A 109,828-nucleotide genomic window follows, 5' to 3' on the forward strand; every position below is an offset into this window, starting at 1 on the left:
TGACTGCAGATTTAAGAAAGTGCTCTTTTCCAAAAACAAGAGGAAAAAAGCAAGTTTTTATGCTTATGAGAGTATATGAGGACTAAGAAGCAACAGAGAAGCAAAAACTAACAACGCAAGATAGAGAGGAGTAGTCAACGACACAAGCTTCCTAAAGGCCGGGGAGGATGTCATATGCAAAATCAGAGACAGTGAAAGTGGAAGAAGAAAATATGTTTGGGGGCCCTACAGCAAGAAGCTGAAGGAGAACTTGCCCTGGTAAACCTCGCCCATTAATTAACGAATTAAAGCTTCTGTGTCATCCTCTAGGGGAGGATGATGGACTGGGCAGATGAAAAGAGATCTTGACATGCTCACATTCTGCTTTATTCCCACATCTTCTCTGGGGAATATAAAGTTAAAAATACAAACACATTATACATGAGGAACAGAAAAATTTCTTCTCACCCCACCTCTGAACAAATCTTCTTGGCGGCGTCTAGCTCCCTAGTGAGTTCACTGTGGGCATGGACATTGCAGAGGAAAGAGAGGCTTGTGGGAATCAATGCTTTCTCTGTCGTATGGCCCTCAGGGACCAGCACGTTCCCCCAGCCAACTCCCCTGCCAAGCATGGTTGAGCAATTTCCTTCCTTCATACCTCACTCCCTCTGCCCCCCACCACATCCCACTAGAGGCTTCCCACATCAGATCAATTCCCCATTCACACTGCCTTACTCTCTGACAGCTGTCTTCATTGACAGGCTCCTTCCTGTCTTTCTGCATTGTCCTGGGACCCTCTCTCCTGTCTCCTCCACTTATCTAAACTCTGCCCTTCTGTGGAGCCTCCAAGAGCCCTGGTCCAAACACTTCTACTACATCTTACCTCCTCTAATTTTCTCTGCTACACAAAGAAATGTTGGAGATTAATGCTATATAATATATCCCCAATAAAATAACAATTGGGGGCTGGCCCATGGCCTAGTGGTTAAGTTCGGCATGCTCCATTTTGAAGGCCTGGGTTTGGTTCCAGGGCGCAGACCTACACCACTTGTTGGTGGCCATGCTGTGGTGGTGACCCATATACAAAACAGTGGAAGATTGGCATAGACATTGGCTCAGGGAAAATCCTCAAGCAAAAAAGGAAGATGAGAGACAGATGTTAGCTCAGGGCAAATCTTCCTCAGCAAAAAAACCCAATTGGTAAAATTGCATGTGCCATCCACACGTTCTCTTTTCTAGCAATATCTTATTACATTTTTATGAAACAGCTTGCTACCTGCAGTTATTATAAATTGCTCCATCACTGTAATTTTTAATTTGGAGCACTGGATCTGGGTAGATAAACAGCCTGTTTTGTTTAACCGTTATCAAAATTCTCACTTGCTTTCAGTATTTGAACACTCCACTAAGGCAACCACAACACAGCTCCAAAAATAAGAGTCCAAGAACATGACAATCCACGAACTGAGAAAAAACCACTTTGCCTCAGAAAGTCAAGTTTAACACAGCACAATAGAGAGGGTCACTAATATGAATTGAACACCTACGCAGTACGTATGGTAGCTTTTCACTTAATCCATGCATCCATCCTGGTTTTATTTTCCCCATTGTATAGATGAGAAAAATGAGCTTTAGAGATTAACTTTCCCAAGTTTATACACTCAGTTGACAGCAGAACAGAAATTAAAATTAGCATTTTCTGATCTTAAACTCTTAATAGAAAAATAATTGCTTCTCTCCATAAAATCTTGCATTTTGTTAGCTTCTAGGATATCTGCTAAGATATTCCTTGGGTTTACTCTTCTATCAAATTTTTTATCAGATAAGAGCTTCAGAGTAAAAAAAAAAAAAAAAGGTGTCTATTTCTACCTTACCATTCCCTTGTTATGCCATTCTGTGCCACACGAGACCATCTTCTCTTGACTGGTTTTCACAAGATTCATGCATATAAAAAAATATTTTTGTCTAAGCCCTAATATAATACGACAAAATAAATATCAAGAGAGCAATGACAGACTTAGAAGCGAATATATGCAAGGGTTGGATGTCTTGAGTCCATCCACGAGGACAGGAGCCATGCAAGCTCTAGCTACAAGTAGGAACACAGTTTTTAGAAAAAATCTTTCTGAGCGTCCCTTACGTGTAAAGTTCTGCTGTGGATCATGTGCAGAGGAACTTTCTAGAGAAGCTGGTAAGCTGGAGCCCGTGGATTTATACCAGAGGTTTATTGTTGCTCAAAACCTGTTTAGAGCGCGGAAATTGCCTCCTGGTGGATGTTTTCATTCATTCAATTAATGTTTTTGAATGACTTCTTTGCAGGTCCCATAGGTGGGATCTGGAATTTGATTTTGGAAACAACCAAAAACAAATCAAAGGCAAGTTAGTAAATAAGGTTTAGGTCCAAAGAGGCAATACAATTTTTTAACCTGACTAGTTCTCTGGTGTGGCTATTAAATTCCTTCAAGGCAATTCCAAAAGTCATTTTTAAAAGTCAAGCTGCTCAAGAATCCCCATGTTGGTTGGATCCACAGCTACGTCTTCTTTTAGTCTGATGAGTCACAATGCAACTTGGTTTATTCGTGGTCTAATTATCTATGCTTAATACTCAAATTTATTTTTCCCTGTCTGAGAACTGAAAGCCAAATGGAGGAACCCTCCTTTAACTGTCTCTCAGTTTACAGACTATCAACAGGACATTTGTTGGGTTAGTTTCACTTCTCTTCCCCGCTGTTTTGGTGGCTGTTCCCTCTCTCTCTTTTTCTCTCTCTCTGACACATTGACACGTTTTCTATTATTTAAACTCAGTTTTAGGTGACTTTGTACCAGTTTTCTTTTTCTTCCAAGGGGTTTATTTTGTTTCCGGGATTTTGGAGAGTGAGAATGTACCGGCACGCACTTCCCTTCAAATGGGGCTTTACAACAGCGTGAAAACATCTCCTTCCAGCCGAGTCCGCTTACAGTCCCTCTGCCACCGCGTTCCGAGCCAGTCTGGGGAAGAATCTCTTAACAGACATACTTCACAGTAACAAGCCCGGCTCGCAGAACCCTATCTTGCAAAGCGTGCGCTTCAGGTTGTAACTGAAAACAGGCAAGTTTGCCCTGCCTCTGGCGGGACTCCACACATCTGAAGCGTTAGAACACGGTGCTCTTATGCGAAAACATACACAGTCCCCAGGGTGCAGAACTGCCGAGTTCCCACCACGGCTGTTTTAGAGACAGAGGGGCAGAGAAATCGGGTTCCATAATAAAGCGAGAGCGTTTGCGTGGCAGAAAGGGGAGGAGAGGAGAGGAAGGGACATCTGAAAGACATCGTTCAATTTAGGCATCTTCCCTCCTGAAAATGATAGAAGAGGACAATGAAAGGACAACAAAACCCCTCTTACAGGCTCCAAGCACCTAAGAACTGAGTAAAACACCTCTCACCACCACGGCTTTAAAAGTCACATTTCTTCATCTCTGGAATGAATCCCTTTTGTCTGTTTGGGACCCTAGGACCTAAAAAAGGCCAGATCTTCATTCTGACCTGGAAATCAGAACTCTCTGGATTAAATGCTTTAAAAGAAGCTTCCCTTCTCTTTTTTGAGTCTGATTTTCTAGAGCAGATTTTTCCCAGCAGGTAACCACAAAATCTGTTTTTTCTTGATAAATATTTAAAGGATCATGAAAAGATGAATTTCTTGCAACCCACTGCCACCGTTCAGATATAAAGAAATGAATACAGAAATATGTACCCTTTAGCCTCCAAGAGGCGCCGGTTATGACAAGAGACCATCACCGACTAGGGTATGCAAACAAGACCCACCGCTCTCCACTTCATCCATCCTGCAGTCAGTCAACACACATGTAGTCAGCACCGCCTATGTCTCTAGCCCCTGGGCCAGTGTTGGGGCACTAAGTACCCTTGCACTACTCCTAGGGGACTGCTCTCTCTTTCCCTTTCTCTTTCTCTCTCCTCCGACATTTAAAAAGCTGCAGAGAAAGATGCAGATTCACCAAGAGAAACTACCTCAGAGCAGACTTTTACTGTTCCAACAGAAGCAAAGCAGGCCTGAGGTGCGTGTCAGGGCAGGGGCCTCCTTAGAGAGGTGTGGGGGACCCTGGTTCTGCCGCTGCCTCGGCCCCACTTGGACGTCACTTAGACGCTTCTACTTTTCCGAGATTCTAAGGAGCCTTTCCGTGTCCAGCTCTGTGTATCCTAAGGAAGCACCACGTGGTGCCGTCCTTACACACACACACACACACACACACACATCTCAGCCTCTTGACCCTGAATACGTGTTTAAAGTTCTCGGGTGACCCCAGGTACACCAGTCCTCAGATAGAGCAAGTTTTCTCTCATTCTAGGCAGGATTTGCTCGTGCCCTCGTTTGGCACTAAGTATCGCAGGGTAGCCGGCTGCCTTCGGGAAACCCGGACGGCAGCGGGAGATCTCGTTTCTGCTCTGGAGGGTTCTGCTGGAGAAGACAACATCAGCCCCCTGAGGTCAAGAGCCTAAAGTGTCGAAGGAGAAACGTTATGCTTTTCCTGCAAGATGTCAGTGCTGGCTCCTTAAGCCGACATCGGTTCTGCCACCGCACCCCAGCGGTCCGCTTGCCCGGGCCAGCTGCAGGGCTGCCCAGCCAGGGAGGCGGGAGGCGCGCCGTGCTGTTCCACGCGCCCCCGGAGCCCCCGCGCTGAGACCCCCTTCCCGGGAGCGCCCAAACCTACGCAGGAGAGCGCTGCCCTCTAGCGGCCAAACGGGGAGGTGCCGCGCGGCCCGAGTTTCGGAAGAACCCGGAGGGTGCGGGGTCCCCGTGAAGGTTGCAGCTGGGGGCCGGTCCTTTGCAGAGGGCGAAGATGGCTGGGAAAGCCCTGAGACTCTCCGTGTTCGGCTCTGGGACTGTTTGTGGTTTCCCTCTAGGGCCAGGAGAGATAGACAGATGGATGGATGGATAAAATACACACTACATGTATGATAGGTAGACTATAGACAAAATCGAAAAGTAGATGGATGGCAGATGGTTAGAAACACGTTTTTTAGGGCTTGCTACGTGCTAGGCACAAGGCTAAGTACTTTCGTCCATTATTTCATTTGCGTGTCTCTGGAACCCTATGAATGGCCCTTTACCTCTGTTCCCCTTTCCAAATGGGGAAACTGAGGCCTTAGACGAGGTAAAAATCTTGCCTCTTGGCAATCTTCCGCAGAGCTACGAAGTAGGTGAGAGGGTCTCAGCCTCCACCTTTGGCTCTCGGCGTCCTCCCGCCGTGAGGATGTGCTCGCCCCAGGCTCCGGACGCCCGGGGCAGCGCGTCCCTCGGCGCCCCCTCGCCACTGCAGTCCGGGCGCGCTGACATCACACGCCCCCCCGCACCCTCTCGCTAGTCAAACACCCCCCGGACACCCTGGGCAGCGCGCTTGAAGCAGCGGGGCCCGACTTGGAAGCCTGCCTGGGGAGCTGGGTACAGGAAGGTCCCCTCCCACGGCGGCTGAACGATATGCAGTCCCCGGAGGAACGTCGTTCCAGAAACTTAGATTTTTTTTCTGCGTCCACGTTTGGCTAGGGGTCTCACTAACGCCAAAGGGGAAAGCTCAGTCCCACGATTTTAAGATTGTTGGGCGGTTTCAATCATTCATTCCTTTGAGTTAACTGAGCGCCTACTAGGCGCCTGACGGTGTCGGCTGCAGCAAGGAACTCGGAGGCCAGTGGGGGGGACAGACAGGTGGACATAGGACATTCGGGACGGCTGTGCTTGGTGCCCCTGGGACCACGAGGGCGCCCCAGGAGGAGGCGGCGCAGGGGCAGGTTCACCAGTTCCGAGAATCTCCAGCACATTCCAGAAATCTCAATCTGTCCGTGTGCCCCTGCGAACGCCCCCTCCTTGGCCCTCTCCCTGGAGCCCGCACCCCAGGGAGTGCGATTTCTTTTACGCGGGGAAACTTGATCTCACGCCACGCTCTCCCCCAATGTCCTCACGCCTCGCTTTGTCACCGGCCGAGAGGTGAGCCCCCGGCGGCCCCCTCCCCGGGCCGGGCGGGACCCTCCCGCGGGGGCGGCGGCGCGGGCTGCGTAGGGCCTGCGTCAGCCGCAGCCCGCCGGCGATTGGGGCGCGCTCGCCTCCTTCGGTTTGGGGCTAATTATAAAGTGGCTCCAGCCGCCGCCAGCCCCGGGACGGCGAGGCGAGGCCGGCGCTCCGAGACCCGCAGTGCAGCCCGCAGCCCGCGGCGACGCCGAGACCCGCGCCGGGGAGGCCCGCGCCACACGCCGGCTTCTTCCCCTGTCCGTTCCAGGTGCCTGCGGCCCGGCGTCTCCGACCAGCGCGCGCCATCCGGACAGCGGCAACGTGAGTGACCGTGCCCCAGGCTAGCCTTTGTTGCGTGGGTTTGGGGCGTCCGCCGGCTCTGTTTTATTTTGCGTTTCATTGCGTGGGGTTCCCCAACTTTGTTCCGGTCCCTGTTTGTGACCCGGGTCCATGTCGCGCCTCCCCAAGCTCCTGCTTTTTTCGAATGTGGTCTTGGTCGTTCTCTCCAGAATCCTGCCCAGGGCAGCGGACGCCCAGAAAGAGAGCCGGGTGCCCCGGGCAGCCCCGGGATCTGGCGACAGTGCCAACCTGGGGCGCGCGAGGCGCTCTGAGCTGTCCTCCGGCCTCTGGAAACGGTGTCGGCCGGGCGGCCAGACGGGGGCCCAGGAAGGAGCGTCCCTACGAACTCTTGCTCGACGAACTCCCAGCTGGGACGGTCCTTGCTAGGAGGTCCCTTCGAGGGACCCGCTCTGCGTCTGGACAGGCTCTGAGCTCGCGTCCCTCTCTCCCCGCAGCCATGGCGCGGTTCCTGAGACTCTGCACTTGGCTGTTGGCTCTTGGCCCCGGGCTCCTGGCGACCGTGCGGGCGGAATGCAGCCAGGACTGCGCGACGTGCAGCTACTTCCTGGCGCGCCCCACCGACATCAACCCCCTGGTGAGTGTTCCGCGCGGTGGGTGAGCAGTAGCGGCCACCATCCGCAGACAGCCGGGGCCGCCACGTCTCGTAGTCACAATTGTTCTGCACCTCCGCGGCGCGGATCTCTGGTGACCCGGGTGTCCCGACTGCTCCCCGAGAGCTGACCACCGTCCCTCTGTAGCTCTCAGCTTCGGGGACCCGAGGCTATGGAGGGACCGGTAAGGGCGACGATGTCTCCACACAACCTGAGTTTATTTTAACCCCCGGGATGCGGGAGCCTGGAAATGTGCTCCCTTCAGCACCTCGGAGAGCACTGGGTTGTCGCCTCACCTGTCCCAAAGAAGATGCTGTCACCCAAACTCCTAACGTATCCCACTAAGGGCCCCTTCTGCACACAACCATCCTCCCATCCTTCCCTCAAATAATGTCATTTTTTATTAGTGACTTTTTGTCACCTTTCTTCAGATTTCATTTCTCTAGCCGTTTTAACCTCTACTCCCTCAGCCCTTCCCCTCTCCTGTGGATAGAGGCGAGTAAAGGGATGGGGCAAGGATACAGGGAGAGAAAGGGGAAAGCGCAGGAGAGAAAGAGATCAGCAACTGTCTACAGGCAAGTGATGTTGGATTTCAACTTCCGTCTCGTCTTGAATGTACTTTTGTAATACCTACTAAGATGACAGTTTAATTTGGCTGTGAAAAAAACACAGGAGAGTTGGACAGTGTCCAAAGACGCAGCAAGAATGCAAAGATAACCTACACCACAGGGGCTTAGGGAAAAAACCTGAAGACAGAAGACTCTCCTTCGAATCATAGTCCGTGTACTGTTGAGTCACCCCTGATGCTCTAGTGAACCAGCATGTCTTAATTTGGCTTTCAGGAAGCTTCATTTGAGTAGCTCCCCCAATGATTACTTTGCTGTCTTCTCCACTTGTTGCAATTCTGGGATGACTTAAAAAGCTCAGGAGAAAGTAATGTATTAATCCGAGGAGTTAAATGTCTCACTTGAGCCTCCAAAGACAATGTGTTATATAGATACACAAAATAGGGACAAAAATTAAGGAAAGGATTCCACGAAATCCAAGGCATATTTTGTAGGTTAAATGTTTGTTTCATTTGAATTACCTGACCTGCTTGATTTGATATGTGAATGTGCTGACATGCCCTTAAAGAGAGGACACAGAGTAGGGCTTTCTATTTAAACTAGGACAAAAATGTTGCATCTTAAATAGGGGTACTAATCTCCTTCAACTGTCTTTTTTCCTTCTGATTTGTTTTGGGTTTTTGTCACTGATTTATTTTGTATTGGGGCTTACATTTAGGGTTGTTATTTTTTCTGTGACAAACAGCTTTGATAATGACTAATTTGCTGGAATTACAATAGTTCTGGAATGTTAGCTCTGATGCAAAAGACATATGAGAAATGAGGTTGCCTAGACAAAACTATGTAGTAAAATCAATTCAGCAGATATTTATTGAGTTTCCACCATGTGAAAGGCACTAGTGTTTGGTTCTGTGGCAGATACAAAGATGAGCAGGCAAGCCAGGATGTCCAAATTGTACTTACCATCTAATATGATCTTGACCATAGAATACAGAGTGTGCTAAATACTGCAAAAGATGCACAGACGGCTATCGGAGCATACAACATCACTTCTTTAGTATGAGTGTGTTGTTCTGATTTGTCATTAACGTTTTTGAAGGAATCACAAATCACCTACATTAAAAAGCCTTTTGATAATAGTATACAAAATATTCTCCATTAATTTTTGGCAAAGAGATCATTTTAAATTTCATTTTAGAATGGAACTATTATTGACACCCAAAAATCTTAAATTTTTAATGATGTTTTGATTTCTTAATCCGATATTAAGAATAAAACAGGACCATTTACATTAGGTTTTTTGTATGTGCATACATTTCATTTTCTTAGACACAAAGCTTAAATAATCATTAAGAGCTGGTTAAATATGTACCCTAAAGAATTTTGTTGAACTAATAAAATGCTTTATTTCACAGTTAAAATAATATGTGTGTATGTTATACCAATTAATATGCCAACATATTTTTGAATACCAAGAAAGGTCCTGGATTTTCTGTCTAAATCAAGGGCCAGTAACTTGGGTTCTCTGAGTAGACTTTGGGGGCTCTAAAAACCTCTGAAATGCTCAGAAATATCATATGTATTTTGTCAATGTTCATGTAATATTAATATTCTTTTTTTATCATACCCAAGTCATCTGTTGAATAGAAGAGAATCTTAAGATCATTGGAATATATGGCCTAAAACTAACAATGATTAGAATTTAATTATTACATAATAAAAAGGAAAGAATTGTGTGCTGACCATTCCTATTTTGTCAAATAACATGATTTCCACTGGAAAAGACATTTTCTGCACACCAGTGACTAAATGTTAAGAAAAGAAACATGAATAATTTGAACACTTGTATATGTATAATTTCATGTCTGACCTCAGCATTACAAACAGTTGGTTCAAGATAATTAAATCTGTTCTAATCAATCAAGGGGGGAAAAGCAAAACATCTCTACTTTCAGCAAATCAATATGTCATAATAATCCAAATAATTCCTAGGATTTAAATTGAGTTTTTAGGATATCCTTCTTTTCAAACTTATTTTGAATTGTTGTTTTTCTTTAAAGATTCAAAGCGTTTGCAGGAATATTGGAATACCATTCCAGGTGAAATATTAACACAAGAAAGTAAACAAATCTTATATTACTAATACTGATTTTATCTGTAAGATAAGAAGATAAAAGGAATTGGGGGGTAATGTCCCTAATTAGGTAAAGAGAAATTTCTCCCTTTTAGTTAGAAAAATCTCAAGCAAAATGAAATCAGCAGTAGAAAATTAACCAGTGAAATTAGATGGTGCAGGCAGCCGATGTAGGTTAAAGTTGGGTGGAAAAAATAATTTACAAAATTGAAATGGCACAATGTATGCAATCTGTTAAAATTCAAAGAAGAATTCTAATTTGATTCATTTAATTCTCCACAATTTCCTCTTTTGATTTTCCTTTGTTTTGCCTGTTCGATAGGAGGAAAAGTTGTAATAGAAAACGTAGATGACTTGATTATCTGGAAGTTTCCATATCAAAGCAAGTGTATTGTGGTCCACAAAAATGTGTTCACTTAATGAAATCAGAAAAGCCTCTTTTTGTCACTCAATTGAATTCTTTTCTCAGGCTTGCACACTGGAATGTGAAGGGAAACTGACTTCTCTCAAAACCTGGGAAACCTGCAAGGAGCTTCTGCAGCTGTCTAAACTGGAGCTTCCTCAAGGTGGCACCAGCGCCCTCAGAGAAAGCAGCAAACAGGAGGAGAGCCATTTGCTAGCCAAAAAGTATGGAGGCTTCATGAAAAGGTACGGAGGCTTCATGAAGAAAATGGATGAGCTTTACCCTGTGGAGCCAGAAGAAGAGGCAAATGGAGGTGAAATCTTGGCCAAGAGATACGGGGGCTTCATGAAGAAGGATGCAGAGGAGGATGCCGCCCTGGGCAATTCCTCAGACCTGCTGAAAGAGCTGCTGGCAACAGGAGACAACCGAGACAGCAGCCACCACCAGGAGAGCAGTGACGATGAAGAAGTGAGCAAGAGATATGGGGGCTTCATGAGAGGCTTAAAGAGAAGCCCCCAACTGGAAGACCAAGCCAAAGAGCTGCAGAAGCGATACGGGGGCTTCATGAGAAGAGTGGGTCGCCCAGAGTGGTGGATGGACTACCAGAAAAGGTATGGGGGCTTCCTGAAGCGCTTCGCTGATTCTCTGCCCTCCGACGAAGAAGGTGAAAGTTACTCAAAAGAAGTTCCAGAAATGGAGAAAAGATATGGAGGATTTATGAGATTTTAATGCCCTTCCCCATCGGGGCCCCTAGGCCCCCACAAGCCTTCCTCTCTCCCCCAGTGAGAGACTGCCTCGTGGATCGCCTTTTATTGTCAAGTGTTGCTTGCATTGTATAGCTGACTTTATTGTCTGATAACTATTTACACGACCTGAAAGCCATCATTTCAGGTGCTGTGTTCTGAGAGTCTTCAAGCTTAGTATTGGTCTATTACAGCTATCTGGTGTTCATGCTAAAATAGTTTTTGCTACCTTGTCCTTTATTTTTGACAAAACATCAGTAAATGCTTACTTGTATATAGATATAATAAAGCTATTTCCCCAACTGCACAACAATCTTGCAAGTGTCTTCTCCTCCAAGGCCCTCATTCGCCGTTGGGTTTCCACAGCAAATCCTAAACTCAGAGACGGTGAAACCGTCTGCTTTTGACAGAATCATCACTGGCCTCCTTCTCTTCCAACAGCTGAGGCTGCAAAAACATTTTTCATTTAATTCTTATACATGAAATCTTAGATGAGTAAACACAGTGGAGATGTATTTCCACTCTCATTTCTGGAAATTAGCTACAGAAAGGAAAAACAAAACCTGATAAAGAAACAAACTATGCCCTCCTAAATATGGAAATCTGCATTTACATCCAGATGTCTATGTCTCTTTTCTCAATCAAAGTATTTTAGAAGCTAATACGAAATTAAAGAAAATTTAGTCCCATTTTGCAAATAAAGTGAAGCCCAGAAAGGTTAAGTAGTTGCCCCAAGGCTGCCCAGCAGTTGAAGGATAGAAATAGAATTAAGACTGCAAACTTCCTGCTCCCAAGCAATGTCCTTTCCACTCCAGTTCTCTCTCTCGTCCAGGTCACTACCAAGAATTGGAAGGAGTCGGGACTATATCTTATTACTATTGTACACCCCCCACCAGACCATAGTGGGTTCTCCAATATCTGATGAATGGATATATGTGTGACTAAAGGAATGAGTAAAGGAATTTGGTGACCAGGTCTCTGAGAAAGGTATTATGAAGGTTTTATAAGGCAAATTCTCATCACACAAGTAGCCATGACTACTTCATGTTAATTTAACCATTTGGGACAACATTCAGGTACAAAAAGGTAACATTTCTTCCTTTTTCTTATTGAAACTACCTGCAGCTAAACTCCCATCTACTAAGCCATTTTTCCAGGACCCTCACCTACCCTCTCCTTTGTGTTCTTCCCCCCAAATTCAGAGTTTAGAAACTCAGGAAAGTGGAAGACAAGTCTCTGCTCTGTAGTTCACCACTGTGCAAGCCCACAAGCTCCATTCTCATGAGGGAGCTCCACTGTCCCAGGCGGTCCATCCCTCTGAGCTCAGCCCTGCCAGGGTTCCCAGGACATCCACCCAGCCATGTGCCGTTAGAAGACCCATCTCCTTCTGGCCAGTGCAAGGGGTCACAGGACCCGCCACCCCCAGAGCCCCACCACTGTCTATCTTCCTGATCCTTGACAGATTAACGTTTTCTTCCAGGCAAGAGCCTTCCTCCTTTTGAACTAGAGATGCAAGTAACGTAAGTGTTTGAAGCAGATGAGAAGAAGGTGATAGAGAGCAGCTGGCCCTTGGAAATCAGTGTTGGGAGCAATAAAGAGTGGTGGGGCTGTAGATATCAGATATGTAGATAGCATGTCGGAGACATTAGGTCTCTAATCAGCCACAGCCAATTGTTTCCCTTGGAAATGCCAGCCCAGTATTGCCAGATTTTTCCAAAGAAACCCCAAACCTAGATTTTCATCATAATGTCCCAAATTTTTAATTGTGGCCTTTGATTCCAGTTTAAAACAGTGTGGACCAAACAAAACCCACCTGCAGATCATATTTGAGAGACATGGGGCTAGTCTTTTGAGAAAAAAAAAAAATCACTTAATTCTCTCCCCTAGAACAAAGGATTCCCAAACCTTGGAAACAGGGATCTGGCCTACACTCTAGAGATGCTAAGAGCGATGTGCACTGTCCCTCCATGATAAGATAGGAAAACATCATTATGTTACAATAACACAATGTGTATGCATACATATCTCACACAATATGTTTGAGAAAATAACACACTCAAATGAATACATTATTTTTCAAATCAAGCACAGTTCTTTGTCTAGAAGCCCTTTTCTACATTGGGGTAGCTGTTAACCACTCAGATTGGTTAACAGACAAATATCTGTCCCTCTGTTTCACCACCTGTCACCTCTGCCAAGGGCCCGGTGATGCCCCAGGTGGCACAGAGTTGCTCACTCTTGTATTTCTTCACCCCCTCATGCCTGGTGGAGAACCGAGGATGTGCCACAAATGTTTCGGGAGGGAAGGAACAGAGGAAAGGGACAGAGAAGCACGAAAAGGAGGAAAGAAAGAAGGGAAAGGCCAATGGGGCGAGATGGCTCCTTCTCTTTAGGCAGTGATGAGGCTCCTGTGCTGATGGCGCTCCAGCCCCGGCCGACCTTAGCAAGAAGTACGGCAGTTGTCCACAAAATGTGACTTGAGGGGTGCTATACAGGTCTCCCCATGTCCTCAAATATCTCCCGTCCTGTCTGGCCTTCAGTCTGAAAATCTACCCTTAGAATTTTGCACCTTTAATTCTTAATGGTTTTGATTTTCAAGAATTTCTTAAATTCTGAGAGGCATTTGCCTAAGCGTCACCTGGGAGGCTATTTTAAACACAGCTAACTGGACTCTGACTGTGGTACTCAGCGTGTTCTCAGCCAGGTGTTCTGGCTTCCATGAACACCGGAAGGGCTGGAGTCAGAACCAGCCTAGGACGAGGACTAGGGTTAGATGGGCCGGAGTTCAGGGTAAGATGAACTCAAAACTGCTGCTGACTGAAGAGGCTCTGGGAGAAACTCTGTGTATAGAGTAGACTGGAGAGCCACACTAACTGCAGAGGGCTCTGCTGCTCCATTCTGGACCTGTCGGTCCTTGGGCTTCCTCTTCACCTCAGTTCCACTCTCTTGGCCTCCCCACTTGCTCCTCCAAGGCTGAGTCCTGGTCTGGATTTCTTCTGAGAGTTAATAACTCTGTGAATCTGTGTGTAAATTCTGGGAACAGATTGCCTGGGTTGAAATCCCAGCTAGCTGTGTGATCTGGAGCTCTCACGGCCACACCTTCCTCATCTGTACCTCCTTACGTTCTTGTAATAAGTAAACATGTTACATTCACAGAGCGCTTAAGCCCAGGCCAGCATACGGTCAGCACTTACAGGGTTGGCTACGCTATTGCTCAGTGTCCCAATTCTTACAAGTGAGTTTTGGGCTTTTCCTCACCCAACCCTGCCTCACCCCAGGCCTCTCAGGGACTGGGCACCATCCCACCCAGGGCCTCTCAGAAAGCAGATACTATCCATGAACTTTAGTCCTCATCAGAGACTGAGAAGGCCCAGGGAGAGGGTTTCCTCTCCTGATGGTTGTATCCCATGAGACAGAAACTATTTGCAGAGCCCCTTAATACTCATCTTCACTTTCTCAGTTTTCTACTACAAACATGCAAAACCCATGTTGTAAAAAAAGTTATCCAAAAACAAAAAGCATGAAGAATCTGAGCCTTGAGCTACAAAGTTTTCTTCTTAGGAGAAGATGGGGGAGTGGGGGACAGCTTTGAATACTTTGAATATTTATGGGGTTTTTTCTTGTGTATTTCAAGAAAATAAGGACCCCACATGAATCAGTTCACTCATTCAACAATGAAGCCAGCTACATAAATATCTGGTGAAACAGCTTTCCAGACTGAAGAACAGTGAGGGCAATGCCCCCTAACGGGAACATGTGGATTACTGGAGGAACAGTGGGACACATGAGGCCTTGTGTTGGTTTTGGAAAGGGCTTTGGGTTTTAATCAAAATGATAGAAAATAATTCAACGTTGAGAGCAGGTAAACGACAAGATGGGCTAACGTATTTAAACTTCACTGTCTGCCATATGGAACAAATTTCCTCATTCCTCGTTCTCCTGAGGGAAGGATGCAGTAAGTATCGGTAATCATTTTGCGTCCTTTGAAGCGTCTTGGTTTACTTGGGGAAAAAATGTTATATAAAGCTCTCATGTTTTATAATAAAAATTCAATGAATGAGTTTTCTTTATCAATTCCTACACCAAAAATCAGAGCTTAACAATGCTCACGCATTGCTTAGAAAATGAAAAACAAAAACACAACACATGCAATTATGTTATCGACCAGGAGCACACGTCTCTGCAGAGAGGGCGGGGCACAGATCGCAGCAGCACTGGGAGTGTGACAACCACTTAAACATACCCATCCGTGTTACGAGCTTTTACTTTTGCCTTAGCTTTTTTATCAAGTATAACATATGTACAAATAAGTTCACACATCGTAAGCGTGCACTCACTGAATTGCTACAAGGCAAACATAGCCGTGAACCATCAGCCTGGTGAAGAAACAGCATCACCAGCGCCCGCTCACGTAGCCTCCAAATAACTAGCTCCCCCTTCTCCCTAAAGGGGACCACTCCCCTGACTTCCATAACCATAAATTAATTTGCCTATTTTTAAATTTTCTATAAAAAACACCTTTTTTAATCTAAATTTATGAGATCCATCCATGCTGTTGCATCCAGCTGTGGTCAATCATTTTTATTGCCATACAGTATCGCATTGAGTGAAAATATTACAAGTTCCATTCTATTTTTGATAATCGACAACAAACAAACAAAGAAGGTAATTTCAGATAGGTCTAAGTTCCCTACTTGTCCCTCATAAGAAGATTCAGACAAATACAGAACTTTACAGCGTTAAAAATGAAATTTCTCTCCCCTCCCGTACCTTCCACACAAGTAATCACTATTAGAAGTTTGATGTTTACCCTAAATATATATTTTTTCATTAATGAATACATACGTGCATGCACAGACACACACACAGTTTTATTTTTATTGTTAACATGAATAAAATAATTCTGTGCATATTTTTCTGCCCCTTTTCTTTCACTTAATATATCTTGGGAATATTTCTACATCAACATGTAAATCTGCCTGATGCTTTTTAATTACTGCAAGGTGTTGTATAATACGTATGCTTTGCTTTTTTTAACAACTCCGCTAATAATTGATTTTTTTCACATTACAAACATTGTCGCAGTAAACATTCTTATAAATATGTGAGCACTATACATCCTATACTATATACAAAAGGCATGTATGTTTGTGTGTGTATGTAGGAGTTGTCAAGCATAGTGCCATGCAATCCTAGGGGAGGACTCTAAACACTTCTGCCCATTGCGTCTTGGTATCAGAGTCATCAAGGAAAACACAAGGCAGTCAAGCACTAGACTGAAGAATGTTTCACTTACAAAGAGAAGAGACAGAGCAAAAGCAGCTTCAACAGTGGGTGCCAGTTCCCCATGGCCAGCAAGTCTCTCCCTGGGGGCAATGCGGGACAATTTGCCTACCAGCACCCCTCCCATGCTGCAGAAGGAACCCCATCCCCTATCTGCAGTGGGCTGATATAGCAGTAGGGTTGACAAGTGTCATATCACACACACCATGCTTTAAGCAAAGACGAAAGAGCGCTCCTCAAGATGAAACAAGGAGAGAGATTTCCACCCCAGGCACTAAGGCTGGCATAGGCTGTGTGGGCTCTTTATCTCTTGGTAAGAAAATGCTCCAGGCTCAAGGCCCATTCTTATGCGGCTGAGGTGGGGTCGCGGTGCCAGGGACTTGGGACACACTGCTCACTGCTCCTGAGACTGCCTTTCCTAACAGTAGTGTATATTGCAACTAAACCATAGGATTAACTCCTGAAAGTGGAATTGCTGGGTCAGAGGATATGCATATTTTATGGTTATTGCCACATAGCTTTCAAAAATACCACACCAATTGATATTCCCATCTACAATATATATGTGCCCACTTACCTTTCGGTTGTTTGCCCTTAATGATTTATACATAACCTTTTAACATATTGTACTAAATAATCCTTTTTTCTGTATGTGTTGAATTATGTAATTCAGAAGTTGAAGCTTTTCATCATTGTATATTTTAAGCAGGAAATGTAGTGCCTTAAATTACAAGTCTCTTGAAAAAACTTTGGAATTAAATTTTTTTTAAACTCTAAGAATCACAATAATTGTCTTCTACGTAGGAAGTTATTCCAAGTAAGAAATGAGTCTAAATGTCTCCCTATGGTTGCTTTGTTAATGTTAAATCGTTCTTTGTACAATAAAGCGCAAAAAATGTGGAAGCATTTGAAAGTTGGAGTACGATGCATGGAAACTCCTTTGTGCACAAATAATTTCACAAAACAAGCTGTCAACCCCTAATCCATGCATTCAGTTATTGACCCAATCAGCTTTTCAAAACTGTAGCCTGATAGCAATGGCTGCCATAGCCAACAGAGTGTGCAGAGCCTTTGAACGAAGAATAGTGAGCCACAAAAAGAGATCCAAGCAGAAATGGTTTGATATGATCAAGGATCTCTAAACTGAAGCCTGTAATCCTCCTTGAAACAGCAATAGGAAGATTTGTTTAGTTGAAAGTCTTCCAGACGTGAAAGTCAAGTGAAACAAAAACTAAATTTTTTGTTTAGTTGACTGGCTCCTTGCTACACAGGGTCTTAAAAGACGTTCTAGCAAAGGAAAAACCTTTATAGAATTTGATCAGAAGTTAAAAGCCACTAAAACAAGACATTTCACTTCAGATCAATGAAACATTGTAAATCAATTGCACTGGAAAGCTAGTTACTGATTTATTCTATGATTGATGGAATCCAAGGGTCCACTTCCACTCTCCTCTCTGCTTAGATTATAGTCTTTCCTGCTTAGATTTCCCAATCTGATCAGGTTCTTTTATTATAGCTCTCATAGAACACATTTTTGTTTGACTGTTTGGGTTTTTTTCCTTCACAGCACTTGTTTCATTTTATAATTATTTGTTAATTTGTGTGATTGATTTCTGTCTCAACAAGTAGAAAAGTAGAAACTATCTCTGGTTTGCTTGCCATAGGCATTCAAAAAAATATCATTAGGAGTCCATGCTCCCATTTAAACTCACAGCAAAGATATGTAAATTGTTTTAATTTAAAAGACATATAATTATGCTCAGAAGAAGATGAACCCATGTGCAGCCTAGAATCAGAATAGAAACACACCACACGAAGCAGGTGCTGAAACGGTGGCTGCTGGCTCTGAGTCTAGAGTCTCCTGGAGGCAGCCTCCTACTTTACTTCTTCGTGATATCTGGGACTAAGTGGCAAGGCACAAGAGCTAGGTCCCTTGTCAAGGACCTTAGACCTTAAGATTTCACCCATCGATTGAAAAAGGCTTTAAAAAAAAAGGCAAGGATACTGACCATGGCTACTGGTTATGTGGGGTGGAAGGAGTGAGCAGACACAATTGAAGAACCAGCATCTGGGCAAAACCACCTACTGGCCTGGCCACCAGATTTGCAAAATGATTGACTTCATTATGAGGAAGTGGCCCCAAATCTCCAATGTAAATTCTATTTCTGAACCAAAATGCTAAGTAAGTAAGAATGAGGAAAGAGAGAGAGAGAAAAAAAATACTCCCATTTGATAAGAGTAGCACTATAAAATTCCAAAATATATAAGGAAAATAACTTTAAGCCAAAAATTGCAACAATAATGACTTCACTTGTGATGAAATACAAATATTAAGACCATTTGAAAAGAGAGTTTAAAGCAAGTATTTCAAAATTTTCAAAGAGGTAGAGGCAGAAAGGCCATCCATTAAAAAGCAATAAATTATGACATTAAAATGTATTAGCGATAAATGATATATAATTATTGTGGGAAAAATAATGAAACAGGATAAATTCTAAACTAAACACAGTTAAGGATTGCATTAACTAATAGAAAGTTAATAATGGAGAATTCAGCCACAGCAAAACAAAATAAGTTTTTTTTGTTTTTTTTTTTTTTTTTGGTGAGGAAGATTGGCCCTGAGCTAACATCTCTTTCCATTCTTCCTGTTTTTGCTCGAGGAAGATTGGTCCTGAGCTAACATCTATGCCAATGTTCCTCTATTTTTGTATGTGGGACACTGCCACAGCATGGTTTGATGAGTGGTGTGTAGGTCCGTACCCAGGATCCAATCCTGTGAATCCCGGGCTGCTGAAGAAGAGCACATGAACCTAACAACTACGACATCAGGCCAGTCCAAAAAAGATTTTTTTTTAAAAAAATTGAGGAAAAAGTGACAAGAATAGATTGAATGGCTTCGATAAATATCCTTTAGAAGTTCCAAAAGAAGAGAGTACAAAGTATGACAAAGAAGAAAATAATAGCCCTTCACATCCACTAGAATGGCTATAATAAAAACGATGGCTAATAACAAGTGTTCTCAAGGACACAGAAAAGTTGGAACTCTCATACATTGCTGGAAAACAGTTTGGCAGTTCCTCAAAAAGTTAAAGATATAGTTACCATGTGACCCAGCATTTCCACTCCTAGATTTATACACAAGAGAATTGAAAACATATGTCTGCACAAAACTTGTATACAAATGTTCATAGCAACATTATCCATAATAGCCAAAAAGTGGAAACAAGCCAAATATCTATCAGCTGATGAATGGGTAAGTAAAATGTGGTATATGCATAGAATGGAATACTATTCAACCATAACAAGGAATGACATACGCATTCATGCTGCAACATGGATGAAGGTTGACAACATTAGGCTATGTGAAAGATACAAGATGCAAAAGATTACATATTGTATGATTCCATTTATATTAAATATCCTGAATAGATAAATCCGTAGAGACAGAAATCAACTTAGTGTTTGCCAGAGGCAGAGGGACAGGGTGAAGGGGCAGTGACGGCTAATGGTTCTGAGGTTTCTTGTTGGGGTGATAAAAGGGTTCTGGAATTAGATAATGGTGATGGTTACGCAACTTGGCAATATACTAAAACAACCGAATTGTACACTTTAAAAAAGTAAATTTTATAGTATGTCGATTATATATCAATAAGGATGTTATTTAAATGTACAATGGCTGCAAATTTTATGGGATTGAAGACTTTAAACGAAAGATAGAAAACATGAAGAAAGTGCCAGCAGGTTACATAAAAGTAAATCCATATCTAGCTACGCCACAGTGAAACTTAAAACACCATCAGTAGAGAGAAATCTGAAAAAACTACCAGTGATAAAAGTTAAACTACAAAGGAATAATAGCAGACAGACTGAAGTTTTTATATCAGACATAATATATTCTAGAAAACATTGGAAAATATCTTTTAAAGAGTGAGGACAGTGGAAGGAGGGTGGAGAGATTGAAGCCAAAAGCCTATATTTAGTTAAACTAGTATTTAAGAGCGTAAATTGAGAAATTTTGAATACTATAAACATTAGGAATATTCATAACTCTTTCTGGAAGATATACTAAAGGATATACGTAGCAAGGAAAATGGTAAATGGAGAAGGAAGGGGTAAAAGGAAAGAAATGAAATAAATCCAGAAAGGTAGGTGAAAAAGTTAAGTCTAACTAACATAGAGACTCTTGTAGAATTTACCTCTTTCCTGCTAAAATATTAATATTAATTAACAGTGACTATTTGAAAAAGCAAATTTGACATTTTTTAAAGTGAAATAAAAATTCCAGATGAAAATAACTAGGAAGTAAAGAGGCAGAAAATTCAGTGGGTAAACAGCGCTAGAGTCAAAACTGCTTTCAAAAATAGCAAGAGAAGAAAACAAGCTACTCAATTCTTTTTCTAGGGCTTGTAAAACCTGTAACAGCTTTATTGGTGTAAAATTGATATACAATAAACTGCACATATTTAAGGTGAAAATGTTGATGAGTTTTGACATACATATACAACAGGGAAATTATCATCACAATCAAAATAATAAACTTAATTAGGCCCTAAAAAAGTTTTCCAGTGCCACTTTGTAACCCGTCCTTTCCCTTCCAACCCTGCCTAGTCTTGAGTCTTTCAGCGTTAGGCATGATGTTATCTATGTGTTTTTCTTAGTTGTGCTTTATCATATTGGGAAGGTTTCTGTATAGTCCTAATTTGGTGGAAGTTTTTAAGAGGACGACTGTTTTATTTTGTCAAAGTCATTTACATTTTCTTCCAAGCACTGTTTTACCTAGATCTCACAAATTTTGATGTCCTATTGTTGCTTTTATTCAGCTCAAAATTCTTTCTAATTTCCATTTTGGTTTTCTCTTTCACTCACTTTTTTTATGTGTGCTGTTTAGTTTCCAGATCTTTGGGGATTTTACAGATATCGTTTTGTTAGACTGCTAATTTAATTCCATTGTGGTCAGAGAACAGACTTTATATGACTTGAAATTTTTGCATTACCCAAGAATTATTTTAGGACCCAAAATATGGTTTATTTTGGTAAATATTCTATGTATTGTTCACTTGTTGGGTAAAGCATCTCTAAACGTCATTCAGATCAAGTTGGTTGATAGTATTGTCAAATCTTCTATATCCATTCATATTTTTTGTTTCCTTGTTCTATCAATGATTAAGAGTGAGGTACTGAATTTCTGGCTATAATTGTGGATTTGTCTATTTCTCCTTGCAGTTCTATTGGGTTTTATACAATGTATTTTGAAGTTCTGTTACTAGGTATATAAGTATTTAGGATTATTATATTCTCTTGATTAATTGATTCCTTTATCATTATGAAATAACCCTCTTTATTCTTTGCTCTGACATCTACTTTGTCTAATATTAGTATAGCTATTATAGTTTTTTAAAAACTAGTATTAAAAGAGTGTATCTTTTTCCATCCTTTTGCTTTTAACCTATTTGTATCTTTATAGTTTAAGTTTTTTCAAAAACAAAAACAACTCATAGATACAGAGAGCAGATTGGTGGTTGCCAGAAGGGAGAGGAGGTGAGCAAAATGGGTGAAAGGGGTCAAGAAATACAAACTTCCAATTATAAAATAAACAAGTCCTGGAAATATAATATACAGCATGGTTGCTATGGTTAATAATACTGTGTTGTATATTTGAAAGCTTCTAAGAGAGTAGATCTTAAAAGTTCTCATTACAAGAAAAAAAATTTTGTTACTATGTGTGGTGATGAATGTTAACTAGACTTATTGTAGTGGTCATTTCACAATGTATACAAATATCAAATCATTATGCTGTATACCTGAAACTAATATAATGTTATATGTCAATTATATCTCAATTAAAAAAATAAAATAAAAAAATAAAAAGTGTTTTTCTTATAGACCCAACATATGGTTGGGTCTTGCTTTTCTTTATCCAATGTGACAATCCTTGCTTTTTAATTAGGATGTTTAGACTGTTACATTTAATGTGATTATTTACATGGATGAGTTTATATTTGCCATATTGTTATTTGATGTATAGTTGTCTCATCTGTTATTTATTGTCTTTTTCCTGTTTCACTACCTACTTTTGGATGAACTAAATATTTTTAATTATCCTGTTTTATTTCCTTTATTGACTTATTAGCTAATCTTTGTTTTATTTTAGTGGATGCTTTAGGGTTGGTAGATAATTCTTTAACTTCAAGTTATACCTTCAAGTAATATTATACCACTTCATATATAGACTACATATCTTACAACAGTATACTTTCATTACCCCTCTCCTGGCCTTAGTATTATTGTTGTCATATGTTTTACTTCTACATATGATATAAACCCCACAATACATTATTAAACTTTTTGCTTTACATGATCAATTATCTTTTAAAGAGGCTTAAAAATAAGAAATAAAAGAATATTCATTTTCCATCGTATTCATTCATTCCTTTGTGTAGAGTCAGACTTCTACTTGGTATGTTTTTTTTGTTTTTTTTTTTTGCCTGAAGGACTTTCTCCAAGTATTTACATTTCTTGTGGTGCCGGTCTTGTGGTGATGAGTTCTTTTACCTTTTGTATGTGTGAGGAAGTATTTTATTTTTGTTTTTGAACTGAATATAAGATTTATACCCAGTATAGTTTTTAAGAGATACTCTTTAGCTGGGTATAGAATTCTAGTTTGATGGGGGTTTTTTCTTTCTGTACCTTAAAGATATTGCTTCACTGTCTTCAGGACTACATGCTTCTCACAATAATTATGCTGTCATCCTTATCTTTCTTCCTCTGTTTGTATGATATCTTTTTTCCTCTGCTTTCTTTTAAGAATTTCTTTCACTGGTTTTCAGCAATTTGCTTATGATGTGCTTTGGTGTATTTTTCTTCATTTTCTTGTGATCAGGGTTTGCTGCATGCATTAAATCTGTAGGTTTATAGTATTCACAAGATTTGGACAATTTTTGGTCAATATGTCTCCAAATATTTTATTTTGTCCCTCCCCTCTTCATTTGGAGATGCCAAATATACATATGTTTGTGTCCTTGAAGTTGTTCCACATCTTAATGATGCCCTGTTAATTTTTTCCAGGACTTTATCTCTGTGCCCAACACTGTTAAGCATTTTATGTATATTACTTCATTTTTTTCTCACAACAAATATATAATTTAGGTAATATTATCCCCTTATTTAGAGCACTAAAAGTTAGGTAACTTGCCCAAGATTACATTGTTAGGAACTGGAATATCAGTGTTCTAACCAAAGCCATCCACTTCCAGCACTTATAATTACACTTATAATTACCCTTATTTATAGTGAAAAGAACACAGAGAATATCTAGGGATATTATCTCTAGCTGAGGAAACCAACTGCCACTTTCCTTCTCTTCTTTGCCCCAGAGACATGTCACTCAAAACATCTCAGAAGTGAAAGCTGGCCACAATTTATAAGCACACTTCCCACAATTTACAAGTACTGTTCTTCCTAAAACATTCTGTTCTTCCTAAAACATTCTTCCTAAAACATAATGCTGGATGGCATAAACCATAAGCTCCAAGCCTTCCCTAGAACCCATCCACAGCTGTCATCCTAGGTCCAGGAAGAGCTGAAAGAGGAACTGGAGCTTGGCTCAGTCCATGAACAAATCCACCAAGTCAGCCTTACCTTTCATCCAGTTCATTAAAACTAGAAATTCAGTATTAAAAGATGTGAGGTTTATATATTACAATCCATATCCCACTTCTCATTTCTTAAGAAATGTTTGACATTTGTCCAACCTTAAAAGTTCATAAAGGAGTTCCTGTCCAGAGCAAAAAAGTAATAACTACTAAAATAGTCTCAAGATGTATAGGAAAGAGTTAAATATGAGCCACTGCATCTGCCATATAAAGACTCATTAACATAATAGCTACACTGAAAATATGCTTCCAAAAGTGGGAATCTGGAGGAGGATGTAAAAATTCTTAAAAGAATAGGAAAAAAGTTAGAAAAATCAATGTTTCTAGGACTTCTGTCTTCTCAGGTCCATCCCACCCAGAAGTTATCTCTTCCATAGGATAGGAACAGAATAAAAACATATAACTCAAGGATGGCAATGGGGGCCATCCACCAGGGAAGAATCTGGGTCATGGGAACCAGGAGGGCTCACCAAACCAGAGTGATAGGTTGAATAGAGGATTAGTCAAGACAGGACAAGCTATTTATTTGCTCATTCCTATTAGGCATTCTTCCAGGTTGCACCTTCTTAAAAAGGTCTTCACAGTGGCAGTAGTGCGTCACAAAGCCAAAATCAAGCTGTTCAGCCGATATTGGGGGAGGGAGGGCCAGGGAGGGCCAGAAGTTGGGAAATGAGGCAAAGCAAAGGGTACCAGAGTTCAGAAGCCATTGTGTTGAAACAGTCAAGCTTTGCCTGAAATGACTGCCCCAACTTGCCTCTCTTAATGAGGCTGGGTTTTTTTATAAGCTTGGGAGTGACGATCTGATAAATAACCTCCACTGGATATTTTTCATTTCCCTCTCCAGTTCAAGCTCCATCTTCTCCACTTTGCTCTGTGACCCCAGGAGGCTGCCTAAATGGATTATATCAATGGGATGCATTGCTCTCTGACTTCCTATTGGGTTTCACTGAGCAGAAGCACGAGGGGATCAGAGAATAAGTGGCAGATTATTTACACGTCCACCTTCTTCCCTGCAGGTTAGCCACAGGCTAACTGGGCCCCTGGACTAAAGGTTTCTGATTCCAGAGGGGCCCTCTCCATGCTGCCCCTCTGCCTTCGCTTCTGGTGATGCTCCCTCTTTTGCTTCTTTAGACCTACAGGTGGCAAAGGCACCTGTGGTTTCCAGCCACTGGATATTGCGCTATCACCTGTGGTTTTCTCAAGCCCTTCCCACACCTCTATATCTAGTCTCGTTATGCAACTCAACTTGAGTTATCCTAACTTGAGTGCTTCCTGCTGGGGCCCTAACCGTAGAGTTGGCTGGGACCATGCATGCAATGATGAGAAAATTGAAATCTCTGATACGCAAAAATAAATAAGTAAATAAAATAAAAGTGAGGTACTATATTAAAAGAAAGAAAGAAAGAAAGAAATCGCTGAGATTTGAGGAGAAGAAAAGACAGCAGAGAGGCAGTGCCCATGATGGGGCTGGCACACGTGGTCGGTACAGATTATTCTGTATGGTTAGCCATTTGTATAGCCATGCTAATAAGGAACCTAGAAAAATATGACTGGTGAGATCACTGTGGGGTTAGAGGGGATATGGAATTCCTCAGACACCCAGAATTGTGGCCATTTAAAAGATACTGTGATTAGAGTGAACAAGGCCACTCATCAGAAATCCACTCAGGATCTATCCTTCAATTCTTGGAGGGCATCAAAATATAACAACATTCAAATTTGCATCCTGGAGGGAATACTTAACTCCAGGGAAGAGATCATTTTTTCTGAATAAAAACACAAATGCAGTAATTTTAGTAGATTATTTTAATGAAACATATCTCTAGTGCCCCTAAGCCCTGGGAACCTACCAGATCTGAATTGCTATAGAATATTACATTCCACAACCCCTGTTTCTCTTAAATGCATTTTGTTCTGTTAAAGTTGTTTTTATTTTTATAAAAATAAAATTTTTTTCTAGGTATGTTTTTAATTTTATAGATGCTTAACTGTGTAAATTTTTCAGACGTGTTGTGGTGGAAAGAGTAGTAGGCTGTGAATGAGGAGACTGGGTCAGGCTTTGGGTCACCTGCGTGACCTAAGCATGACCTCCGCAAGCTCTGGACTATTTATTGGTCAATTAGGGAGGGATGGTAGCAATCAATCTCATTTTGAGCATTCTTGCAATAAATGTCTTCGTGCTCTGCATAAAATAGAATACTATATAAATATAAAGCCTAGTATTCTGATAAGGAAGAAGCGCCTTTGTAAATTTTATTAAAGTGGGTCAGATGTGCATTTCTATTGTCAACTAAAAATATTTCTTGAAAGGAGTTTTATTTAATTCTCTGCTACCACTATTAGTTCACTCTAACTAGTTTGAGCAAAATAACATTTGTTATGATTAACCTTGTACCTATTATAAGAATTTCAAAATGAGCTGTGTAATCAAGAAAATTTCACAGCAGCCCAAAGTATTAATCTTTCTATCTATTTTTCTATGCCACCATATTAGCAAATGCTGTTTCTTCATGTTTGGCTTTACCTGACTATTGAACTCTAATCTGATTTGTCAAACTTATGGCAAAAGACCAAATAACTTCAAAACATCAAATGCTGTTGTACAATTCCATTTCAGCATCATGGGACAAAGTTCAGCAAATTCCAGATGGTAAAAGGAAACCACATCTACACATACTAAACTTTTCTTTAAGTATGAGAAACTCTCAGCATGTTTATCTTTAAATCTATTGTCATTTTTCCCCCATTTGACAAGGAGAATTAGGTTATATGTGTTTTATGGATGCCATCAGTCCTGAGTTGCTCATTAATCAATTAACAAATAGCTACTATATACCTATCATATGAAAAATTCTATATGGTAACAAAGGACATCAATCTTACTAGGAAGATCTATTTTAGATTCCCTGATTACACTGCATTTTTCCTCTGTCACATATAACTGAAATGAAACATTTTCACTCAATTAGTTGTTTTCTATTTGTCTCCCACTAGACTTCTAAGAAAATAATAGTCCTTGGTACTTTGTCATAGCTATATCCTGGGAGCCAAGCATACGCGTTTCAACAAAACAGGTATTTGAAAATATTTGTTGAATAAATGAATGGCTTAAAAATTAGTTGGAAGACAATGCACATTTTTTATTTAGAGTTAATTACCAATACAAAGAACAACTGATAGGATCAGACAATAATTCAGAAAAAGAGGTGTCACTGTGCACTGTGTAGAACAGATGGAATCTGAACTGTGATTGGACAGAGGACCTGCCCATCACAGGATGTAGTGTGGGGGCAGGATGGAAGGGAGTGATAGGAAGGGAATCTAGGCCAGGCCTCACATAACTCTTACATATATTTAGTCGTAGAAGTCCACTCAGGGTTCTGGAAGAAGATTATGCTCATTACAGGACACGTCACCTGAACAGCACCATGAATTAATATTTTTTAAATAAATCCAGTAGTTGTGTCATTATCAAAATTATACGTCGGTGTGTCTTCTAGGTTACAAATGTGACTCATTAAATGCAATTTTAAAGCCATACTTTTGGTTCAGGTATGGGAAGGCACATAGAATTCACCCAAGCAAGTGTGATTAATACCTAGTGAGGGTTGACAAGATCTGGGCCATGTCAGGGTTCAGCTCATACCAGATAGCATTATCCACCAATGCATGTGGAATGGAGAATGGCTGCAGGTGACCCCTGATTTATATCAGAGGCGTGCCTTCATAGGACTATTGGTAAATCATCCAATCTAATGAGAAAGCACAGAAGGCAGGAGCAAGGCAAGAATGCCCAGTATTGCCAGTACTACTTAACATTGCCCTGGAGGCATCAGTCAATGCATTTGACAAGAGAAATCATGAGTATAAGGATTGAGAAGGAAGAGATAAAATGATGCCCGTTTACAGGTGCAAGAATATCAACTGAAAAGCTACAGTCAGAAAATTCACTAAAATAATAGGATACAAAATTAACATAGAGAAATTTACACAGAAAATAGTGGAAAAGAAGAGCAAATATTGAGTGGCCCTAACAGATAATAAAACAAAAATATAAAGCCTCAACATCCAAAACAGTGCAGTCCATGAGTAAATGGGTAAAACAAGAAAAATAATAGAAAGTTAGAAACAGACACAAATACGCACAAGAATTTAGTATATGATAAGCATAATTTCAACTCAGTGTGTTAAAAATGAACTTTTTAAAGAAATGATGTCAGTATAACTGGTAATCATCTGAAAAGGTAAAATTGAACCCACATTTCACACCATAAACGTATAATTTGGAGATTGTTGAGCCAAAGGGTAAATGCATCTTCACTGTTATGATCTCTAGATATTGCTGAGTTCTGCTACAGGGTTGATATCACATGATCCAAATGATCTAAGATATAAAAGTAAAAAATATAACTATACAATTGTCAGAAGAAAACATGTGTGAATTCCTTTACTTTTAAAGTTGGAATGTGGTAGTCCTTTCTAACTGTGACCCAAATTTCAGAAACGGTAAAAGAAAACATTGACAAATTCAACTACTAAAATAAATTTATTCATAGCAAAAAAAAATCATAAACAATCAAAGGACAAAAAGCAAACTGAGGGAAAAAAATATTTAGTACACTTGTCATAGTTAAAGTTTAATCTGACTAATATATATATAAGTGCCAGTATAAATCAACAAGAAAAAACAATATCCCATTGAAAAATAGGTGAAGAGCATAAATAATTTACGAAAAGAGAATTATAAATGGCCCCTAAACAAATGAAAAAATACCCAATTCATAATTAGGAAAAGGAAAATTAAAGCTACACTTGGATGCTGGTTTTCATTCAATAGGTTGTTAAAAATCCAAAAAGTTAGCATAGACTATTGGCAACACTGGGGAAGCAGACGCTTCTCATGTGGGAAAGAAGGAGCACAAACCCTAGAGGCAGGAGTTTGGCAATAATGAACAATAATAAGTGGATTTACCTCTTGATGCCTCAAGCCCATATCTGGTGATCTATCCTACAGGTATGCCTGCAAAAGACAAACTGAAATTTATGCAAAGCTATTGGTTTCAGCACTGTTTGAAATAGCAAAAGATTGAAAAGTAGCCACTTGACTACCATGCAGATGTTAAAAAAAAGAGAGATACGTAAAAATACACCCAAAATATGTAAATATTAACATGCAAATATGTAATACATAAATACATTTCTAAGGGAAAAAAATCAAAGCACACCAAACAATATATACAGTGCTTTCTCTGTGTGCACAACAAGTGAAAAGTAAGAATATGGATATATAAATAGACACATGCAAACTCAAGCGTTTGTATTGTAAAAATAAGGACAAGAATGAGAAATAAGGAAATACTAAAAATTATATGTATGGGTATAAATATGTGTGTGTATATATATGTATGTATTCATGTGTGTGTGTGCGGAGGGGGCAGGGAAGCAGGAAAAAATGGCTTGAGTAGAAGGAGGACCTGTCTGGGCATAGCTTTCTGTACAATTTTGTTCTTTGAATAATGAAGATAAATTACCTATTCCAAAAAATAAATAAACCAAATTTCTTCAAAAAGTTTTCTTTTTAAACAAGCTGAAACAAATGAACTTATCTGTACATCAAATTGACAACACAAAGCACACAGGAAGAGATTGATCTCTATCGACTTTAATACATAGTACTTTATATACTTGTAGCAAAATAGTTTCTACAGATAAGAAGAAACTCAAAGAAATTTTAAGTTCCTGACTCTCTTGCCTCCATCTTCCACATCTAAGGAAACTTGTGATCACAGTGGGCCCACCCAAGTAATCCAGAGAAATCTATTTTAAAGCCAGCTGACAAGCACTCTTCATTGCATCTGCAACCTTAATTCCCCTTGGCCATATAACATAACATATTCAGAGATTCTAGAGAAGCGTATGAACCCCTTCTGCAGCCACTGTTCTGCCTACCCGAGTTGGCTTCTATATTAGCGTCTTAGGGATGCCATGCCAAATTATTACAAACTGAGTGGCTTAACACAATAGTAATACATTCTTTCACAGTTCTGGAGGCCAAAAGTCTGAAATCATGGTGTCAACATGCTCCCATTCCTTCCATGAGGCTCTAGGGGAGAAGCCATTCCTTGCCTCTTGCAGCTTCTGTTGGCTCCAGGTATTTCTTGGCTTGTGGCCACATCACTCCAATGTCTGTCTCTGAAGTCACATTGCCTCAGCCTCTTCTCTGTGGGTCTGTCTTTCCTTCTCTGGGGGTCTATCTCAAAACCCCCTCTGCCTCTCTTATAAGCATACGTGTGATTGCATTTAGGGCCCAGCCAGGTTAATATAGGATAATCTCCTCCTTTCAACATCCTCTACTTAGTCACATCTTTTGAAACATTAATACTGAAAGGTTCCATGGACTGGGATGTGAACATATCTTTGGGGCCACCTTGTCTGATCAACAATAAATATCTGATGATCACCATTACCACCTGCCTTGACTAACCCTTAGAATACGGGTACGGATTTCACAGCAGCATCCTTATCTGCACTAGCAGGGTCACCAGATTGCTTCACATCTATTAATTCATGCCAATTGCTAAAATGATGAAACGAGCCCTTACTGCCATAAAAAGTTCTTCTGCAGTAGCTTTATAATTACTATTTTCTTTCAATGTGACAACTAGCTTCAACATTTTGACTGCATGCTAGCCAAACTAGTTGAATTTTTTTTATTGTCTTCAAAGTAGAAGTAAATACTCCATTTCAATCATAAGCAGCTTTGTATTCATACAGCAATTTAAACTAAAAGATGTTGAAGCATCTTTACCTTGTTTTTACATTCACAGAAAATTTCACTATAGTTTGTACCAAGCTCCATACAGGCCTAGGTCTCATTCTATCTTCGCTTTACTGTCAACATATTCAAAACTTCTAATCAAATCTAGTCTACTTTCAATGTTATCAGTTTTCATCTCTTTGCTGCACTTTTATCCTTTTTGGTCAATTCCCTCTTTCAATTATCTATCTATATAAAATGTCACCTGGGTTTATCATGGGGAGACAAGGAGTTAACATAACTACATATTTTACTGTCTGCGTATGAGCTGAATAATAGACACATGGTGACCCATCACTGACACACGATGAAAGTGGCATGACTGGTCACAAATCGTGATTGCATCTGTTATTTATGTAATGATTTTTAGACTGAAAAGCTAGCAGCAAAGTTTGGACTTTATGCAATTACTCACAGTTAATATACCATGGTAAGTGAAATTTGAACCATGTTTTTGGGGGATTGGTGTGACAACTAAACTGTAGTAGCTGAAATTCATGCATATAAGAACCACACAAAGAGAGGACTGCCTGTATTCACCAGAATGGCTAAAACTTAAAAGACAGACAATACCAAGTGTTGGTCAGGATATGGGGCAACTGGACCTCTCATACACTGCTGGAAGATCTAAAAATTGGTACCATTTCTTTGTAAATTCTTTGATGATATTTCCTAAAGTGTAATATACACATATTCTTTGATCCAACAATTCCATTTCTAGTTCTTATGCAACAGAAATTCATATTTATGTGCACCAAAAGACATGTATTAGGAAATTCATAGCATTATCTGTAGTCACTCAAATGTTCATCAATAGCAGAATGGTACATCAATACAATTGAATATTATACAGCAACGAAAATGCACAACTATTGCTACATGCAACAACATGAATCCCATGAATATTACATTGATCAAAAGAAGATTGAAACAAAACAAAACAAAATACCATGCTATAAAACTCCACTTACGTGAAGTTCAAAAACAGCCAAAACTCACCTATGGTGTCAGGCCAGTGGGGTGAGAGAGAACAGTGACTGGGAAGGGACACACAAAGGACTTTAGAGTGCTGGTAATTTTCTTTTTCTTGATCTTAACTTTGTGTCTTATTGAAAATCCATTGAGCCATACATTGATGATGGGCACTTCTTGGTAATAACAATATACGTCAATAAATACAGGCATTGTTTTAAAATGATGGGGCCATATAAAAAGTATTCTGACACCAGTTGGAAGGTGATCCCAGATGTCAAAGTTGTGACAATTTCAGCATCAAAAACAATAATGAGTTTAATTGATTTAAGTGCATTTAATCAATGAAAAATTATGTTTCTAATAATCAAAAAAAATAAGAGAATTTGAACTATTGATGTATGTGACAACGTGAATGAATTGCTAAAGAATTATGCTAAGTGAAAAAAATGACAGTCCCAAAATGTACATACTGTATGATTCCATTTATATAACAGTTTTTAAGTGATGGCATTCTAGAAATGGAGAACAGATTACTGACTGTCATGGGTTAGAGATCAGGAGGAGGTGATGGGGTATGGGATTTTGGGGGCTGGTTACAAAAGGGCAATTCAAGAGATCCTTGGAGTGATGGGACTATTCAATATCTTGACTGTGGTGGTAAATACACATACCTACACATGTGAAAAAATTATATAGAACTAAATACACATGCACGCACAAATGAGTACAAGTAAAATTGAGGGCATCTGAATAAGATGAGATGGATTGTATCAATGGCAATATCTCGGCTATTATATTATACTATAGCTTTGCAGATTGTTACCAGCATAAGAAACTGGGTAAAGGGTACACAGGAATCTCTCTGTATTGTTACAACTGCGTGTGAATCTACTATTAACTCAATTTAAGGAAAGAGAGAACTCAAAAACAGCTACGATTTGAGGCATCTATTAAACCAGCTCCTTTCTTAGAAAATCAGTAACTAAAGAGAAATAACTCAGCATTTCCAGTAGGCATTATATTTCAAGGAAACCAAATGAACACAGATTTTTACAGAAGAAAGCTAGCTAACAATGTAAAAGGAATGATCAAATTAGAAAATCATCATTGTGTAATACCTAATAAGATTATTGATGATACAAGGATTATGTCAGTATTAAATGCATTAAGTGTACGTTTACTTCTCATAAATGGGAAAATATAACTGTCTAATGAGGTAACCAGATGATCATTACACTAATCTAGCAGACAATCTCAGCATTCCAATCTAAATTAATCAGATATTTTAATTTCCTGATGTGATACAATACAAATTACACGTTACTTATCATTTGTCTAGATAAAAATGCTTAACATTTATCCTGTGAGATAATACAAAATATAATAGTAGTCTCTGCCCTTGGTTCCTGGCACAGAGCTCCTCAAACCCTTGTAATTTCCTAAGTGATAAGAGCACTAGGAGCATCTCTCATTCTAATATTTATCTTTGACCTCTGCTCCTGAAACCTTGGAATTTCATGGGTGATATGAGTGTCGTTTGTCCTAATGAGGCCACTCTGGGTGGGCTCCTGCGTGGCTCCTAGTTGGGGGCTGGTCACTAGAAATACCAAGCCATGATTAGAAGCTTGGAATTTTCAGACCCACCACCCATGCTCTAGAGAGGCAAAAGGGGCTGGAGATGGAGTTAATAACTGATCATGCCTATGTGAGGAAGCCTCCATAAGATCTCAAAAGTTCAAGATTCAGAGAGCTTCCAGGTCAGGGAACACATCTACATGGGGAGGGTGACACACCCCAACTCCACAGGGACAGAAGCTCCTGCACTCAGAACCCTCCCAGACCTCCCCATATGTATCTCTTCACCTGGCTGTTCATCTGTATCCTTTGTCATATCCTTTAACAAACTGTCAAACATAAGCAAATGTTTCCCGCTCTAGAAAATTAATCAAAACCAAAGAGGAGGTCATTGGAACCTCCAATCTACAGCTGCTTGGTCAGAAGGCACAGGTGATAACCCTGGCTTGTGACTGGTGTCTGAATTGGGGTGGGGAGGGCAGTCTTGTGGGACCGAGCCCTTAACCTGTGGAATCTGATACTATCTCTGGGTAGATAGTTTGGAATTGAATTAAGTTGTAGGACAGCCAGATGCTGTCACAGAGAATTGCTTGGTGTGGGGGAAACCTCCACATATTTGCTGACCAGAGGTGAACTGTTTTATGTGAGTAGTAAAGGACACTCACAGGAAAGAAACTCGTAATAGGGAAGAACTGGGACTTTCCCTACTCAGGAGGTAGAAGACTGAGTTTTTCTTTTTATAATCCTTAAGGTTTATACCTAACTTCTAGTTTATAGGAAATGCAGGAGATAGAAGAACAACCTAAACTGCACCATGAGGAAGCAACCAAAGAAATTTAAAGATGTGACAACCCACAGGATAACACCTGAACCTCTTCAACATGCCAGCATCAGGGGCTTAGAAAGGGAGGGTCTTATGGCAGGGAGGTGCTCACTACAGTTCCAGGCACTCCTCTACATTTTCCAACTTCCCTTGCTGGTAGGTTTGGACTATGCAGCCAGTTCTGGCCAAAGAACGGTGAGTGTGTCAATTCTGGGCCATGGCAGTTGACAGCCAGGGGCCCTCCTCCATCCGTCTCTCGGAGGCCACCATCCAGATCCAGACGGCCAAAAGAAAGGTGAGGGAGGGCCACCCAACCTTTGTTGAATTAAGCAAGTGAAACCTCAGGCTTTGTCAGCTGCAATATCTAGCATTAATTATTCTTCACCAATGCAGGGCCTGTACTAAATGAAAAATAACTCAAGCACAAAGCAACAGATGTACTGCATGCTTCTGGATTAGAGCTAAGTCTGGATAAACTCCTGAAAAAGATATTTGGGAGTCAACAGGAGAAATTCAAATATGGCTTGGGTGTTCAACAGGAGGTAAAATTTTGACATGCAGAGTTGGAGGTTGTTAACTTAAGAAAACAAGTTATAAACAACTTTGTGGTATGATATTACTTATGTGTGTATTGTGGATGTGTGTTTATGTCTGTGAATAAGCACACATGTACATTTATAACATGTAGAAGCGTTAACAGTGGTAAACTTTGGGTGTTAGGGATATAGTTGTTTTATTTTCATATTTTTGCTAATCCACGATGAACAAATAACTGCTCTCATAATAGCAGTTTACATAAAAGGTTATTTTTTAATTTTAAAAAAGATTACTGGTAAGACAAGCATTATGCTTGGTCATGTTAAAAAACAAGATTAAACTGAGTAAATTTTAAGGATCTGATTGGCTTTATTCAATGATTCATGAATCAAGCAGCATCCAATCTAGCAGACAGAAAGAGCTCTGAGGAGCTGTACAAAATGAAAGGCTTTTATAGGCAGAAGGGAATAGAAATAAGGGAGTTATACTAGGCAAAAAACAGATTGGTTGTGGCAAGGTCACTTTCCTTTAGGGGATGGCAGGGGTCTCTCAGGCAGGTGGCCTCAATGCTGCTGATGGGCTGATTCCTGAGGGGCTGGTTAAGACTCCACTTCTGGGAGAGCCGAAACTGTAATTAAGTTAACTCTTGGTTCGGTGACATGGGGCTTAGCAAGTGATTCCATCTGGGGCCTGTGTTTTCTAACAGTCACTAATAGGTGTGGGGTCCAGGTAAACAAAGTTTTGGTCAAGGAACAAATGTGGGAACAGAACAAAGTTGAGGCCTGAGAAAAACACCAGGAAAGAAATCCCAGGGAAGTTTGCTGTTGCTAAAATTGCTTAATTTCAGAAGCAGCCTTTTAGCAAAGGCAATTAAAATCTTCCCTAAATAGCCTATGCTATTCCAGTTAGGCAGATCTTCCCCAGCTTTAAAAGGCCCTGAAATGGTGTTGTCCAACAGGACTCTCTACGATGAAGGAAACATTCTAAATCTCCATTATTTAATATGGTGGCCACGAGCCACATGCCGCGACTGAGCACTTTACATGTGGCTGGTGGGACTGAGAACTGAATTTTTTATTTTTTATTTATTTTATTTTAATTACACTTTAAATGTAAATAGCCGAAAATGCAGATCTCAACCACTGATCAAGGATGCTGGACCATAACCCAGCCACTGAAAGCCCGCTCTGTCAGGGTGGAAAGGCATCACACATCCTCAGGGATATGGGCCCCTCCAGGAGAGAGGCAGACTCCGCTGCGTTTGGAATTCTCCCCTCGCTGAACGTTTCTGCCTCCAGTGTCTAGTCTCTCACATCCCTCTGCCAGGGCTAGGGCAAAGGTCCTCATTGTGGCGGGAACAGAGGCGCTGCCTCAACTCACACAGACCCGAGAGAAGGACATACGGCGCTTTGATGACGCCAATTACAACAGAAAGCAAAATGATGATTTGGAATATCTGTTCATAGAGTGAATTCAGTAAAAACTAAATAAGCCAGCAAACACCTAAGTGAGCATGCCTAGTACTGCACTAGTTAGAACTGCTCCTGGACATTGCGGGAGAGAGGGCCATCTAATCAATACCTCTGCATTCATTGCTGCTGGTCCTTCACATCTTCTCCTCAATGTCAATCCCAGACAATTGCAAAGAACCATCAGAAAGCCATAACAAAAATATACAAATATATGTGAGTGTATAATATATAATGGATATAAATATATACATGCATGGTTTACATGAGTATGTATAGGTAGATATATATCTAGGTGCAAATATAATAAATATAAGGGCATACAATTATGCATTTCTGTACATATGTGTGTGTGTACATGCATACATATACGTGTACATGTTTATAGATGTCTACATATGTGGACATGTGTATATACGTACATGTATATCAAAGTACTGTCTCCACAAAATTATAGCAGAAGAGAAATTAGAAGGATTGAATTCAACTAGAGTCAAGACAACTCTACTGAGGATTTCAAGATAAAAAAATAGGAAATTTTGCCCCAAATTGAGTGTGCGAGAATACTATTCCCTTCTTACCTGGTAACAGAATGCTAATTTTACTGGAGGGGCAATATGTCCAGCTACAGGATGACATTTCCCAACTTCCTTTGCAGCTAGGAGTTGCCATGAAAATGTAAGCAGAAGTAGCAGAAATAGGCATCAGGGGAAAATGCCCTTTTGCCTCTCACTTTCCTCTTCTCCCCGAGTAGAACTCAAATGTGATGATTGAAGCACCAGCAGCCACATTATGAACCTGAGGAAGGAAGCCAGGAACTTAAAAAACAGACGGAAAGGACAGAAGGAGCGTGGAATCCTGATGACTTTGGGGAGCTGTCACACTAGTCCAGGAACACTTAGCCACTGTATGTGTATTTACATTTAAAGAGCAGTCCCTACTTCAAAACAATAGCTCAACAGCCAATCAATCTTACATCTTTTTTTCAGGGATTCATCAAATATTCATGGAGAAATGACTATGAGCTACACCTCTCATTGGGTGCTGGGGAAACAGAGTGAACCGGGGCAGTCTTTTCCCTTAAGAAATTCCTAGTCTGGTGGAGGAGAGAGACACGTAAACCAGTAATTACAGAATGGTAACCTAAAAGATGATGTGGCAAACTCGAAGCTTCTATAGTTATTGTACTTTCAAATATTTCTCTTCTGCCATAATATGTTTAATTCATATCATTGTCTGTTTTCCAAGGCCTTGAAATGACATTGAGAGTTTACTGACCATATCCATAATGGCATTTGAAGCTCATTATTCAATTTAGTTCAACAAATAATTACTGAGTACTTGTTGTATTCAAGGCATTGGGCTAGGTTTTATGGGGAATACAAAAAATGATGGAGTAACAGTCAACCTTCACATAGCTTTCTGGAGTCCCTGAGGGGTGCAAAGCATGGTTAATCTACATGGCCAAGACAGACATTCTTTTCTCTAAAATTCCCCATGCTGAGAAAGAATTTAAAAAAAAACAAAACACAGCAAAGTGTTTTCTCTGTTACAGAAGAAGGCCGATTAATAAATGTAGAAAGAATGCTAAATTAGACAATCGCCATTTTGCAAACCCAGTGTAAACATCAATTCAGGCAAGGGTCATGAGTGAACGTTAAAATCGTTGGGTGTACTACAACCTATTAGAACAACTAAAATGCAAAGCACAGACAACACTCAGTTCTGGAGAGGATGTGGTGCAACAGGAACTTTCATTTATTGCTGATGGGAATGAAAAATAGTATGGCCGCTTTGGAACACAGTTTGGCAGTTTCTCACAAAACCTATAGACTCTTTCCATACGATCCTTCAGTCATGCTATGTACCCAAAGGAGTTGAAAACTTATGTCCACAGAAAAATCCAAACACAGATGTTTTTAGCAGCTTCATTCATAATTGCCAACTAAGATTAAGCTAAGATGTTCTTCAGTATGTGAATGGATAAATAAACTGTGGTGCTTCCAGACAATGGAATATTATTCAGCTACAAAAAGAAATGAGCTCTCAAGCCATAAAAAGTCATAGAGGAAACTTAAATGCATATTACTAAGTGAAAGAAGCCAACCTGAAAAACCTACGTACTATATCACTCCAACTATATGACATTCTGGAAAAGACAAAACTATGGAGACAGTCAAAAGATCAGTGGTTGCCAGGGGATGGGAGAGGGAGGGATAAATAGGGGGGAGCACAGAGGATTTTGGGGGCTGTGAAACTACTCTGTATGATACTATAATAGTGGATACATGTCATTACATGTCTGTCAAAACCTAAAAATAGAATGCACCTTAATGTAAACTCCATAGTTTGACTTGGGGTGATAATGACGTGTCAATGTGGGCTCATCAGTTATAGGTAATGTACCACTCTGATGCAGATGTTGATAGTGGGGGAGGCTTTGTATGTGGTAGGGGAGGGAGTATATGGGAACTTTCCATGCTTTCTGCTCAGTTTTGCCGTAAACCTAAAACTGCTCTAAAAAACAGTCTATATAACCGTATTTTTAAAAATCACTAGGTGAAAGATTGTAAGAAGCAATATAGTCATATGGTGCCCAAGTACCATCATCAGACCACTGGTAATTGTAAAGGTGAAATGTGCCTTTACAACAGAGAACACTTGTGGTTGCTGCCTTCTCCTAGGGACTAAATTTAGCATCTCTAATGGTGGAACAGCCTGATACTAGACATTATGACAGGTTGCAATATGACGTATTCCACAGTATGTATCATATTTTCTTGCCAAAAATGTTTAATCTGAAGATAATCAATTTAAATAATCTAAATCTAGCTTGAAATTTGAAGAAGATACAGGGGATAGAGGTTCAGTTAAACGATACCATGAGAAAAGTAAGTCAGACAAATAGAGAATACAGGATGTTCTGTAAGAGGACTTCCCTGAGCTTTTCAAAGTCGATGGCATATATATTTTTTTCAAAGTTGAGATGGACAGACTTATTCTAGGCAGAAAGTTATTAAACAGATATAACAACCAAATGCAATGCATGAAACTTGATTAGATCTTTAGGACAAGTGGGAAAATCTGGATATGGATCAATATTAGATGGCATTCTAGAATCAATGTTAATTTTATTAGGTATGATCATTTCGTCATGGTTATGGATGACAACTTCCATCTTCGGAGTTGAGTGCTGGGTACTTGCAGTTGTGTCATATTAACAACTTACTTTTTTTTATCCCTAACTAAAAGTTTATTAAATTTTATACATTTTAGAGACTTCAATTAGTTAACATCTACATTGATTAAAATACTTAATAGATATGAACATGAATATAGAACAATTGAAAAAGTAGAACAACTGGAAAATAATCACAGGCAATTTTTCATTTTTACTTATTTTTTTCATTTTTACTTTTTTATTGAGGTAACATTGATTTATAACATTATGTAAACTTCAGGTGTACATCATTACATTTCAATTTCTGTGTAGACTACGTTATGTTCACCACCCAAAGACTAGACCACCCACCACCGTACACATGTGCCCTGTCAGTCCTTTTGTGCTCCCCTCTCCCTCTCTTCCCCTCTGGTAACCACCAATCTAATTTCTGTATCTGTGTTTGGTGGTGGTGGTTGTTGATTTTTCTTCTACTTAAGAGTGAGATTGTGTCGTATTTGACTTTCTCCAGCTGACTTATTTCACTTAGCATAATACACTCAAGGTCCGTTCATGTTGTCACAAACTGTAAGATTCCATCTGTTTTTTTAATAGCTGAGTAGTATTCCATTGTGTATATATACCACATCTTCTTGATCTATTCATTCCTTTTTGGGCACTTAGGTTGTTTCCAAGTCTTGGTTATTGTGAATGATGCTGCAGTGAACATAGGAATGCATATATCTTTTCGCATTCGTGAGATTTTTGGATAAATACCCAGAAGTGGAATATGTTATTTCTATTCTTAATTTTTTGAGGAATCTCTATACTGTTTTCCGTAACGGCCACACCAGTTTGCATTCCACCAGCAGCATATGAGGGTTTCCTTTTCTCCACATCCTCTCCAACATTTGTTATTACTTGTTGTTTTAATAATAGTCATTCTGACGGGCATGAGGTGATAGCTCAGTGTAATTTTGATTTGCATTTCCTTAGATGTTGAACATCTTTCCATATGCCCATTGGCCACCTGTATATCTTCTTTGGAAAAACGTCTGTTCATATGCTCTGCCCATTTTTTAATTGGGTTGTTTGTCTTTTTGTTGTTGAGTTGTATGAGTTCTTTATATATTTTGGATATTAATCCCTTATCAGATATCTGATTTGCAAATATCTTCTCCCCATTGTTAGGTTGTCTCTTCATTGTCTTGATGATTTCCTTTACTGTGCAGAAGATTTTTAGTTTGATACAATCCCATTTGTTTATTTTTTCTATTGTTTCCCTTGCCTGGTGAAGTATAGTATTCAAAAAGATGCTTCTAAGATCAATGTTGAAGAGTGTACTGCTGATGTTTTCTTCTAGAAATTTTATGGTTTCAGGTCTTACATTCAAGTCTTAAATCCATTTTGAGTTAATTCTTGTGTATGGTATAAGATAATCGTCTATTTTCATTCTTTTGCATGTGGCTGTCCAGTTTTCCCAACGCCATTTATTGAAGAGACTTTCCTTTCTCCATTGTATAATTCTTGGTTCCCTTATCAAAAGTTAGCTGTCCACAGATGTGTAGGTTTATTTCTGGGCTTTCAATTTTGTTCCATTGATCTGTGTGTCTGTTTTCTGCCAGTACTTTGCTGTTTTGATTACTATTGCTTTGCAATATATTTTGAAATCATGGATCTCAATGCCTCCAGCTTTGTACTTTTTTCTCAGGATTCCGTTGGCTATTTGGGGTCTTTTGTTGTTCCCTATAAATTCTAGGTTCTTTGTTTTATTGCTGCAAAAAATGTTGTTGGAACTTTGATAAGGATTACATTGAATCTGTAGATTGCTTTAGGAAGGATGGACATTTTCACTATGTTAATTCTTCCAATCCAAGAGCACAGAATATCTTTCTTTGCTATTTCTTTGCATCTTCTTCAATTTCTTTCAAGAATGTTTTATAGTTTTCAGTGTACAGGTCTTTCACCTCCTTGGTTAAATTTATTCATAGGTATTTCATTCTTTTTGGGTTGCAATCGTAAATGGGATTGTATTCTTAATTTCTCTTTCTGCTACTTCTTTTTAGTGTATAGAAATGCAACTGATTTTTGTATGTTGATTTCATATCCTGCAACATTACTGTATTCATTTATTATTTCTAGTAGTTTTTTTGTGGATTAGAGTTTTCTATATATAAAATCATGTCATCTGCAAAGAGTGACAGTTTCACTTCTTCCTTTCCAATTTAGATCCCTTTTATTTCTTTTTCTTGCCTGATTGCTCTGGCTAAGATTTCCCATACTATGTTAAATGAGAGTGGTGAAAGTAGACATCCTTGTCTGGGTCCTGTTCTTAAAAGGATAGCTTTCAGCTTTTCATCATTGAGTATGACACTAGCTGTGGATTTGTCATATATGGTCTTTATTATGTTGAGGTACTTTCCTTCTATACCCATTTTATTCAGAGTTTTTATCATAAATGGATGCTATATCTTGTTAAATGCTTTTTCTGCATCTATTGAGATAATCGTGTGATTTTTATTCTTCATTTTGTTAATGTGGTGTATCGTGTTGATTGATTTGAAGATGTTGAACCATCCCTGCTCCCTGAAATAAATCCCATTGATTGTGGTGTATGATCTTTTTATCATATTGCTGTATTTTATTTGCTAGTATTTTGTTGAGGATTTTTACATCTATGTTCATCAGTGATGTTGGCCTGTAATTTTATTTTTTTGTGTTGTGCTTGTCCGGTTTAGATATCAGGGTAATGTTGACTTCATAGAATGAGTTAGGAAGCTTCCTCTCCTCTTCGATATTCTGGAAGAGTTTGATAAGGATAGATACAAAGTCTTGTTTGAATGTTTCATAGAATTCCACAGGGAAGCTGTCTGGTCCTGGACTTTTGTTTTGGGGGAGGTTTTTGATTACTGTTTCAATCTCCTTACTGGTGATTGGTCTATTCAAATTCTCTATTTTTTCATGATTCAGTTTTGGAAGGTTGTATAATTCAAACATTTCTTGCATTTCTTCATAAGTCGCATTCCTTCCAGAATATCCAATTTGTTGGTGTATATCTTTTTGTAGTATTCTCTTATAATCTTTTGTATTTCTGAGGTGTCTACTGTAATTTCTCCTCTTTCATTTCTGACTTTATTTATTTGAGTCTTCTCTCTTTTTTTCTTGGTGCCTCTAGCTAAAGGTTTGTCAATTTTGTTTATCTTTTCAAATAGCCTGCTCTTAGATTTTTTTCTATTCCTGTTTTAGTCTCTATTTCATTTATTTTCACTCTGATTTTTATTATTTCCTTCCTTCTACTGACTTTGGGCCTCATTTGTTCTTCTTTTTCTAGTTCTTTTAGGTACACTGTTAGATTGTTCATTTGAGATTTTTCTTGCTTTTTGAGGTAGGCCTGTATTACTATAGACTTCCATTGTAGTACTGCTTTTGCTGTATCCCATAAATTTGGGCATATTGTGTTTTCATTTTTGTTTGTCTTCAGGTATTTTTTTATTTCTTCATTGACCTAATAGTTGTTCAGTAACATTTTGTTTAATGTCCACATATCTGTGGCTTTTTCAGTTTTCTTCTGGTAGTTGATTTCTGGCTTCATACCATGGTGGTCAGAAAAGATGCTTGATATTATTTCAATCTTCTTAAATTTATTGAGACTCCTTTTGTGGCCTAATATGTGATCTATCCTGGAGAATGTTCCATGTGCATTCAAAAAGAATGTGTATTCTCCAGTTTTTGGATGGAATAAGTCCATCTTGTCTAATGTGTCATTTAAGACCAATGTTTCCTTATTGATTTTCTGTTTGGATGATCTATCCATTGATGTGAGTGAGGTGTGAAAGCCTCCTACTATTATTGTGTTACTGTCTATTTCTCCTTTTATGTCTGTTAATAATTGCCTTATATATTTAGGTGTTCCTATGTTGGGTGCATAGATATTTACCAGTGTTATATCCTCTTTTTGGATTCTTCCCTTTATCATTACATAATGCCCTTCTTTTTCTCTTCTTATAGTTTCCATTTTAAAGTCTATTTTGACTGATATAAATATTAGTACCCCAGCTTTCTTTTCTTTGCCATTTACCTGGAATATCTTTTTCCATCCCTTCACCTTCAGTTTGTGAATGTCTTTAGGTCTGAAGTGTGTCTCTTGTATGCAGCATATATATGGGTCTTATTGTTTTATCTGTTCAGCAACCCTATGCCTTTTGATTGGGGCATTTAGTCCCTTGATGTTTAAAGTAGCTATTGGTAAGGTCATAGTGATTCAAAGCCCAGTTTATTGAAAGTTATTTGGGGAAGTTACATGTGCAGTGGTCAAAGGAACAGGACTTCTGGAATCATGGTCTGGGCTCAAATCTCATTTCTACCTACAACATTTGCCTCTTGGTGAGTTAGGGGCCTACCTGAGTGTCATACTTACCCCTCTGGGATATTCTGAGGATTAAATAAAACAAGGCATACAAAGCACATAGTGCAGTTCAGACTTGATTGACGTTTGCTCATCATAACAATTGCGTAACGATTGTTTTTTAACTGTCGGATTGCCACAACTAACCAAGGATCCACCTGTGAGCAATTGTCTTTTCTAGGCAGCATTCTCTACATCCAGGGCTTACGTGTGCTTTTCTTTCTTTGTTCCAAAGTTAAATGCTTTCAGCGGCCTGACAGCACCATCTCTCAGTTCAAGGAACATTTAAACAATGAATGATTGGCGAAATATCATTTTAAGTATAATATGTCTTGGTGTGGGCCTCTTTGGGTTTATCTTGTTCGGTGCTCTCTCTGCTTCCTGTGCCTGGATGTCTGTTTCCTTTCTTAGGTTAGGGAAGTTTTCAGCTATAACGTCCTACGTTCTCTGCCCCTTTGTCTCTCTCTCTCTTCTCTTTCTGGGACACCTAGAACACAGATGTAGTATGCTTGATATTGTCCCAAAGGTCCCTTAGAATGTCCTCATTCTTTTTCATTCTTTTTTCTGTTCAGCTTGAGTGATTTCCTCTAGTCTTTCATCCAGCTCACTGATCCATTCTTCTGTGTCATCTGCTTTGCTGTTGATTCCCTCTAGTGAATTTTTCATTTCCTTTGTTGTATTCTTCAGTTCTGATTGGTTCTTTTTTATGTTTTCCAATTCTTGTTAAAGTTCTGTGTTCATCTATTCTTCTCCAAGATCAGTAAGCACCTTTATGACTATTAATTTGTACTCTTTATCAGGTAGATTGTTTATCTCTGTTTCAGTTCTTTTTCTAGGGGTTTGTCCTGTCCCCTTATTTGGAACATATTCCTTTGTTTCCTCATTTTGCCTATTTCTCTGTGCTTATATCTATGTATTAAGTAGATCAGCTACATGTCCTGTTCTTGGAGATGTGGTCTTATGTAAGAGATGCTTTTTGAGGCCCAGCAATGTGCTTCCCTCTAATCAACAGTTCCAAATGTTCCAGGTGTGTCCCCTGTGTGGGCTACATGTGCCCTTCTCTTATGGTGAGGTTGCTTTTGCTGCAGGTGCATGGGTAGGCTAGACTCTCCCCCTGGCCAGCAAGTTATAAGGCTCAGCTGTTTGCAGCTGCTATGATCACTTTAGTCACTTCACTGGGTGGAGGAGCCTCAGGACAATTAGTTCCAAGGTCTAATAGCACACACCTTCTGCTGTTTTGCTGTTAAGTGAGTCAGAACCCCAGCATGATTGGTTGCTAGTCTCAGGGGCTCACAATTGCAATAGGCCTCTAGCTTGAGAGGCTGTTATCAGCTCTCTCAGGAGCACAGCTGGGTTGGCCCAGCCCCACGTGTGGCAGCACACAATCCATTCAGGCTTTGGAATGTGGGGCTGGTCCCCTGTGTGGCTGTTTGAGAAGGCCAGTGGCATAAGACTTCCTGCAGCCAACAAGCCCCACCACCCACACACCCCATCAATGCAGTCCTGCCCTGTGGGTGAATGCCCCACTGAAGGAGATCCTCTCTTCCAGACCCTGCCTATGCCAGCCCACCCCTGTGCATGCCCTGCCCCATGGAGGTGGACCTACTTGCCCCACTGCAGAGGTCACGTACACCCTGCTTATGAGGGTGCACAAGTTCCCTGCCCGTTTGCTGGTGGGCAAGGCCAGTCCCTAGGGTGGGCTACCTTCACCTGGCTGAGCTGGATTAAATCAGTGCTCTAGTGGGTGGGGCAAACCTCTGCACTAACAGGCCAGGGGAAGAAATCCAATGGCATCTGAAAGCATCTGTGTCAGCACACCTGTACTACATCACAATAATGGCTGCCACCAGTTTCTCAGCCCCTGGTGAGGTGGTCCCAGCCACCTTCTGCCTCTCTGAGACACACTCAGAGCTTATCAAGTGACTCTCTTTTACCAAAGGCCTGTGCATCTTTCTTTCTAGTGACTTTGCATTGGTTTTCAGAATGGGCGAATTTGTGTGTGGGCCCTTCAAGAGCAGGTTTTTCTTTCTCTTATGTTCAATAGTTTTTCTGGGAGTATTCCCTGTTGGTTTTAATAGCCAGCAAAGCCAAGTATTATGACACTCATTTCAGTTGTGCTGAATTCAAAAGCTGCTTATTGTGGCATAGCTTTCCCACTCGGATCACTCGTTCCTCCAGGAAAAGTTACCTTAAGATTGCTTCTGGCCGTGAAGCACTGCAGCTGGAACGTGGGTTTTTCCTCAGCAAAGGGGTATTTCTGCCTCTTCCACCTCAGTCAGTGTTATCTCTTGTTGTGGGGTTTCTTTTTATCTAGTTTCTGGCTCTCTCAGAGATAATTATTCCGTAGGTAGTTGTAAATGTGTTGTGTCCTTGGAGGAGGTGAGTTCACAGTCCTGTGCTACCACCTTCCCAGCAATCCAGCAACTCACTTTTAAATAGTTTATCAAAAGAGAAGAGGAACAAGCAAGCAAATAGGGTAAAATGTTAACAATTTTTTGGTCTAAGTGTAGGTTCTTGCAACACTTATGTAGTATTTTTTCAAGTTTTATGTGTATTGGAAAATTTTCATAATAAAAATTTGAGGAAAATAATGTGTCCTTATCATCAAGTTGTTTTGATGAGTCAGCAACTTTCACTTTTTCCTAACAGAGCTAAAGAAGCATTTCTGTTATCCTAATGATGTGGATTAAGGCTGCCCCAGTTACAGAAGCCCAAGGTGACCTCGCCTACATGCCAAACTATATGACCCGGTGGATTTTTATGGTATGAATTAGGGCTGCCCCAGGGAGAGAAGCCCAGGGCATCCTCACCTACATGCCGATCTACATGGCCAGATTCGTATCTAAAAGTTATATGACCGCACAATAACCAGACCCCATCTGCACTGAAATCATTTAATGACTTTTTACATCATCTTTTCTTTTTCCAGTAAAAAATAAGTCACGTACCCATGCCTTATAAAATTAGCCCTAACCCTCAACTCAGGGCAGCAGCAGGAGCTCTGACTGTCCATGGATCCTGTCCCCATGCAGGAGCAGAAGCTCGACTGCCCACGGGTCCTGTCCCCATGCTATTCTGTACTATTCTCCAAATAAAAGAGCACCACTGCCAGACCTTGAGAGTCCAAGAAATCTTTCTTTCTACTCCTCGGCTCACTGACCCCACATCACTAACATAGAAGTAAAGATTTCCTTATCCCCATGGAGTTGAGGGGGTGGGGAGGGCAGGGCTGATGGTAATGGCAGTATTATGCCTGTAAATTACTTCTCAGGACACACCTTTACTCCAGGCCATTTTGGAAACTGAAAGTGCCACATTGCTGCAATGTAAATGTGGGTGAAATCCCAGGTAAGTTCTCACAGTTGACTCTCTTTATCTGGCACCCACAGAGAAAATAAAAGCCATGAGAGAAGACATAAAACCAGCATCATTTAAGAGCTTCTGGCTGCTGACATGAGCTCTGGTTGCTTCATTTCCTAGAAGGATTCTTGTGCTGCTGGAGTGCAACCTTATCCTGCAGGTAAGACTTATGTATTTTGACCACTCAGGAGAAAACTTTAGGTACCTGCTGCTGAGAGCTAGTTTCTCTGGGCACAATGTAGTGCAGTTCCCAAATAGCGGCAGGAGGTAATTCTATTATCATCTCAAATGTCTCTTTATTCTTCTTTTCTAACTGTTTTTGCAAATTTACCAACAGCTAATGTGAAGAATGTGACTCAGATGAACTCCTGTGCAAACCCCTCTCCCAAGTTCTCCTCCACAATTTCATAGCAGATGCATCCTCTGAAAAGTAGAGAGAAGGTTTCTAGGCCTCAGTGACTAATATGTTTATGGATGGCTAGCTGCAAACTCAGTACCATTATCAAAGAGTCTCCTGCCAATGATAAAAATCAATATTTGCAAGGCATTTTACAATTTACAAAATGCCTTGTTATATTTGTTATTTCAATATTTTGAACATTCCTGAGTTGGGTATTTGTATGAATACTCACTCCATTTCATGGCCATTCCTTTAACCTGAAGCATTCAGTATATGCCTGAAAAATGAAAGAAGGTCATCGTGATTCAAAGCCCAGTTTATTGAAAGTTATTTGGGGAAGTTACATGTGCAGTGGTCAAAGGAACAGGACTTCTGGAATCATGGTCTGGGCTCAAATCTCATTTCTACCTACAACATTTGCCTCTTGGTGAGTTAGGGGCCTACCTGAGTGTCATACTTACCCCTCTGGTATATTCTGAGGATTAAATAAAACAAGGCATACAAAGCACATAGTGCAGTTCAGACTTGATTGACGTTTGCTCATCATAACAATTGCGTAACGATTGTTTTTTAACTGTCGGATTGCCACAACTAACCAAGGATCCACCTGTGAGCAATTGTCTTTTCTAGGCAGCATTCTCTACATCCAGGGCTTACGTGTGCTTTTCTTTCTTTGTTCCAAAGTTAAATGCTTTCAGCGGCCTGACAGCACCATCTCTCAGTTCAAGGAACATTTAAACAATGAATGATTGGCGAAATATCATTTTAAGTATAATATGTCTTGGTGTGGGCCTCTTTGGGTTTATCTTGTTCGGTGCTCTCTCTGCTTCCTGTGCCTGGATGTCTGTTTCCTTTCTTAGGTTAGGGAAGTTTTCAGCTATAACGTCCTACGTTCTCTGCCCCTTTGTCTCTCTCTCTCTTCTCTTTCTGGGACACCTAGAACACAGATGTAGTATGCTTGATATTGTCCCAAAGGTCCCTTAGAATGTCCTCATTCTTTTTCATTCTTTTTTCTGTTCAGCTTGAGTGATTTCCTCTAGTCTTTCATCCAGCTCACTGATCCATTCTTCTGTGTCATCTGCTTTGCTGTTGATTCCCTCTAGTGAATTTTTCATTTCCTTTGTTGTATTCTTCAGTTCTGATTGGTTCTTTTTTATGTTTTCCAATTCTTGTTAAAGTTCTGTGTTCATCTATTCTTCTCCAAGATCAGTAAGCACCTTTATGACTATTAATTTGTACTCTTTATCAGGTAGATTGTTTATCTCTGTTTCAGTTCTTTTTCTAGGGGTTTGTCCTGTCCCCTTATTTGGAACATATTCCTTTGTTTCCTCATTTTGCCTATTTCTCTGTGCTTATATCTATGTATTAAGTAGATCAGCTACATGTCCTGTTCTTGGAGATGTGGTCTTATGTAAGAGATGCTTTTTGAGGCCCAGCAATGTGCTTCCCTCTAATCAACAGTTCCAAATGTTCCAGGTGTGTCCCCTGTGTGGGCTACATGTGCCCTTCTCTTATGGTGAGGTTGCTTTTGCTGCAGGTGCATGGGTAGGCTAGACTCTCCCCCTGGCCAGCAAGTTATAAGGCTCAGCTGTTTGCAGCTGCTATGATCACTTTAGTCACTTCACTGGGTGGAGGAGCCTCAGGACAATTAGTTCCAAGGTCTAATAGCACACACCTTCTGCTGTTTTGCTGTTAAGTGAGTCAGAACCCCAGCATGATTGGTTGCTAGTCTCAGGGGCTCACAATTGCAATAGGCCTCTAGCTTGAGAGGCTGTTATCAGCTCTCTCAGGAGCACAGCTGGGTTGGCCCAGCCCCACGTGTGGCAGCACACAATCCATTCAGGCTTTGGAATGTGGGGCTGGTCCCCTGTGTGGCTGTTTGAGAAGGCCAGTGGCATAAGACTTCCTGCAGCCAACAAGCCCCACCACCCACACACCCCATCAATGCAGTCCTGCCCTGTGGGTGAATGCCCCACTGAAGGAGATCCTCTCTTCCAGACCCTGCCTATGCCAGCCCACCCCTGTGCATGCCCTGCCCCATGGAGGTGGACCTACTTGCCCCACTGCAGAGGTCACGTACACCCTGCTTATGAGGGTGCACAAGTTCCCTGCCCGTTTGCTGGTGGGCAAGGCCAGTCCCTAGGGTGGGCTACCTTCACCTGGCTGAGCTGGATTAAATCAGTGCTCTAGTGGGTGGGGCAAACCTCTGCACTAACAGGCCAGGGGAAGAAATCCAATGGCATCTGAAAGCATCTGTGTCAGCACACCTGTACTACATCACAATAATGGCTGCCACCAGTTTCTCAGCCCCTGGTGAGGTGGTCCCAGCCACCTTCTGCCTCTCTGAGACACACTCAGAGCTTATCAAGTGACTCTCTTTTACCAAAGGCCTGTGCATCTTTCTTTCTAGTGACTTTGCATTGGTTTTCAGAATGGGCGAATTTGTGTGTGGGCCCTTCAAGAGCAGGTTTTTCTTTCTCTTATGTTCAATAGTTTTTCTGGGAGTATTCCCTGTTGGTTTTAATAGCCAGCAAAGCCAAGTATTATGACACTCATTTCAGTTGTGCTGAATTCAAAAGCTGCTTATTGTGGCATAGCTTTCCCACTCGGATCACTCGTTCCTCCAGGAAAAGTTACCTTAAGATTGCTTCTGGCCGTGAAGCACTGCAGCTGGAACGTGGGTTTTTCCTCAGCAAAGGGGTATTTCTGCCTCTTCCACCTCAGTCAGTGTTATCTCTTGTTGTGGGGTTTCTTTTTATCTAGTTTCTGGCTCTCTCAGAGATAATTATTCCGTAGGTAGTTGTAAATGTGTTGTGTCCTTGGAGGAGGTGAGTTCACAGTCCTGTGCTACCACCTTCCCAGCAATCCAGCAACTCACTTTTAAATAGTTTATCAAAAGAGAAGAGGAACAAGCAAGCAAATAGGGTAAAATGTTAACAATTTTTTGGTCTAAGTGTAGGTTCTTGCAACACTTATGTAGTATTTTTTCAAGTTTTATGTGTATTGGAAAATTTTCATAATAAAAATTTGAGGAAAATAATGTGTCCTTATCATCAAGTTGTTTTGATGAGTCAGCAACTTTCACTTTTTCCTAACAGAGCTAAAGAAGCATTTCTGTTATCCTAATGATGTGGATTAAGGCTGCCCCAGTTACAGAAGCCCAAGGTGACCTCGCCTACATGCCAAACTATATGACCCGGTGGATTTTTATGGTATGAATTAGGGCTGCCCCAGGGAGAGAAGCCCAGGGCATCCTCACCTACATGCCGATCTACATGGCCAGATTCGTATCTAAAAGTTATATGACCGCACAATAACCAGACCCCATCTGCACTGAAATCATTTAATGACTTTTTACATCATCTTTTCTTTTTCCAGTAAAAAATAAGTCACGTACCCATGCCTTATAAAATTAGCCCTAACCCTCAACTCAGGGCAGCAGCAGGAGCTCTGACTGTCCATGGATCCTGTCCCCATGCAGGAGCAGAAGCTCGACTGCCCACGGGTCCTGTCCCCATGCTATTCTGTACTATTCTCCAAATAAAAGAGCACCACTGCCAGACCTTGAGAGTCCAAGAAATCTTTCTTTCTACTCCTCGGCTCACTGACCCCACATCACTAACATAGAAGTAAAGATTTCCTTATCCCCATGGAGTTGAGGGGGTGGGGAGGGCAGGGCTGATGGTAATGGCAGTATTATGCCTGTAAATTACTTCTCAGGACACACCTTTACTCCAGGCCATTTTGGAAACTGAAAGTGCCACATTGCTGCAATGTAAATGTGGGTGAAATCCCAGGTAAGTTCTCACAGTTGACTCTCTTTATCTGGCACCCACAGAGAAAATAAAAGCCATGAGAGAAGACATAAAACCAGCATCATTTAAGAGCTTCTGGCTGCTGACATGAGCTCTGGTTGCTTCATTTCCTAGAAGGATTCTTGTGCTGCTGGAGTGCAACCTTATCCTGCAGGTAAGACTTATGTATTTTGACCACTCAGGAGAAAACTTTAGGTACCTGCTGCTGAGAGCTAGTTTCTCTGGGCACAATGTAGTGCAGTTCCCAAATAGCGGCAGGAGGTAATTCTATTATCATCTCAAATGTCTCTTTATTCTTCTTTTCTAACTGTTTTTGCAAATTTACCAACAGCTAATGTGAAGAATGTGACTCAGATGAACTCCTGTGCAAACCCCTCTCCCAAGTTCTCCTCCACAATTTCATAGCAGATGCATCCTCTGAAAAGTAGAGAGAAGGTTTCTAGGCCTCAGTGACTAATATGTTTATGGATGGCTAGCTGCAAACTCAGTACCATTATCAAAGAGTCTCCTGCCAATGATAAAAATCAATATTTGCAAGGCATTTTACAATTTACAAAATGCCTTGTTATATTTGTTATTTCAATATTTTGAACATTCCTGAGTTGGGTATTTGTATGAATACTCACTCCATTTCATGGCCATTCCTTTAACCTGAAGCATTCAGTATATGCCTGAAAAATGAAAGAAGGTCATCGTGATTCAAAGCCCAGTTTATTGAAAGTTATTTGGGGAAGTTACATGTGCAGTGGTCAAAGGAACAGGACTTCTGGAATCATGGTCTGGGCTCAAATCTCATTTCTACCTACAACATTTGCCTCTTGGTGAGTTAGGGGCCTACCTGAGTGTCATACTTACCCCTCTGGTATATTCTGAGGATTAAATAAAACAAGGCATACAAAGCACATAGTGCAGTTCAGACTTGATTGACGTTTGCTCATCATAACAATTGCGTAACGATTGTTTTTTAACTGTCGGATTGCTACAACTAACCAAGGATCCACCTGTGAGCAATTGTCTTTTCTAGGCAGCATTCTCTACATCCAGGGCTTACGTGTGCTTTTCTTTCTTTGTTCCAAAGTTAAATGCTTTCAGCGGCCTGACAGCACCATCTCTCAGTTGAAGGAACATTTAAACAATGAATGATTGGCGAAATATCAAAACTCTTGTCCTCAGAGTGCCCCTAAAGCATAACAATATGTTGGTGAAATTTAGTAATTTTTATAAAAAGCTACTTGAATTTCTTTCAAGATAAATCATCTACTTTGAGAATAAACTTTCTCCAACAGAAAAATTATGAGAAAGGTCACAATCTTCTCTTGTTCTCCACATAGAAATCCTTTGACTCAGAATGCCTTCGCCATCACACTTGCATTTGTTTTTAACAGATGCTAAGATATGGGTTCCTTTCACAATTGAAATGTGCTACAAGGTTCCAGGATTGTGCTTGAGCCAGAAAAGTCTATATAAACTTGAAGAAGAGAGTGAGTTTTCTATAGCTTGATCTCTTTCGTAACTATAAACCTGAAATCTGCATTAACTCTTAATGAACATTATGGCAAGTGGAAGTTCCTAAATTTTCCAAGGATAATACCTTTAGGTAGATACTTAATATTCTTAACAAATCCAAGTGAGTTAATGGGAGAGATCGGTAATGCCCTTTCTCCTTGCTCTGTCTCAAAGACAGCCTTCTAGATAAAACTCAAATGCACTCCTCCCTGCCTGTCTTCCTCATTCCCCTGCGAGGCACCACACTCCCTGTCCTCCAACCCCAGCCCCTAGGCCTCTGTCCAGACTTGACCTGCAGCACTTTTCACTCTGTGGCCATGTGCTTACTGGTGAAGCTCCAGAACCACGTGCCATGCTCCTCAATGCCAGGGACTGTAACTTAGCATCTTTAAAATTCAACACCTGATGTTTTGAACCTAACTCATGTTCCATAAATATTCATTGAATGCAATGAAGGCCCAAATGCTTTCCCAGGGATTTTTCTTCTCTTCCATAATCGACATAAATTTTTATAACGGTGTTTTGGCAATAATGCTCTTTTTCTATCCTTTCTCAGTGAAAATTTCTCACAGTTCAGGGCAGACAGCAATATGAAGGCAGCCTAGGTCCTTTGGCATCCATACTTGGGTCCCAGGGACACCTCAAAATTAATTTCTGACTGACTTAAAATGAAGTAGATGTAATGCAAAGACAATTCTTTTTACCAAACTCAACTTTCGCCCATTTTTTTGGCTATATCTCTTAGCCTTTGAGAGCTTGGACAGTGAAGTCACTGCGCTGGTTGCGCTGGTTCAAATTCCATTCTCACTATATTGACTGTGTGACCATGGGCTAGTTTGCTTAGCCTTTTAGTAACTCTCTTCTCTCAACTCTCTCAACTGTAAAACAGGGCAACCCTTGCAAGAGGTAAATGAATTGATACATGCAGAGCACTTAGAACTTGCCTGGTAGGAAGATTCCAAATGTATTGCTGCCGTTCTTATTATTATTGTGCTGCTAGTGGTTGTTATTTCCTCAAGCAGCTGTGGTCTGTTTTAATGTGGGTTTTGTAGATGTCCTGTCTAACTTCGATGTGAAATGATTATGTAAGAATGCTCAAGTGTAGCAGAATATGATTATCAAAAATCAAGGAAGTGAGGCCGGCCCCGTGGCCAAGTGGTTAAGTTCGCGTGCTCTGCTTCGGTGGACCAGGGTTTCACCGGTTCGTATCCTGGGTGTGGACAAGGCACCGCTCGTCAGGCCACCCTGAGGCGGCGTCCCACATGCCACAACTAGAAGGACCCACAACTAAAAATATACAACTATCTACTGGGGGGATTTGTGGAGAAAAAGCAAAAAAAAGATTGGCAAGTTGTTAGCTCAGATGCCAATCTTAAGAAGAAAAAAAAAATCAAGGAAGTGTCACCAAAACCAAAAAATGCTCTATTATTTCTTTAAAAGATGGGTCTGGGAAAAGGACACATTAGCTCCAAGAAAAGCCTGTTCTACTGGTAAAGGCCTGGACTATGGACAGAGGAGACCTCCGTCCTTGATTCTGATATTGCCTATTTTATTAGCTAGTTATGTGACCTTGAATAAAGCTACTCAATCTTTCTTGCCTCAACTTCTCACTATAAAATAGCAACAACTGTACCTGGCGTGACCCTCTCAGAGGAATATTGCAAGGATCAGGTGAAAATCTATAAAGATGTTATTTGTATTACAATGTAATTTTTATATTATTGAACAACTGCCTCAGGAAAAGCAAATTTCTATTATATATGAAATCATCAAGTAAGTTCAGATAACAGAAAATTGGCTGGACTGACAATCCAAAGTCTTGGTTTACTAGTCACATAATGTTGGGCAGGTCAAGACTCAAAGACCTTATGTCTTTAACTGTAAAGCTGTGCTAGTAATCTATAACCTACCTGTAGGTCAAATTAGATTACGTGTAAGAAAGTGTCCTGTAAATTGGAAAGATTCTTATTAATATAAAATGTTTTCATACTCATTATTTATACTATAATTTAAAAATTCAACAATTTTAGCAGTTGTTAAAATATGTATTCCGGAGAATTAACGTCTCAGAGGTAAGTTCCCTTGTACTAAATGCTGTATGCGTATTGCCATTGTTTTGATAATGTAATGAATATATCAGTTATCTTTTTCCTTACGAGGACATTTCTTCCTTCAGTGAATCAACATGGATTTAATTTTGGACACTGTCACATTTGGGGGAAAAATTCTACGTTGTCTTTTAGAATCTTTAATTTACAAGATAATTTCCAAGAAAAAAAAGAATGTTGCTGGAGAGATTGTACTTATAACAGGAGCTGCAAGTGGACTTGGGAGGCTAATGGCCATAAAATTTGCCAGCCTTGGAGCCATTTTAGTTCTATGGGACATTAATGAAGAAGGCAATATAGAAACATGTAGACTGGCCAAAGAAAAGCGTGATGTGAAAGCATTTGCCTATAAGTGTGATTGTACCAACAGGCAAGAGATCTACCGAGTTGCTGATCAGGTAAGCTGACTGGTGTTTGTAACTTCTCTGCCCAGGAAAAATACTGTATCTAGTATGTTCTTTTACAAAGAAAAGAGAAGAAAAGATCTTCATAAACTCCCCCTGAGATCTCTAGGCACCTCTCGCTTGACTCTGTGTGTCAGAAATCTCATTGTGTAGCTTCCAAAAAAGAGGCACAGAATAAAATAATGCATGTGGGAATTTGATGAGCCTTCTGAGCTGTTGCCCAGCTGGTTTTTTTGGTGACTTGTTTACCATTGGGAGTCAGTAGAAACTAACACTAGTCCTGGCAGTGCTGCTCATTGGTTGTGCAATTTTTACCAAGTCACCTGCGCTCTCTAGGTCCCTGATTCTTTATCTGTAAAGTGAAAAGATCAGACTAGACAATCTTCAAGATCACATCCAGCTTTAATTTGTCCATATTTTATGATTCTAACACATATCCATTATCATCACGGACTGAGGATCGAAAGGGTAGGATAGAAGCATTTAGCATATTTCTAGACTAAATTTCATCTTTGATTTAGCCTATTGATACTCATTCTAACTTCACACTAAATATTGATAAGTACTCTAATAGTAAGAGCTAACATTTATTGTGTAGTTACCAGTTACTCTAACAACAATGGTCAAGCTTTTGAGTAGAGTTTTACCCATATTACCTTGAGTGAGGTGTGGTGAAGCCAGACACACAGATCAAGATAGGGAAACTGCAAAGAGTTTTACGGTTACACTCACAGTTCCCTGGGGAGGACACAGCATGCCATGTAGGGCCACCAGCGGAAACACTTGGGTGGTCAGGAGGGCATTGGGGGAAAAAATGGACAAGAACATTTATTCTGGTTTCTGCAGGTAGGAACAGGAGAGGCGGGGTCAGCAGGTTTAGGATTGACAATTTGAATCATTTCGGCAGGTTCTGGGGCATAGAGGTTGCCCCTCATTGTCTAGTACCTTAACAGGCAAGTGGGAAAGGTTTATAGTAGCATATGGTGTGAGAACCCAAAAAGGGGTTGGGTTGTGGTCTTAAGCAGCTGCTCAAGAAAGGGAACTGACTGGCCTCTAGCCAAGGTCTCAAAACTGGGTGAAGATAAAACAAAACAAAAAGCAGCAAAAAACTATATTGCAGGGAGCTATTCTAAGCACTTTATACACATAATAACTCATTTAATCCACACAACACAGGCTTCTTGGGAGTATATCATTATTATCATCCCAATTTACAAATGAGGAAACTGAGGAACTGGGAGAATATGCAACTTGCCCAAGAATTAAAACTAGTGATAGGCAGAGCCAAAACTCAACGCAGGTAGCTTGAAGTCAAAGTCTGATCTCCCATCCACTGCCCTATGATCGGAAAGGGTGCTTACAATGCAGTTTGATAACAGAATCCCCAAGGGATTTTCCTTTCCTTTGGCAATCTGAGCTCCAAGTTTAGAATTCACTTACTTATTCATTCAAAAAATATTTATTGAATCTCTATTCTGTGACACCTACATTCTGAACCACCCTCTTCAGTTTTCTCCTTCATTTTCAACTGCCTCCTTCTTTGTTTGAGATCCCATAGGATTTGTTCTTTGCCATTCATCACCATATGAATATGGTATTACAGATCTCTAAGTGTATTTTAGAACAGATCAAGTGGAATCAAAGTTAGTTCTTATTTTGCAAAAGGGAAAGAAATAGAGCAGGAAAGAGTCACAGATAAATGTCTTTGGAGTAAGCTCCAAGAAGTAGTCTATCCAGCAGGGGGTCCAGTTCCAGTGCCACCACTGACGAGCCAGAGCAGGACTCCTGAAAAAGTCTGAAGCGTTATCACATATAATCTTCCTAATGAAGTAGGTACTATAACTTTGTCCATTTTACTGATGATGAACAGAGGCGGAGAGTGATTAAGGAACTTGACCAGGTCATAGAGCAGATAAGTGATGGAGGTGAGTTATGCCTCTTCCCACCCAGCATCAGAGCCCATGCTGCATCCCCAGACAGTTAGCAAAGAATGGGTGAGCAATGAAAAGACTTCTTCATAATCCTCTTCCTTTGATCAAAAGTACTATAACCTCCTGCACCTCCCCCCAATAAATCTTTCCTTCTTGTTTAAAATTTTCTTGCTGTCTAGTAAAAAGCCAGGCTGAAAAATTTAACCAAAAATTGTCTTTTCACCTTTTGAATGTATCTTAAACTTTTTTTCTTTTCTCACAGTCCTATAAACAGAATTATTTTAAGTCAACTACGGTACCTGCTTTTCTGTTTAGCTTCAATTACTCGTCATCTCCCAAGAAACCCAAATACTAGCATTAGACTTTGCCAGAATTTCAGCAAACCATGGGCCTTACCCAAACCCCTGAAATTTGTGGGACAGTTGAATAGCAATAACAACATTCTAAAGGGACAGAGTCATTAACTTCCCAAAATTCGTTTGAGGTGACATTCTCATCTCTACCATAGTAACTCAGTATACAAATAAATTGTTTTTGTTAGAATAACTAGCTTTACACCTTATTCCCAGATGTCCAGTTCCAAATCAGTTATGAATATTTATTACTGTGCATATGTGCACGTGCATACACCTGGGATTGGTTTGTTACAGCAATAACCATTTCAGCTACAGAGTAGTAAATTTGGGTGAAAGAGCTTTTGCTCCTTTGTGTGTGAATCCAAATTGGGTATGAATCACTTATTTCTGTCAAAAGCTGTGGGTCTTTTGGCAAAATCTTAATTTCTCAGAGCTCTGTTTCCTCATCTATAAACTGGGATAATAATGCTTTCTCCAACTCTCAGAGTTGCAGTGAAAATTAAATCTCATTGCCTCAGTAAAGTTCCTCTTGGCTCTGGGGTCCTGAAGGCTCAGCTCTCCTTGAACAGCATGACAGTGACCGTGAGGTTTTGCTTAAGTATTCAAGAGTGTCTTACACCAAAGATTCCACCCTCGCCTTGGGCCAGGGTGCCACCCCCTCAATCAGTCTAAGATGGAACACTTCTTCATACTGTGCCCTTCATCAAGCCAATGAGATGTTCGTCTTCAAAAGTTAGCCTCTTCCAGATGTTTCCCTCAGTCTTGCCTCTCTCCAAAGTAGAGGCGTCTAATCCCTCAGCCCAACTCCAGCTCAGCAATACCAACCCTTCCTTTCAGAGCTTGTTCAACTCGACCACGTCGGAAGCAATACTGACCTAATGTCTCCCATTTGTATGCTCCAGAAGGCTCAACAGAGGAGTGCCTGGACCAAGAATTAGAAAATCAGTCAAGGCAGGTAGTGCTTAGTATTTCCTGTTCAGAAGCAAAGAAATAGACTATAGTATCAGTGCGAAAGATCCAGTTCAGGGCAACAAAACCACCAAATCATTGTTTCAGCATGCATCATGCTTTGCCCCCCAGATCAGCTTTATCGATGTCACTTAGAAAGCCATAATTTGAGACAAAATGGTAGAACAGAGAAAAACAGGGTCTTTCTGGAGCATGCTTTCCTCTGAGGAGGGCTGGTGGTATGTTGTGGATTATGCAAATAGGCAAGGTGGCCAGTTCAGAAGGAAAGTGAAGGAAAACACTGAGGACACATCAGTGGTAGCGCAGCTGGGGGACTCAGAGGACCATGAGCCACAGACAGTAATTAGATTTGGAGAGGACTTTTGGACAGAAATGCACAGGCTCACAGAGGTCTCTGGGTAGTGGGTCAAACACATAAGTGTTTGGGATGTCTTCATGCCAAGCACTGGCCAGGCTCTAGGGGAGTGGTATGTGCTCCTGCCACTCAGTTCACATAAGCGTCAGGAAGAAGACACCTACAGAAGTAGCTGTCAGTCACACCGTGCTGAGGAGAGACCTAACTGTCAGGTGAAGGAAGATGTTCAGAAGCCTTCAGGGAGACAGAATTGGACATGATGCGTACAACACATCATATGGCACTCCCAGCTAACAGGAAAGGGTAGTCGCAAACAGAAATAGGAGGTAGAGAAAATATGTTGCAATTTTAGGTCACTCTATACAAAAAAAATCAAGATTTTTAAAGCAAAACTGACAAATCAAGGTTTTTTATCTCAATATAATTGATCATAAAGTTACTTGAAAATTGCTAAATTTCTATGTGCAAGATAAAATACCTAGTTTTAAAGAAACTATCTGAATAAGAAAAAAAATGATGATTAGGAAAAATAAATATCAAAAGGTAACACCTCCAATGAATTAATGTTTGCCTCACTTGTGTCCAGGTTAAAAAAGAAGTCGGTGACGTGACCATCCTCATTAACAACGCCGGAGTTGTCACAGGAAAGATGTTTCTCGACATTCCAGATGACATGGTGGAAAGAACATTTCTTTTAAATGTCCTCTCTCATTTCTGGGTAAATCTTTCTTCTTCATTTTCTTTTGTTGATGGATATGAAAATTCCATGTATTTCTGCAAACAGTCATTCAGCCACTTATGGGTAATGTACCATTTGTGAGTTTTCCACTGATAAACTAGTGGCTTATCCTGCTCTCCAGGTTTCATCTAGCCAAATTCTCAGCTTTGTTTTTCCTATTCTTGCCCTATTCCAAATTCTCAGGGTAGGGCCTTTGTCTCTACCCTCTCTAGTTTGGTCCCAAGACTTATTAGGCTGTTCAGAAGTCTTCCTACCAAAACACAAAAAGAATGTGACAGCCATTATACGAGAGAGATTTAATTTGTTCATGAGTGAAAGAGGATCTTGTGCAGAAAGACAGGGGCTATTTTTAGAGTGGTGGTTTATGTTCATGCATGACTTGGCATCACAACAAAGGAAACAACAGCAGGAGGAATAGTAATCATCAACATCTACTGAGCTCTTACTGTATACCAGGCTCCCTTCTAAGTTCTTTTCCTGCACATGGTAGCCATGGTGCTATTTCCATTCTTATTTTACAAATAAGGAAATTGAGGCTCAAAGGGTTTAAATGACTTACCCAGGTTGCTGCAACTGTAAGTGAAGGCGCACGCCTACAGAAGGGAAAAGTGAGAGAGAAGGAAAAACTCTTTACAGAGGAGAATTAGTAAATTTATAACTCAGGGGTGTCTTCTGGAGTGTCTAGACCAATGCTGTCCAGTAGAACCATCTGTGATGACGGGAATGTTCTTTTTCTGTGCTTCCCAATATGGTAGCCACTAGTCACATGGCTATCGAGCACTTGAATGTGGTTGGTGGAACTGAGGAACTAAACTTTTAATTTTATGTAATTTAATTCATTGAAATGTGTATTTAAATAGCCACATATGCCTAGAGGCTACCATCTTGGACAATACAACTCCAGAAAATAGATAGGAGGCCAAAGGAGACTTGAGTTACCAGGGGAATTTCCACCTAGACAGCTTAAACTTGAAGCAATAATGGAATTAAGAGGCACAAGTAGTGATAGGGCATGCAGGTGGCACAGGTGGCTGGAACCAGGGCCTCCGGAGCCATGGGGAAGGGAGGGAGAGGTAGGGCCTCAGTCCCCTGTGGCTCCAAGGATAGAACCTTGGAATGGGTTTGCTTTAGGTGTCCCAGGCTCCTCCTTCTTTCTGCTCAATGCTCCTATACCCACTCTCTGAGGCCCTCAGAACTGTTTCCTTGATCTTTCTTGGTCACTAGAACACCAATGGGCACGCCCACTGGAACCCAACAAAACTTTTTCAACCAATATTTAGTGAGCATCTAGAATAGTGCTTAACATACAGTAGATATTCCATAAACATTTGCAAAAATCACTGATTTCTTTCCCTCTCCAACTTTACCCCACCCCAAAACATTTTTGGGTAGGAGGAAATACCATCTTGGCCAAGAGAGCTAGGGTGCATCCATTTCTAATCACACCACTAATCTAAAAGCCATCCTTGATTCCTCCTTTCCCTTAACACCAATATCCTTGGCTCTCCCTACAAAACATGCTCAAGTGAAGTCATTTCTCTCCTTCTCTTCCGCCAGCCCTGAGTCCAAGCCATTGCCCCTCTCACCAGCAGCTCAACATGGCCTTCCATCCTCAACCCCAATGCCTTCTAACTGTCTTCAGACAGGAACAAAGTCATCTTTAAGCACCTTAACAAAATCACCTCATTCCCCTGCTCAAAAATGTTCAGAGGATTCCAAATGCACTTAGAATAATATGCAGTTACCTACCATGGCCTGTAAGCCTCTACCTGACGTGGCCGTATCCTTCTCCATCTGTCGCCCATCTCTCATTTTCTTTACCTTCTGCTCACTTGCGGTACTCCAAGGATCCTAATAACACCCCAGAGCACATGGGGTTCTCTCCTACATGAGGCAAGCTCTCTGACAAGAATATTCTTCCTCCTGACTCTCACACAGTGGCTCCTTCTCATCCTTCAGGTCTCATGTAGTCTCTGAACTTGTACATTTATACCGTGTGTTTTATTCTGTTTTGCTTGATTCATTCACATACTTATAGTAAAAGGTATTAATAAACACACATAGCCCTCTTGTTGAATGTCAGCAAATCTTGAGAAAAATGATGTTGAGCAACCACTAAAACCAAAGAATCTAAAGATTATGGAAGGAATATTCATTTACCACTACAAAATTCCAAGGTTTTTTTTATTTTTTACTGATCTTATTAGCTCCTGTATTTCCAGACTAGAGGACCAAAACCAAGAAATGTCTCCACCAAGGTTCACTCCTAGTATTTTTAACTATGACAGATTTCCTTTTTCTTGAGGTCCCTCAATTCCCCCCCCCCCAAGATTCCTGGCCTGCCAGGAAATGAACTTCCTTAATACCTGTAAGGCTGGGAGAGATCCTGTCAGTCTCAGTACAGGTATCAGTCCAGCTTCCTGAGAAGGCAGCTTGGTAGGCATTGCTTCCACAGATGAACTATAACCATTGTCCCTAAAAAGTGAGTTTGTCATACATGATTAAATGAAATTTATCCTTAGATAGGACACATCTGTGCTCTGGTTGCACTATCAATCTCCTCAATTATATCCTGGGAACAAGAATATCTGGCTCTAATTGGACCTATGATAATAAGCACATGGCCATGAAAGAGGAAGGATCTCAGTAATGGTCATTGTAATACAGTCATGCGTTGCATAATGATGCTTCAGTCAACAACAGACCACATATACAACAGTGGTCCCAGAAGATGAGTACCATGGAGCCTAGGTGTGTAGTAGGCTATACCATCTAGGTTTCTGAAAGTACGCTCTATGTTGTTCACACAACAAGGAAATTGCCTAACATTGCATTTCTCACAATATATCCCCAACATTAGGTGACACACGACTATAGAATCTGCCTACTGCCCTAAGTAGGTTTGTAAACAAGGGCAATTAATATCTTTCACATTATCTATAAAATGGCTTGTTTGTTTAGGGATATATGGTGGTTAGAATAAGTAAATTTCATTCCATATATTTGTCTGAGCTTAAGATGACATTCATTAAGAAGACATTCATCTAAAACCCAAGTTCAGAACTAGAATTATCGTCATCCTCATGTTCCTCTGGAGAGGTGTTAGTTTATAGTCCACGCTAAGATTCTCCATAAGGTATTTTTCCAGAATTCTGAAGGTAACAGTTGGAGTGAGATACATTTCCAAAAGAGTGTCATTGCAGGTTGCATAAGTATAGCTTCCCTAATTGAGGATTAGAAATAGATCAAGAAGAAAGGAAAAGGACTTCATATGCCCAACAGAAAATAGATCATTGACCACATTTAAATCTCCTCATTGATTCCGTAATCCACCCCTATACAGTTATTTGTGTTTTGCTGGTTCCTGGCCAGAGTCTGCTTTCACATTGTCAGCTGCTTCTGGACTAAAGATGCCCTAGGGACCTGATTCAGTCCCTGCTGTGGCCTTACAAGTGTTCCCTCACAGTGGCAATGACAGCTCACACTGAAAAGCCTGTATCAACAGTCAACTCCTAGGTGCAGGCCTTTCCAGTGTGACTTTTAGTGAGTCCTGCTGTCCTGTCTTCCGCAATACAAAGTTTCTGTCTTGTAGCACCACAGGCTTCAGGCAAGATGCAGGAAGCCTGGAAACTTCCTATTGATGACAAAACTGAATGGATCGGATTAATTTATTTGTTCTCAATTGAAGAAAGTATAAACCTCTATTGAGGTATAATCCACAACTATTTCATACAAATTTGGTTAATTTTTGCAGTGAGAGCACTGACAAATCTTTAGAGCCCCTCTCTCCATCCTGGCAAGTATACAATTGCTGATGAAACATATTTGTATTAATAAGCTTACTCGGGAAAGGTTGAGTTTTTCTTTTTGACTTGACAGGTCTTCCCCACATTTCCTCAAGGCAGATCCTAAAATAGTGTTAAGCTAATGAAGAAAGGTGGAGCATGCCAAATATACCTCATTGTTCCTAGCATCCCTGTTGCTGCTGATTCCATGTCATGGGTTTCAGCCAAGGGAAGAGGTCTTGCGTGCTTTAGTCACCTACAAAGTGCCAAAGATGACTCTGAATGCGGTAATACCTCCATAGTTTTATTTCTCTAAACAAAAGCATAGCTGAATGGTTATTGATATCTTAATAGCTAGAGTGACAATACAGTCTTTTTTAAACAAGCCTACAGAAGGTGACAGCATAATTAACAAGGAACCTAAGAGCTTTCAGACGTGACAAATTTTTGTTCTTTGTTTTAACAATTCAATAGTGTGACAAAAGTTAGCTAAAGGGCTCAGAATATTCTGACAAGCTAGGAATCTCCACTCTTGGGGCAGATTACAGGAGGGTAAACAATAGCCTTTTAATACCTTCTTTATAGCAGACTGAATATTCTAAGGCCAATTTTAAGCTACCAGGTACCTCAGCTTTATCATACATACCTTTGTTTTGCTTATTAATTTTAATATGCATTATATACATGTATAATCTTAAACATATAAAATATATATATAGCTACATAACAATATCATTTTTAGCTGTCAACCTAACTTCAAAATATAATTAACTTTATCACCCTGTTAGAAGATAAGGTGTATGCCACATGGAACTCACCTTCTCAATTTCAGCTTTACAAAAAACAAGTCAAAACTGTGCTAAGAGGCTCCATACCTTTGCTCTGTGAATTTTTATTTCTTTTAAAACTTTATGGGGAACCAAAGATTTCCCATAAATTTACCCAACTTTAATATTATCCTAAAGCCTTCAAGCACTTACTTTGACACTAGAGGGTAATACGACCACTGGTGATATTAAAAGGTTGTCAAAAAGATGACATTGAAAAGTTGTAAAAGACAGTGCAACTAGACTAAGTCCAAACAATTTGCAAAAACTAAAGTTCAAAAACGTCAATCCTTTTCTGTGCTATAAAGTCACCATCTGTCATAATTCAATTTAACTGAACACAAATATTTGTATTCTTCATAACCTGAAATATTTTGTGGAAACAATGATAACTTATCTGACCCATAAGCAGGGTGAAAAAATTTAAGTTTACTAATCAGACTTTTCCATAAGAAAAATCAAGTCTTACATCAAATGCAATAAAATAAAATCAAGCAAATCCGATACTTGTTTGCATTAAACCCCACACATGATAAAACCAGGGGAAAATAGATATAGCTGTTTATCAAACAAGTTTCATTAGTTCACAGATTTCTCTTGATTATGAGTAATGTGTAAACCTGGACCCACAAATAGCTCTCTATTGAGTTCCCTGGTTAAAAATTCTTTACAAGTTTCATTAATACTTTTTTTTTTCTGGTGAGGAAGATTGTCCCTGAGCTAACACCTGTGCCAGTAGTCCTCTATTTTGTACGTGGGACGCCACCACATCATGATGGGCAGTGTGTAGGGCTGCGCCTGGGATCCAAACCCGCAAACCCCAGGCTACCAAAGCATAGCATATGAACTTAACCACTACACCACCAGGCTGGCCCCATCATTAATACGTTTTTGATGACTAATTGCTCACTCAACACTTATTTGCATTCCTTTTTCTTCTTTTTAATGGTGGATATCTAGATAGTGAGAACAAATGATGAATTTCTGTGATAAATTCAATTTCCAGAATATTCAGGAAAAGCCCTGCACTGATACATAGCACTACAAACACAAACAGATCCTTGAAATACCTAGTCCCTTTCCCTCTTTGAAGGAAAACTTTCCTTAATTGGAATACAGAAAGCTGGCAGCAAATACATACACACACACATTTGAAAAAAAAACCCTCGTGGAGAAAAGTGAAAAAACTGAACCCCTGCAAGTGGTTAGCTCCCTGTGAGTAAATAACAGCATACACTGATCATTTTTTTAATTTCTCCAGTGTTCAGCCACATCACAAACTGCTATGCTACAGGCCTCTACTTTCTCTCTCTTTCATCTGGGGCATTTCGCTGCCCCAAACCATGAAATTTCTTATCAAAAGTAACACTGACATATATTTTCAATTCCGTTACTCAGGTTCACCTTCTTGAAAGTTTTAAAAACTTTCAGATGTTCATAGTGATGCTGCAGCTGGACCTCCACATCCAGGCTTTCCAGTCCCTAAATTCCATGAGGTCTACCAGATGATCACCCTAGAGATGCCCTCTGGGACCTAGCCAAATTCTTCACACACTTGTGTTGAAAGACAATAACTAACTCTTGCCATCTCCAACTAGCCTGTAGTTATGACTAACCAATGCAACAGGATTTTTTGTTTTAAAGATTTTATTTTTCCTTTTTCTCCCCAAAGACCTCCAGTATCTAGTTGCATATTTTTAGTTATGAGTCCTTGTAGTCATGGCATGTGGGATGCCACCTCATCATGGCTCGACAAGCAGTGCCATGTCTGTGCCCAGGATCCAAACTGGCAAAACCCTGGGGCCACCAGAGCAGAGCGCAAGAACTTAACCACTAGGCCACAGGGCCGGCCCTGCAACAGGATTTTTTAACTTGTAGATTTGAAAAACAAAGATGTCGTAACCACAAGAGACAGACGCATAAAATACCACCACACTTGGACATGAAATGTCAAAAGAAGCCAACTGTCTGCATTAGGAAGAAATTCACCAACCAGTTCAGCAGCTCTGAAACAAAGATAGTAAGATCCAGAAGATCTTGGAAGCAAAGGTGACATTCTTTGATCCACTGGCTGATCTCTACTGTACAGGGTCCTTGTAGATAAGCACATTTCTCAGACTCCCTAAAACTCAACACAAAATTCTGACATTGTTAAAATCACATATCTCATAGAAACAGATGGTGAGCATTGTCTGTCAAGGTTTTATATAATTCATTTATGGGAGAACCAGCAGAATAACACAGCCGATAAATTGATAATATGTGGAATTTGAAATTATATACTCGATGAAAAAGAATGCTGAAATATGACCTCTTAACTCTTACCCCTAGGATTATCTTTTCTATTAGACAAAAAGAAAAATCACATCTATTAGTTTTCTACATGTTAACCTCTAATTTTACAGGACTGTAAAATATCTGGGTCCTAATAATTCTTAGGCAATGTTATATTGCCTAGAGAGTTAGATAAACCTCAGGCAACATTATTAGAAAATGCTCTAGCATGTTGAAAGTCACGGAATCATCTCTTTGCCTTATTTCAAGTTTCGGATAATTATTTCTGAACAGAGATTAGATAAAAGAGCCCAGTATTGGGGGACAGAGGAATGGAAAAGTTTCCTGAGAGAAGCTAAGAAGCGCAGAGGAGGGAACTGGGACTTTTTCACGGCATGGAGACTTAGAATACTGAATTAACTTCTTGCTTGAGGATGAATGAATGAATTTTCCAAAAATAGCTGAGAAAATATCGAAATTACGGTAAGCAATTCCAAACCACTTTATTCACCAGAGTGTGTTTTCCTTGCATTGAAATTCCTCTTTCCTGGAACAGTTTTTCTCATTCTGCCAATCCGTTAGAGTGAGAGGGAATCTTATTTACAGTAAAGCCAGGAAGGTGAATGTGATTCAGTTTTAATACAAATGCTGAACACTACATGGAAGAGCTCAGCATACTAGAAAAACCAGGTTTTAAGTTTTTTAGCAAACTATAAATGTGAAGTGATGATTTAATTCAATTAGTCTAGTTTACATAAAAGGAAGAACAAGCCAAACAATACCTCATAGATTAACACATAGTAAATTTTAAGATCCTTGAGAACAGTGACTACATGGTACTGGTGACTATTTGGTGCTGCCACAATTTAAAACATCAAAAGTGTTAAATAAGTTGGTAGAAGCAGAAGGAGGAGTTTGAGTCGGGACGCAGAGGCAACCAGCAGCTAGCTCCTTGGTGGTCATGGGCCTTGTTCGTTTTGGGCCTCCTTGCTCCCTGAGAGGGGAGGGGAGCTTCGCTGCCGAGAAGAGCCGCCACCGCCCAAGGCCCCAGCGTGAAGTCGCCAGGACTTCTCTCAAACTTGTGGGCTGGGGAGACTCAGATGTTGGCCTCAGCTCCTAGGCTGAACTCAGCGGATCGGCCCATGAAAACTTCTGTATTGAGACAAAGGAAAGGATCCGTCAGAAAGCAACATCTGTTATCCCGGGCTTGGCAGCAAGAAAGAAGACAGGTAGTGGAAATCCTGCAATCTGAAAAGCAGACTGAAAGGTGACAAAGAAGCTGAAGATGGGTGGTGGAGAGAGGTAGAACATTCCAGCCCTCAATCTAGAAATGTTAGTAAGGACCAACAACAGCTTAATAGACAGAAGACCAGGGATCAGAATTCCCAGATGAAGATTGTTCGTAAGAAAAAAAAAAGGGACATGCTTATAACTTCTCAGTAGTTGCATGGCAGGCCATGCAAAATGGGGGAAAGAACAAACATTTTCCAAATAATTGCTCTGGCTTCTCAAGTCTCAGCTTACTTTTTAAGTCTCAGAACTATGCTGGAGCCAAATTTAGTGAGCGGCCGTCACCAAGTGTTCTGCCTAAACCACCAAGCCGGTGGGTTCCTGTTTCTTTTTATCCTTCTGATAAGGAAATAGTGACATTTCAACTTAAAACTTTACTTAAAGTCTGGGTATAAAACAAGAAAAAGTACTAAGGTTTAATTTTAGTTACATTTAAGGGTAGTTGTCAGGTGTTTCAGACCAAATTCACTAGGGAATTAATCTATTTGTGTAAAACTGCTAATTAACATAGAAAACATAATTAGACTTCATCTCGTTTTGTACTGTGTGCACTGTGATGTAATGGTAATATCAGTGCAACTTAAAATATCTAAATTATTGATAATTGTACTTGATATTAACTATTCTCAATTGAGTAACTCAAGTGAAACCATTCGAGTTTAGATTTGGGGAATGATAAAGGAATCAACTCTTTGTGTTGCTTGTTGGAGGAAAATACTGATTCAAGATTATCATTCATGGATCAGTAGATTTACTTGTTGAAAGCTAGTGAATCTGATTATAAGCATCTAGTTAGGGCACACGGATTGAAAACTAGTTGAGTACTGGAAAGTTTAATGTCCTAGAAATACCCAAACCGGTAACACGCCAACAACCTGATGCACTGCCAAAAGAAAACATGAATTTTTCTTAGAGTTACATTTTAGTAAACTGTACAGTGGTGAATGTGGAAGGAGCACTAGGGGCTATTTAGATGCGACAGTATATACCCCAGTGGCCCTGTTTCTTACAGACAGTGGGGGTAAGTGTTTGCCAACAAATGCACCAAAACAGTGTTTGTAGAAATAGTATTTGGTGGTCACTGAGTAGCTCTGAAAATACATTTTTGTATTACAGCACTGCACAAGCTATTCTGACAGTGATCTGGCTGCAAATCATCCCTGCAAACCTTGCTTAAAGCGGGGAGCTGTATAATCTGAAAGTTTAAAGTACCTAGGAAAGAGCCATGCAAATACATGTAATAAACTTGTAGCATCTGTAAAGTTTTGTTGGCATTTATTCTACAAAAATAGAATATTTTAGTATGAATTTGCCAAATGTAAGACCATTGACTCTTTCTTATACTATGGCCTAATTTTAAAGGTCCAAAATAATTTGTTTTTAAAGTTTGCCCTTGTGCTAAAGTGCCAGTGATATGCATAGTTGATTTGGTTGTAAGCTATATTACAAAGTAAATCCTAGTGTAGTAAGTTTTATATAACTGAAAGGTTTTAAGCTGCTAAAACACTTCCTACTTCCTATTTTTAAGAGATTTGAAATGCAGTATGGGTCTATTTTTTCTTCCTTAAGCCCAAAGATTAACTATTAAAGGGTCCCTTCATTCTTAAAGATTCATTTTGGCTGTCAACAATTTTTGTAACCTATGATACAAGTGTAGTTTACTGTACAATGGCAGTGTATTTTTGTCACCAATAAGTGCAACCCGGGGACTACTTATACAAAAGATGTAATTTCTTCCTTCAAACCTCGATCACATGTTTTACCTCCTTTAAAGGTAAATGCTAAGTGTAACAGTTAACTCAATAGGAGAAGAATGTGGAGGGGTCAACTAAAAATGTCTGATTTTTTCTAATTTGGCAGCTTTTATTGTTATTTTTATGCAGAATGGCTAAGCTGTATTTCTCCAAATAAATTCAGATGAGATAATATTGCCCAAGTCAAATAATATCCTAAAGACAAGTTTATATAGTACTTACCATACATATATGAATTCGAAGCATGAAATTAAGTAAAATTGCTTTTCTCCTGCCTCCAAAAAAAAGTGTTAAATAAGTAGTAAATGAATCTGTAAAGTCATCAAATACTTGCTGGGCAAATAAAATAATAAACGAATGACATATTGACACACTCTATTTATATCTTCTAGACTTGTAAGGCTTTCCTTCCTTCCATGATCAAAGCTAACCATGGTCACTTAGTCTGTATTTCAAGTGCAGCAGGACTCGTTGGAGTTAGCGGGCTATCAGGTGAGTACTTCACTTCACCAAGTCCCTTTGTATTCTCCAGTCCACAGCACCCAGAAATTAGGACTCTTCCAAGGTACAGAGAACTCTTCCTGTGCCAAGGGGAAATCTCTGGAACATTTGCCTCTGTGTATATTGCCAGCATTCCTTTCCATTTCCCTCCTTAAAATGGCAGTGATAAAGGGAGAGAGTCTCTTCTTTTTAAAAAACAAAGAGAAGAATGTGCCTGTTGGCTCATTAGTCTTCTTGGGTTAAGAGAAATTGAAATAATTTCCGTCTTGTTGTTGGATATATAGTGTGGAGATACAGGAGTAGAGCAGCCACAAAAATGACTTTAACAGTGATGCTTTGTCCCCAAGGATAAGCCGGAGAAAGGGGAGGGAATTTCGATTTTTAAAATAATTCCAAAAATTAACTTGTCAAATTCTATTACTAACAGCGCTTCACTTTGTTTCAGATTATTGTGCCAGCAAATTCGCAGCTTTAGGCTTTGCAGAGTCTCTCTTCCTTGAATTAAATCTGGTAAAGAAAACTAAAATTAAAACCACCATCATTTGCCCATATTTCCTCAAAACTGGAATGTTTGAAGGTTGTACGACCAAGTAAGTGAACTCTTACGGTAATCTTTGCTCTTATAATAATCTTCCAATATGTGTCAATTACCGTCTGTTCATTTTGAAGTTTTGAAATATGGACAGTAAAACAAAAGAAATTATTTGAACGCCTAATTTAGTAAAAGAAAAAGTTCAATATGCATTGGATTGGTGAATTTATTCAATTTAAAATAAAATATAGTAATGAAGTTTATGGTATGGTGAAATTGAAAACTAAATAGCTAGTCAGAATATCACAATATAACAGGAAAATTGGTAGTGAGAAGTTATTAAAATATTTAGGATTGCAGTGTTGAGAAGATAATTTCTTTCCTAAAAAGAATACTGAAGTAAAAATAATCCAAAAAATACAATATTTTGTAAGATTGATTAATACATGTGGGGAAGTATTGGGGGGTGATATTTTGCCATAAAAGTTACATTTGTTTAAACAGTACAAATGCGGATATAAATAAAATATGAGGGTTTTTACACAAAGGAGCCAATCAGTAGAGTATAGTGAAAAGTATAAACAGGATTTAGGGCAAGTGTAGACATTTGAATTACTAAAAAGAGGACTGACATGATCCAAATAACATAAATCAGCTGTATTTGCAGGAAAGAGAGACAGCCAACAAAAAAGGCTCTCTAAAAAGCAATGAGGCTATTCAGAGTCTAGTGAAACTACAAATTTACATAGAAAGCACCAAAACAGGAGGTGAAGAGTATAGAGGGAGAAAATCTCTCACAAAGAGACGTCTATTAAGATGGTCAAAATTAGCAAAAACAATGGTCTACTTTCATTCTTTTGCATGCGGCTGTCCAGTTTTCTCAACACCATTTATCGAAAAGCCTTCCATTTCTCCATTGTATGTCATTGGCTCCCTTGTCAAAAATTAGGTGTCCATAAATGCGTGGGTTTATTTCTGGGCTTTCAATTCTGTTCTATTGATCTGTATGTCTGTTTTTGTGTCGGTACCATACTGTTTTGATTACTATAGCATTGTAGTATATTTTGAAATCAAGGAGTGTGAAATCTTCAGCTTTGTTCTTTTTTCTCAGGATTCTTTTAGCCATTCTGGGTCTTTTGTTGTTCCATATAAATTTCAGGATTTTTTGTTGTACTTCTGTGAAAAGTGTTGTTGGAACTTTGATAAGGATTGCATTGAATCTGTAGATTGCTTTAGGAAGTATGGACATTTTAACTGTTAATTCTTCCAATCCAAGAGCACAGAATATCCTTCCATTTCTTTGTGTCTTCTTCGATTTCTTTCAACAATGTTTTATAGTTTTCAGTGTACAAGTCTTTCACCTCTTTGCTTAAATTTATTCCTATTTTATTCTTTTTGTTGTGATTATAAATGGCATTATATTCTTAATTTCTCTTTCAGCTACTTTGTTGTTAGTGTATAAGAATGCACCTGATTTTTGTATGTTGACTTTGTACCCTGCAAGTTCACTATATTCATCAATTATTTTTAATGGTTTTTTGGTGGACTCAGAGTTTTTTTACATATAAAATCATGTCATCTGCGAATAGTGACCATTTTACTTCTTCTTTTCCAATTTAGATCCCTTTTATTTCTTTTTCTTGCCTGATTGCTCTGGCTAGGACTTTGAATTACTGTGTTAAATAAGAGTGGTGAAAGTGGGCATCCTTGTCTTATTCCTGTTCTCAGAGGAATAGCTTTCAGTTTTTCACCATTGAGTATGATGTTGGCTGTGGTTTTGTCATATATGGTCATTATTATGTTGAGGTTCTTTCCTTCTACACCCATTTTATTCAGAGTTTTTATCATAAATGGATGCTGTATCTTGTTGAGTACTTTCTCTGTGTCTACTGAGAGGATCATGTGATTTTTATTCTTCATTTTGTTAACGTAGTGTATCATGTTGATTGATTAATGGATGTTGAAGCATCTCTGCATCCCTGGAATATATCCCACTTGATCATGGTGTATGCTCCTTTTAATGTACTGTTGTATTCGATTTGCTAATATTTTATTGAGGATTTTTGCATCTATGCTCATCAGTGATATTGGCCTATAATTTTCCCTTTTTCGTGTTGCTTTGTCTGGTTTTAGTATCAGGGTAATGTTAGCCTTGCAGAATGAGTTAGAAAGCTTCCCCTCCTCTTCAATATATTGAAAGAGTTTGAGAAGGATAGGTATTAAGTCTTCTTTGAATGTTTCATAGAATTCACCAGGGAAGATGTCTGGTCCTGGGCTTTTTGAGGGGGAAGGTTTTTGTTGTTGTTGTTTTTTGCTGAGGAAGGTTTGCCCTAAGCTAACATCTGTTGCCAATCTGCCTCTTTTATTCTTTTTTTTAATGTGAGCTGCTCCCACAGCATGGCTGCTAACAGATGAGTGGCGTAGGTCCACACGTGGGAACCGAACCCAGGCTGCCAAAGCAGAGCACGCCAAACTTAACCACTAGGCCACCAGGGCTGGCCCTTTTGCTGAGGTTTTTGATTACTGTTTCAATCTCCTTGCTAGTGATCAGTCTGTTCACATTTTCTTTCTTCTTTATTCAGTTTTGGGAGGTTGTACAATTCTAAGAAGTCATCCATTTTTTCTAGATTATCCAATTTGTTGGTATATAGCTGTTCATAGTATTCTTATAATGCTTGGCATTTCTGTGGTGTCCGTTACAATTTCTCCTCTTTCATTTCTGATATTATTTTTCTGAGCCTTCTTTTTTCTTGGTGTGTCTAACTAACAGTTTGTCGATTTCGTTTGTCTTTTCAAAGTACCAGCTCTTGGTTTCACTGATTTTTCCTTTTTTATTTTTTTAAGTCTCTATTTCATTTATTTCTGCTCCAATTTTCATTATTTCCTTCCTTTTAATAAGTTGGGGCTTCATTTGTTCTTCTCTTTCTAGTCCTTTACGTGTATTGTTAGATAGTTTATTTGAAGTTTTTCTTGTTTTTTGAGGTAGGCCTGTATTGCCATAAACCTCCTCTTAATTCTGCTTTTGCTGTATTCTGTAAATTTTGGCATGTTGTATTTTCATTCTCATTTGTCTCCAGGTACTTTTTGATTTCTCCTTTAATTTCTTCATTGACCCAATAGTTGTTCAGTAGCATTTTGTCTAATCTCCACGTATTTATGGCTTTTCTAGTTTTCTTCTTATAGTTGATTTCTAGTTTCATACCTTTGTGTTCAGAAAAGATGCCTGGTATTATTTCAATCTTCTTTAATTTATTGAGACCTGTTTTGTGACCTAAACTGTGATCTGTCCTGGAGAATGTTCCATGTGCATTTGAAAAGAATGTGTATTCTGCCGTTTTTGCATGAAATGTTCTGTATATATCTACTAAGTCCATCTGGTTTAATGTGTCATGTAAGGCCAATGTTTCTTTATTGATCTTGTCTGAGTGATCTATCCATTGGTGTAAGTGGAGTGTTAAACTCCCCTACTATTATTGTGTTACTGTCAATTTCTCCTTTTATTTCTGTTAATTATTGCTTTATATATTTAGGTGCTCCTGTGTTGAGTACATAGATATTTACAAGTGCTATGTCCTCTTGTTGGATTATTCCCTTTATCATTATGTAATACCCTTCTTTGTCTCTTGTTACAGCTTTTGTTTTAAAGTTTATTTTGTCTGATACAAGCATTGCTACCCCAGCTTTCTTTTCATTTCCATTCACATGGAGTATCTTTTGCTATCCTGTCACTTTCAGTTTGTGAGTGTCTTTAGGTCTGAAGTGTGTCTCTTGTATGCAGCATATATATGGGTCTTGTTGTTTCATCTGTTCAGCCACCCTGCGTCTTTTGGTTGTAGCATTTAGTCCATTGACATTTAAAGTCGGTATTGATAACTAGGTACTTATTACCATTTTGTTTCTTTTTTTCTGGGTGTTTTTGCAATTCTTCTCTGTTCTTTTCTTCTTCTCCTGCTTTCTTGCCTTATGATTTGTTGGCTTTCTTTAGTCTTACGTTTGGGTTCCTATCTCTTAACTTTTTGCGTATTTATTATAGGTTTCTGATTTTTCATTACCGTGAGGTTCACATATAATAACCTATGTAAAGAGCAATGTATGTTAAGTTGATAGTCTCTTAAGTTTGACCTCTTACTAAAAGCCCTACACTTTTACTCCTCCCCCCACATTTATATGTTTTTTGATATCATATTTTACTTCTATTATTTTCATGTATTCCTTAACCTCTTATCATGGAAATAGATATTTTTAGTATTTTTGTCTTTTAACCTTTGTACTAGCTTTATTGGTGGTTGATCTACTACCTTTCTTGTATATTTCCCTTTACCAGTGATATTTTTCTTTGATAATTTTTCATTCCTATTTGTGGTGGGTTTTTTCCCACTTAAATAAGTCCCTTGAATATTTCTTTCAAGGCTGGTTTAGCGGTAACGAACTCCATTAGTTTTTGCTTGTCTGGAAAACTCTATTTCTCCCTCCGTTTTGAGTGATAACGTTGTTGGCTAGAGTATTTTTGGCTGTAGGTTTTTCCTTTCAGCACTTTGAATATATCATGCCACTCTCTTCTAGGCTGTAAGGTTTCTGCTGTGAAGTTGGCTGATAGCCTTATGAGGTTTCCTTTGTATGTAATTTGTTTCTTTACTCTTGCAGATTTTAGGATTCTCTCTTTAATTCTTGACATTTTAATTATAATGTCTTCACGTGGGCCTCTTTGAGTTCATACTATCTGGTGCTCTCTGTGTTTCCTGTACCTGGATATCTGTTTCCTTCCTCAGGTTCAGGAAGTTTACAGTTATTATTTACTCAAATAGGTTCTCTGCTCCCTTTGTCTCTCTCTTCTCCTTCTGGGACATCTAGAATACAGATGTTCATAGGCTTGATGTTGTCCCAGAGGTCCCTTAGGCCATCCTCATTCTTTTCAATGCTTTTTTCTTTTTTCTGTTCAGCTTGGGGGATTTCCTCTACTTTTCTATCCAGCTCACTGATCCATTCTTCTGTGTCATCTGCTCTGCTGTTGATGCCCTCTAGTGATTTTTCATTTCCATTATTGTATTCCTCAGTTCTGATTGCTTCTTTTCCATATTTTCCAATTCTTTATTGAAGTTCTCACTGCATTCATCTATTCTTCTCCCAAGATCAGTAAGCACCTTTATGACTATTAGTTTGTACTCTTTATCAGGTAGATTGTTTATCTCTGTCTCATTTAGTTCTTGTTCTGAGGATTTGTCCTATTCCTTTATTTGGATCATATTCCTCTGTCTCCTCATTTTGCCTGCTTCTCTGTGCTTATATGCATGTATCAGGTAGATTGGCCACATCTCCTGATCTTGGAAATGTGGCCTTATGTAAGAGATGCCTTATGGGGCCCAGAAACATGCTCCCCTCTCATCACCCATGCCAAATGTTCCAGGAGTGTCCCCTGTGTGGACCACTTATGCCCTTCTATTGTGGTGGGGTTGTTCTTGCTGCTGGTGCCTGGCCCCCAGGCCAGCTGGTTGTAAGGCTCAGATGTGTGCAGCTGCTACAGCAGCTTTATTGTGTGAGGCAAGTCCTGGCATGGCTGACTGTGAGGTCTAATAGCACACAACTACTGCGGTTTTGCTGTTAAGTGAGTCAGGCTCCCAGTGTGGCTGGTTGCTAGGCTCAGGGACTCACAATTGCTGCAGACCTCTCTGCATCACATGGCTGTTGTCACACTCTCTCAGGAGAACAGATAGGTTGGGCTGCTCCCAGGCACAGCAGCACACAAGGATTTCAGGTGTTGTGAGGTGAAACAAATCCACTGTGTGGCTTTTTGAGATGGCCAACAGCACAAATCTGCTGTGGCCGACATGCCCCACTACCTGCAGAACCATATGCACACCATGTAGGCCCACACAAAGACTTGTACATAAATGTTCGTAGCACCATTATTCATAATATCCAAAAAGTGGAAACAACCCAAAAGTCCATCAACCGGTGAATTGATAAATGTGGTACATCTGTACAATGAAGTATTATTAAGTCATTAAAAAAATGAAGTACTGATACATGCTACCACATGACGAACCTTGAAAACATTATGATACTTACAAGCCAAGCACAAAAGGCCACATATGGTATGATTCCATTTATATGAAATGTCCAGAATAGGCAAATCTACAGAGACAGAAAGTGGATTATTGGTTGTGAGGAACTGGAGGAAGGGCAAATGAGGAGTGATGGATAATGGATACAAAGTTTCTTTGGGGAGGGGTGAAAGAAGTCTGGAATTAGACAGTGATGAATGACTTTCTGAATATAGTCATGTGCTGCATAACAACGTTTTGGTCAATGATGGGCCACATATATGTCAGTAGTCCCATAAGATTAGCACCATATACCCTAGGTATGTAGCAGGCTATACCATCTAGGTTTGTGTAAGTACACTACATGATGTTTGCACACTGACAAAATAGCCTAACTACACATTTCTTAGGACATATTCCCACCATTAAGTGACATGTGACTATGTTCTAAAAATCACTGAATTGTATATTTTAAAAGAGTGAATTTTATGGTGTATGAATCGTATCTCAATAAAACTGTTATAAAAAATACAATGAGATAATTCTTCACAACAACTAGGATGGCTATAATAAAAAGGATAGATAATAACAATGTTAGTGAGGATATGAAAAAATTAGAACTCTCACACATTGCTGGTGAGATTGTAAACTGGTACAGCTGCTTTGGAAAATAGTTTGACAGTTCCTCAAAATGTTAAACATGGAATTACCACATGGCCTAGCAATTCCACTACTAGGGATATACCTAGAAGAAATGAAAACATACATCCCTTCCAAAACTTGTACAGAAATGTTCATATAGCCTTATTCGTAACAGCTAAAAAGTGGAAGCAATCCAAATGTCCACAAACTAATGAATGAATAACCAAAATGTGACATATCCATACAGTGAAATATTTTATATGGTGAAATAATGCAGCAAAAAATCAACAAAAGCATTCTATGAGAAGCAATTGGCTACAACTGTCCCTCAGTATCCATAGAGGATTGGTTCAAGGACCCCTGTGGATACCCAAATCCACGGATGCTCAAAGCCATTATATAAAATGGTGTGTTATTTGCATATAACCTATGCACATCCTCCATATACTTTAAATCATCTCTAGATTACTTACAATACCTAATTTAATGTAAATGTTATGTAAATAGTTGTTATACTCTATTGTTTAGGAAATAATGACAAGAAAAAGTGCCTGTACATGTTCAGTACAGACACAACCATGGTAAGCCTTTCCATCTGCAGTTGGTTGAATCTGCAGATGAGCAACAGAGGGTTGACTATGTATGCAATTCACAATATTTTATTATTATTTGCAAATTGTATATTATAAATTCTTTATATAAATAAAATTTATAAGTTTATATATACACATAATGTATATGTGTGTGTATATATATATATAATGTACGTATATATATACATTTTTTTTTCAGTTTGATTTGTGCTAATTCCCTCATTTACAGAATTAGTGTGCCTTGTCTCTGATTGGCCAGGCCAACTGTTTAGACCATTTATTGTTGCAGTATTATTGCTAGCCCACTTTCCTCTTTTAACTGTCACAATAACTTCCAAAGCTTGGCTGACTGCCTCTCCACTCAGGGTCAACATCTTTCATCATAAAGCACGCAAAGTGATTAAGCCTCAACACTTGGCAGCACAGAAGTCAAAGGACTTGTAGATTCATCCGCTTGTCCAGGTCCTTGCCTCACAGGCTGTCTGAACTCTTCTCCATCAGGGGCCTTTTGTAGTAACAAGTGCTGAGCTTGTCTTTGGCATTGACTCAAGTCTAAGAACGAGACGAACACAGCTTTCTGAACTGCCTGGGAATACACACCCATCCTCCCACCCACCCGTGTTCTCCAATCCCAGTGTAAATCCAAGTAAGTCAGAAGGTGAAGTTTCTGTCCCATTTTGCACCTTCCTGACTAGCCAGTAACATAAATATAGCTAATGGTAATACTTTTCTCATAATTATTGAGTATTCATCATTTTCCAGAGATTGTGCTAAGCACTTTTCAAGTGTCATCCCATTTAATTCTCACAACCATATAAAGTACACACTATTATTACCTCCATTTTATAGGTGAGTGAACTGAGGTAAGGAGTTATGTGGTAACACACTCAAGGCCACATAAGCAAAAGAGCTGCATTCCAGATTTGCACCAAGGCAATCTGAATAGAGAGTCTGCTTAAATACCACGCTAAATATATAATATGTAAAAATAAAAGGCAAATAACAAATCGAGAGACAATATTTTCAATATATATAATAATTATCAGCCTTAGCATATAAAGAGATAGAAAGGATAGGAAGAGGCAGTTTATGACAGAATTATGAAAGCTAATAAGCACATAAGAAATCTCTACATAAATGAGTAAAGAGATTTCAATATGAAAATATAAAGTTTTACTAAGCATATTGGAAATATTTTTTTACAGTAATATATAGCATTGGCCAGTGTATAAGGAAAATTTCCACATTCATAAATCATGAGAATGTAAAGTGTTCTTCACTTTTGGAAGAGACTTGGCGTTAGAAATTGCCTATCTTTTGGCCCAACAACTTTATAATTAAGATTTTATCCCAAGGAAATAATTGTGGATGTGTATCAAGAATTATCTACAGAGATGATCATTGCAATACTGCTTTTTCCTCTCAGCTTTACTAAGATATAGTTGACATATAGCATTGCATTAATTTAAGGTGTACGACATAATGATTTGATGTATGTTTATACTGCAAAAGGATTACCACAATAAGGTTAGTTAACATCCCTCACCTCACATAGTTACAATTTTGTTTTCTCGTGATGAGAACTTTGAAGAACTACTCTTTTAGCAACTTTCAAATATACCATATTATATTGTTAACCATAGTCACCATGCTGTACATTATATCCTCACAACTTCTTTATCTTATAACTGAAAGTTTGTACCTTTTGACCAACCTTCACCCATTTCTCCTCCCCCTACCCCCCACCTCTGGCAACCCCAATCTGTTTTCTGTTTATAAGAGTTTAGTTTTTTTAGATTTCACATATAAGTGAGATCATACACTATTTCTCTTTCTCTGTCTGACTTACTTCACTTAGCATAATGTCCTCAAGGTCCATCTATACCAATGCAAATGGCAAGATTTTCTTTTTATGGCTGATTTATACTTCATTGCATGTGGCCACAAATTTACATTCTCACCAACAATGCACAAGGGTGTCCTTTGCTCCACATCCTCATCAACACTTGTTATCTCTTGTCTTTTTGATAATAGACATTCCAACAGGTGTGAAGTGACATTTCACTGTGGTTTTACTTTGCACTTCCCTGATAATTAGTGATGTCGAGCACTGTTTCATATACCTATTGGCCATTCAAATGTCTTCTTTGGAAAAATGTCTATTCAGTTTCTCTGCCCTTTTTTGTGAGGAAGATTGGCCCTGAACTAACATCTGTTGCCAATCTTCCTCTTTTTGCTTGAGGAAGATGTCCCTGAGCTAACATATATGCCAGTCTTCCTCTGTTTTTAATGTGGGATGCCACCACAGCATGGCTTGATGAGCAGTGCTAGGTCTGCTCCCGGAATCTGAAACTGCAAACCCTGGACCATGGAAGCAGAGCACACAAACTTAGCCACTATGCCACCAGGCTGGCCCCATCTCTGCCGACTTTTTAACCAGGTTGTTTTTTTCAGTGTTGAGTTATATGAGTTCTTTATATAGTTCAGATATTAACCCCATATCAGATATATGATTTGCAAATATTTTCTCCTACCCTATAGGTTACTTTTTCATTTTGTTAATGGTTTTCTTTGCTGTGCAGAGGCTTTTTAGTTTGATGTAGTCCCACTTGGTTTTTTTGCTTTTGTCTTTGCCTTTGGTGTCAAATCCAAAAGTCCAATGCCAAGACTGATTATCAAGGAGCCTACCCTCTACGTGTTCTTCTGGGAGTCTTATGGTTTTAAGTCTTATGTTCGAGCCTTTGATCCATTTTGAGTTAATTTTTGTGTATGGTGTAAAATAGTGGTCCAGTTTCATTCTTTTGCATGTGGCTGTCCAGTTTTCCCAACACCATTTATTGCAGAGACTATTCTTTCTCCATTGTAGATTCTTGGCTCCTTTGTGGTAGATTAATTGACCATATATGCATAGGTGTATTTCTGGGCTCTCTATTCTGTTCCATTGGTCTATGTGTTTGTATTTATGCCAATACCATACTATTTCGATTACTAGAGCTTTGTAATATGGTTTGAAATCAGGAAGTGTGGTGCCTTCAGCTTTGTTCTTCTTTCTCGAGATTGCTTTGGTTATTCTGGTTTTTTTGTGATTCCACACAAATTTTAGGATTATTTGTTCTGTTTCTGTGAAAACTGCCATTACAATTTTCATAGGGATTGCATGGAATCTGTAGATGGCTTTTGGCAGTATGGACATTTTAACAATATTGACTCTTCCAATCCATGAGTATGGAATATCTTTCCACTTACTTGTGTCTTCTTCAATTTCTTTCATCATCGTCTTATAGTTTTCAGTGTACAGATCTTTCACCTCCTTGGTTACATTGATTTCTAGCTATTGTATTCTTTTTGATACAATTGTAAATAGGATTTTCCTTTTTTTTTCCTTCTGCTTTTTCTCCCCAAATCCCCTCAGTACATAGTTGTATATTTCAGTTGTGGGTCCTTCTAGTTGTAGCATGTGGGACACTGCTTTAGCATGGCCTAACGAGTGGTGCCATGTCTGCACCCAGGATCCGAACCGGCAAAACCCTGGGCCGCTGAAGCGGAGCGCGAACTTAACTACTCGGCCATGGGGCCGGCCCCAGGCTTGTTTTCTTAATTTCTCTTCTGATAGATCATTATTAGGGTATAGAAACACAACTGATTTTTGTATATTAATTTTGTATCCTGCAACTCAGTTGAATTCGTTTATTAGTTCAAGCAGTTTTCTGACGGAGTCTTTAGGGTTTTATATACACCCTATCATGTCATCTATAAGGAGACAGTCTTACTTCTTCCTCTCCAATTTGGATGCCTTTTGTTTCTTTTTCTTGCCAAATTGTTCTGGCTAGGATTTCCAGTGCTATGTTAAATAAATGTGGTGACAGCGGGCATCCTTGTCTTGCTCCTGATCTTCGATGAAAAGCTATCAGCTTTCCACTGTTGAATATGATGTTAGCTGTGGGCTTGCCATATATGGCCTTTATTATGTTATGGTAAGTTTCATCTTTAAAATTATTTTCTTCACTTCTTTGTTTCTAATATTATTATTAAAATAGCAGTAAGAAATGATAATATGTAAGTGCTATAAAAGAAAAAAGGTATTATGAGAGAGAATAAGGGGCATATACAGTTATACACTGCATAATGACATTTTGATCAAGGACAGATTTCATCCACAGTGGTGGTCCCACAAGTTTAGTAACATATAGCCTAAGTGTGTAGTATGGTATGCCATCTAGGTTTGTGTAAGTACACTCTATGATGTTCACACAACTATGAAATGGCCTAATGATGCATTTCTCAGAACATATCCCAGGGCGTTAAGCAGTGCATGACTGTAATTTAGAATAGGGTAAGGTGGTCAGTGATAGGCTCTCAGAGAAAGTGACATTGAAACTGAGACCAAAAGGGTAAATAGGAACCAACCAGGTAAAAAGCAAATAGGAAGAGCATCTAGGTAGCCTGCATAAAGCCTCTGGGATCAGAAAGAACCAAGAAAACTTAAGAACCTGAAAGAAGATCACTGTGTCTGAATAGAGTGAGCAAAGTAGAGAGTGAAGTCAGATGAAGTTGGAAACTATATATACATTTTTTCTCTCCAGAGGAACCATTGTTAACCATTTATCAGCACACCTCTGTTCGTTATAGTCTTCTACTTTTGTTTCTTTGAAATTCTTCATGATAAATATTTTTAAATAAAAAACCCATATAAGCTAAGGAAATGGTCATAAAGGAAAAATGTGGTATTGGGAATAAATTTCTAGAAAATTTGAAAGAAGTGCACCTACAAAAGAAATCTTTTTGTTGTTGTATTTTTTTTAATTGCAGTAACATTGGTTTATAACATTATATAAATTTCAGGTGTACATCATTATATTTCAATTTCTGTGTAGATTGCATCATGTTTACTACCCAAAGACTAGTTGCCATCCACCACCACACACATGTGCCTCATCACCACTTTCACCCTCCACCCTCCTCCCTTCCCCTCTGGTAACCATCAATAAATCTGCTTCTATGTGTTTGTTTGTCATTTTTGTCTTCTGTGTATGAGTGAGGTCATACAGTATTTGAGTTTCTCCCTCTGACATTTCACTTAGCATAATATCCTCAGTGTCCATCCAAGTTCTCACAAAGGGCCTGATTTCATCATTTGTCATGGCTGAGTAGTATCCCATTGTGTATATCTACCACATCTTCTCTATCCATTCATCCCTTGATGGGCACCTAGGTTGCTTCCAAGTCTTGGCTATTGTGAATAATGCTGTGATGAAGATAGGGGTGCCTGTATCTTTATGCATTCATGTTTTCACATTCTTTGGATAAATACCCAGCAGTGGAATAGCTGGATCATATGGTAGTTCTATTCTTAATTTTTTGAGGAATCTCCATACTGTTTTCCATAATGGCTGCACCCAGTTTGGACTCCCATCAGCAGTGTGTGAGAGTTCCCTTCTCTCCACATCCTCTCCAAGACTTGTTGCTTCCTGTCTTGTTAATGGTAGCCATTCTGATGGGAGTGAAGTGATATCTCATTATAGTTTTGACTTACATTTCCCTGGTGGTTAATGACATTGAACAACTTTTCATGTGCCTGCTGGCCATCAGTAAACTTTGGAGAAATCTCTGTTCAGATCTTTTGCCATTTTTTAATTGGGTTGTCTTTTTGTTGTTGAGATATATGAGTTCTTTGTATATTTGGCATATTAACTCCCTAGAATATATATGGCTTACAAATATCTTCTCCCAATTGTTAGGTTATCTTTTTGTTTTGTTGATGGTTTCCTTTGCTGTGCAGAAGGTTTTTGGTTTGATGCAGTCCCATTTGTTTATTTTTCCTATTGTTTCCCTTGCCTGGTCAGACACGGTACTTGAAAATATGCTGCTAAGACTGATGTCAAAGAGTGTACCGCCTATGTTTTCTTCTAGAAGTTTAATGGTTTCAGGTCTTTATCTTCAAGTCTTTAATCCACTTTGAGTTAATTTTTGTGTGTGGTGTAAGATAATGTCTACTTTCATTCTTTTGCATGTGGCTGTCCAGTTTTCCCAGTACCATTTATTGAAGACATTTCCCTTTCTCCATTGTATGTTCTTGGCTCCCTTGTCAAAAATTAGCTGTCCATAGATGTGTGGGTTTATTTCTGGGCTCTTGACTCTGTTCCACTGATCTGTGTGTCTATTTTTGTACCAGTACCATGTTATTTTGGTTACTATACCTTTGTAGTGTATTTTTAAATCAGGGAGTGTGATATCTCCAGCTGTGTTCTTTTTTCTCAGAGTTCCTCTGGCTATTTGGGATGTTTTGTTGTTCCATACAAATTTTAGAATTCTTTATTCTATTTCTGTGAAAAATGTTGTTGGAACATTTATAGGGATTGCGTTGAACCTGTAGATTGCTTTAGGAAGTATGGACATTTTAACTGTTAATTCTTCCAATCCAAGGGCACAGAATATCTTTCCATTTCTTTGTGTCTTCTTCAATTTCTTTCAACAATGTTTTACAGTTTTCAGTGTACAGATCTTTCACCTCTTTGGTTAAGTTTATTCCTAGGTATTTTATTCTTTTTGTTGCAATTGTGAATGGGATTGTATTCTTAATTTCTCTTTCTGCTACTTCGTTGTTAGTGTGTGGAAACACAACTGACTTTTGTATGTTGATTTTGCATCCTGCCAGTTGACCATATTCATTTATGTTGTTAGCGTGTGGAAATACAACTGACTTTTGTATGTTGATTTTGTATCCTGCCAGTTGACCGTATTCATTTATTATTTCTAAAAGTTTTTTAGTTAATTCTTTAGGATTTTCTATATATGAAGCACATCATCTGCAAAGAGTGACAGTTTCACTTCTTCTTTTCCAATTTGTATCCCTTTTATTTCTTTTGCTTGCCTGATTGCTCTGGCTAAGACTTCTAATACTATGTTAAACAAGATTGGTGAAAGTGGGCATCCTTGTCTGGGTCCTGTTCTTAGAGGAATAGCTTTCAGTTTCTCTCCATTGAGAATGATATTAGCTGTGGGTTTGTCATATATGGCCTTTATTATGTTGAGGTACTTTCCCTCTACACCCATTTTACTCAGAGTTTTTATCATAAATGGATGCTGTATCTTGTCAAATGCTTTCTACTTGTCTATTAAGATGATCATGTGATTTTTATTCTTCATTTTGTTAACGTAGTGTATCATGTTGATTGATTAATGGATGTTGAAGCATCTCTGCATCCCTGGAATAAATCCCACTTGATCGTGGTGTATGATCTTTTTAAAGTATTGTATTTGCTTTGCTAGTATTTTGTTGAGGATTTTTGCATCAATGATCGTCAGGGATATTGGCCTGTAATTTTCTTTTTTGTGTGTGTTATCCTTGTCTGGCTTTTGTATCAGGGTAACGGCTTCATAGAATGAGTTAGGAAGCTTCCTCTTCTCTTCAATTTTTCTGGAAGAGTTTGAGAGGGATAGGTATTAAGTCTTCTCTGAATGTTTGCTGGAATTTACCAGGGAAACCATCTGGTCCTGGACTTCTATTTTTTGGGAGGTTTTGATTATTGTTTCAATCTTCTTAGTGGTGATTGGTGTATTCAATTCTCTATTTCATCTTGATTCAGTTTTAGAAGGTTGTATGATCCTAAGAATTTATCTATTCCTTCTAGATTGTCCAATTTGTTGGTGTATTGCTTTTCGTAGTATTCTCTTATAATCTTTTGAATTTCTGAGGTGTCCACTTGTAATTTCTCCTCCTTCATTTCTGATTTTATTTATTTGAGCCTTCTCTTTTTTTCTTGGTGAGTCTAGCTAAACGTTTGTCAATTTTGTTTATCTTTTCAAAGAACCAGTTCTTGGTTTCATTGATTTTTTTCTATTGTCTTTTTAGTTTCATTGATTTCTGCTCTGATTTTTATTAATTCCTTTCTTCTACTGATTTTGGACTTTGTTCTTCTTTTTCCATTTCCTTTAGGTGCACTGTTAAATTGTTTAATTGAGATTTTCATTGTTTGTTGAGGTAGACCCGTTTCAATATAAACTTCCATCTTAGAACCACTTTTGCTGTATCCCATAGATTTTGGCATGTTGTACTTTTATTTTGATTTGCCTCCAGGTATTTTTTTATTTCTCCGTTGATCTCTCCAGTGACCCAATCGTTGTTCAGTAGCATTTTGTTTAATCTCCACATATCTGTGGCTTTTCTGATCTTCTTCATGTAGTTGATTTCTAGTTTCATACCTTTGTGGTCAGAAAAGATGCTTGGCATTATTTCAGTCTTCTTAAATTTATTGAGACTTGTTTTGTGGCCTAATATGCGATCAATCCTAGAGAATGTTTCATGTTCATTTGAAAAGAATGCGTATTCTGTGGTTTTTAGATGGAATGTTCTGTAAGTCCATCTGGTTTAATGTGTCATTTAAGGCCAATGTTTCCTTACTGATCTTTTGTTTGGATGATCTATCCATTGGTGTAAGTGGAGTATTAAATTCCCCTACTATTATTGTGTTACTGTCTATTTGTCCTTTTATGTCTGTTAATTTCTTTATATATTTAGGTGCTCCTATGTTGGGTGCATAGACATTTACAAGTGTTATAGCCTCCTGTTGGATCGTTCCCTTTATCTTTATGTCCTGCCCTTCTTTGTCTGTTGTTACAGTTTTTGTTTTAAAGTCTATTTTGTCTGACATAAGTATTCTACCCCTGATTTCTTTTCATTGCCATTTGCATGGAGTATCTTTTTCCATCCTTTCACTTTCAGTTTGTGTGTCTTCAGGTCTGAAGTGTGTCTCTTGTATGCAGCATATACATGGGTCTTGTTTTTTATCCAATCAGCCACCCTATGTGTTTTGTTTGGAGCACTTATTCCATTGACATTTAAAGTGGCTATTGATAAGTATGTGCTTATTGCCATTTTGCTACTTTTTTTCTGGGTGTTTTACTAGTTCTTCTCTGTTCCTTTGTTCTTCTCTTGCTCTCTTCCCTTGTGGTTTGATGGCTTTCTTTAGTATTATGTTTGGGCTCCTTTATCTTAACTTTTTGTGTATTTATTATAGGTTTCTGATTACCATGAGGTTTATATATAATAACCTATGTATATAGCAATCTACCTTGAGTCAATGGTCTCTTTAGTTTGACCTCTTTATAAAAGCTCTACTCTTTTACTCCCCTCTTTTCACGTTTTATGTTTCTGATACCATAGCTAACCTCTTTTTTTGTGTGTATCCATTATCCCCTTATCATTGAAATAGGCAATTTTAATACTTTTGTCTTTTGACCTTCATGTTATCTTCATACTGCTACCTTTATTGTATATTTGCCTTTACCAGTGACTTTATTGCTTTTTTTTTTTTTTGGATAATTATCTTATTCCTAATTGTGGTCTGCTCTTTCCCACTTAAATAAGTCCCTTTAGCATTTCTTGTAAAACTGGTTTCTTGGTGATAAACTCCTTTAATTTTTGCTTATCTGGGAGACTCTTTATCTCTCCTTCTATTCTGAATGATAACCTTGCCGGGTAGAGTATTCTTGGCTGTAGGTTTTTTCCTTTGAGCACTTTAAATATATCGTGACACTCCCTTCTAGCAAGTAAGGTTTCTGCTGAGAAGTCAGCTGATAGTCTTATGGGGTTGCCTTTGTATGTCACTTATTGCCTTTCCCTTGAGGCTTTTAGGATTCTCTCTTTATCTTTAATTTTGGACATTTTAATTATAATGTATCTTGGTGTGGGCCTCTTTGGGTTTATCTTGTTTGGTGCTCTCTGTGCTTCCTATAACTGCATGTCTCTTTCGTCCTTAGGTTAGGAAAATTTTCAGCTTTATTTCTTCAAATAGATTCTGTGCCCCTTTGCCTCTCTCTTCTCTTTCTGGGATACTATAATACGAAAGTTAGTGCAGTTGATGTTCTCTCAGAGATCCCTTAGCCTGTTCTCGTTCTTTTTAATTCTCTTTTCTTTTATCTGTTCGGCTTGGGTGATTGCCTCTAATCTTTCATACAGCTCACAGATTCATTCTTTTGTGTCATCTACTCTGCTATCGTGTCCCTCTAGTGAATTTTTCATTTCCAAGATTGTAGTCTTCATTTTTGATTGGTCCTTCTTTATATTTTCCAATTCTTTGTTGACATTCTCACTGAGTTTATCCATTCTTCTCCCAAGATCAGTGAGCATCCTTATGACTTTTTGTTTGAACTCTTTGTCAGGTGGATTGTTTACTTCTGTTTCATTTAGTTCTTTTTCTGAGATTTTGTCCTGTTCCTTTGCTTGGAACATATTCCTTTGCCTCCTCATTTTGCCTCTTTCTCTGTGTTTATATCTATGTACTAGGTGGGTCAGCTATGTCTTCTGATCTTGCAGAGGTAGCCTTATGTAAGAGATGACTTATGAGGCTCAGCAGTGTGCTTCCCTCTTGTCACCAGTTCCTAATGTTCCAGGAATGACCCATGTGGGCTACATGTGTCCTTCTCTTGTGGCTGGGTTGCTCTTGCTGCAGGTGCCCAGGGAGGCTAAGCTGTCCCCCTGGCCAGCTGGTTGTAATTCTCAGCTGCACATGGCTGCTATGGACACTTCAGTCACTTTATTGGGTTTGAGGAGCCCCAGCACAGTTGGCTGCAGGGTCTAAAAGCACAGCCCTGTTGCAGTTTTTCTATTAAGTGAGTAGGTCCCCAGAGTGGCTGGTTGCTAGGCTCAGGGGCTTACAATTGCTGTAGGCCTCCACCCTGCAAGGCTGTTATCAGCTCTCTCAGGATTGCAGCTGAGTGGGTTTTACCCCAGGCACGGGAGCACCTACTTGTTTCAGGCTTTGGAAGGTAGGTCCGATCCCCTATGTGGTTGTTTGGGAAGCATAAGTCTTCTGCAGCTGACAAGCCCCACAGCCCGCAGGTCAAAACACACCATCAACATGGTCCTGGCCCATGCACATGTCCCAACCCCCTGAAGTGGACCCAGTTGCCCCACTGCAGAGGTCCCCAGACACTCTACCAATGTCCCACACACTCCACACACTCCTTGCTCATGCCCTGCCCCACAGAGGTAGACCCCTTGCCTGCCTGCTGGGGATACAGGCACCCAGTATCTAAGTCCATAAGTTGCCCAAAGGCTTGCTGTTGGGTAGGGCCAGTCCCTAGGGCACACTGCCTGCTCTGGCTGAGCTGGACTAAATTGGCCATCTAGTGGGGGGGGGGGGCAGACCCTGGGCTAACAGGCCAGGGGAAGAACTCCAATGGCATCTGCAAGTGTCTATGTCAGCACACCTGTACTAGGTGACAATAATGTCTGCTTCCAATGTCTCTGCCCCTGGAGAGGTCTCACCTCTCACCAAGATGAGCCCAAACTCTATCAGATGAGTCTGTTTTCAATAAAGGACTGTGCACCTTTGTGTCTGGTGATTTTAGGTTGCTTTCTGAAATAGGTGAATTTGTGTGTGGGTCCTTCAAGAGCCAGCTTTTTTCTGCTTATGCCCAATAGCTTTTCTAGGGATATTCCCCATTGTAGCTAATAGCCAGCAAACCAGATATTATGAGACTCATCTCAGTTGTGCTGAGTCCAAAGGATGCTTATAGCAGTAACGCTCTCCCACTCAGTTCCCCCCACTCCTCCAGGGAAGGCTGCATACTTTAGGATTGCTCCCAGTGAGCTGTGAAGCTCCACGGCTTATGAAGGTGGGTTTTTTTCCTCTCCAGAAAGGAATTTCTGCCTCTCCCACCTCAGTCAGGACTGTCCCTTGTTGCAGGAGTTCTTTTTATCCAGTTTTCAGTTCTCTCTCAGGGGTAATTGTTCCAAGAATAGTTGTAAATTGGTTGTGTCCATGGGAAGAGGTGAGTTCAGAGTCTGGCTATGCTGTCATCTTGACACCAACCCTCCTACAAAAGAAATATAAACAGGAGAGTTAGAAAGCTCTGGGGTTAAGCAGTCATTAAAGTCAATAAGAAAGTTTACCTGGTCAGAGTGGACAGCCGTGAATGGGAGGAAGAGTTTCAAATGGTGAAAGAAGAAATGACACCTTTGCATTGGCTAAGGAAGTTTTTCTGACAACTTAACATAACATTAGGATAAAAGCTAGATCACAGAATGAATGTGACCAGCTGAGAGAAGGTGGAATGGTAGCTAGGGAAGGGAGTGATGTTAAATGACGGCTTTTGTAAACTTGGAGTCTGTATGCACATAAAAGCTAAAAACAAAGTCTCCAGAAAAGTAAAGACTAATAATCCTAAAATGGTACGGTACGAAAGAAACAATGATGTGTAGATGATATTTTTCTAGCTTTATTGAGATATGATTGACATATAGCATTTCGTAAGTTTAAGATGCACAAATGTGTTGATTTGATACACTTATTTACCGCAAAAAGTTTACTACCATTGCATTAGCTAACAGCTCCATCCCATCAATTAATAACTATTTATTCGTTGTGGTAAGAACATTAAAGACCTACTCTCTTAGCAACATTAAAGAATATAATACAGTATTATTATTATTAGCTGTAATCAGCATGCTGTACATTAGATCCCCAGAAATTCTTAATTTTATAACTGGACGTTTGTGCCCTTTGGTCAACATCTCCCCATTTCCTTCTCTCCCCAGGCCCTGGTAGCCACCACTCTACTCTCTGTTTCTCTGAGTTTGGCTTTTTTAGATTCCACATATAAGTGAGATCATATGCAATTTGTCTTTCTCTGTCTGATTATTTCACTTCATATAATGCCCTCAAGGTCCATCAAAGTTGTCACAAATGGCAGGATTTCCGTCTTTCTCATGGCTGAATTATATTGTGTGTGTGTGTGTGTGTGTGTACCACATTTTCTTTATCCCTTCTTCTGTTGATGGACACTTAGGCTCTCTCCATATCTTAGCTATTGTGAATAATACCACAATGAACATGGTAGTGCAGACATCTCTATGAGAAGCTGATTTCAATTCCTTTGGATACCCAAAAGTGGGACTGCTGGATCATACGGTAGTTCTATTTTTAATTTTTTGAGGAACCTCCATAAGGTTTTTCATAGTGGCTACACTAATTTACGTCCCCATTAACAGTGAATAAGAGTTTCCTTTTCTCCCTACCCTCACCAACACTAGTTATTGCTTGTCTCTTTGATGCTAGCTATTCTAACAGGTGTGAGGTGACAAGTCGTTGTGGTTTTGATTTGCATTTCCTTAATTACTAGTGATGTCGAGCACCTTTTCACGTACATTTTGACCATTTGTATGTCTTCTTTGGAAAACTGTCTTTTAATAAATGTTGGAGCCCTTTAGGCTATAGTTCTGAGGAACTTTTAGGAGACTAAACTGTAAAGACTAATTACCTACATTCAAATATGAGAAATCAATCCAATTTCAAGAATTAACTGAGATAAACAGAATTTTTTTGAAGAGGTGAGGTTCAAATAATAGAAAATCATAATATAAAAGTATAGAATATCAAAGTAATACTTTATGGGAGCTATATTTATACACTCATCCCATTTCAACTGCAATTGATTTCACAAACATCTAATTCCACTTAATGTTTTAACAATGGTCTACCTACAATGAAGACATGTTACACATGCTCAAGAGATTCTAGGGTTTTTTGTAAAACAGTCTTTGCAATTTTGCTTCTTAATAGTATACAATTACTTGATGCTTGGGATGAAGGAGAGGGAAGAAAAATATTTTAAAAATCTAAAACAATTCCTTCCATATGTTCAGACTATCACATCGCAGAAAATCAATAAAGGCAGGGAGTTCACTCCAGGGAATTAAATGTATTAGCACTGGTCCCAGTACTGCTCATGAGAGAAAACACAAGGTAGTTCCTAATATTTACATTTTGTTTGAAAATTTACAGCTATATGTTATAACCCCCATCTCAAATTTAATAATTAGTGCTCATGATGACAGCAAAAAAAGACTACTCTGACAATATACTTTTTTTGTTATTTTTATCCCAGGTATCCACTTCTGTTGCCTCTACTGGACCCGGAGGATGTGGCCCAAACAATTTTAAATGCTATTTTAGAGGAACAATTATACGTAATAATACCAAAAATGATAACATTTACATTGTTCCTTAAACAGTAAGTTAATAATGACCTATCATTTTGGCTATTTGTGAACAACTTGTCCCATCATTGCTATCTTTTTTGCCAGAAAGCAACTTCATATTTTTTTAAATGATAAAAGAAAGATCTTTAATAGCACAAGGACAATTTATTAGACTCTTGCTAGCTGCGTGTTGGTTACTCCAGACACTGAGAAAATTTAGCAACTATTAGGCCTTACAGAGTATAAATTATTTGCTTCAGCAGAAACAAATAGCACCAAATTTTTTTTTTTTAGTGAATTCTTTTAGTTCAACTAATGTAGAATTCTATTTTGAAAACAAAGGACAAAAAAACCTGAGTAAACAAAGGACCAAAAAACCTGAGTGTGTTGCCAGAAAAATATTAAGGATATTTGGCAAATTCCTCATTTCATTTAGTGAATGAGCACCTACAATTTCATGCAGGGCAATGTTATGAGTTCCAGAGCATTCATGCATGGATTGGGCCGGGCCCCCTGTCTTCTCTGGAGAGAATACAGACAACGTCTAATTCACTGAGTGCCTACATGTGTCAGACTCTGGGTGACAGCTTTGTATGCGTTTTATCACACTTAAGGAATCTGAGGCTTAAAGAGAATAAGTGATTTTTGTGCAATTAAACAGTTAATAAGTGCTGGAACGAAGTTCCAAGCCAAAGTTTCAAATTTGATTGCAGATCTTACCATGAGGATATATTCCTCCCCCGTTGTAAGTTACTAGCAGAGTAGAAAACATAACCAGTAAGTCACTATTATAAAATTGTTATTAATAAATCTAGTACTTTCTTTACTATTTATACCTTATTCAACATATTTTTGTGACATGTTGGGTTTATTCATGCATTCACTGAACATATATATACACAAGGAAGTTCTAAGATGGCACCTTCTATTCATCCGTACTTCAGAGCTGCCCTGACTGCTTAGCTTGGTCAGAGTTCCTGATCTTCCATCCCATCACACCTGTCCCTGCCTTTTGTAGCACTCATCGTTCCTATCGTTGCTTGTATAACATCTGTCCTCCTGGCTAGCTTGCATGCTCCATGAGGACAGGACACAGTTTCTGAATTGTTTCCTGCTCCATGCTCTGGGCTTAACACAGTACCTAACCCAGAATGTGCCCACAATAAATATTTGCTAAGTTGGGTTGAGTTGAACAGAACTGAGCTGATCTAAGCAGAACTAAGCCTAGATCTAAGTTGATCTAAGCAGAACCAAGCTGAAGGTAAAGTTCCTCTATCTTCTAGGAACTAAAGTAATGGTTCTCAACCTCGGGTACACACTGGAATCACCTGGCAAACATCTAAAACTACCGGTGCCCAGGCCCGAGAAATTCTCCTCTCATCAGTCTGGCTTTCTTTCTAGCTTTTGCTACCACTTATTAGTCTAGTAAATCAGGATGACCATAGTCTAGCCACAGTACTCAGTGAGTGTAATATATGGAGAAATCATGGCCTGAGCACTGGGATTTTTCCAAGCTCCCTGGATGTTAGACAGCACTCAGTGTATGTGACACATCATTTCTTTGTTCATCGCTCTCGTTTAGTGACACTCAGCATGAATCAGGACAACTCACGCTTTCCGTTAATTCAAAAGTAATCTTTGCAAAGAAATCTCTTTGACCCCTTCTAAAGGATTGTGATATTTTTCTCTGCTTTTCTCTAGAATACTATCTACAGAAATGACGATTGCTCTTGCGGAGTACCTTGGAGTACACACTTGCATGGCTTCTTTCAAAGGGAGAAACACAGCAGACGAAGTTCAGACTGAAACCGAGAGAGAACACCTATAGGTGAAGCCTTAAATGTGGTAATAAAATAAAGTGTTAGAAGGATAGACTATTTGGAACTGCTCCTAATGCTTAAAGCATTCCAGTTCACCAAGAATTACTGAGGCTTTCAAAAGTGCCAACCTTCTCGCCAGGACACGGTTTACACACTGATCATTTTTCTAGGTGTTCAAATTATGTATGCAGTTTTTGCTACCATTTTTTAGTTTGGCAAATAAGGACATCACAGCCATTCCAATGAACTAAGTGAATATAATGTATTTATAAAAATATATTAATGTAAATTGATCCTAATTTAATTTTTAAATAGACAATATATGATACTTTTAGGAAAGAGGCCATTATAGATAATGATCTTGTAAATCAGTGTTTTAGGCTCATAATTTTTCAACATCAGATTTAAAGAAACATATTAGTTTTGTGATTAAGAAAAATACAAAGTGAAGGCTTATTCGGTTGCCCATTAATTCCTACTGGAGTTGGATGACCATAACAAGGCCCTTAGTGGGATTGAATCTGCTTATTTGATAAAATAAATCTGTAACTAATCATGTCTGTTTGCATCTGAAGGTATCAAACAATTCCTAACTTCTTTCCTGCATAATGAAAAAAATTTCACATTAGACTTCTATAAACTACTGGTTGAGAAGGCAACTTATTTTCATAATTAGGTCAATAAAATGTTCTTAACAATCATGTATTTGAACACACGATGTAAACTCCTCCCTTTAAAAAAATGTATTCTCGTTTGAATGTGCACCACACATGCCAGCCATTTGGCAAACATTCTTAACAATGGCACCTTCTGGGTTTGGCATAGTTCTTCAGCTGTAATCACTAAATATCAATCTAGCTTTACCTCCATCAGGTTCAAGAGCTAGAGAGTAGTGGTAAAACCAAAAAATGAAATTCCAAGTAAATTAAATTACACATTTTGTTAACCAAAGCATGAGCAATACATAAGACCTATCCCATTATTTGGGACACAATATTTCTATATTCATTCAAAGAAAGCATAGGTTAACTTGAGATGAACAAATTAGAGAAAAAATTTTGAACAAATAGAGGAACATTCCAAAATGCAATGCAATATTTTTAAGGAAATGAGTTATCTTTTAACAGTTTTGTTAGTAAAAACTTTGCAAAATGTTGACCCCTCTCTGCCTTCGTCAACCAAGTATTCAAATAACAATTTAAATTTTCTTTATGCCTCAGGAGCATTAACATACTTTTGTCTAACTGTGTTGACACCCAGCAACGGCTTTTGAGGTGTCATTTATCTCTAAATAAACTGATCCACATCCCCTCACTTGGGTATCAGAAGACCTGTCCTGTCAGCTTTCACTTCACTCACCCAAGAAGGTATCTTACTACTTCTAAGTTAGGCCTGTGTTATTTTCAATTGTCCAGCCTAAGGAGAGTCTTTTATTCATTCACTTATTCATTCAACTGAGTACTATGTATGGCACTAGAAATTAGTGGTGAATAAGACAGTCACTAAATAAGGTATAGGATCATTGTGACAGCTATTAGCCACATAGGGGCTTTGGTTCAGTTTAGTTTTGCCTATTTCCTAGTTAATATTGTTGGAAGTCTGGCTTCCTGTCTATTAGCTTTACACTGCATAGTCTGCTCGTCTATCTTTCATTTGTATTTACATATTGGGAGTAAAGGGTTAACAAAACCTGCTTTTCTGCAAGAGAATTTTCTTTTAGGTTGACCCCTAGCTCTTTTCTCTCTAGCAACGCAGTAAGAGTCACAGGTGAAATACGGCTCTAGGCAACTCTGCTTATGATGGAAAGGATCCCTGGGGCCCGCCCCGTGGCAGAGTGGTTAAGTTTGTGCGCTCTGCTTCTGCGGCCCAGGGTTTCACTGGTTTGAATCCCGGGCATGGACCTAGCACCGCTCATCAGGCTATGCTGAGGCAGCATCCCACGTACCACAACTAGAAGGACCTACAACTAAAATATATACAGCTATGTGCTGGGGGGCTTTGGGGAGAAGAAGGAAAAATAAAATCTTTAAAGGATCCCTGATGGTATACTGCAGGCAAATCAAAGAAAACAGTGAGTAAAATACGCAATTCCCTCTTAAAATAAAGAAAAGATGTCTCCAGCAGGTGCCTCAGGTTCAAGAGCAGGAGATAGGTTCCTGAGGCGCCACAGCCCCAGTCAGCTTCAAGGCGCTCCAGGAAAGAGGGATCCCAGCCTGGGGGAGAACAACCGTGCAGGGCTAGGGCAGAAGGCACAAGGCCCCACGCAAAATAAAAAGGTGGGCCCTTTGTCCAAAAAGCAGGGAAAAAGGGCCATAAAAGGTACTAAAATATAAGGCTCTTCCTTTAAAAATATTTTATTACTTATAAAACATAACAGTGATGATTGTGATACATGGGTAACAACAAACTTACAAATTATAAAAAATTATAAAATTTTTGGTTTCATCATTTTATAAAATATAATAAATAATACTTTATCAATATGATAACTTGATTGGTGATAAGATTTTTCTGACTTACTTTTTTGCAAATTCATTTATTAGATCATCAAAATCTATACTTTTAGCAACTTCATTTTCAATCAATGTAAGTGAAAGTGACATCTGTCACTCTAGATGAATAAAAGATTGCAGATAATTTTTAATAATTATTGTAACTTTGAAAACGAACTTTTTGCTGAAGCAATTGTTATTGGAGCTTTGAAGTGTATGTTATAGACTATGACAACATTAGGGTAAATTTCTGATAAATTACTTTGAAAACTTAAAGCCTAGTGTATTTAGAGCTGATGAATCTCATACAATAATTTTTCTAAAAATATTTAACTCTTCATACAAATCAGATGCATGTAAATCTACGTAAGTCTATGATTTTAAATGCAAATTTATACAATGGCATTTTAATGTTTCTTCTGACATTTCCTATAATTTGTAGATATCATACGAGGAACCAAAATTTATTTCATGATTTGCACATAATTCAAAATGCCTATTTATGTATTCTGTCACTGTATCTTCAATTACAACGAAAAAATTAATTTATAAATTGTGTTTCTCACTCAATTGGTTCATGGGAAATTTCAAATAAAAAGTGTTTTCTCATGCAATGCAACGATCTTTAAATTTAATTCCTCTTTCTAAGCCTGTGAATGTTTGCTTTGCAATGTAGCAGCAGTTTTCACAACCAGAACTTCTAAATCTTTGAAGGATTTTGATAACTCTTTGATATGCTTTATTACCATGTCCAAGTGTACACTATTATTTTTCAATGATTTACTAACAAAGTTTACAGCCTGAGCACCGGCAATTCTTGTTCTGGTGCTCAGACAGGAGAGTTAATATTTGTGCCAATGCCTTAGGGAGAGGCTGTGGGGACAGTGGGCAATCCAGCCTTACACCCCAGGTCTTAGCACTGCCTCCACTTGGAACCCTCTGTCTCCTGCAGCCACAACCACTGCCACCTCTACTTCTGCTGCTGCTGCCAGCAATACCAGCACCAATCTGGGCAGTTCCAGGCCCAGCGACCTTCTTGGGGCCCTGTGACACCCCAAACTGCCTCACACGGGCACATGAATGCAGCACCAACTGCCACATGTGCACTGGCCACTGTGGGTGTGGGCGGCTGCTGGACCACAACCCCATGTGCACACTGCCACCCAGCATACTGTCTGTGCTCGTGCACACACTCCATTGTCTTATCGAACTCAACTTACAACACACAAGTTCAAAAATAAATGATGACGAATTTTAAGACAGCAAAAGCAGAGCATTACACTAAATACAGAGTCCTTCTGAGCACAGGACCCTGTGCAGCCTCACAGGTCACTGGTCCTTGAAGCTGGCCCTGCTGCTATGTGTCACACAACTGTGCTGGATCACCTGCAAGAGAGGCCACATGATGGCTTGTTCAAATTCAACTCCTAACTAACCAACTAGCTGACCTTCATGCAGGTCCCTAAGCCCTGGTTTTCTTATCTGTAAAATGAGAGTAGTAACATGCCACAACTCGAAGAATTGCTGTAGGAATTGCACTACAATAATCCACGTAAAGCTATTAGCACAGTGCCTGGCACATAGTAAATGTCTAATAATATACAGCTCTCGATATTTTATTACCCAAGATGAGAGGCAGGAGAGCACTGTAGTCAAGATGGTGGCCATGTTTGGAATCCAGTCTTGGTGCCACCAGTTGCCAACTGTAATTCTAGGCAAGTCAAAGTCTCTGTGCTTCAGGTTTCTCATCTGTAATAAAACTTATTGATCAATATATATAAACAACTTAGAAAGGTGCCTGGCACATTGCAAGTACTCGGTGGTAGCTATTATTATTTTTTCATTACCATAATTTATTCCACACAAAAACCAGAGTAGGCATGTGTTGTGAAGCTCACTTTACAGATAAGAAAACTGAAGCTCCAAGGGGTCAAGTGACAGCCTACCCAGCATTACACAGCCAATAAGGTAGAACTAGATCTCAAGCACAGACTCCTCCATTCGGTCCATCCCCAGCTGATTCCAGAGCCTAAACTCATAACCCCCTGCTATTCCCTAACACAGAAGACATTCAAAGCAGAACTGATATAGTTGACCAGGTGGTGAGGGTCCCATATTGCCTACGTTACTTCCGCAAAACCACAGGTAGAAAATTTCTGGATGTAACTGTTTTCCAAAATCCTTCCCAGCTCCAACATCCTATAAATCCAAGTCAAAATTGTATTATATCACCTTTTGACTTTTCTACATTTAATTCCGCTCACCTGCAGTTTGCACAGTAAACGCTGACATACCTGAACTACCCTTGACAGATCAACAGATCAACAGACAAAAGAAGATCATGTGCTGTTATCACATGGTGGTATTGCCCCTCAGCCTCTGACCACAAGCCAGCCATTCAGTTTCCTCCTCCTCCATTCTGCTGAGCCAGGGTCCAGTGTAATTTTTACCATGCTGCTCTCTCTTCCTCTTCTTCCCCGTCTACCCCTGGAGCTCCTCTCCTTCAGAACAAGCATATCTCAGCAGAGGCCAGGTTGGGCTCCAAACTCATCCAGCAGTGGCCCATGGGTGGAGGCAGAGAGAGAGCAAAGGAAGCCCCCACAAGAGCAGGCGAAAAGTTAGGCACACCGGCTGGTGATCCTCCCATGGGGCAAGTGTTGGTCCAATTCTGGAAAAGACAGTGCTTCCCACGTGGTAAACCTAAAGTGGTGTTTCTCCAGAAGGTTTTCCTACTGTCATTTTTCAAGCTGCAAAGATAAGATTGTGGCATGATATACGCAAAAACCATAATTATGAATTTGATAATATGGAAGCTCTCTGTGAATGAATCTCTTAAACAATGTATGTCAGGCGGTGGGGGAGAGGAGGTATATCTGGCTTTCCAAAGTGCTCATATACCGGGGAGAATAGACAAAAGCAGGAGGCCTGTAAAAGCCAAGAGGATAGACGGGGAAACTTCCACATGAACCCAGAATCCCAGAAAGGTTACACTGCCAGAGAGTTGAACTGGGGAGGGAGGGGCGTTCCCTAGAGAGAGACAGTGTGTTTGGGGCCAGAATTTATACCACCTGTGGGAGTATACCACTCCTCAATAAATCTAAGCCAAATATTTGATTTAAAATGCTCCCAAAAGAACTTATTGGGGTGGCGGAATGCACTCCAATAGTGCACAACTGTACAACTAAGTACATTTACTACATTTAGATATGTAAATTACTAAAACCCAATCTGTACACTTAAAATGGGTGGGTTTTATAGCATGTAAATTCCACTTCAACAAAGCTTTATAGGGTGGAGGGTGGGGGGAAGAGACTGCCTGTCTTGCTCCTCATCCTGATCACATGTCCACTAACAAGTTTCTCTATAGCTAATACAGGCAGTTAATGCCCTCCACTAGTAGTATTTCCACTCATCAAAGATAGAATCAAAAAGGGAAAGAAATTCAAGAAGAGAAAGGCACAGCGAAAAGAGAAAGCTCACCCGAGCCATGAGACACTGGCTGTGGTAAGCTGTCTTCCAGGGTGACTTCAGCAACCTTGGCATAGCAAACGAGGTCAAAGCCCCCCAAATTCATTAGCATGCCATCCACACTGTGACTACTCAGAGAAAAACCAAGTCTGTTAGAAGTGATAATGACTTTGGAATAAATAGAGGAGCAAAAACAAACTTGTAACAACACATCCTTTTTTTTTTTTTTGGTGAGAGGTGGAATGAGGCATGTTTGGCTGTGTGACCAGCCCTTCTGAGAAATGTAATCCTCAGGGAATTCCAATCATGTGCCCAGTCCTATCACCGTCTTCCCTGAGCCTTGGCTTTCTGACACTTCGGAATTTCTTCGGTATATGGTTATTTTCCCCAACAAGATGGCAGCACAAATATGCCTTGCTTCCTTCGTCTTGGGTTCATTATTCATATGCATTGCTCTTCCCACTCTTTCCCATGAGTCAAATGTATTTGTTTTCTCCTTCTGCCTCAGCTAACACTGCTTTCCTCTCACCACAGAACAAACAAACCTACCTTTAAGCTAATTCTGTCTTCTATGAGGATTTTATAATCTCCGTCTATCAAAATCAAGACAGTATCTCAAAATAACACATTTTGGTAAAACTAATATATTTTGAATATGTCATCTGATGACTAGACTTCTACTACTTTGCAAAGTAACCCCAAAAAACAATACATTCTTAAAATGTCTTTTTTAAACAGAAAGGATGTACATTTTAATCATTATTTAGGTTTTTAATGTTATAAAATAATGCATGACATTTGTAAAAAGTCTAAAACAGTGATAAAATAAAGAGATAAGAATAAAGCCAGTGACAGCATGACGGTTACCATGAGCACCTCAAGGACGAACTATAGGCAGAAATAAAAAATTACTTTTTAACCTTGACTATCGCCAGATGGCTGGAGAGCAATGTGGTAGTTTTTCCCTGCAGTTAGGACATTTGGAAAGCCCTGGGTACAAGACAAACTGTAGCTGGAAAGGGCAACCAATCAGAACTGGACTCAGCTTTAACCTTGCATACTCTGCACTTTTTGCCTTTAAAATCCAGCCACCTCAAGATCGACAGGGGTCACCTATCAAATGTGGGTTGAGGTGTACTTTTCTAGTTTCCAAGCCTTTAATAAAGTCTCTCTTACTTTTAAAACTTATCTTTGTCTTGTAAAGCTGCTCATTCCAGTTAACATATCTGGTGACGAGGATGGGATATGAAGCAGTTGGCTGATCTGCTCCTAGGGGTCGACTGTGCACTGCATGCCGGCACAACCCAGAGCCCCTTGACTACTCCTGTGCATCTCCAATGGCCTCAGGAGGATGACCAAGGGAAGGCCCTCTCACATCCTCAACCTCCCGCTTTGCTAGAGGTCTAGAAGCTGTTGAAGGAGGGGAATCCCTCAATTTCTAAGAAGGGGAATCCCTCATGAGGTTCAGCTGCAGCTGATTTACAGGGAGCTTTCTCCAATACAGGGAGGTTTCTCCATGCGGGATGGACACCTTTTTGTTCTAAAGATTGCTAGAGAAACAGCAAATGGCCAGCTGCCTGCCACCACTCCTTCAGCCTTTATGTACAAAAATTAGGGGCCGAATACTTGCAAGTTCCTTGTTACCTGGGTCCAAATTACTAAAGATGATCTAAAATTACATTGGCCACAGTGGGGCTCCTTTGATGTTCCCAAACTGATTTATTTGCATGCTCAATTGGAAAAAAGGAGATATCAAACCTCTCAAAGACTTTGTGAAGCCTATTTTAACTTTTTTGAGGCTTGTAAACAAGACCAGGAATCCCTTACTGCCTCGTTAAAAGAAAATAATTAAATAAAAAGCATGCTAGATTGGAGAGTGTCAGCTGCTGACCACACTAGTGCTAGCGCTAGCAAAACAAAATCAAATCTGCTGCTCCTCTCTCCTCTCTTGCTGTGCTCCCCCACTTCAACGCCCCAAAATTCCTGATCTAAAATTAAGCAAGTGAAAATGGGTAAGCTTCTGCGATAATTTGAAATTATAATGGCCATTCTAGAAAATCTCTGTTTCAGGTAAGTCCACCTTAAGGGTCACCTTTAAAGAAGAAGATTCAAAACCCGCTCACAATGGAAGGCATTCTTCGATTAACATGCAGAAGCTTCTAAAAGACAAAATGACTTCAAAAACAACTCTAAAAACAATCCTTAGAGCAAAAAAGAAAAAAAAAATCCTTAGTAAAAGTCTTTGGCCATCTGAACAGGTCCATCTGCCAGGGAACAATTTGGATCCAACTATTCTTTTGAGTTCTGTGCCTGAGACATAGCTAAAATCTTAAAGATCTTTGTTTATGGTTATCTCTCTGTACATGTCCGTGTATGTAAGTCTCTCTCTATATATATGTATTTATCTGCCTCCTGATGATATAATTTCTAAAAGAGTTCTATATAATTGGCTTGAAGTAAGCACTTATATAAATTATTTGTAACTGTAATACAAACTAGCCCAGATATGTTTCAGATTAACATGATTTAAAAAATGATCTTTGGTAAATCAAAGTATGTTTAAGTTTGTTGGTTTAATAAAAACAGCAGGCATGTCTTCAGAGTTATCAATATTGAATATAATGCAAACATACAATTTCTCCTACCTGGGTTACTGGGCAGATGGGCTCATGCTGTTTCTGTTGTGGAATTTGTCAGTGGAGAGAATGACTTGTGATGATGGTTAACTATTTAACATCTAATCCGAACACAGTTGTTAAAAGCAAATGTTTAAATATATGTAAATATGATAAAAGCATATACTAAGTTAACGTAATAATGGATATTCATTGAATATCTAAATCATTTCTGGATAGGATGGTATATCGAGACATTGATTGCTAAACATAAGTTTGTCTAGTTTTGGCTTTCTAAATGTTTTTTATAGAGACAAACAATATTTGGGTATATCAATAGACATGTTTTGTGCCACATTGAAAAGCTTGCTGTAAAAAGAAATATGCTTCTAAAAATTATGAAATGTGTTTATGGGTTTGCTAATCTACTATAGGATGCTAATATATGATAGACAGTTCACGATTGCCTGCTTCCTAGTTTTCACTGGAAAGCAAAGAATACAAATAGTTTTTTAAAGGTGGAAAAAGAGCTAAAAATACAAAATGAAACAAAGGGAAAATGTCAGAACACTTAGAATAATAACCATAAATTAACTCCATGCAATCTGGGTGCATGGATGCTGAGGGAATGCAGGCAAAGGAGCAGGAGCCCCTTTGGAAAATGAGAAGTAATGGAAATCTCATGAGAGCTTTCTCTCTCATCTATATATATGCTGGGCCATAATATACAGTATATATCTTGCTATGGAATGATGCAACATGTTTGAAAGTCACTGCTCCTATCCCACAGTAAACTGAAAAACAGAAGGGTCTATGCGGCCAGATGGAGAAGCCAATACAAGGACAACCACCCTTTCTGTTCTGTACACACACAATGATAACTCCTCAAGGCCAAGCTGCAATCACTCTCTGATAAGCCCAAACTCTGTTGCCTTTCTTTTCAGATTTACAGCCAAGAAACAGTCTTTATTTAAAAGAACTTCCCCCGTTTCTTATAAGTACTTGCAGGGCTGAAAATTCTGGTGGTGGCTTCCCAGATATTTATAGCTCTGCTATCAGTTTAGAAGTTGTTCCATCTTTCAAATCTTTATTCTGCCTACTCAACTTAAAGCAACTCTCTTCAGCAATAATGTGGGGATCTTCTTGCCTCTGTCTGTTCTATCATTCCCAGTTTGGTAGAACAATGTCAGGATGAACCTATAGACACAAGTGGATCTCATATTGTAATTTCCAAAAAGTGTATGGTTTATTTTAACTATATTATTTAAAAGGAGTTTATATTCATTCAGTATAATGCATAGGCAATTACACTATCCTCTAAGACTAAAATCTATAGTTATCCTCTAACCACTGCCCTGCATCATTTCTTTTCTAGATAAACTTTGCAAGTTTTAAAATTGAGAAATGACTGTACATGAAAAGTAGACAATAGGAGGTTTTTTCAGTGAGAAGGTATAAAGAAAGGATACATTTTTCTTTGTTTTGTTAAGAAAGATAAATTCATCCTCAAGCACTAGGGAGGTAAAACAGAAAGGAAGGCATGGAACAAATTCTAATGTAAAAAGCAAGTGACACAAGGTTTATGGAAGTAAAACCTTGAGGAAAGAGTTTTGTACACAGTCAATTTGACTAAGATTAAAATAAATCCAATTAAGTAAATAAGTTTTAATATCAAAAGTAAGCTGGTACAAAAATTAGAATGTGGCTTTCGCTCTCTCTTAAAAGGATAATTTTCTTGAACTTTTACTTTACTCTCGATAAGAAATTTTAACAGGTTTTTCTTTATTTTTTAGTAAGTCTACCTAAAAGACAGAAAATCCATGTTTTGTTAAAATAATTTCCTATGTTCAAAGAGGGTGAGGTCTGTCTTTTAGGGTTTGATTTTTTTTACCTGTTTAACCCTGTATGTTTGCCTTTAACATCTTCTTTGTCACCTTGGTAAAATAGATAACCAAGCATTATTTCCCATTTGACCAAGTGTTTTAAAACCTTTTGATATTTTTGACAAACTTCCCACAGGGTTCAAATCCTGGGTAAAATCTTTCGTTTGACTTAAAAAAGGAACTGTGGGAATTTTCAATGGGCCCTGAGACTTCTCAAAAAATTTGTTCTCTCTGTCTGTAAAGAGGGAGATATTAAACTCATTAGACATATTTGGTAAGTTAAATTACATGGGAGGCGTTATCTGAAAAAACATAACATTAAGCCTTCTTTATGTTATGTCTTTATACGTTATGAGAGTTCCTGAAATGATGTGAAATTCCTAGAAATCTAATATATCCTGGTATAAAATGTTGTTTGTCATGAAAATTGAGGTTCATGCTAAATATAAGGAAAGTGCTCTCAGCTGACTTTCATGCAAAGGCAGCAAAAACAGAATCTATAAAGCTTATGACACATGTGGATGAAGTCCACTCTGCTTCTCTTGCAAAAAAAAAGAAAAAAATGACCCCTCATTGCCAGACTTTCACCATCCTTATGTCCTTGTAACATGGCAACAGTCTGCTCCTGGATCAGAGAAATTATGATGAGTGAACACTGGCTGTAAATGAAACAAACAGCTAGTGCTATGGGAAACCCAAGACACCACTTGGTTCTTCCCAGCTCCCTGGCAAACCCCATTTTTTCATTTTTAAATCCATTCACCCACCATGGTGCATTAAGAAAAATTATTTCTTTCCCAAGAGGCCTCAAAAATCCTCCCTCTGGGTCCTTTGAGCACCCGCAGCTGGATTTCATTCAAATGCTAGTGAGTATGGGTTATCATTATGTTCCTTTATTGTACATATGTTTTCAGGATGGATTAAAGCCCTCCTTTGCCACAAAGCTGATAACCTCGCAATGGCAAAGAAATTATTAGAAAATGTATTTCCTACTTGGAGTATACCCTCCACAGTCTCCAATTATCAAGGCACCCACATCGCTGGGCAAACTGTACAAACTTTAACAGAACCCTTTTAAACTTCTTAGACTTTTAACCTTTTTTAAACTTCTTGATTCCTATCATCCTCAATCATCAGGCATTGATGATCCTCAATCATCAGGCAAAGTTAAAAAAAAAAAAAAAACTAATGGAAAAACTGGGTTCAAGTAGAAGAACTATTAAATTACATTCGATACATGAACAAAGGAAGATGCTCCAATGTTTTGCTTTGTCAGATTTAAAGAAATCTTTTCTCTTAAGCTAACTAAGACTTATAGCAATTTGTAAGTAGAATTAAAGTATTTATCTTTTTCTCCATATGTGATCCCTCCAGAATTTGGAAACTTTTGATAAGTGAGTATTCTTATTTTCATGGCAATTTATTTGTTTGCATAAGTTCAATAAAAATCTGTTCTCCTTATAGCAAGACACAATTAGAAACACTAGATATATTACCAAGGCTTTGACTGAAATGTCATATTTGAGAAAAGCATGCATAAACTCAGATATGGCCAAACAGCTTTAAGGAACAAGGACTGACTTTATAAAATAAATAAAGCCATTTGGAAATATTTGCCTGATACCTTGCTTACAGGCTTCCTAGCAGCCTTACCAGGTGAGTAAAGAAGGTCACTTCCCTGGCAGGTGCAAGAACCTCAGGATATTTTGGGGACCTTAAAAAGAGAGGAATTCACCTAAATCTGTAGGTATTACAGGCAGAGTCTAATGAAAAGCCCTTGGCTTGCCTTTCCTGGCCTCAAGAGGCCTTTAAAATTCAATCTGAGATTCCTCATAAAAAGTTCCAGCAAAGCAGATTTAAAAGAGCCCGTATGATCAATTGTCATTCTTGCTGTACTCATGTAAATAATTGGGCCAAGTTTTTTAAAACAAAACTATTTTGCAAACCAGTGAGTCTTCATTTGGCAATCTTTGGCAAAAATGAGGGTCATTATGGAGAGAAAAATTATGTTTCAGTAAAAACTATAGTACACATTTGTGGGTAATGGATTCTAGTTCTGTTAATTGTCTTTGAGGTTTTTGTTTTCTATCTGTAAACTGGGCTGGATCCTGAATTCTCCTAGTTTCCTCAAATATCTGGTACAGATCTCCAAACTAATGTTTTCAATTCTTTCTATCCTTTTCATGTGGAATCATTGAGAACTGAAACCACCCTTTTTTTCCTGAGGCCCTGCAAACTGAAACTGGGCAGCTTGGTATAAACTTAAGAGAGATCACTATAATGGGCCATGTTTAGACAATCTCCATGCTTGTTGCTGTATAAGCCATTCAAAAAGTTTACCTGAACACCCCCATGACATTACCAGAGACATTTCAATCTGCAAAAGGTGCTTCAACCCTGATATCTAGAAATCTTCTTGATTGGCTGTCCCTAGGCTCAGGAATTAATTTATAATTTGCCTCAAGTGTTAATTTGTTTTTGTTTCATCAGATTCCACATGAGTTTCCAGGCCCTAACTTTGATTGGGTTACAGGCCTCTTTTCCTGGATTCCCCAGGGATTGAGGTCCATTATGGAGGGGATACTAAAATTTGGGCTGTCTATTATGCTAATACATGTGGTTGTCTATGTAATTATAAAATGTGGACTTCTGTACTGTTTCAAAGCCATTGATCAGAGTACTAAAATATTAGTCATGTCAAGCATTCTTCGCTCTCCCCACCTGGTACCCAAAAATATTTTAAAGTAAAGGTAGAACAATTTCATTCCTCTGACCTTGATCTTTGCCCTTTCACAGCAGGAAGTAACTACAACAGTCTTTGCCCCCATTCCCCAAGATTGAGGAGTGATCATAAGACACTGGGATTGAAACTGAGAAAGAAACAGTTAGAATTTCCCCTGGATTAGGGTGAAAGCAGGCCTCATACCCACACGTTGATGTAAGAAACAAAGTAACCAAAGTTTCTGAGTTTGCTTTACAGAACAACAGGAGAACTGCTGAAAAGACAGCAATTTGCTGACAGCCCCCCCTCACCTGACTAAACATCTCGCAGTGGTGTCTGGACACCACCCCACCACTGGCAACCCACAGGAAGCTGGTTCAAGTCACGACCTACATTCAGCCCATGCCACCCTCTGATGCCTCGTCCGTGGGACTAGATAGAACCCAAGCAGCCAAGAGGGCACTTGGGCATCAAAGGTCCTGAATATTCCCCTAACTGATCAAAGGTGTCACCCTGGTGAACCTATGATCAAGACGGGGAACTGATAAAAGAAAGAGATAAGAACCAACCCAGAGTCAACAGGACAGTTACCATGTACCTCAAGGATGAACTACAGGCAGAAATAAAAAATTACATTTTAACCTTTACTGTTGCCAGATGGCTGAAGAACAATGTGGCAGTTTTTCCCTGCAGTTAGGACATTTGGAAAGCCCCAGGCACAAGATAAACTCTAGCTGAAAAGGTCAACCAATCAGAACTGGACTCAGCCTGAAGCTTGCATACTCTGCACTTTTTGCCTTTAAAACCCAACCACTCCAAGACCGAGGGGGGTCACCTATCAACTTACAGGTTGAGGTGTAGTTTTCCAGTTTGCACTTTGTGTGTCTGTCAGACCCATTCTTCCATGCATTTTTACCTGTATCACACACACACACAGACTCCCAAATAATATAACCATAAAGTTAACTTCAATGGAGTAATTGTGTCCTTTTTTTCACTTAACATACTCTGGAGATCTCTCCCTGCCAGTAAACACACTTCTAACTTCATTCTTTTTGTCACCTTCATAGAATTCTGTTCTATGACTACACCAGGATTAATGGAATAGATGTGCATCTAAGTAGTTTCTAATTTTTTGCTATTGCAAACAAGCTTCAATGAGAATTTTCTCCACACATGTGTCAATATTCCTATGTGATCCATTCCTAGAAGTGAAAGAGCAGAGACAATAGGCATGATAGCTACTGCCCAATAGCCTTCCATAAAGCGTACGCCAACTTATACTCTCACACACAATGCATGAGAATGCCTGTATTCCAATACCCTCACCATTTCTGAATTTTTATCTAACTTTTTAATATCTCAATACCAATGAATGAAAGATATTCCTTTTCAAATTGCATTTTTATGAATACCAGTAAAATTTAGCATCTTTTCAGATGTTTTCAGTCCTATGTATCTATTTGCCTACAAATTGCCTGAGCATATGCATTTATGTATTATTTTCTTCCCAAATCCCATCAAAATGAAAGGAAAGATACAAAAATGTGAATAAAAACATAATAGTGCCAGAAAAAAAGAAATGGGCATTTCTTCACCCATTTTTCCTACTGCTTTACTCAAATTGGTTTATAGAAATGCTATAAATTGTGGCTAATTATCAATTGTCAATTCTTTATGTGAAAATATTTTCTCCTAGTCTGTTCCTTGTCATTTTACTTTGCTTTTGATATTTTGTTTTTGCTGTACAAATGTTTACATTTTTTATGTAGTCAAATCACCAACTGACAGTTTCTGTGGAAGTTTCCTTGCCCAGTCCTAAATTATAAAATAATCTTCCTGTATTTTATTTCAATACTTTCATAGTTTCATTTTCAATATCCAGACTCTTATTCCACCTGGATTGCCCATGTCCTATTTTGCCTCTCCGTGCTTGTTTACTGGCTAGGAGTTACTCAAGGTTTTTGTCAGGAAAAACAACTCACTTCTGTGGTGCCTCCTGGATGTGTTTGAGGTTAAGAGATCTTTCCATCTGGTCTCTGGAAATGGGATCCATCTGCTTACCAACCTCTAGTCAGTGTTCACTGCTAGTCCCTTTCTCTCTAGTACTATTATGTTTTTATTCACTTTTTTATATCTTTCCTTCCATTTCAGTGGAATTTTGGAAGAAAATAGGATATAAATCCATATGTTCAGTCTGCCATCTTGAAGAGAAATGTCTGTGTATGTATGTTCTAAGAAACATTTTTATTATGGATAAAAATATGTACATTATGGAAAATACAAAAAAACAGAGAAAAAATAAAAATCAACCAAAATTCCACAATTTGATAATAAAACAAAGTTAAGATGTTGGTAGATTCACTTCCAGTGTTTCTAATGCAAATAAAATTTTCATAGGAAAGTAGGATCATATCATATATATAGTCTTAGACTATCCTTTTTAAACTCACATAATGTGAAGAGTATTTTCCTATACCCTTGAAAAACATGATTTTATTTTTTTTAAGTCTATAGAGTACTTTATTTGCACATAATTCTTAGAAATAAATGATTAATTTATTTTTTATTAATGTACCTATTTCCAGAAAGAGTAATATATTCCCATGATTCAATACAGTCAAAAGCCTCCTTTCTAACCCCTGACTCCCAGTGATCTGGCCCTTCCTGGAGTCAACAAAGGATACTTGATTATTTTGTAAAGATAAAGGCCCACAAGTGGAACCCACAGGTGGAATTGGGTGAGAGGATATATACCTTTCTAGCTCCTGATACACACTTGCTCTCCAAAAATATATAATTTATAGCCCCTCCCACCCCCCCATATAAAGACATTCTCTTTTTTTAAATTTTTGGCAATTTGGAAGGCAAGAAAGTTTTTTGGGTTTTGTTTCTTGTTTTATGAGGAAGATTGGCCCTGAGCTAACATCTGTACCCATCTTCCTCTATTTTGTATATGGGACGCCTGCCACAGCATGGCTTGATAAGCAGTGCATAGGTCCATGACCCGGATCCCAACCAGCCAACCCGGGGCCACCAAGCGGAGTGTGCAAACTTAACCCTCACGCCGCCAGGCAGGGCTCCCCCACCCCGGCCACCTGCAAGAAACATTTTAATACACATTTCTGTGACTAACAATGAAGTTAAAGCGTTTTTTCATACACTCATTAGTGCACTCTGTATCTTCCATCA

At 39.2% G+C, this 109,828-nt stretch overlaps 2 protein-coding genes and 1 pseudogene across 2 annotated transcripts; all 3 read left to right on the plus strand.

Moving 5' to 3' along the window:
* The first annotated feature begins 6,009 nt into the window (after window positions 1-6,009).
* Window positions 6,010-11,087, plus strand: PENK (proenkephalin). The gene is made up of 3 exons (XM_014857790.3): window positions 6,010-6,299; window positions 6,773-6,912; window positions 10,098-11,087. Exons 2-3 carry the CDS (start codon window positions 6,775-6,777, stop codon window positions 10,758-10,760), a joined length of 801 nt encoding a protein of 266 aa, XP_014713276.2. The 5' UTR covers window positions 6,010-6,299; window positions 6,773-6,774; the 3' UTR covers window positions 10,761-11,087.
* A 39,962-nt stretch (window positions 11,088-51,049) lies between these two features.
* Window positions 51,050-95,945, plus strand: LOC106841660 (short-chain dehydrogenase/reductase family 16C member 6-like). Its single transcript, XM_014857788.3, has 7 exons — window positions 51,050-51,199; window positions 54,728-55,057; window positions 59,261-59,392; window positions 69,736-69,835; window positions 70,290-70,434; window positions 91,543-91,668; window positions 93,338-95,945. Exons 2-7 carry the CDS (start codon window positions 54,737-54,739, stop codon window positions 93,462-93,464), a joined length of 951 nt encoding a protein of 316 aa, XP_014713274.1. The 5' UTR covers window positions 51,050-51,199; window positions 54,728-54,736; the 3' UTR covers window positions 93,465-95,945.
* On the plus strand, window positions 59,399-69,729 carry LOC106841662 (proline-rich nuclear receptor coactivator 2-like; annotated as a pseudogene).
* Window positions 95,946-109,828: the final 13,883 nt, after the last annotated feature.

Source organism: Equus asinus, chromosome 12 (assembly GCF_041296235.1).
Source record: "Equus asinus isolate D_3611 breed Donkey chromosome 12, EquAss-T2T_v2, whole genome shotgun sequence".
NCBI classification, from domain to species: domain Eukaryota; kingdom Metazoa; phylum Chordata; class Mammalia; order Perissodactyla; family Equidae; genus Equus; species Equus asinus.

Excerpts from the sequence above, each read along its gene's own strand:
- LOC106841660 (XM_014857788.3), top strand. The coding sequence starts at position 54,737 with ATGGATTTAATTTTGGACACTGTCACATTTGGGGGAAAAATTCTACGT. Across the intron at positions 70,435-91,542 it reads TTTGAAGGTTGTACGACCAA|GTATCCACTTCTGTTGCCTC; the intron begins GTAAGTGAACTC and ends TTTTTATCCCAG. Across the intron at positions 91,669-93,337 it reads TTTACATTGTTCCTTAAACA|AATACTATCTACAGAAATGA; the intron begins GTAAGTTAATAA and ends GCTTTTCTCTAG.
- PENK (XM_014857790.3), top strand. The coding sequence starts at position 6,775 with ATGGCGCGGTTCCTGAGACTCTGCACTTGGCTGTTGGCTCTTGGCCCC. Across the intron at positions 6,913-10,097 it reads CCACCGACATCAACCCCCTG|GCTTGCACACTGGAATGTGA; the intron begins GTGAGTGTTCCG and ends TTCTTTTCTCAG.